This window comes from Camelus bactrianus, chromosome 7 (assembly GCF_048773025.1).
Source record: "Camelus bactrianus isolate YW-2024 breed Bactrian camel chromosome 7, ASM4877302v1, whole genome shotgun sequence".
NCBI classification, from domain to species: Eukaryota; Metazoa; Chordata; class Mammalia; order Artiodactyla; family Camelidae; genus Camelus; species Camelus bactrianus.
The window spans coordinates 5,092,049-5,209,080 of record NC_133545.1 but is presented as its reverse complement, the minus strand read 5'-3'; the positions used below and the strand labels follow the sequence as shown (position 1 = coordinate 5,209,080).

Genomic DNA, 117,032 nt, shown 5'->3' with positions numbered 1-117,032 from the left:
TGGCACTAACCTTGTAGGCGGCAGCTCTGCTTTCTGGAGGTGTCTGCTCCAACCGCTGAGGGTCCTCCCCCTGCCCAACCCATCGTCTCCTCCGGAACATCTGAGCCATCTTCAGTCAAGTACCCCGGCTCTGCCCTCTCCAGGCCAGCGTTGCCTCACCGTGCTAGGCACTGTGGCCCAGAGCCCTCCAGCTTGTTCAGGGGCACCGTGTCTCTTACTTTAGAGAAGTCCGAGTGCAAAACAGGCATACCCCGATTACTGATGGGAGTGCAAAGTGGGGTAGCCCCTAGGATGGGGAATTTTGTGGTCTCTATCAAATTCCCTGTGCAGTTCCCTCTTCTTGACCCAGCAGCTCTATTTCTGGGAGTTTACGTCTGTGCAACGGTATTGAGAGCACCACTGTTTGTAATGGAAGACTGGAAATCCCCAATGTCCATCCATAGGGGTGCAGTTATATAAACGATGGTACTTCCACATAAATGAAATGGTACTGAACCATTTAAAACATGGGGAAGCATCCCAGGTACTGGATACCACGTGATCCCTGGAATATGCTGTTAAGTGAAAAAAGATATGAGATCATAGGACATTCATGTTACATGGGGTGGTTGCACGTGGGCACCCATGTTATAGCTGGAGGGTGGTAGGTGAGCCCACCGTCACTGTGGCAGAGGCCAGCCTCCAAGACCGGAGGGCCTGAGCATGGGGAGGTGGGAAAGAGGGTCACTAGAGACACCACCGCTGGACATGGGGCCTGAAGAATCTGTCTGTAATGGAGGCTGGGATGCTAGGGGCTCAGAAAGAAGAGCTGGCTGTTGATGCCAAACTTCCCACACTTTCCAGCCTGGTCACGAGCCAGCTTCGCTCTTTGTGAAAGAGCAAGTGATCCCGAGTGAGGTTGGGGGGGGGGGCTGGGCCAAGGGTCAGCGACTGACCCTCGGGCCTGACATACAGGGGCTGTAGTTGGGAACCTAGGGGGCCCTGAGGGCACCCCCAGCCCCAGCTTATGTCTGGGCTCCCCTCAAGCCCTCCCCAAGATTGCTGTGGTTTCCTGCTGGCGCCTCTGGTCTCCACAGCCACAGCCCCCCCACACTGCACTAATGGCTCAGCCTGGGGCCCCAGGGACCTCCCCCGCCCCCCCCCCCCCGACTGCTCTGCCGGCCCCCTTGCCCCCTCACCGCTGAAACCCAATCCTCTGCGGCAGCTCAGGCTCAGCAGAGCAGCCTCCAGCAGAGCGGCCCCGCTGGCCACATCGGCTGCACCCTACCTGATCTCTGCTGCGGAGCGCTCACACCCAGTGCCGCACCCAGCTGAGCCACAGCCCGGTCCTGGAGGAGGTCAAGTGGGACCCACTAGGCTGCCACAGCCAGTCTCGCCAGGCCAGTGCCTCCCCACCTCTCCGCCCTCTCCTCTCCTTGCCTCACACCTGCAGTGACCCCTGCCTGACCCTCCAAATCCCCTGCTCAGCCCTAGTCCTCCGACCCACCCTCTCTCCTCCTCCTAAGCCCCTGTATCCTGGTCTCCCAGCCCTCCCAGTCCCCTACCCCGGGCTCCAGCCATGAAGCCCCCGTCAGGGCCGGAGGAGGCCCAGCGGCCTGCCTCGGACATCTGCGTGTTCGCCAGCAGCTGCACGATGCACGGGCTGGGCCACGTCTTTGGCCCGGGGGGCCTGACCCTGCGCCGGGGGCTGTGGGCTGCAGCCGTTCTCCTGTCGCTGGCCACCTTCCTCTACCAGGTGGCGGAGAGGGTGTGCTACTACAGGGAGTTCCACCACGAGACGGCCCTGGAGGAGCGCGAGAGCCACCGGCTCACCTTCCCAGCCGTCACCCTGTGCAACATCAACCCGCTGCGCCGCTCACGCCTCACACCCAACGACCTGCACTGGGCCGGGCCAGTGCTGCTGGGCCTGGACCCCGCCGAGCACGCCGCCTACCTGCGCGCCCTGGGCCGGCCCCCCACGCCGCCCGGCTTCATGCCCAGCCCCACCTTCGACCTGGCCCGGCTCTATGCCCGGGCCGGGCATGCCCTCGAGGACATGCTGCTGGACTGTCGCTACCGCGGCTGGCCATGCGGGCCAGAGAACTTCACCACGGTGAGCTGGCCACCGATCTCTCCAGCCGGGGACCTGGGACCCACAATCCCGGGTCTTGCTGGCCCAGGCTCCCTCAAAGCCAGGGAACCTTAACACCTGTGCTGTTGGGTCCTTTCCTTCCCAGTCAGGCCATGACCTCCCACGGCCTTTCTGTTCAGCCCAGGAAGCTGTCCTCCTTCAGCCCCGCCCTGCCACTCAGCTGGATGGCAGTGTGCAAGGTTGCACCTCCCAGCAAGGGGCACTCACCCAGGCTGGCTCTGGGCCCAAGGTCTAGTCTGTAGAGACCCTGCTTTTGGGGTGTGGGGGGAAGCTGGTGTTCTAGGGCAGGAGACCCCTCTCTGCCAGGGGGAAGGGGCTTGTCTGCTTCCTCAACATTTGGCCAGACCTGGAAGATGGTAACTGGGACCTTCATCCTTTTACACCTGTCTCCGAAGAAACGCTTGGCCTATAGGCTGTGCCCTGGGCTGGGAGTGGAGGGGAGGAATTGAGTGATGGGAGCCCATGAGGGTCCTAATACATGTACCTGTAAGAGGGAGGGTCGGAGGCAGTAAGAGGTGGACTCCAGTGTTCAAAGAAGAGAACCAAATAGAGGATGGGGAGGGAAAATGTCCCACGGTCCTCGTGTTGGCTCAGGGGAAAGAGCTGGCGGGGCTCCTTGTTCCCAGGTGAGACCTGTCATCTGTCTTTCCACCCCCAGATCTTCACCCGGATGGGACAGTGCTACACCTTTAACTCCGGCGCCGAGGGGGCAGAGCTTCTCACCACTCCCAAGGGCGGCATGGGGAATGGGCTGGAGATCATGCTGGACGTGCAGCAGGATGAGTATCTGCCCGTGTGGAGGGACATGGGTATGGGAGCACACGTGTGAGGCTGGGGGTGCACAGCTCGGGTGGCTCTGGGAAGGAGGGGGGGTGGTGAGGGCCCCCAAAGGCTGTCCTTCCTTGTGAGGAGAAAGCGGGGTTAGCTGGTCACAGTCCTAGGGAAAAGGGGCTGCAGCAGAGGGTCTCCTGGGACTCGGGCCTCAGAGTCCCACTTCCACTGCAGAGGAGACCCCATTTGAGGTGGGGGTCCGAGTACAGATCCACAGCCAGGAGGAGCCGCCACTCATTGACCAGCTGGGCTTCGGGGCAGCCCCTGGCTACCAGACTTTTGTGTCCTGCCAGAAGCAGCAAGTATCCTCACTGGTGCCTCCCAAGCCCCAGGCTCCCAAACCCCTCCTCAGCCCACACCACCTTAGACCCCAACCGCCAGCTCCTCAGACCTGTTCCAGTGACCTCACATCCTCCCCAGGCCCACACTTCTCCCAGAGCCTCCTTAACACATCCCTCTACAGCTGAGCTTCCTGCCGCCGCCCTGGGGCGATTGCAGCTCTGTACCTCTGGACCCTGACTTTGAGCTAGAACTCTCTGGTCCTCTGGGTCCCTCCAGTCCCAGCCCAGGCCCCAGCCCTCCATATAGTCTAATGGGGTGTCGCCTGGCCTGCGAGACACGCTATGTGGCTCGTAAGTGCGGCTGCCGAATGATGCACATGCCTGGTAAGGGGCTGGGAGCAGCAGAGGAAGAGGGCCAGGGGTGAGGGTGGAGAGGCCTGGGGGTCCACTGCTGAAGCTGTCTCCTCTGCTCCCCGCCCCAGGCGGTGCACCAGTGTGCAGCCCCCAGCAGTATAAGGACTGTGCCAACCCAGTGCTGGGTAAGCAGCAAGCCTCCCCAGCATCCTGTCCCCAATCCGCTCGGCCCGCGACCCCAACCCCGACCCCGCAGGGCGTGCAGCCTTGACCGGGCGCCTGTGGCCTGCAGACGCCATGCTGCGGAAGGACGCGTGCACCTGCCCCAGCCCCTGCGCCAGCACGCGCTATGCCAAGGAGCTCTCCATGGTGCGGATCCCCAGCCGCGCCTCCGCCCGCTACCTGGCCCAGAAACATAATCGCAGCGAGGCCTACATCGCGTGAGCCGGGTCGGGGGGCCGGGGGCCGGGCAGGCACCCTCCTCTGGGTCCAGCCTCCATTCACTACCCGGGTGGGACACCAGTCTGTCCATTTTCACGGGGCTCAGGGACTCTGGGCAAGCTGCTTAACATCTCTGACGTCTCTTCTGAAAAGGGGGATGGTGACACCCCTCCCCGGAGCTCATGAAAGGACCAGAGAACAGGGCACCTGTTCCTGCAGGCAGCTGGCACTAGGCAAACGCTCTCGGACTCTCTTCCTCCAGGGAGAATGTGCTGGTGCTGGACATCTTCTTTGAAGCCCTCAACTATGAGACGGTGGAGCAGAAAAAGGCCTATGAAGTGTCTGCCCTGCTTGGTGTGTATGTGTGTGTGTGTGTGTGCACCCTGCAGTCTAGGGAGGTGTGGACAGAAAGCACCTGTGAGCTGACAGGTGGCCCTGTCTCCGCAGGTGACATTGGCGGCCAGATGGGGCTGTTCATTGGGGCCAGCCTGCTCACTATCCTTGAGATCTTGGACTTCCTCTGTGAGGTGGGCCTGGGTCCCAGCCTAGGGTGAGAGGTGGGCAGAATCAAGCCACAGGATCCAGGGGGAAGGCATGCACTGGCCACCTCCACCACTGCTCACCCCCAGGTGTTCCGGGACAGAGTCCTGGGATACTTCTGGAACCAGAAGCGCTCCCAAAGACACTCCAGCACCAATCTGGTAACAGCCCCCTCCTTCTGCCCTGCCATCTCCACTGTGGGTGCTCAGCCCCTCCCCCTGAAGCGTAGACCACCATTCCTACCCAGCTGAGAAAAAAAGTGGTGGGGGAGGGCACAGTTTCCTTGGCTAGTCTCTCCCCACCTCTGACCCTCTCCCTCTTCCCACAGCTTCAGGAAGGGCTGGGCAGCCATCGAACCCAAGTTCCCCACCTCAGCCTGGGCCCCAGGTAACAAGAAATGCCCCCTAAAGTCAAGGGAGGAGGGGCAGGTCCCAACCAGAGGGTGAAGTTTAGGTCTGGGAGGACAGGGGCAGGAGCAGGGCTGTGTCCCAGTGCTGTGGTCTGTGTCTCACCAGGCCTCCCACCACTCCCTGTGCTGTCACCAAGACTCTCTCTGCCTCCCACCGCACCTGCTATCTCGTCACCCGGCTCTAGACTGGATGTCTGAATCTTCGGGGCCCCACCCCAACATCCAGGATGCGGCCAGCTTGCACGCATCTTTGCTCTCTTCATCCCAAATAAAGTTCTAGTACATCAGCCTCAGCTGTCCCTCTTACAGGCAGGCTAGCCCGGCCAAAGTCAACCCTGCTCAGGCACAAGGCCTCTGCCAGCCATCATCCAGCGACGTGATGCCTGAAATGCCAGCCAGCAGAAATCTGTCTTTGAGAGAAGAGTAGTAAGAGGGCATGCAGGCAGTGGACCTCAGTGTGAATGAATCTGTCAAACCGGCATCTCAGAGAGAGCGGAGCTCAGAGCCAGGCGTGAAGGCAGGGAGGAGGCAGTGGTAGGACAATCACGTTGGGGGTCCTACAAGGGAAGAGCTGGAGGAAGAATCTGATCCAGAGCCAGGAAGACTTGGGGGAGCAGGCGGGGAGAAAACAGGGGCACTAGCCCACTTCCAAGAACACAAGCTGTGGTCCTGTCTTAGGAGATCATGACTCTTTTTCTCACATTTGGGACCAAGCGCCAGCTTGCCCACCCCTCTCCATGGGAACCAGTCTTGCTTCCCCAGCCTCTCTGCAAGAGAAGGCCCCAGCCTGAGACGGGGAGAGGAGGCATTCCCTTCCCACTCCTGCCAGTAAGGACACATCCAGGCCCAGCCATGGCCCACTTTCCTGCTCTTTCTCTGCATCCTAAATATTGGAAAAGGACAAGTAAGGGAACAGGGGAGGGGGTGTTCCTACCCACATCTTTGGGTCTCTCCTGCAGGCTCAGGTGTAGGGGGATGAAGAGGGAAGAGGTGGGGCAGGTACATGTGGGATAAGGAGAACCACAAAAAAAAGGCCTGGCTCTTTTCTCCTCATTCTGGTGGAAGCCCATCGCTGCTCTCAGACACTGGTGGTCTAACCCCTCAGGACCCGCCCTCCTGGGCAGAGGAGAAAGGGACATGCATGAGTGCACAGGCACATGTGTGGGGACAGCACTGCCCCTGAGCCCAGACCATAAGGGGTAAGGGTCAGAGCCTCCACCCTCCACCCTCCAACCTGTCACTTAGAGTGGCCGAGTCAGGACCAGACAGTTGGGTTGTGTTTGGACTGGAAGCAGGGCTGCAGAGGGAGAGGAGACGGAGCAGAGACTCCCCGACCCAGGCCCCACCCCCAAGCCGCTTTACCACATCAGCCAGACTGTGGGAAAGGAGCCAATTTATGAAATTAAATAAAGTCCATGGAGGGCGTGAAGAACACGGGTGAGGGCACCTCCATCCTGGCCGGGCCCAGCACAGCTGGAGCTCAGCACACCGTGCATCCCTGCCTTTCCTCCCCTCCCTAGAGGGGGCTTAAATAGGCCAGGCCCCAGCCTGTGGCCGAGGCTGGAGCCTAGGGAGGGCAGAAGTCGGAGAAGTAGGGGTGCTGCAGGGCCTCTTCTGCTGAGATGCGCTGGACGGGGTTACACTTTAGGAGGTTCTGGAAGCACAGAAGAAGGGGCAGCAGGTTCAGGCCCAGAGCCTCGCACTCCCCCAGTCCCTCCCGACTAGTGCCCACCCTCGACCCTGCCCTTGGTCACCTGCAGCAGGTCCCTCCCTGTGGCGTTGAGCTTGGGTACAACATTCACCAGGGACGTTGTGGCCGGGTACATTGGGTAGGGCTGTAGGGGACAGGGAGACTCAGACTAGGGCTGTGGGGGCAGGGAGGCTGCTAGGGACATGAACTAAGGGGGGGGGCCAGAGGTGAACCCCGACCCCCCATTCCCCATCACACCTTATAGTCTGGCAGCTTGGTCATGGCGGGCCACTGCTCCTCGGTTGGTGTCCCCAGCAGCGTGTCCACAGGGTCAAGGATCACTCAGGTGCAAAGGGGCAGGTGAGGGGCTCTTCCCCTCCCAGGTTCCCCACCCTCCTCACTTTAATCCCCCAGCTCATGATGGAAGCTGCCCCCCACACCTGCGATGCTCATCCTCAGTCCCACCTGTGTGCTGTTTTCGGCGGGCCAGGTGCTTTACAGACGTTAACTACTTTGACCCAAACCCTGACCCAAGACCTGATGTCTGTGGTCCTAATGAAGCAGTCAGCCCTCCCCTACTTCACTTATCATCCTCCTGTTCCTTTCGGCTCCTTTGTCCTTGTTCGGCAGCTCTTAGCTGGAGGAGTATGCACTTGGCTTCCTCCTCCAAGAAGCCCTCCTGATCTACAGGCCACACACTCTCCAGCCAGAACCATGCGCCTGCCCTGCCCGGTGACAACCAGGGTGTCTACTACCCTCTGCCCTCAAGAGAAATCCCCAGGCACCCCCAGTTCTGACCCAGCCCATCACAGCCCTCCCTCCCTGCACTCTAAGCTCCGTGGCTGCCTACTCCCCTTCCTGAGGGCATGAGATGAAGGGAGATGGAAGGATATCGGAAGATCCTCTTCAACTGGTCATCTACGTCGTTGCCAGGAAAGAGAGGCCGTCCCGCGTTGGCCAGCTCTGGGTGAGAGGCGGGGGGACGAGGGGAGGTGACGCAGGAATAACCCCTCTCACCCACGGCACTGCCTGTGCCTTCCATCCCCATCCCAGGGGCCCCACTCCCTTCCCCAGAGGGGACTCTCCAGACCCCATCTGTCCACTTAAATGGGAGAGAGAGTGCCTCTGCAGACCCCAGCATGTCACCTGCGAAGATGCAGCCAGCTGACCACATGTCAATGGACGTGGAGTACAGCTTGGCTCCGAAGAGGACATCCGGTGGGCGGTACCACAGCGTGACCACCTGGAGAAGACCCCACCCATGGGGACCCCCCAGTTAGTGGGCTGGGGAGGAAAGAGCTCAGAGAGGAGAGGAAAATAATGTTTGGGGTCCTGGAATAGGAGTTGAGAGACACTCCTTGGGGACTCCCTCCCTCATCCCCAAGTGCCATCCCGCCACTCACCTCAGCTGAGTAACAGCGAACAGGGATCCCAAAGGCTCGAGCCAAGCCAAAATCAGCCAATTTCAGCTCCCCGTTCTGAGGGCACGGGAAGGGGCGTGGAGGGGCTTTTCAACAGTCTCTGGGCAGGCCACGCGCTCAGGCCCCGAGCTCCCACCCTCCCGCCCCGCTCCTCATTCCGTGCCAGCCCAGATGTCCGGCCCTCTCCCAGAGAGGTACCCTGTTTATGAGCAGGTTCTGAGGCTTCAGGTCTCTGTGTAGCACGTTGCGGCTGTGACAGAATCCCAGGCCTTTTAGCAGCTGGAAGAGGAACGACTGGGGGAGGGGCAGGGAGGAGGTCATCAGACCCTCTTGATAGGAAGCTCACCCAGCAATGGAGCACGTGCCCCTCTTCACCCTCTGCTTTGCCCTGAAACCTCCCCGGGCTTTCAGCACCAGGCTCGCATGACATCCTTCCTTCACTAATGAGGACCTACTCTGTACTGTGCTGAGTATTCAAAATGAACGGTGATGGGGACCCTGGTCCCCACTTTCTGAAACTGACAGCGTAGTGGGCCTTCCTCCCTTTCCAGCCTACACTGATCTCTCCCCTTCCTGGCCTCATTTAAACGCGTACATCATAACCATCAATATATATATATATCGTGCTGTATTATTATTCAGCACTTGTTTCCCCAGGAACCTGGGACAAGGCACTTAGTCTTGGACCTAGAACTGTGCCTGACACACAGCAAAGCATTCAGTAAGTATTTGTGGAATGAATGAATGAATGTATCTCTTGGAACCTCATCTTCCCACTTCTCAAATGTAAACCACATCACTGACATCAGAGTGTTACTGTCAGGTCAAAGAGATCACAAGAAAATGTCCTCTACGATGGAGGTAGTAACAGGGTATTCTCCTTCTCCTACGCCCCGGATGGGCCCCAGAACTCGGCACTCAGCAAGCACGTTCACTGAATATAGACTCCAATCCCATCCTCAAGGAGCTCCCAGGATGCCAGTTCCCTCACCTTCACAATTTCAGGATCTAGGTCACCATTGCAGCTGTCGAAATACTTCTTCAGGTCCTAAAAAGGGATGGTGGTGGAGGAATGGGACAGCGTTTAACCTCAGTCTGGGTCCCTATACCCTCCCAAGGCTGCTGTCCCTCGAGCCCCTCTTCACCTGGTCACAGAACTCAAAAACCAAAGTCAGCTTCTTGTCGCTATGCAGGACGTCATGGAGCCTAGGGAGAAGGGAGAGCTGAGCCAATCAGGGCCACAAGTTTGCTCCTAACATTCTGGTATCAGCCCAGCCCATCTCTGAAGCCCCCACCTCCTCCAAATGACCACACAGGCAAGGAGGACCCCACCCATCTACACACCTGACAATGTTCTTGTGCTTCAGCTCTTTGAGTAGGCAGATTTCCCGAAGGGCTGAGCTTGGCACTCCCTACACATTGGAGGGGACCGGGTGGGCAACAGTCATATCCCACCCAGCCTAGGCCCATCACCCCTCCCCTGGTCCCAATGCCCCAGTCCTACCTCATCATCGTCATCCAGCCTCACCCGTTTCAGAGCTACAATCTCATGAGTCTCTCGGTTTTTTGCCTTGAACACTGTTCCGTAGGTGCCTAGAGGAAGGAGGTCAGGGGTGAGAGAAAGGATGGGGCACCCTTCCCCAACCCAGGAAGTCCCTGCCAGGAGAGCAGGCAGTGTGGGAATGTGTTACTTCTGATGCCTGGAGGAGTAAGGGAAGAGATTCAGGGTGTAGGCTCGGCATGGAACAGTTTTGTGGGGAGTGGGGATATGGCAGAAAGGGGCCTGCAGATAGATGGCTTAAGGGTGTGTGCAACAGGGAGAGGCTGCTGCTGCCAGGGTAAAGAGGTCTATAATAGAGGCTGTGCTTCTGGAGGGCCTGGAAATAGTGAGCAAGGGTCTGGAAGAGGAATGAGGGCCAGCAGGAACGTTGAGGTTGAGGTCTGCAGCGAGAACTGAGGCTAGGCAGTGGGTGACGCTGGGCAAGTGGTGCTGAGGATAGGGGTAGGAAACGCAGGGCGTGCAGAGGTCGGGAGGTGGGTCTACAAGAAGTGCTAAGGATGGGACGGAGAGTCTATGGAAAATGCTAACAGGGGTAGGATTGGTGTCTGCACAGAGTGTTGAGCTTGGGGCCAGGGTTGCCGCCAGAGCTTGAGATCGGGGTCCCTGGGTATTGCTGACGGTAGAGGAGTCAGGGCTGCAAGGAATGATGAAGGGTCTGCAGAAGAAGATCTTGCAGGAACATCTCGTGGTCCCCATTACCTTCCCCAATCTTCTCCAGTTTCTCGTATTTCTGCATCGCGGCCGCCGCGCGGGGACCCTTGCGGGCCCTGGGTTCTAAGACTCCGGGCCCGGCGTTGCAGAGGAGGCGGCACCCCAGCCTCCGGCTCTGCCCCGCCCTCCTGCCTGCGCATGGTCTTCTGGGGCTTGTAGTCCTAGCTCTCCAGGTTTCCCTGTAATGCCCAAGGCCTTAGACAACACGAAGACTACAACACCCAGCAGGCTGCGCTCAGGCTCTCTGCAGCACTCGCCTCCCGGGACTCTTGTTCGACCGCGGAGGCAAACCTTGGACTTCAAATCCCAGGAAGCACCGCGTGTCCGCTTCCCCGGCTCCCCGCCGTCGCGCGCGGCTCCCAGTGTGCCCTGCTCGTGCTGTTCCTTTCAGTGATTACAACCTTCTTTGAAAAAGGCCTCTCGGGGACTACACATTCCAGAATGCTGCGGAGGTGGGGGTGGGGTGGGGCACTTTCTAGGGTTTGGGTTTTGGCGGCCTGCATCACGAGTCCAGGTGGCCCTGCCCTGACCCTGGTTGATGATGTTGAAGTTCCAACGACCTCCTGAAAATCTCAGCGCGACTTTCCGCCTCTCCCTAGGCCATCTGGTAACCTCAGGATTGGCTGGGGAATGGCTCTGAGCCATGTCTTGCTGATGATGACTTCACAGGGACCAGCTGACCACAGGGCTGGAAAGAGGCAGGTGTGCCCCATTAGAGACCGGATTTACCGTAGGCCAGAGAATTCTCTTCTGGGCCCCGTTTGTCGACTCCAGCCGTTTGCTACATTCTGATAGTCCGAGGAAAGTTGGCTGGAGCACTAGGAGTACCTCTCTTCCCCCCCATATGAGTCTACAGAGCCTGGACCCAGTGGAGTCAGCCAGGGTGTGGCTGAGGGCTAGCAGGTTGGTTACCGCCATCAACAGACAGAAGCACAGACAGATGCTACACTTGAAGCAGCCTTGACCTCATCCCTTAAGGAGTTGATTATAGATTTTCTTACGGCTGCTCTCTAATTGTCTCATGATTGCATTCTTGAGGGGTGTGAACTGATGAAAATTGCCCAAATAGCACTCCTCAGCTCCAGAACCAGAGTTGGTGCTAGCATTTGTTAATTAACTCGTTTATATCTGAACATTTTATGAATACCCAACATTGTGCTCACTCGGTGGCACACTAAAGAAAAGAAGCAAAACGTATGTTCCTTATCCAGAAGAATTTATAGTTAAGAAACCCAGAAGCACGCACAGAGATCTTTAAGTGACAGATGATGACTATGAATAGGGTTTGAGGAGGGAGGTCACCGGAGGGAATCTCTCCGAGGCAGAAGCTCCCCGGTTCAGAAAGCCTACGTCAGCCCAGAGTAATGGGCATCCAGCCTCCAGCCGCCATCACCCTTATCGCCCCCCTCTACTGTCCTCCTGGCAAAGACAGGGTTTTGGAGGCGCTGGAGATACTGAGGGTGGAGGCGAGAGCCGCGGGTGGGCGAGAGAGAATCTTGACCCCGATGCATTTATATTTCAACTTCCTCCGCCCCTAATTTCCTGATCATCTTTGTGCCTCCGTTTTCCTGCCTGGAATCCTCAGTGTGAGGCGGGCCCCTTTCCGCCCAGAGGTGTTTAATGGGCCCAAGAGACGGCCTCCCCGGGGCGCCCGAGCCCCGTGCGGGGAAGCCTCGCGGGACCGCGGCGAGGGACTGGGGGGGCCGCCTCCTCGGCGCTGGGCTCCGGGAGCCGGGCCGTGCCTGTAAGCGCGCCTCCGCCCCCGGGTCTCGGCCCCCGCTCCCCCTCCCTACCCGCGGCGGCGGGGCCGCGCACGGTGCGCCGGGGGGCGCGCACGCAGGGGGCTGGCCTGCTCGCGGCGCGGGGGAAAGTTGAGTTGGGAGAAGTTGGGAGCGGCGGGGGCGCGCCCCAAGGTGGGCACGGGGGAGTCGTCGGGAGCGCGCGAGGGCGCCAGAGAAGGGGGAGAGACCCCGAGACCCCGAGAGTACGAAGTCCAGAGGAAGCGGGTAAGCGGAGAGGTGGCGGCGGGGGAGGGCCAGGGCCGCGGAGGAAGGGAGGGGGAAGGAAAGGGGGGAACTCGGGACTCGGAGCGGGGAGGGAGTGGAAGTGCAGGAAAGGGCGGAGACTGGGGCGCGGAGAAGCGAGATCTTGGGGAGAAGGATGGGGAGGCGAGCGAAGTGATTGCTGATCGCAAGCGGGATCTGGGGTCCTCTTAGAATTCCCTAAAGCGAGGGTGCCGCGCCCCCTGCCACTAGGAGGGGGTAGTTTCAGTGAGGCGCGCCGGCCCTCCCAACTCCTGGGCGAGCTCCAGACGACATCTGTCCCCTGCGACCCCCTACTCTGTCCTTCGCTCGTTGGGGGCGCCCTGCCTAGGGGGTTGCCCCGAGCCTCTTCCCCTCGATCTAGGGGTTGGGAGGCGGAGCCGGGAAGGGGGGATGGCGGGTCAGGTCAGGACAAGGGGTCAGGCAGAGGAGGGAGCAGCTGGGTGGGGATGGAAAAGACGAGCCTTGAGAGTTCGACCTAACTCCTGGGGGGCTGGCTTGTCTGGGTAGGGAGCGCTCTGTGCTGGGTGTGGGGGCGGCGCTATCTGCAATCCAGAATCCATCTTACCCTCCTCCCCTGTGCCCCCCCCCGCCAGCCCCACATCGAGGAACTGTGGAATGTGCAAATTCACTTGGGGGCCGTTAATGCCCATGTGGGGGTCCAGAGTGCTAATCCCTTGGGCAGGGGTATAGATGCTAATCCTCCGGGCCGGTCGGGGCTGGTCCCCGGAATGTGCCCCCATCCCGGATTATCGGCACCCGATGCTCTGGACAGAAGCTGCTTTGTGTTCTGGGACGGCGGGGGAGGGGGAGGGTGTGCGGAGGTAAAGGGATGAGGGGAGGATGGAGGAGCACATTGAGGGCACAGCCTGGAGGTGGGAGTGGGGCACTTGCAGGTACTCAGGACACTCCTTCCCAGACCAGGTTTCCTCCCCCAGTGCCCTGGCTGAAGGCCTGCTAGGGGGAGGTTAGGAGAGTGGTCAGCTGAGTTGCAATGCCTGCTAGGAATTGTGTCTCTCCAGGCTCCCCACCCTGGGCTGACCCCCTAAACCTACATTGTTTGACCCTACACTGACCTGTTTTATCCCTGAGTTAACCCTAAATCCAGTAGTCCTGACCCCCCAACAACACACTGGAGAACTTCAGTACTTTTGGAATCACAGAGCCTTGGGTGCCCTCTGCGCTCCCCCCACTAGGAATAGGTATCTCAACTGGCTCTAGTCAGGTCCCTAACCACAACCTTTCTGCTCTCCCGCCCCCCATACACAGTGTCCTTCCCAGATGCCCCTACAGTCACAGTCAGGAGGGCATCAGCCCTGCCACTCAGATTTTCCTGGCCCCAGGCTCAGGGAGGGGAGGGATCGGGACAGCCCCTGAGGGGCAGAACTTCAGTGTCTCTGTGCCCACCCTCCTCCCCGTCGTCACGTGCCCCTCCCCCATTATAAAGCTCTGCCCTGCCTGTGCTGTCCTCCCTTCCTCCCTCCCACTGAGTGAGTGGAGTTGGGCTCCTGTCCCTCCCCCAGGGAGCCTCCTCCCCCTCACCTTGGGGCCGGGCTTTCATCAGGGGAGGGGGCACATGACACCTGCCCCCTTGCTTGCCGTTTCGGGCTCTTTCCCCTCCTTGCTCCACAGGGTGTGTCACTCCCCCCAGCACACCCCTCTCCGGTCTCAGCCCTCCTCAGTGTGCTGTGCCACCACTACGCCACCGCCACCGCTCCTGTTTCTGGCTTGCCTGTCCTCCCTCCTTCCTGTGTCCCCTCCCTGATCTCTGCTGCTTTTTTGGGTCTGGGCCTTGACTGCTTTCTGCCTTTTTTCCCCCCAGCCTCTCCCCCCCTCCCCCCATCACTCTCCTTCCTCCCTTGGCCCTTTGTGGCCTCCTGTGCCTCAGTCTTGCCCTTTGTTTCTCTTTGGTCTTCTCTTTTCTCCCTTTAAGTAACTTTTTTGCCCCCCCCACCAAGGGTCACTCGAAGGCCCTTTCTGGTCCAGGAGGATCGTGCACAGCCAGGAGACCCCTTGCAGCCAGCAGGCTTCTGAGAAGCTCTGGTGCCCTGCCCTCTCCTGGTCTGGGCCTGGGCTCTAAGGGCTGTACAATGTCAGGGTGCTTCCACTGGCCTGACCCCTCTCTCACTCGGTGATTGGTCCTCTCCCCCACCCAGGTTATGCCGCCGCCTTGTTGTCCTGAAAGCCACAGCTACAGCGAGAAGGGCTAAGGTTTGGCCATGAGCAGCGGCCCCCGGCGCCCCACCTCGGGCGCAGATTCCTTCCGCACTGTGAGTATTGCCGGCTGGCTGGGCCACCCTCCCATCCCTTTCCACCGGTGCTCTGGCCAAGGGTGAGGGTCTGCATCAAACAGGGGTATGCATGTGTGTATGTGCTTGTGTATGTGTGTATACAGAGACCTGGGAGGGAAGCTGGTGATGGACTTGGGAGGGACACTGCCATCCCTATTCGGGCCTTGCATAGCACACCGGGTCTGGGACAGGAATTGGTGGAGTGTCAGGCAGCTTCCAGTCCTTGGGAAGGAGTTGAGGCCCTATTTCCTGAAGACCCGGGCGGTTGTTCAGCCTCTGCAAAGGAGGAACTTTGGGAACCCTGGGTCTCTAACCTAGGGACATCACCCCCTCCCACCAACTGGGTCATAGAGGCAGCGGCAGTCGGCTGCACGGAGTTTCTGGGCAGACCGCCCCAACCCCCGGCCCCACGTGCTACCCAGGCCCGCCCCTCCCGGCCCCCACGTGGCCAGCGCCCCACGTGGCCCCCTCCCGATTTTCCTGGGAAGGATAATGATTAACCCCGAGTGCTATAATCAGCCTGTTATTGGTCACTTTGGCCCAGCGGGGCACGTGACCGGGAAGGGGCGCCGGCCAGTCCCCTCCCCCCTCCCCGAGTTCACCCCTGCCGGCCATGGACTTCCTTCTGAGGCCTCAGGTGCGAGGGGTTCGCGACCCCCCTCCCCCACCCCGGGCTAGCTCCCTCCGCTCGCTTGTTTCAGCCGCCTCCCGCCGCCTTCCTCCCGCGGGCTAATTCTGGTGAGAGTGGGGCCCAGCGCTTGGGGGGAGCTGGGCTAGAGCTGCGGAGGTGGACTGGGGAGAAGCACGCCCCGACTCCTGCATCTCCTTGCGTCCAGTATCTCTGCCACCCCACCCCCAGCTGCTCCTGCCCCCACCTTGGTATCTCCACAAGGCCCGCCCCTCTTCCCAGCCCACCTCCCCTTGCCCTTCCTTGCGCTAGTACCCCTGCCCTTGAAGATCTCGATGCCCTTCGAGTCCAGAAGCTCTTGAGCAAATATTGGCGGTGCCTGGAGCTGAGACCGGCAAGGGGTGGGTGGCCGGGCTGGATCAAGGTCACAAGCTAGGCGGCTGGCCGCTTAGCTAGGCTGAGCTCTCCAAAGCGCCACCGCAGTCCCGCCACAGGCTCCTGCAGTATGACTCAGGTGGGGGAGTGGGGGTGGGGCGGGGCGGGGCTAGGCGGTGGCTGAGGGCCCGCACTCCATGGGGGAGGAGCCGGTGGGGTGCCCCTGCTTCCAGCGGGGGCCTCTCCTGATAAGGCGAAGCGCTACATCCCTGTCTAGGAGCTGGGCTCCAGTTTGACTCAGACCAAGTCCATCTCAGTTAGCTCCAGCACTTCTGGAAGTTAACTTTTCAGGCTCATTAGTTGTCTCCCAGCTGAGGAGTCATGTTCACTGTCAGCTGTGTGAACTGCCCAGGTCACACACCTGGCCTTGGGGGTGGGCACACAGGATCTCTGCTGAGGCTTCCAGGGCAGACCCTTTCCACCTGCCCTGGAACTGACTGGAAATGGCACAGCCAGGGTCCAGATAGCCCAGAACTGAGGGCACAGGCTGCTGGGGGTGGGTACTGAGTCCCCTGCATCTGAGGCGACAGGCTGTTGGGGAGAGTCTGGGTCCCTGGCATTGGAGGGGAAGGCACTGGGGGGTACCAGAAGCCTACTGTGAGGCAAGGTGGGGTTTCGAGGAACAATCCGTCTTGTGTTCTCACCACATTTCTTCCTCACAGCCAGAGCCAGAGAGCTTGGGCCCTGTGACGCCTGGCTTCCCTGAGCAGGAGGAAGACGAACTTCACCGCACCCTTGGCGTGGAGCGGTTTGAGGAGATCCTCCAGGAGGCTGGGTCTCGAGGAGGGGAGGAGCCAGGCCGAAGCTATGGGGAGGAAGACTTTGAATGTGAGGGGCTCAGGGAGGCAGGGGCAAGCGGGAGAGGCAGCGGGGTGCTCTGGCTTGAGTGCCCAGCAGGGACTGAGCTAGGGGCTTGGTGGGAGGGGCTGGGGTTGGATAGCGGGGGAGGGAAGCTGTACCTGCCAGCAGCCAGGTCTCCTCCTCCCTGCAGACCACCGCCAGTCCTCCCACCACATCCATCACCCACTGTCCACCCACCTGCCTCCGGATGCCCGGCGCCGAAAGACACCCCAGGGGCCAGGACGGAAGCCTCGCAGGCGCCCTGGAGCCTCCCCGACTGGGGAGACCCCTACCATTGAGGAGGGCGAGGAAGAGGAGGATGAGGCCAGTGAGGCTGAGGGGGCCCGGGCGCTCACCCAGCCATCCCCTGCCTCCACACCTTCTTCAGTGCAGGTGAATGGGGGCAGGGCTCCTGAGGATATCGGCAGGGTCCCTGGCGTGGCATCACCTGCTCACACGGGTCCCTGTTCTAGTTCTTTCTCCAGGAGGATGAAGGTGCTGACCGGAAGGCAGACGCAACCAGTCCATCTCCTCCTCCACCACTGCCCCACCAGGAGGCAGCTCCCCAGGCCACCAAAGGGGCCCAGACTGGGTGAGTGTCCCCAAACAGAGACCTCCCCTGCTGGCATCAGTGAGGTGAGGTGGGAAAAAAAGCATGAGCCTCAAGATCATCAGACTGGGGATCAAATCCCAGTCCTGCCAGTCAGTAGCTTTTTGGGCAAGTAACAGTGTCTCTGAGCCCCCGTTTCCTCATCTATAAACCAAGACTAATGGAATCTTTCTCATAAGGTGATAGTCGGGATTAAAGAGTGGTGGGAATGAAAGTTGCAGTATGGTTTAGCCTGGCACAGAACAAATGTGCAGTTTAAGCTGCTGCTTCCCTCCCCCACCATCCCCCTGCCCATGGCTTCAGGTTGAGCAGCGTCAAATGCTGGATCAGGGACTGGCGTGGTGATCTCCAAGCACCTCCTGGGGCCCCAAGGGTGTGAGATCCCTTCTTGCTGTGGGGGAACTGCCAGTCCACCCTGGTTGTCACTTCATGAAACGGCATCCAAACAAGTTACTGTGTCACACAACCTGGCATGGGATGGTGTGGGTACCAGCAGGTGATCGGAGTTTGGGGATGTTGGCCAATAAAAGCTTCCTGGAGGAAGTCACTTTGAACTAGGCCTCAAGGTCACTACTGTCACCTACCTGTTGTTTTCTGAGTGCCAGGCAGTGTGAAGGGCTTGGGGAAGTGAAGGGCACATTGTCCCTCTAGGGTGGCACAGACTCGCTGGGGGACAGGCACTGTGGATGGAGCTGGGTCCACGCTAGCCATCTGCACTGGGGGCACAGACCTGTGGGCGGTTGGATGGCCGGGAGGGAGTAGGGGAGCCTCAGAGCACGGCACTGGAAAAGTGGGTCAGTTTTGTGGGCAGGGGTGTGAGCAGAACCAAGAGCACAGAAGGTGGGTGTAGGCAGAGAAAGGCTGGCAGGGGACGGACTGGCAGTGGGCAGGGGACAGGGGACAGGGCTTGGAGCTGCGGGAGGCACCAGATGCCAGGAGAAGGATTTAGAATGATGTGGCCAGGACAGGGACCCTTTGGCAATGGCAGAGAGAAAGGAGGCATCCCAGTTTGGGGGACAGGACAGAAGTCGGAATCTGTAAGGGTGTACGTGACGTGGGGAGGGGTCTGCAGTTTCAAAGGCCCATTTCCATGTTCTTTACTACGTTTGGTTAGAAACACGGGACTCTGTGAACCTCAAGTCCATTGTTAGGGGTATGCCTGGGAGGAGGGGCAAGCCCTGCTCTGTGTCCTTTTCTGGACTTCGCCTCTCCCCACACCCCAGAAGGCTGGCCTCAGCTCCATCTTGCTGCTGAATTTATGTTCCGAGTGGCTTGTGAGGTTGCTTGGGTGGCCTAGCCAGTAAAGGGTAGAGCTGGATTTAAACGCTGCAGTCTGCTTCCAGAATCCTCACTCTTTCACATCCATACCTACCTACTGAGAGTGGGGAGTGAGGAGGGCTGGGATCCAGTGGAGTCCCCTTCCTGGGTCCCTCCTGCGTGGCTCCTGGCCGAGGGGGAGAGGCCAGCCCTCTCAGGCTCACAGCTGCTTGTCTGTCTAGAGCCCTGGTGGAAGAGGTGGTGGCGGCGGCTGGTGGCACAGCCGGAGGTGATGACGGAGGTGCCTCTGGGCGCCCCCTGACCAAAGCGCAGCCTGGACACCGCAGCTACAACCTGCAGGAGAGGAGGCGCATTGGAAGCATGACCGGGGCTGAGCAGGCCCTGCTGCCCCGGGTCCCAACGGATGAGAGCGAGGCCCAGACACTGGCCACAGCCGACCTTGACCTCATGAAGAGTGAGAGCTGGGCCCTGGCCAAGCCCGGAGCGGGTGGGTACAGGGGTGGGGGTAAGAAAAAAGGGGCGCTTTTGACCCTGTTCCTCCACCCCACACAGGTCACCGTTTTGAGGATGTTCCTGGGGTCCGGCGACACTTGGTGCGGAAGAATGCCAAAGCATCTGGGCAGAGTGTCCGGGAAGGGCGAGAGCCAGGCCCCACACCTCGGGCCCGGCCCCGGGCCCCCCACAAGCCCCATGAGGTGATTTCTCCGCCTCACACTCTTCTATTCTCTTCCTATCCCTCTTCTCTCCACAGCCCACCCCTTGGACCAGCAGTAATCTCAAGCCCCAGGGTTGCCATAGACAGTCATGAAGGTTGTACACTACACAAGAGTGCAACGTGCACGTCTTCGACAGTGTTGATTTTTTTCATTGAAAGATAGTTGATGCCCAGTATTGTTAGTCTCAGGTGTACAACATAGCAATTTAGCATTTATGTATATTATGAAACATTTGCTACAGTGAGTCTAGGAACTGTCTGTCCCCAAAGTTCTTACGGTGCTGCTGAGTGTGGCCGTTCTGGTTCATATCTTAGCCGTGTTGAATTCTCTATCACGGGCCGTCTTCCGGCAGCTGGCAGTGAGGGGTTTGAGGACTGTTTGGGCAGAGGCGCCTTTGTGGAGCATCGCACTTCATTTTTCAGAATCCAGTCACCTCTGCGCTCATCTGATCTCCCCACAACCTGTGAAGACGATGGCCCAGATGGCATCAGCCATAAATCAGGGGCAGTGACTGGCCAAGGCCACCCAGTTACTTAGTGACATTGCCCATCTTAGACTCCAGGGCCCTGGTCCTGAACTCTTACCCTTCTAGTGGAATTTTTGTTTTAACCTTTTTATTGTGGTTGAACAGACAGTAAAATTCACTCGGGTTAAGTGTGCAGCTCCGGGACACTTTGCACATGTAAATATCTGGCCAACCCTACCTAGACATAAAACACTTCCTACCCTCAGAAAGTTCCTTCGGGCCACTGCCTGGTCAGCATCCTCCAAGGTAACAGCTCTTCTGTCACTCTCAGTTAGTTTTGCTATTTCTTGAGTGCATATAAATGGATCCCCACAAAATCCCAGAGTGTGTGTGTGTGTGTAGTGACCATTCATCGAACACTCACTGTGAGTCATGTACCGTCGTAAATGTTTTGTGTGTTTTTAATCCCCATTACAGCCCTTTGAGGTGGGTGATCTCAGACGAGCGAGAGTCTCAGGTTGGTTAGTAACTCACTGGGCTCTGTGCCTATGCCCCGGGCCCTCCGGGGTTACAAGCTCCATCCTGCTATGCCCTCTCGTCCCACCCCAAGGTGTTTGTGGAACTGAATGAGTTGCTGCTGGACAAAAACCAGGAGCCTCAGTGGCGGGAGACAGCGCGCTGGATCAAATTTGAGGAGGACGTGGAGGAGGAGACAGAGCGCTGGGGGAAGCCCCACGTGGCCTCCCTGTCCTTCCGCAGCCTCCTGGAGCTCCGTCGGACCCTGGCCCATGGTAACCTGTCCTGCCCTCCTCCCTTGCCCATCCCTGCCCCACGGATTCCCTTTCCTGAACCCGTTCTCCGAGGACCAAATGGTCCCAAATTTGTCTTGAGCAGCAAGGTGTGTAATGTCACCAGAGCCCAGGAGGGAGCATCTCCTGTCGTGATGTCACTTCTCACGATGCCTGCCGTTCCTCGGGCTCTGTCGTTGGGTGACTGCAGGGCAGGACTGACCCTACTCTCTTGTCTGGCATCTTCAGCAAGCAGCTTCTCTAAGTGATATTGTCAGATCACTGAAGCTGGTATGTTTTAGATGCTACAACATTGCTTAACAGTTTTGACCAAATGCTTTCTGAAACTCTAGAGATTCTGGGGAGTGTGACCTAACCCGTAGGGGTGTGTAAACTCTACTGCATGGGCACAGATAAAGGATTCTTGAGCTCTGTGTCGGATGTTTCTGCTGCTCTTTGCTTGTTTCCTCCTTCATGCTGGGGAATCATTCCCAGTGGCTGTCAGCAGGTCTGTTTCTAAGCAGCTGAGGACTAAGAAACCTGCTGTTAGCACTGTTTCCAAACTAGGAGTAAATAGGCTCTGAGTGAGGCTTGAGGGCTTCAGGTAAGGTGCCAGAGTGCACGTGCTTGATCGCCAGGCTTTGCGATCTCAGTTTTGGTTGCTTAGGGGCCTTTGGTTCTGTTTCTCCTTTAGTTCTGTATTCCTGCAAGCTGACCTTGACAGAAAAGTGACCTGGTGACTTTTGAAAGGACCTTCATTTCTATATGAAATGGTAGCTCAGAGCAGTGACATTGTGGAGAGGTCTAGAAACTGTCCTTGAGCAGCTGCTGGACTTGGGGACATTGAGGAGCCCAGGGTGGAGGGAAATATCTGCAGAGAGCTCAAGGGTAGCCACATGGACAAGGCTGCAGGCCGGCCGCATCATGCTCCAGAGGGCAGAGCTAGGACCCTAGAGTGGACGTCCGAGGAGGCAGCATGCATGTAACTTGCTGAGAGGAGGAACTTTCTGAGAGTCTAGTCCAAGTGGGTGGCCTGGGGCACTTCCTGCTGCATGCTTCCTGGAAGGGGCATCTGGGCAGGGTCTGGCCTGGGTGGCCTCTCTGACCGCTGGGATTCCATGGCCTCTGCTGAACCTAACATTCTGGGGGGGAGGGAGGTCAGAAGGAATGAGTCAGAGAGGCAGTGGGACCTGGGCCTCAAGGCAGAGCTGGGCCCTGCTCACCGATTTCTGGGCCGGTGCTCCCCCGCCTGGACCGCGCTTACTTGGCTGCCCCTGGTCCCTGGCTCTGCCTCCACTCTGTCTTCAATCTTGTTTCTTGCCCGGGGATGAGGGCCCCTCATTGTCCTTTTCCTAGGGGCTGTGCTCTTGGACCTGGATCAGCAGACCCTGCCTGGCGTGGCTCACCAGGTGGTGGAGCAGATGGTCATCTCTGACCAGATCAAGGCCGAGGACAGAGCCAACGTGCTGAGGGCCCTGCTACTGAAACACAGGTGAGGCCCTACCCGCTGCACCCTGCCTACCTGTCCCTAGCCCTGGCTGTCAGGCCTCCTCACCTCCCTGCCTCCTGCCCCACCAGCCACCCAAGTGATGAGAAGGACTTCTCCTTCCCCCGCAACATCTCGGCCGGCTCCCTGGGCTCCCTGCTGGGACACCATCACGGCCAGGGAGCTGAGAGCGACCCCCATGTCACGGAGCCTCTCATCGGATGTGTTCCTGAGACCCGGCTGGAGGTGGATCGAGAGGTGAGGGGAGAAAGTGGCCCCACCTGGGTAGGTCCAGCCACCACAGCGGCTGCAGGGCCACAAGCAAGCCGGGCAGGAACTTGCAGGGGAGGGCGGGCAGGCTGAGCTCTGTTCTCCTGTGTCCCCAGCGCGAGCTGCCTCCTCCAGCTCCTTCGGCAGGTATCACTCGCTCCAAGTCCAAGCATGAGCTGAAGCTTCTGGAGAAGATCCCTGAGAATGCTGAGGCTACGGTGGTCCTCGTGGGTATGTGTGGCGAGTGTTGGGGGCAGGGGTCCCGGCGGCCGGGCCTGCCTCCATGCCGCTCTACTGGGCTAGGGCCTGGGAGGTGACCTGTGCTCTGCCCTTGCCCATGACGGCTCCGCACCCCCAGGCTGCGTGGAGTTCCTCTCCCGCCCCACCATGGCCTTTGTGCGGCTGCGGGAGGCAGTGGAGCTGGATGCAGTGCTGGAGGTGCCAGTGCCCGTGCGCTTCCTCTTCCTGCTGCTGGGCCCGAGCAGCGCCAACATGGACTACCACGAGATCGGCCGCTCCATCTCCACCCTCATGTCCGACAAGGTCAGCCACCCCTGGGCTGGGCCCTGTGCCCCAGAGCTGGGATGCCCCCCACCTATCTTGCCCAGCCTTGCTCCAGGACCCTCAGCCCTCATCTTGCGTCCTCACCAGTCCTGGTCCCACTTTGGCAGCAATTCCATGAGGCAGCTTACCTGGCAGACGAGCGGGAGGACCTGCTGACGGCCATCAACGCCTTCCTGGACTGCAGTGTGGTGCTGCCACCCTCGGAAGTGCAGGGCGAGGAACTGCTGCGATCCGTTGCTCACTTCCAGCGCCAGATGCTCAAGAAGCGAGAGGAGCAGGGCCGGCTGTTGCCCACGGGGCCTGGGCTAGAGCCCAAGTCAGCCCAAGATAAGGGTACGGGCCAGTGCAGGCCGGGGCCCAGGGCTGGGCTGTCTGGGTTGGGGCTGGAGGGGGTTGGCCGAGAGTGGTCTGTTGTGTGCAGAGAAGAGCCCGGTGGCGGGAAGAGGGCTGCAGCAGGTGCCCTGATGGAGGCCTGGGTTGCAGCGCTCCTGCAGATGGTAGAGGCGGCAGATGCAGTGGAAGATGATCCCCTTCGGCGGACAGGCCGGCCTTTTGGGGGCCTAATCCGAGATGTGCGGCGCCGCTACCCCCACTACCTGAGTGACTTCCGAGATGCACTCGACCCCCAGTGCCTGGCCGCCGTCATCTTCATCTACTTTGCGGCCCTGTCTCCTGCCATCACCTTCGGGGGACTGCTGGGTAAGGAGCGGCTTCGGGTGGGGGTGCAGAGCACACAGGGCCCCGGCCGCCAGCCCCTGAACTGGTTCCTGCCACCCTAGGAGAGAAGACGCATGACCTGATTGGGGTGTCGGAGCTGATCATGTCCACGGCACTCCAGGGCGTGGTCTTCTGCCTGCTGGGGGCCCAGCCGCTGCTGGTGGTCGGCTTCTCAGGGCCCCTGCTGGTCTTCGAGGAGGCCTTCTTCTCGGTGAGGGTCCACGGGCCACTTGGGATGGCTCTTCTGGCCCAGCTCATCTGCCCCTCCTCTTCCCTCAACACTCCCACCCACTCCCACCCTGTTAGCCCCCAAGCTCTGAACCTGACTGTGCCCTTCCCCACTCCTTCTCCCCCAGTTCTGCAGCAGCAACAACCTGGAGTACCTGGTGGGCCGGGTGTGGATTGGCTTCTGGCTGGTGCTCCTGGCCTTGCTCATGGTGGCCCTGGAGGGGAGCTTCCTGGTGCGCTTTGTCTCCCGTTTCACCCAGGAGATCTTTGCCTTCCTCATCTCCCTCATCTTCATCTACGAGACCTTCTACAAGCTGGTTAAGGTGGGCAGGACCTGATGGGAACTGGGCTGGGAGGGGCGAGCCTTTGGGACCTAGAGGGAGCCAGGGGTGTCCTGCCCCTTTCTGTTCTCTCCTCCAAGCGTGAGGCTAGGCTGCCCTCAGAGCCCCCTTGGGCTGCAGCCCAGAACCCACAGCCAGGGCGTGGGCTGGTCCTGCCTCCTGCCCACCACGCCCACCCTCCCCGTCACCAATGTACACACCAGGGCTTCAGATCAGTCTTAAAAACTCATGTATTTTTAACAACAAAGAAAACTTACGCTTTTGTCAAACTGGCAAATGACCCAGAATGTCCAACGGGAAGGTCCCCAAGATGACAAACACGGTCACAGTTTGGGCATCAGACTCATGCCTGTGTGTCAGGATCAGAAGTGTGGCCTCATGGCCTGCCACACTCCATATGCTGCTCTTCCAAGCTGGGCTGGAGCCATGTTCCTAGCTGCTTTCCCGAATTAGACCAGCCTCTCTCTTAATCCCCAGTTGTCCTATGCTCACATCTGGTCACCCTGGTCAGTCACTAAGACAAACTCCTTGAGGGCAGTCGGGCCCTACCACCCCACCTGTCCCACTCAGTGTACAGCTGAGTCCCAGAAATGTTGCCAGTTTAGCTGATGGAATCCTTTGTCCTCTCCCCAGATCTTCCAGGAACACCCTCTCCACGGCTGTTCAGTCTCTAATAGCTCCGAGGCAGACAGTGGCGAGAACATCACTTGGGCCAGGGCAGAAGCCACACTGGGGCCGGGGAATGGGAGCTCAACCAGACCGTCTGGGCAGGGGAGGCCTCGGGGCCAGCCCAACACGGCCCTGCTGTCGCTGGTGCTCATGGCTGGCACCTTCTTCATCGCCTTCTTCCTGCGCAAGTTCAAGAACAGCCGGTTCTTCCCTGGCCGGGTGTGTGGGCTGGAGGGAGGCAGGGGCTGGGGGTGGGAAGAGAGGTGATTCAGAGTCAGGGCTGGAGCGAGATGTAGGGCCTCTGAGTGTGGTGCTTGCCCACAGGTACGGCGAGTGATTGGGGACTTTGGGGTGCCCATCGCAATCCTCATCATGGTGCTTGTGGATTACAGTATTGAGGACACCTACACCCAGGTACGGTGGAGCACATGCAGCAGTGAGGTGTTGCCTGGGGCAGGACTCGACATTCCCCTCTAGGCCCCCAACTCCGGAGCTGCCTCTTAACTGGGCAGACACCAGGCCTTTCCCACAGCATGCCCTCCCAGTGCAGCTCAGGGCACCCCCTCCAAGGTTCACCGGCCTCTGGCCCCACCCTCTGCTCTGCAGAAGCTGAGCGTGCCCAGCGGAGTCTCCGTGACAGCCCCAGAGAAGCGAGGCTGGGTCATCAACCCCCTGGGGGAGAACAGCTCCTTCCCCGTGTGGATGATGGTTGCCAGCCTGCTGCCTGCCATCCTGGTCTTCATCCTCATCTTCATGGAGACGCAGATCACCACGTGAGTTGTCCTAGCAGAGGGGGTGCTGTGCAGACAGGAACGACCTTGTGTGTGGAGCAGTTGGAGCCCCCACCAGGCTGGCTGCTGGAATTTACTTTGTAGGCAGCAGAAAATCCCACTGATGTTTGCTCAGATAGGCACAGGTCAGGCTGGTAGCTTGTCCTAGAGGGTGCGGGGGGCCACTCGGATAAGACTCAGCTCCATGATGGAACTCCCCTCCTGACGGAATGGGCAGGGACCGCGAGGTTCCAAAAAGAGATGGAGGTGACAGGCTGGTGACTGGTGTCTGAAAAGACGAGTAAGTTGTCTGCCAAGTTGGGCTCAGTGAGTGCCTATCCTCGCTCAGGCTGATCATCTCTAAGAAGGAGCGAATGCTGCAGAAGGGCTCCGGCTTCCACCTGGACCTGCTGCTCATTGTGGCCATGGGTGGCATCTGTGCCCTCTTCGGCTTGCCCTGGTTGGCTGCTGCCACTGTCCGCTCTGTCACGCATGCCAATGCGCTCACTGTCATGAGTAAGGCTGTGGCGCCGGGGGATAAGCCCAAGATCCAGGAGGTCAAGGAGCAGCGGGTGACGGGGCTGCTGGTTGCCGTGCTCGTGGGTATGCTTGCCTCTTGTCCCTACCCTTCCCAGAGGGGTCTCAGGGCCACTAGGGGTGGGGAGCCCCTGGCCAACTGTTCCTCTTCCTCCTCCCCCAGGCCTCTCCTTGGTCATCGGGGATCTGCTCAGGCAGATCCCCCTGGCTGTGCTCTTTGGTATTTTCCTGTACATGGGAGTTACCTCCCTCAATGGGATCCAGTTCTATGAGCGGCTGCACCTGTTGCTCATGCCACCCAAACACCACCCAGACGTCACCTATGTCAAGAAGGTGAGAGCTGGCTCGGCAGGGCCCCGGGCCTCTGCCCTCTCCTGGTCTGTGCTGGTCACCCTCCAGCCCCCCAGCTACTCGCTTTGGCCAGCAACTGTTCAGTCTGTGCAGACCTGGCTCTGGGAAGCACCAAGAAGGCACTTCTGTCCCCTCCCCTGTGGAGGGGAGAGGGCTTATCCATCCTTTGGCAGGCCCAGGTGGCCCTCTGGGGACCAGGGTCCTTGGAGGCTGGGGAGAAGCCTGGGCTCACCTGTCTCACCCTGCCCCCACTGCCAGGTTCGGACCCTCCGTATGCACCTGTTCACGGCCCTGCAGCTGCTCTGCCTGGCCCTGCTCTGGGCTGTCATGTCCACAGCTGCCTCCCTGGCCTTCCCCTTCATCCTCATCCTCACGGTGCCACTCCGCATGGTAGTGCTCACCCGGATCTTCACCGAGCGAGAGATGAAATGCGTAAGGCCTCCTACCGTTCCTCCCCAGCCCCGCAGGCCCCCTCTGCAGTCCTTGCCAAGAGTTCACGGTCAGTGTCAACCATCCTCTGTCCTCCCCCCACACAGCTGGATGCTAATGAGGCGGAGCCGGTGTTCGATGAGCGGGAGGGTGTGGACGAGTACAATGAGATGCCCATGCCTGTGTAGCTGCTACCTGGATGGACAGCCGAGGGGCGGACGGACAGAGGGAACGGGCTGGGGGTACTCTCCTCATCCTCCTCCCTCCTCATTTTTATTTAAGTGAATAATTTAAAGTCCCCCTCCCCACCCCCCGCAGTAAAGTGCTTCAGCCCCCACCTGTCTTTGGCCTTCTGTCTGTGCGTGAGCGTGTGTGTTGTCCAGGCATGAATGGAAAAGAGGTGGGGAAACGCAGCCCACTCTATCCCAGAAAGGAGAAGTGCAGTGGGGAAGGAAAGGGGCTTTAATGACAAATCAAAACAGAAGGAGCCAAAGTGCAAACTGTCCACCCCCCATAGGGGGGCCATCCTGAACCCTGTGTCTACCCCCTCAACCCCCTTCAGGCCCCCAGCGGAGGCCCAAGGCCTGGAGCTTCTGCCTCAGGTAGCTCTTGAGCTGGGGCAGACCTCTCTGTGACTCCAGTTCCTCGAAGGGTAGCTGCAGGGGGAGAGAGCAACAGGTTATCCTTAGGGCCTGCGGGGGGTGGGGACAGTGAGGATGCACACTAGGTGTCCCAAGGGGAGGAGAGGGGAGGGGCGAGGCGGGGCAGGGTGGGCAAGGCCCTCACCGGCAGGAGCTGGTAGCCCATCAGACCCAGGTGCCGCTCCCGCAGGGCCCGGGAGCCCAGCAGCACTCTGCCGTCCCTGCAGTAATGCCAGCGCTCCCGCAGCATGAGCACCACCCTAGAGAGGAAGCGACTGCGGCTCAGAGTCGCTGTGCACCGAGGCAGCTGAGGCTCTCCCATCCTCTCCCCTTACCTTTGGGCAGGGTCACGGGTTGTGTGGGGACAGGACCTGGGAGGATATGGTAGGAAGGGGTCCTGGGTTCTCACAGGAAGCACAGCACCAGAGCTGCTGACACACAGCAGGAAGTCTGCAGGGCAGGGAGAGAAAGAGCCACTGGTTTCAGCAGACGAGGCTCCGTGTTCTGGGGGGCCACTAGCCCATCTGGAGCTCACCTGTACAGTAGCCGGGAGGCACGGTCAGGTCCTGCCGATACTTCTCCTCCCCCAGGAGCTGGCGCAGTCCCTCTGCCACTATATCCTTGTGACTGAGAAGGAGAGGAACACCGGTATCAGGAAGGCCCCCAAACACTTGTTCGAGCCAGGTCCCAGCTAGTTCTGCACCCCTGGGAAACACCTTCACTGCTTCGCTGTCTTTATGACTGCTGAGAGGGCATCAGCACGGACAAGTGACGGTCCCCCAGGCTTTGCTACTCTGTGCTTCTTGTGGACCAGTCCCCTTCCCTTCCCTCCCCCAAGCTGCCCCATCCACCTGTACTTGCAGCGGGCACGGTCGGTGATGAGAGGCTGGGGGAATATGGGCACTTGCTGCCTTCGGGGAAGGCGGGGACCCCGGTATCCTGGGAGCTCCAGCTCCACGGCCGTGTCTAGCAGGGAGAGGTAGCGCCGCACAATCAGGGCATGGGGGGTGCCTGCGGGAGAGCAGGACCGAGGCTTACTGGGCCGCAGACCCTCACCCTGCTTTCCCCTGCCCACTGGCCCTCCAGGACCCAGCCAGCCCTCCCGTTTGCGCACCACTGACGTGGCTGATGAAACCGGGGGAGAAGACAAAGTGCAAGGCTCGGAAGGGCAGGCACCGCAGCTGGCACAGTGACATCAAGATGTTGACAGTTGCCAGGGGGGCCACCCCTGCTTCCCGAGCCAGGATCCTCTCAAGGCAGGGCATAAACTGCTGTTCCAGAGGCAAGTAGTTCAGCCGCCCAAAGGGCAGGACCAACTTCTGTACCACCTGCAGAGCAAGAGCAGCCCATCACCCAGCAGGAAATGGTCAACATTCTTTACAAGCTGAACCTCAGGGAGGCTTGTCCTGTAAGCTTATAATGTCCCTGACCAGGCAGAACAATCCCTCTACCCCTGACACACACCAGAGGTTCGACAGCATAAGTAGTGCTTGAGCCCCAAGGGATTAGTTGCCAAACAAGCAGAGGAGACATCGCTGTGGGATCTGGCCCTGAAGACTTAGAAAAGTGGGATCAGTGAAGCTAAGACAGTGTGCTAAGAGTGCTTGGGGAACTGCTGAGAACCGGGCATCTGGGCTGGGGAGTTGGACAAGTCAAGGAGAGCGTGAGCCAAGATGCAACCCCTAGGGGACAGAGCAGAGAGCCTAGCTAGCTTGTCTGCTGCAGGAAAAAGCAGCCAATCAAGCTGGATGGGGGCTAGTGGGTATCCAAGGATGAGTAGGAGGGGATTGGGAAGGTGGGAAGTAATCCCACCTTGCTATTGAGCTGGGCTTCCTGGACCACCAGGAAGTGGGCAATGGCTTCCAGGAGATGGGGTTCCCGCAACCGGTGGCGGGCCAGGTGCTGGGCCAGGAGCACCATCACATGGGGAGTCAGTTCCTCTGGCCTGGCCTCTGTGAAGAACAGCTTATCACACTGGGCCCTTGGCCCAGACAGCACCACCTGTCTCCTCAGCTCCCCTCCCGCCCTCCCACCTTTAACTCCCTCCAGCACCTGCCAGGCTGCGGATGAGGTGCTGCTGCGGATGCCGCAGGAAATGGGGGCAGCTCAGAGCAGCTTCCAACGTTTGCCCACCACGAAGGACAGGTTGCAGAGGGGGAGGTGGCTTCGGAGGGAGGCGGAACCTTCGCTCCTGCTCCAGGGCACACACCAGGGCCCCATCTGAAGGGAAGCCTGAGAGGGAGAGGGTCAAAGGAGGCAGTCTGGGTAACAAGGAGTTGCTCTGCTCTGCTCCAGTCCTGGAGTTTAGTTAGTGAATTCCCAACCTTTCTAATCTGTTTTTTGAGCTGGAAGGTTTGCTATAGGGAATGTGGAAATACCGGAGAAATGTGAAATACCATGTGAAATAAGGTATCGGAATGGTCTGTGGGAAAGGCCTTATACAAGGAAGGCAAATAAGTTCTCTCTTGCCAATGGTGACAAATTGCAGTGGCTTCCTAGAGCACTGTATTAGAAGGGATACGGGGTGGCAACCTAGCTAAGCTGCAACGAATGCTGCTTGACTTATGATGTCTGCAGTGAACATGGGGGAGCAGCAGCAAGTGTGTCAGCGTATGTGCCGTTTCTGGCAAAGCCTGGGAGGGGGGCTTTGATCTGTCAGTGATCTTGGGTCCCCCACTATTCTCTTTGTCCACTAACACCCACCCCCAGACACCCTCCTCACCAAGTAAGACTGCAAGATGCAGACACACGTGGATGGTGTGAATGTCAAAGGAGGGGCAGTTTCGGATGATGAGCTGACTCAAGTCCTGCAGTGTGGCCTGCTCCACAGGAGGGGGCCGTGGCTGAGACCCCAAGAGCTGGCCCAGACGACGAAGTGCCACAGGGTAGTGGTGGGCGCGCACCTTGGTAGGGTTCTGGCCCAGCCAGCGCAGCAGCTCCCCAGGGCTCCTCGCCTGTTCCAGAAGCCGCTGCAGCCCCTGCACAGGGCCTGCATGGGGGCCTCCTCCAGGAGGCCGGTCCCCCCACTTGCTGGGCCCCAGACAGCAGGGCTGTACTGGTGGGAGCAGCAGCAGGCCAGACAGCCGAGCACTGGAGGCCTGGGCAGAGAGCAGGACTCGAAGCATGGAGTTGGGTGATGGAGACCCTGAGGGGTGGCCCAGAAAAGGGGGTGAGGTTTTCTCCAAAGGGGAGAAAGACCAGCTATATGCTCCTCACCTCACTTCCCATCCAAGGGGCCTGGGATCAGAGCAACCCTTTGTGACTACTCTGGTCCTCATCCCAACCCGCCCCTCTCTGCCTCCTTCCATCCTTTGAAATAGCAATCGTAATCCTTCAGTCTTCTCAGCGCAGGGATATTCACAAAGCAATTCCACATGCATTATCTTCTCTGATTCTCCTTACACGCCTATGAAGAGGTAGGCAGGAGTGGCATTACCTCGATTTCACAGGTGGAAAAACCAAGGCCCAGAGAGGCGAAGGGTTTAAGTTAAGCCCGAGGTCACGAGTCTGGTTAGTGGTCGCGCCCAGCCTGAAGCCCAGCTCGCCCCGACGATACGCCCTCCCGACCACCTCCCCCTCCCGCAGGAGGCGGCGGCGGCACGGGGAGTGGAACGCGGGCTCCGTAACCGGACGGTCCTGGGTTCCATGCTGGGTGCTCCCACTTACCAGCTGCGTGACCTTGGACAAGTGGCTTCGTCTCTCTGCCCAAGCCGCCTCGCCCGTGAAACGAGGACACGGCGCCCAATTCGGAGGGCGCCCTTGGGCGCAGCTTTGCAACGGCGCGGAGTCGGCAGTGTCAGAGGCCCCCACACCCACCCGGGGATGCCAGGAGACCGTGGTCACCGTCGCCAACACCAACTCCCGCCGCCCTCCCACAGCCCGCCCCGCAGGCACCACCCCTACATGGCTCCCCAGGCCCCGCGTAGGTCGCTCCCTCAGTCGGTCTCGGGGCCCGGGACCCGGGCTCCCCCAGCGGCCTCCTCATCGGCCGGCCACCGAGTCCGCCATCTTCCCAGCAGCCCCCGGATCGCCGCCTAGACACCAATCGCGGCAGAGTCCTCAGCCAGCAAGACGTGGCTCCCGTCAAGCCCCGCGCGCCCCGCCCCCTGCTTCCGGGAAGCTGCGCGAGCGGCGCCGGGGCAGGGTCGGGGGCGGAGATGGGGGCGGGACCTGGGCGGAGCCAAAGAGCTAGGAGCTGAGGCTGGGGCGAAAAGGAGGGGAAGTCAGCGGCAGGCCTGGGCAGGTTGGGTGGGGTGAAGTGCCTGGTCTGCACCCTTCATTCCTCTCCCAGTGGGCAAGAGCTCCCCGCCCTCACGGGCCAACACACTCAGACACACACCAAGAGTGAAAACTTCACAGTTATTTAATCTGCACGTGTTCCAGAGGACCACCCCCCAACCCCCATCCCCCACTCCCCTTCTCCAGCCCCTCACAGCCTTTGGGTCCCTAAATCAGCCCAAGGAGCTATCAGGGACTAGAGGTGGCTGGGTCCTCAGGCAGAACACTAAGAAGGGCCTAGGGGCGTGGCCCGACTCTGCCCAGGTCCAAGGCAGCGACAGCAACTGTCTGACCCGGAAGAGCCAACTGTCAATGGGGGCTGAGGGCCTGCAGCCCTGGCAGGTGGCCCAGAGCCATGGAGGTCACAGGGAGGGGTCTCCGCTGGCCCCTGGAGTGCTCTGCGACGCAGAGCTGGGCTCCAGGGTAGTGGGAAGAGGCAGTTGGGAGAGGCAGGCCTGGGCAGACAGCAGCTCCCACCACGTCGTGGGGAGCAAGGTCCGGAGGGGCCAGCAACGCTGCCAAGAGCCCGTGGAGGCACTACGGGCGGTACATGGCAAAGGCGAGGAGACTGAGGAGCAGGGTGAAGCCGGCCAGACCCAGAGTGGCCGTCAGGGGAAAGAAGGGCCGGTACTGGATCTGGCAGTACCAGAGCAGCAGTAGCAGCAGAAGCAGCAGGGGTAGCAGCAGGCTGCCTACTTCCAGCCCGGAGGGGCCTGGCTCTGACCCCGGTGGGCAGGGTGGGTGTGGGGGACCCACCCGTGTGGACACGTGGCAGTGGAGAACACAGTTGGGGGGGAGGTGAAGGCTGCCCAGGGTCTGGGTGTCGTCTCCTAGCAGCTGCCCTTGGTAGATGAGTCGCACATGCTGTTCCCGGCCGGGAAACTGGGTCCTGAGGAGAGAGGGACCTGGGTAATAGAGCAGGCCTCAGACAATCCTGGCCTCTTGCCCAGAACAACTGCCCCTCCCATCTCCGTCCTCCACCTACCACCCAGGTCAGGGCCTCCAAGGGGGCCCCTCCTGCTTCAGGGGAACAATACAGTGTGTGATTTGGGGACCTCAGTTCCTCATCTATAAGATGAGAGGGCAGGCTCAGATATCTCTGGTGGCCCTTGCCGGTCTGTGATCATTCCCACCCTACTCTTTGGCCTTTCGTTCCTGTCCTCTTCCCAGCTTACCTTTTCAGGGAGCCAATGGTGTCGTGGGGCCAGGCCCTGGCCACCTGCTCGGAATCGTTGAGGAATTTCAGCCGTAGCACTAGGGGCTCCTGGGGCGAGTCCTGGGGTGGCGGTGTTGCTGAGAGCCCCATGCCAGGCTCTGGCTGTGCAGCCTGACTTCTATGTCTCAGGCTGGGGGTCTCAGCTCCTGGGGCCTCCCCTCTGATGCTGTCAGTGACCGCCATGGCTTCACTGGGCTGTGTTGGTGTTGGGGTCCCCGACGGCTGAGGCAGTGAATCGGAGCCCTCGGCAGTGTGCGTTGAGACCCAGGCGAGAGCCAGCACCAGAAGGCAGGCAAGCACCGCGAAAAGAATGGTCACCTCATCACCTACCCCTTCAATCAGGGCCATGGCACCTGCCTTGCCCGCTGCGCTACCGAGCTGGAGAGGCACAAAGAACTCATGAGGGGCTGGCTCACCAGACAAGAGCCCTCCCAACTTCAGGGGGCTCCTGAACCCACCCCACTACAACTCTCCCAAAGTACTAATTCCTCGGCATGCTTACCTAAGCCCCACCCTGGCACACAGACTGCTCTGACTCCTAGTCACCCCAAACTTGCATCGCATGCCCCTTCCCATGACCAGATCCCAAGTCCTAATATTTTATAACCTGAGCTCTAGGTCTTTAACTAGCTCCTTTATTCACCCAAATCCTATTCCGAGGTCAGGGCCTTCACCTTCTAAGCAACCTCTCTCCTAGTTTCAACCCCCAACAAACTTCACCCCAAAGCTTACCTATTCTTCCCGTTTAGTTCAACCCAAAGTTTACCCACTCCGTCTATTTCATCCAAAGCTTATCTACTCCTCTGTCGCAAAAGTTTCTCCAAGGAGGAAGGAAAAAGGTCTCTGTGCATACATACATACACAGACACACAGACACGCGTGCGCTCTCATCTTGCCCCGTTACCATTTACCCAAACCCCAACCCGTGGCACAGGTCTGATTCTCAAGGCTTCCCCACATCAAACGTCAAACTGTGCCCTTTGGCAAACTAGAGCCTCCGAAGGTTGCCACCCCTCGTTCAACTCGGCCCATCCTGGTCCACTCAAACCCCACCCCAAGGTGGCCAGACCCCGCGCCTCCTCTGGGGGCCTATCCAAACCCAGCCTGCAGCAAGACCCCACATCTCGCCCGGGAATCCGAAGTCTTCGCTCTCCCCAACTCCATCCTCCATCACCCATCCCATCTTCCCGCCCCGCAACCCCCGAGCGGCGAAGAGCAAGGGCGATCCCGGGGCGGGGCCAGCGGGGGCCAGCTGGGGGGGACATCGGGGTGGGCGCGGTCAAGACGCCGGGACTCACCGCCTGGCTCAGCCAGCTCCATAGCGGACCCTGGGGCACTTCCGGGCGGGAGGCGCGGAGGTCGCAGACACCTGAAGGCACCCCCCCCTTCCCCGTCGCCACCTCCGCCGCCGCCGCCGCCCGGAGCATTGTGGGACTTGTAGTCCAGCGCGGTGCTCAGTCCCCGCCCTCTGCGCTGCGGACCCACGTGCGGGGCTCAGTTGTCTGGTCCCAGTGCCCACAAATTGCTGAGGGGCCGACAGGGGCGGGTTTGGGGGATTTGCTGGCCCCTAGAGGTTTGGGCAGCAGCAAGATCCTCCCCGTCCCCCGCGGGCAGCCAGAGCTCCTGTCACTCCGGAAACCACCGTCAGCTGGAGCTTGTCAGAGCACTTTTGAGATGCATGCAGCCTCTGGGGAGCTCAGGTGGACCCTACCCAGGCCTACTCTTTTGTCAGAGTGGAGGCCAGAAGGCATCCTGGATCTTCCAAACGGACTCTTCAGCCCAGAGCCCAGTATTCATGGGCTGCCCAACCAGGCTGGCTGAGGTCATATCTGTCTTCAGGGCTGGCCACGGTGGCTTGAGTTGCCTTATTTCACTGGTCCTCTCCTCCACTTTGCCCCTGTAAGACTGTGCAAGAAGCGTGGACTTTAGAACCTGGCACAAATGCTGATCCCTTATCCTGTGCTTATCAACTGTATGACCTTGGGTGTGTTATTGAGTCTCGTGGAATCTAAATTTTGTTGTTCCTAAAACATACCTCATAAGATAATTGTATGGAAGAAACTGGGTGTATTATTAAATAAGTGTGAAAACTATGTAGGGGACATGTCACACAGCAGTTATTTGTTCACTTAGTATTAGAACACTCCCTCCACCCAAATCTGAGCTCAGAAATTGGGCCCTTAGAGTATTGCTGTATAGGGAATGCTGAGCCTCAGCCTCATCTGGGCCAGTTAATTTCCATGGGTTTTCCCTCCTTCATCTGGGCTCCTATAGCCACAGAGAACTCACATCCTAGATTCCATAGGCCAGTCAATTAGAAGTAATGTACCCTAGTGTTCTGATAGCAAATTCCTACTTGTGGGAGCAAGCACTCCAAATGTTGCCTTGGGAGTGTCAGTTTAGATTTATGACATACAGAACTAACTTATCTCTAGTTCCTTCCCTCCCATCTATTCATTTATTCTAGAAATACTTATTAAATGTATACTATGTGCCAGACACTATGTGAAGTGCTGGGAGTACAATGGTGGATCAGACTCTATCCCTGCCCTCTTGTGGCTCATATATTATTAGAGGGAGACAATCAGCCCACCAGTGATAAAACCGGTATGTGCTGGCTGGTGGGACAACCCTTTTGAGGGGCTCTCTACCCTCAGATCTCTACTGGGAGGTACCTGGTGCAACTTCTTGCTGTCACTTCTAATTAAGCATCTAAAAGACATGTTAGATATTGCTTTTAGACTTAGCCAGGTGTTCTATTCAATCACTGTATTTTGCAGATGAAGCTCAGAGAGGGTGCAAGACATTCTTAAGGTCAAACAGGTAGGTAGAACCCACATTTCTCAGGAGCTAGGGAGGCCACAGGTGTTGATTGGCTTGGACCAGGTTCTTTGGAAGGTACAAGAAACTTAAGAATGGTGACTGGGTTGGTCCTGGGGTAGAGCTGTATGGTAGCCGAATGGTGGGCAACTTTATGCTGGGAAAAGACTCAGCTTGGCCTAGGAAGTGGAAATGTCTGTAAAAAGGATAGTATGTGTCAACTGTGCCAGAGGACATTGGGGTGTAGCCCTGGCAGGCTGACTGGGGCCAGTGTCCTGCACATGCCACCTCTTCTGGGGTTTAGGGGTGAGTGGGTGGCAGAACTGCATACAGCTTTGGCAATGGGGTTGCAGAGGAACCAGAACATTGAAGGGAACTCCTTGGCCCCAGGAGTGGACAGGAACATGGGATGGACAAGGGAGAGAGGACAAGGAAAATTGAGACAGTCATGTGGACCCCGGTGATGGTCTTGAATGGGGCAAGTAGGGGAAGAAGGCATAATAATTGATTCCTTTCTCTTCTTCCTTCCCCCTTCCAGTGGGGTCCAGCAGCATTCACTGAATCCTCCTCCAGTCTGACAATGGAGGCCTTTTAGGAGAGACTGGAAGATAAGAGTAGGGATGTTTAAAATGTCATTTCCAAGAGCCCCACAGATGAGGCTCTCAGGGAAAACTGGAAGTAGAAGCCGGGAATCCAGATTTCCAGCCTCTGCGCTGCAGCAGGCAATGGAGAGTCCAGGGAGGGCCAGCGAGAGAATCCTGGGTCAGGGTGGTCTCTAGGGTTGACTTCGGGGTCCAGGGACAGGAGAGCCTGTGCTGCACTGAAGGCAGGGCGATGTAAGGGAAGCGCGGCTGGGCCTAGGCTGGCGACCTTCCTCGGCCAATCAGCCGCACTCATCAGCACCCTCAGGAGCACGGCACTGTTCGGGCACTGACCAGAGATCGGACACCCAACCCAGACCAGCGCAGGGAGGCGAAAGCGACAGCCGATGCCGGCAGGAGGGCAAGGCAGCCATCCCCTCTAAGCGAGTGGCCCTCGCGGCGGTTGTGGGTAGGGGCTGGAGAGGAGGCGGAAGGGCCAAGGCTGGGTGGGAGGGGCCCGGCGGCTGGGGCTGGAGCGCGCGGCTCGGGGGTGGAGGCTGCAGAGCCAGAAAGCGAGGGGCGGGGGCGCTGGGGCCCGCGCGCAGGAGGGGCGGGGGCGGCGGGAAGGGGGGCTCGAGCTGCGTTGTGTCGGAGCCGGCGGGGGCGGCGGTGCGTGCGCATGACGCGGGGGGAGGGCCCGGGCCGCGCGCTCCCGGTCCCGTTGTTGTTGCCGCTGGAGGCTGCTTGGAGGCAGCGGGATCGCGGCGCTGGGAAGCGCCCGGCAGCGGCGGCCACAGCGTGCGCGGCGGCGCCTCCCGGCCTCGGCCCCGAGTCCCCGGCCCCATGCACTAGCCCCGGGCCGCCGGCTCCGTAGTCCCGGCCCCGCCAGCCCCGCGCGCCCGCCCGCCGCCGCCGCAGCGCCGCCCCGGGCCCTGGCCGGGCCCGCCTTGGGCCCCGCGGCTCCGGAGCCATGAACTTCCAGGCGGGCGGGGGGCAGAGCCCGCAGCAGCAGCCGAGCCTGGCGGCGCCGGGGGGCGGCGGCGGCGGCGGCGGTGGCGCGGGGGGCGGCGGGCAGTTCGGCGGCGCAGGGCCGGTGGCCGGGGGCGGCGGCGGCCCCTCGCAGCAGCTGGCCGGCGGGCCCCCCCAGCAGTTCGCGCTCTCCAACTCGGCGGCCATCCGGGCCGAGATCCAGCGCTTCGAGTCCGTACATCCCAATATCTACGCCATCTACGACCTAATCGAGCGCATCGAGGACCTGGCGCTGCAGAACCAGATCCGGGAGCACGTCATCTCCATCGAGGGTGAGCTGAGCTCTGGGCTGCGGGAACAGGGGCTCGGTGGCCCCTCCGGCGCCGGCTGGGAGCTTTTAGGGCCCGTTCCGGCCACTCTCTACCTGTCGGGGGTCCTCGCGCGCCTGAGGTCCGAGCCACGCGGTTTGTGGCTCTGCAGCGCCGGCGGCCAGGATTCGCCATTTCTCGTTTGGGGACACTTTGGGGCTGGGGGCAGGCAGGTCCCGTGCCAGGGGACACGTTTTTTGATCTCAGTGCTCCAGGGCGTGAAGGTGGTGTCGCTCCAGGGACGGGTGCACTAGGAGCTGCAGAGGTTCAGGGGACCTCGGGCCAGGTCTGGTCAGGCATGGCCGAGGAGGGTGGGCGCGGCGGAGGGCCTCGGCGGGCCGGGAGGTGGGGCCGCTGCTGGAGAGGCTTCTCAGCAGCTGCCCCGGCCCTGCCCGCGGCGGAGCAGGGGATCGGCTCGGAGCCTCCCGTTAGTAGATGGCAGCATTCCCGGGCCCAGCGCCCGCAGGCCCCGGAGGGTGGCGCTCGCCGAACTCCCTCTCCCGACGCACATCCCCGACGCTGTCGCGGCCGGGCGGGCGCGGGCCGGGCCTGGCGCGGGGCTCGGTAGCTGCGGCCGCGTGGGAGGCGCCGGCGGGGCCAGTAGCGCCTTCGCTGGGTCCTACGCGCGCCGGGCACCCGCCACTGCTCTCTAGGGAGCAGCTCGGGAGGCGGGCTCGGGGCTGCTGGGCGCTGACCGACCTCCAGAGACACGGCACCAGGCGTCAGGGACCAGAACCCCGGGCCACTGAGCTTTCCAGCCCTCCGTTCTCTAGGCTCTCGGCCCTGGACTTCAGTTGCGGAGGGGCAGAGGAAGTGGGTGCACGCTGCCGCTAGATGCCCCAAGACCCCTGGTGTGGTGGGGGCGGGCCACACCCGCAGGCACCCCAGTGGCCTGGTGACCTTTGAGCGCCAGTCGGGCAGATGGGCCTCATCCTGGACCATCTGCTTCCACCTCCCGCTCCATTTGAAGGGGGACACCCACCAGCAGGTGGTGGGTTCGACCTCAGTGGAAACACACGGAGAGTGCAAGGCCTTTTGCTGATGACACGGAGTTGTGGGCAGGGGCCTGTCCACTCCTTGGGCCTCACAGTTAGGGCCGTACTCCCATCTTTCTCTCTTTGTGTGAGGCTCTATGGGCTCCTTCATCTGAACACCCCTTTTCTGCTTTCAGAGGTCTGCATAGCTGAGGAAGGAGCATTTGGTCTTTCGTGGGTAAGGGACCCCATTTAGAGCTGGGGTCCTGCCCTTTTCTGGTAACATTCCTGTGTGATTCCTTCCTCCAGCGCTCTCTCATTCCTCTCAAGGCTGAGTTCACTGTGAACTAATTAGATGATAAAAAAACTCATTAGCATAGATCTGAGTAAATGGCCTGAATCATCCGTGTGGCTGGGGACCAGGAGATGGCATTTGTGTGAGCAGGGGCCCCAGAGAGAGGAGATGACCAATTTTTCCTCCTAAATCTGAAGGGGTGGAGTGGGGACAGCTGCCATTCCCTGTAGCTTCACTGTTTCTCATGAGGAAGTCAGAGAAGTTCCCAGTCAGCTCCCAGATGCCGCCCCCACCCCCACCCCCACCACCCCTTTTGGAGGGTGAAGAGACTCGGTGGGACAGACACAGGAGGGGGAGCGGAAAGCAGCCAAAGCTGGGAGAGGCAGGAATGGGCTGGATTCCACATCTCATTCCAGCTTCCTTAACAGAGCGCCCCCCTCCCCGAGCTCAGGAGGTCTCTGACTGGGCATTGGGGTGATGTGGAGGCCACAGTTCCTGGGACACACTTGTGTTTTCACCCTCCACCCCCAGTCTTGAATTCAACATGACAGGCCAGATTTCCCCTCTTAGAGCCCTCCCCCTTGACCAACTTCCCCGCTGCGGTTTGGAAGTACCCCATGTTCCGTCTGCCTCGGCTGGAAGCTTGGTATCACCATCGCGGATCCTGAGACCTGATGTCTCATTGTCACCAGGCCCAGCTGCTCCTCACACATCTGTTCCCAGCTCTCCTGGTCCCTGCTTCCCTACTCTTTCTTGGCAAGGCCTCCCAGCTCTTTCCTCCTTCTCCCTCCTCTTTTTCCCAGCCTCTCTCCTGGAGCCCATCTTTATTACCCACCTCACTCTAGCTTTCCCACTTCTGTCACCAGCTTTGCTGTAGGCAGGCAGCAAAAAAAAAAAAAAAAAAAAAAAGCCCAGAAAACACCTTCTCCAATTTCTGCCCTATATCCTTTCTCTCTCCATCTGCCAAACCATATTGCTGCTGTCCTGCAAAGCAGCATCCCCATCTTCTTTCTTGTTGGAGGGAGGGGAATAGCTTCTCACTCAGCCTGACTGAGTCCCCCCTGCCAGGGCCCAGCAGACCTACGTCGAGGCTGTTATGTTACATAAACATATTCATAGCCTGGGAGGCTGATCCTGTTTACTAGGGATGAGCCTCTCAGTGGGAAGGGATGGCATTTTCCTAGCATGTAATAAGCCTCCCTCGGTGACAATACTTCAGTGAAGGGTGCATGTGTCCCAGCTCTGAAGGTGATCGGGGAGATGCGGTCAGGATGCATTTGGGCCGGAGGAAGTGCAGTGGCAACTTGCCCTCCTGTCCTTCTCGCTTCTTTCAGCCTCTGAGCCCGTGGCCAGGGCAGGAAAAAGCAGAGGAACTTTCAGCTTTCCTGTGTTTCAGGACAGGATTTCAAGGGAGGCAGACCGTTTTGAAAAGTTCCTTTTCCCACCAAAGGCCAAGGAAAGAGAAAACCTGTCCACCCTTCCGTCTTAGGGGATGAGAGAGGTATAACCAGGAGCTGGGATGGAGGGATAGACAGCTCACCACGTGCAGAGCCTTTGGACCAGTCTCACCTGGGACGGGGGAGAGGGGACACTGAGGCTCAGAGAAGCTAGGGACCTAAGCCAGGATTGGCAAGGATCTTGTGGGGCCTCAGGCAGGAGCCTGCAGGGAGGGGAGCTCCCTGGACTTGCCTGGGTGTCCTGGCTGTGTCCTAGAAAGAGGGCTGCAGAGGAAGCAGGCATTGGTCCAGATGGGGGACAGCCTGGGCACGTGGAACACGGGATCCTGGGACAAGTGAGCCAGCAGCCCGCATGAACTGTTGGGAGAAGCAGCCCTTGGGATCCCAGCAGGTGGCCTGGAAAGGCTGGCTTGTCCCTGAGTAGATGTGAACCCAGGGAGGTCTGCCCAGGGGGGAGGCCCATAGGCAGGGCCTGGAATGGACAGCAGCCACAGGCATGCCCTGCAGCTAGAGTGTGCAGGTACCCGGCTTTGTCAACTCGGTAACTCGTTCCCATCCCCCTTGGTTTTCCCCTACGGGTTTTTAAGCAGTGAAGTTCCTTGGAGAGGTCAGTCACCTGGCTGGCCTGTTCCTCCCTCACTCTTCCTCAGTCACAGGGGCATCGTCTGCCTGCCTCTGTGGGCTCCCTGCTCTGTAACATTCTAAAGATTCAGGTAAAAAGAGGTGCGGGTTTTCCTGTCTGGTTTAAATCGAGGCTAGAGAGAGTAGGGGCCCGGGAGCTGTGGGCCGGACAGTCAGACAGGGCAGGGCACACTCTTTCTGCAGCCTGCCTGGGGCTTTAGTTTGTCCCTTGTTTGTCTGTGTTCGTGACTAGATCCTAGCCACACCCCTGTGATGCAGAGAATTGTGCTCATTTTGGAGACGGAGAAGCTCTCCTCTGAGCTAATTTGCTAATTTGCCTTTCTGCCTGCTCTGGGGGTGGGCATTCCCCAACCTGCCGCTAAGACTCACCTGCGGGACTTGCTCAAGTGCTCATTTCTGAGGCTCCCTCCGAGGGATCTGATTTGGTGGGTTTGGGATGGGGGCCTAGGGATTTACGTTTGTAACTTCCCCGGGCCATTCTGGTAATCAGCTAGTTGAGGGAGTGAGTACCTGGTGGGGGACTGGTTATTTAGGACTTGGCACAAAAGAGCTTTAGGAATTCTGAAAAAGAGGATATCCGTGTGGGTGCCAGTGGCCAGGGAACGATGCATTTGTTCCAGATACATTTATTTAGCTCCTCCTATGTGGCCCAGTTGCACTGAGCGCAGTGGAAAGCAAGAGGAAAGGGGAGGTGGGGAAGGAAGGGGCTGAGCCAGCACTCTGGACCTAGAAGGTGAATGGACCAGCCTGTAGGAGGTGCCAGAGGGGGGGACTGGAAGTGGCGGGAATAAAGCCCAGATTTTAAGAAAATCAGGGTAAAGGTTAGAGACTAGGGAATACTTTTCAAGACCCCAAGACTGCATGAACTCAGGCGGCAGAGAGATGGACACACATCTCACCCCCCATCAAACCTTGTTCACTGCACTCCAGCTGTCTGCCAGGTGGAAGACACCGTACACATAAGACAATTCTTGCTCCTGAGTCCCCTGTGGCTGACACATACTATAACTTTCCTCTACCATTTATTTCTTTAATTGAATGTGTGTGCCAGTTGTGGGGTGTGGGAGGCATTCCATGCAGATGGAACAGGTTTGCAAAGGCAGCAAGGGCCAGTGAAAGTGTAGCGCGGGGTTCAAGCAGGCTGGTCTGTGTGGCTAGAGCGTTGAGTCCCCGGGGGACAGACAGGAGGACCCTGGGTTGGGAGCCTGTAATGCTTTATCCTGTATTAATTTATTTGCCCCTCTCCATGTTCCAGGAGACCGTTGGAGATGGCACTTAAGCCTGCAGGAGATGGGCTGTCTTGGGAGGGTCAAAGCAGGAGGCATACCGAGGGTTGCATTTGAGAACGCTTTCAGCTGGATCAGAGGGAGCAGGGCTACAGGGAGGCCAGGCAGGAGGAGAAGTGGATTAGTGAGCTCTTAGTGTGCACAGTGTGCATTTGACTGTGAGCCCCTCCTAGCAGCTGTCAGCGAGTCTCTTTTCTCAGAACCTCAGGAGCGGAGGATGGAAAGAGGCCGTAGCTTGGGGAGCTGAAGCTAGGGAAGCAGACCATTCAGCATCAGCCAAACACAGGACCCTTTGGCTTGCCCCCATTCTCTTCTTAACATGCAGGTAACTTGAAATTAGTTGAACAAGATTGTGTTCCTCCTGATGCCTAGCCCACGTCCACCACGCAGGCCAAGGGTAAGGGGCAGCTAGTTTTGGAGGTTGAAGCTGAGCACTAGGGTTCTGGAAGCGGGAAGGGGAGGGGACCTGGAACACCTGCTCTGAGGACGCAGATGCTGGGCTGCACAGTGTTCCACCCATTAACATTCTCCGCCTGCTTGCTGGAGGCTGTCAGCCTCTGCAGTCCTTTGCAGTCTTCTCGTCTACACAAGTTATCATCTCCATTTTGCAAATTAGATAGCCCAGGATTTCGATGGAGGCACTTCCCAAGGCCCCACAAGGAGCGGCAAAGCCAGGGACTCCGTCTGGTTTTCCAGCTCCAGGTCTGGTGCGCTTCCCCTCGCACGGATGGACTGACTGAGCTTTGCTGGGCCAGGCTGGACACCCAGTCAGCCCTTCCGAGATGCCTCTCAAGGAAGACTTTGACCTAGAGTTTAACTTTTGGAAGCTTTTAGGAAGTAACTTAAGGATGATTCAGAGCTCTTCTTTCCTGCCGTGGTTTTCTTCTGGTTGTCTTGAATCCCCAGCTGGATAGTGGCTCTTGGAGGGGTCTCTCCCTTCTGTGAACAGCACGGATATTGTGTGTAGTAGAAAGATGCTTGATCAAGAAACACTCCAAAATATTTAAACATTTAAGAAATGTAAATGTATATTTAAATGACAAAAATAATGCGTGTTTATTATAACACACTCAGATGTGGAAGGAAGTGGAAGAAACATGTGGTCCCCCCACCAGGTACCTGTTCTTGGCTGATGTGCACCCTTCTGGTCTGCCTGGTATCCTGCAGTATCTACTGTCTACTACTCCATGATTGATGATATTATTGGTGTTTCACAGCAAAAAATGGGCATTTCATGGAAAATCCTCCACTGGGAGAAGGGGAACCAGAGACTCACAGATTCACGAAAGGCCCCTGTGTTCACCCTCCTGCTGGCAGCTCCCTGCTGGGGAATCAGAATACCTGGGTTCTTCTTCCTGTTCTGCTGGCTTTGAGAACTCGGCCCGAGTCACAAAGGCACACCGTCCTGTCCCCCAACCCCTTCCCCCGCACTGGCCTGTCTTCCTAGAGCCCAGTTCTGGCTGCATCTGCACAGCTCGCTGTGACCTCGCAGGCGAGTGTTTGGACCACCTCGGTCTTGGGTCTCTGGTCCAGGGAGGGCAGGTTCTGCTCTGTATGAGGTTCTGAGCCTGACTTGTGCGCAGCATGTGACATGCTCTGCCCGGGAGTCCTCAAGGAGCTGGTCATTGAACAGGTCCTGTGCCTCAGTTCCCGCAGGTGAGATGGAGGGGTCATGCCAGCGCGATGGGGTCGGGCGAGGCAGGTGCTGACAGCGGTGCCTGGCCCAGAGCGATCACCCAGTGTATGCTTGTCGTGATCTGAAAAGGCTGCCTAGTGCCCTGGGCAGGGCTGTGAAGTCGATCCAAGGTCCCTGGTACGTAGATCTTCACACACTTGTGTGATTATTTTCTTTGGACACATTCCCCAAAAGAAGAAAACAGTGGGGCCATTGGGCAGGTGACCTTTTGGGGACGTTAACTACACACACCACACTGCCCTGCAGGAAGGCCTTTCCAGTTTCCTGGGGCAGTGATGGCTTATTACCTGCCCCTACCCCGTCTACTTGACAGGTGAAGAGAAGTGATGAAATGATTTTCGTTGTTTTATTTTGTGTGTATTTGATTACTGATGAGGGTCAACATTAGACAGAAATTTTTTGGTCATGTGTATTTTGTTTAATTCTTTTCACATCGTTTATTCTTTTTCCACTTGATTTGTTACTCTTTTTCTTATTATGTGTAAGACAGTTTTCATCTCCAGTAGAGACTGTGTGTACAGTGCTGTTTGCTGGAGGGGCATCACCATCTTGGTCCCCCAGGTGGCACTCTGGCCCTCCTGGGCCCTGAGCCGAACTGTCCTCTGGGCACTGAGGAGGGAGCCCCCACCGTGTGGTCCCAAAGGGATGTGCCTTTGCTGTTTTTGTGCCTGTTTATAGTGTGGGTTTTCTTTCCACCTTACCTATCAGCACCCCTCCTTGCCACTGTTGGTGCTCCCACTACAGCAGTTTCTCTTTTGCCTTTTTTTTTTTGAGTAAAGGCAGATTTATTTAGAGAGATACATACTGCATTGAGTGTAGGCTGTTTCAAAAGGTAAGAGAGGCCACCAGGTGTGGGGGTTGGATGCTCAGATTAGAGTAAGAGTAGGTATACACTCCATAGACAGAGTGCGGGCCATCTCCAAAGAGGAGGGAGAGAGAGAGAGAGGAGGCCCTCTTTTTGCCTTTTAGTTTGATATTTTGATGGCTTGCAGACTTGGGGCCCAAGCCCCTAGAGTGGGATTCAAGCCACCACTGCCTCTTCATGTGTGTCTGTGTCTCTGTGTGTGGCGAGGCAGGGAGGCCAGAGATCTGGACCCCACTCGGGGCTCCTACTCTGCTCCTGGTGGGCACTCCCCGCTCCTCTGCCTGGTTTCTTTCAGGGAGGGGCTGATGTACTTCCCTGCCCGGAGGACTTTTTTGTTAAATAAGCCTTAAATGAAGGCCCTCTGATGAGAAGAGCTGTGAAGATTTGGCACCTTTCAGTCCCTCTGAAGCTTGTCTTGTCTATTGCTTCTAGATGCTTCTAGACTGTTGGATGACATGGTAAAATGAAGCCTGGGCGTCCTCCCTTCTCTGTCACAGTCTGTATGGGGTAATGGGTACAATTCGGCTCTGGAGCCAGGCTGTCTAGATTTAAATTCCTAACATTCAGTACCTGTGTGACCTTGGGTGAGTTCCATAACCTTCCTCTGTCTTGGATTTTGTGTTGCTAAAATGAGGTTAATAAGCATCCATCTTATTGAGTAGGTTTGAAGATGAAGTGTGTTCACACGGGCAAAGCCTTTAGACCAGCCCCAGTCCCCAGCCCCTCGTAAGTGTTCCCATGGAGCTCCGGCACCATTCCTAAACTAGGTGCTAGTTGCTGCCTTGGCAGGGCTGTGGTGAGGACCTGGTGAGGACCAGGTGAGGACATGGGAGTGGGTGTCTCCTGCTACCTGCGGCGGTGGCTTCTCCAGCAGTGCTCCCTGAACCCCTGTGGGAGAGCCCTGGGGGCAGAGTTTGGGGTTAGTGGGTCTAGCCTGGCAGGGCCTGGGCAGGGGTGCCAGGTCGTGATTCGTCTGAGGTTCCAGCTGAGAGCCTGGGCCATGGCATGTCACAAGGAGTGTGTCACACAGGCACCAGCATTATCTTCATTTGACGGTTTGCCTGTTGACTAAAGCATTTCCTCTAATTCAGCACCAATTACATATGTGGCTCACTTGTAAATTTAAATTTTTTAGTAGCCATGTTAAGAATATAAAAAAGTGAAATTTTAATAATATATTTTATTCAGCCCAATATGTCTGAAATGTTATCTTTTATAATTTTTTTAACGGAGTTTCCGGGGATTGAACCCAAGACCTTGTGCATGTTAAGCACGTGCTCTACCACTGAGCTATACCCACCCTTGAAACATTATTTTGACATATAATTAAGATTAAATAATTTTAATGAGAGATCTTACATTCTTTTTTCATACTCAGTCTTCAGACTCTGTTTCACACCCTCAGCACCTCTCCATTTGGACTGGCCACATTCCAAGTGCTCAGTGACTGCGCGTGGCCAGTGGCTATGGTATTGGAAGAAGAGCTCTAATTTTAGCCTGTAAGATAATGAAAGAATACCCGTTTGTTAGAAAAATTGAATGGAGAAGTATATCCTTTTGGATTCACCTTTCTAAAGTATCGCATTAAAAATTTTTACTGTGCTTTCATATATGTCCTGCCACTTCCATTCAGTCATTCAAATTCTTCTTTATCGAGTACCTGCTCGGGCCATGGTCATGGATAGCAGATAAATGCATTTAGAAGTGTTACTGAATTCACAGTAGCTGTTTGTCACCAAGTATTTTCCTAAAACCTGGAAGTACCATCAACAGGGCTGGGCCACAATACATGTTCGCGTTGAGGGGATCTCCATGCTTGGGTACCACGATTCACACAATTTGGCTCAAGGAGGGCATGTGGGAAGTGAGCCCATGCCGTGCTCTTTGGGGAGAAGATGGAGGCAAGTGCGCATGTCTGGAGGACCGCGTCTGGGCCCCTCTTAGTCAGCGTCTTGGTTGCAGCATGTTGGCCACAGGCCCCGGCATGGTTCACATCCTTTGAGTTTGGCGGTTTCATCCCACGTGGCTGCTGCTCTGCTCTGCTTACAGTCCTGCCTGCCCCCTCCGCATCACAGCCTGTGGGATAATCGTGAACTGGGGTGAGGGGAAGTGAGGTGGCAGGGAAAGGCTCTTCCATCTGCCACAGATCAAGTGCTGGTGGGCCTGACTGGAAATGGACGTGCCGGCTTGTGGGCCTGTTGGTGGGCAGGGCTCGTGTGAACAGTACAGTCAGCAGACTAGCTGGCCCCTGCATATCCGCCTCACACTTGATTGAATAAAATTCTTGATTGTGAGGTACAAACCGCTAAGGAATTGAGTGCCGATTATGCAATGCAGACCTCGAGCCCAGCCCTCCTTCTGTGGCCCGAGGGTGGAATCAACCCAGGATTCAAGGTCACTGTTCAGCAGCAGGGCCTGCCTGGCCCCCAGGCCTTTTTGCATCATGGTGGCCTCCTTCCAGCTCACGGAGGAGGGGCGGGCTGGGTGATCCTGTTAGCTGCGTCCCCTTCAGCCATGACCCACAGACGTGGTGCCAGGATGTGTCACCAGCAAACGTCACAATATTCTCTTACCCCATCCTGGCGTTCTAGGCAGGAGCTGTTTTTGTGAGGTTTTTTTTTTTTTTTTTTTTTTTTTTTTTTGGCTTGTGTTTTGTCTGTGCTGAGTAACATGTGTATATAACAGCAGCAAGTTCATAAACATACACGTACTCTTGGAAAACATGTGGCATGGAATAAGCCCCTCCCGGCCAGTAGCCCTGGCTTGGCTTCCTCGCTCTCTCAGCCCACTTCCCAGCCCTGAAATAGGGAGCTCTCCCCCTACTCCTCTTCCCACCCAGAGATAAGGTGCTTGTGGCGCTGCCCAGGAAGGAGCATCCTGCTGCAGCAATAAACGCTAGATCCTTTCACCAGCCCCTCTTGTTAACCTTTGTCCAGGGAGCCAGCAGAGAATCTGCAGATAGACTGGTCTGGGCAGCCCTCTGCCTTTAGCAGGCCCCTGGTGACATCTTGGATGGGATGCCCTGAGGCCCCTCCAGCCGACCTAGAGAAGACAGAGGCTGTCACCCTGTAGAGCTCTCATTCTCCCCCAACCTGTCACTCTCTGGCAGGGACACACCATCCTGAGCCTGGGTTAACGGCCTCTTGCGTCCTTTCCTGGGCCCCGTCCCCCGCTGGCTGTGGCCCTGGGGCCTCACCTCTCTCAGGGGTACCAGAGCCGCACCGCAGCCCCTCCAGGGACTGTTACTGCCCTTTACCTGTGAGAAGAGCTGGGATCTAAACCTGCTGTCCAGCCCCATCACCCACCTTTCCAGTTCAAGGCCCTGGTCTGTTGGGTGTCCCCCTGCCCCAAACTAGCCTTCCCTGGCCTGGGCCCTTGTGGGGCTGGGAGCAGTGTGTGCACTTCCCCTGGCTGGCATTTGTCCTGAGCTGGTGTCTGCCTCGCTGTCTGCTACTTCACCTCTGGACACTGAGGCCTGAGCCAGTGGTGGGTGGGCCTCAGGCCCCCAGCCCGGTACCGGCCTGGCAAATATTGCTTGACCAGCAACCAGGAGGCCTCCCTGCTCTGTACCCTGTCCAGGAGCCCTATTGGGCCCCAGAGGTCGCTCACAGAGTCCCCACCCATATCACGCTGCTCTGTCCCCTCCAGGGCCATGGTGCTGCCCGTGGGGACCCGTTCCAGCATGCTGGCCCCAAGGAGCAGAAGATGGAGAGGGGAGAGCTGTGGGCTGTTAGGTCCCCAAGGTGGAGCTTTGCAGCCCCTGGAGCAGGGCCTGGAGGGGGCGCCATTTGTGGAGGGCTGAGCTTCTCTCTCTCTCAGAGAAGCTCTGTCTTCTCCATCTGGCTTGTCTGGCATGGGCCCAGCCTGTGCCAGAGCTAGGGTGACCTGGGGGAGGGTGGCAGTGCGTTGAGTTCTCTGTCCTCCTTCCTCCTCGAGGGGTCACAGCTGGGTCAGGGCTGAGAGGTCAGAGCACAGTGTCCTGCTTTTGGGCACAGGCTTCTGACCGGTCAGCCTACCTTGCTACCTGCCCAGTGAGAAACTGCCCTGGGACCATTGGGAGTGGCCTTCCCTCCACCTGGCCCCGGGGAGGTGGGGACAGGTAGGCAGCCAGGTACCGGCCCAAATGCTTGACCCTCTCCTGGCATTGTGGATGTGGCTGAGAGAAGGACACGCTGGCAGAGGGCCTCACCGTCTCTGTGGGTGCGGGCAGGAGAGGGTGGACAAGCCCCATGTGGATTGAGGGTGATCAGTTGAGCCCAGGTTGTGGGTGCTAACAGCATAGTTACAGAGACTCTGTCCAAAGTTCAAAAAGCTTAATATAGACCCACCAAGGGAGCAGGGTCTCTGGGAGGCCCCAGAGAGCATCATTCCCCTGGGTCTGCAAGAGAAAGCATCCTGGAGGGTGCGGGTCCTCTTGTCTGGAAAGCGAGTGTAAGCTGGGCCGTGTGGTCCTGATGGAGGGAGCTGTGGGCCAGCGGTGGAGTGGGGGGAGGGGAAGGAGGGGGAGGCCCTTCTGAATTCTGAGCAGGGGTCTTGATGGGCTCGCCTCAGCATTGCCACAGCCTTTCCTTCTCAAGGAGCCCCCTAAACTTAATCGAGGGTCAGACTGGCTTATGTGGCAAGTCGGGGTACAGGTCCCAGCACTGCCCCAGGTAGCCCAGCTGGGAGTGGACCGTGTGTGGGGCCCCTCTGCTCTGAGCAGGAGAGGAAGGGCTGGGTGACGCTGAGTTGGTATCAAAGAAAAATTGTGTTTCTGAAAGAGTGCACCACGTACGAGGACCTCAATAGGGTTTCTGCCTGGAGACCCAGCGTGGAGGGATGGCGGGGAGGAACACTGCGGCGGGCCTGGCTGCTTTGATAGGCACCGCGAGACAGTGTTTTACTGGAGTAGTGATTTTATTATGAAAATTGCTGGCGTAGTGTGTTTTTAAACTATTCAAACGTGCCACCCCACACTCCAGCACTTTGTGCTGTAAATGTTGCAAGATTGACAGCTCTGGCTGCGGGTGCTGGGGAGCTGCCGGGTTCTGAACTCAGGGTGGCAGAATCAGATCTGGTGTCTCAGAAAGCACAGAACTAGAGAGGATAGCTTTTTGTTTGTGCATCTCGTGTGCCAGGCTCTGCTCTCCATGCTTGCTCGTAATTCTTGGGGTGGTGTCATACCCATCTTGCAGATAAGGAAACTGAGATATGGAGATGTAAGGGGATCTGCCCACAGTGGCACGCCTCCTAAGGACAGAGGCAGGACTTGAACCCAGGAAGTCTGGTCTCAGCCTGTGTTCTGGGCTGTGCTGCTCCACCATGAAAAAGACAAGACTTTTAAAAATACAGGAGAAAACTAAAATAATATTGTCTAATAAACCACAAGGTCAGACTATATAGTATAGGGAGCTATATTCAATGCCTTATAATAACCCATATTGAAAAAGAATATGAAAAGGAATATATATATACATATATAGGTGAATCACTATGCTGCACACCAGAAACTAACACAAGATTGTAAATCGACTATACTTCTATCACAGGGAGGAGTTCTTCGTCAGCTAAAAAAAAAAAATGAATTTTTAGTGAGAGACGGAAAGCGTGATATAAACAGAAGATTTTATTAGTAAAGTAAAAAGGTAGTGAAATGTAATACACCCCCGAGAACTGGGGGCCGGCCAACCCAAGAGAGGAAAGATGGCACCGCGCCTTTGTTTTTCCTGTTCTTATAGCCTGGCTTAGAGGGCGCCTTCATGATTGATTGATTGATTGATTGACAGCTTATGTTCCTTGAGTGCTCAGGCTGACTGACGGCTCTAGTTCCTTGTGCTCTGGCCCGCCCACCCCTTTTGTGCCTGTTTTTACCCATGAGGCACACAGAGAAACCTACAGGAGGGGGCTCAAACTGCAATGATAATTACATTATAATGAGCATTGGGTCAAGTGAAGCCAGGTCCTTCTGCCTACTGCACAGCCACAGCATTTGATTCTAGCCGGCTTCTTTGCTGCCCTTTATTTAGACAAAGTAAAAAAAAATTTGAAGCCCCTTATCCTGAGCGCAGGCATACTGTTATTTTCTGGGTTGCTCCCTCCCCCTTCCTCTCCCCTTGCCCGGTGCTCATTTCTAACTGCCTAACACTTCAATTAAAAATTTTTTAAAAAGAAGAACATTGTCTAATCTTGGGATAAGAGGGATCCTTTTAAGCCAGACAGGAAACCCAGAATTTATAGAGAGAAAGACTGATAGATTTTTTTCCCCTGAGCCTTTTATTTTGAATAATGACCACCTTGAAAGATTCCGAGTTAACATTTACCCCATTTACTTTCCCTCTGTCTCTCACACACACACCTTTTTTGGGTAGCGATGATGGTCAGTAGTTATAGATATGATGGCTCCCTCCCCCATCGCTGCACCAGGCATTTCGCAGGCATTTCGTATGAACAGGCATGTTCTTTCTATGTAACATAATACCAGTGTCACACCTGAGAAAATGCGCGAGAATTCTCAAACATTATTGAATAGTTAGTCCATAACAAAGTTTCCTCAGTTCCCCCTACCCCTGTGTCTTATATAACCTTTTTGTTTTTTTCTAAATCAGCATGGGATCAGGATGCACAGGATCTATCGCGATGAGGATCCATTGTGATGCTTTTCCCATCACACAGACTCTTGCAGAGTCTGGGAGAGATTTCTTGTAGAAGGTTGTGCTCTGATTCGGTGCTGCGGCTGCTTGGCATTATTTAACTTGTTCCTCTATCCCCCTGACTGCCTGTGACCTGAAGTGAAGTCCAAGGGCTTGATGAGACCCAGGTTAAACCCTTTTGACAGGAATACCTCCTACTGTGTTGCATCAGGCCCTGCTGTTAGTGATGTTAAGGAGATCACTATCATCTCCTAAATCCTGAAGGTCCATTTCCTCCGTCTTTGTGATTCATAAGTAATCTCTGGGGTGAGACTTCCACACCTTGGAAATAAACTGCTCCTAGCAACTTTCGCTCAGTGGTTTTCAGTGCATCAGTGATCTTGCCTGAATCTCTTCTGTTGGGGTTGCCAGGTGATGATTTTGTCATCAGGACATCCCTTCTGCAAGTCTCAGCTGGTATTCTGTCAAGAAGAGCCCCCTCACCCTTTTTTTAGTGTCACTCTTGGCTCACGGATTTTTGTTGTTATTATTGTTCAGATGTTACAATCAATTACAAAATTAACAGACTTAATTACATTTTTGTAGAATAGAGTTGGAGAATTTGCTTGCCTTGTACATATGCCAGATAAATGGTTAAGATGCCTGTTATCCAAAGAGTTCCTCTAAATTGTTAAGAAAAAACTTTTTAAAACCCTAAAGACAGATGGGCAAAGGATAGGACCAGACAGACAATTCAGAGAAGAGGAAATGCAAATTGTCGATGACCGTGAAAAGATGCTTCTCCTCCCAAGTAATCAGGGAAATGCGAGAAGAGCAAGGTACTGGGTTCCCTCCATTCAGTAGCAGGAAGTGAACTGATAACAGTGTGTGATGCTGGTGAGTGGCGGCATGGGCGTTCTCATACGTTGCTGGTGAGGGGATGGAGGGAAGAACTGCCGCCTCCTATTTGGAAAAGTAGTCAGGCATTATCCATAGACATGAAAAATTCATATTTTTCTTTGAACTCAGCTGTCCTACTTGGGGGCATATATCCTATGGAAAGAAAACACATAGATACACAGGTGTTGATTACAGCCTTGCTGGTAGAGGTTTAAAAAAAAAAGGCAAGCCGAATGCCCCTCTGTAGGGGAATGGCTGGGTGATGGATGGAACATATGTCTGCGAAATACTATGAAGCTGTAAGCGTAAGCGAGGCCTGGACCCCTGGGCCGGGGATGGCTGCCAGGGAATTCCACAGGCAGCTGTTCTTGCTGACCAGGCTGTGTGCTGTGGTGAAATGTTAGAGGCTGAGTCCTCTTGAGGTGGTGGGGGGAGTGGACACTCATTCTGGAAGCTTCCACGTGAAGGAGGAACAGAGGACCAAGAGCAGCCTCCTGAGCGTGTTGTAAATGTGCATTTATTTATTTATATTATTAAAAAAAATTTTTATTGAGGTATAGTCAGTTTAATGTGTCAGTTACTGGTGTACAGCACAATTCTTTCAGTCATACATGAATATATATTTTCATATTTTCACCATAAGCTACTACAAGATATTGAATATATTTCCCTGTGCTATACAGTATAAACTTGTTTATCTATTTTATATATACCAGTCAGTACCTGCAAATCTCAAACTCCTTGTTTATCCCTTCCCACCCTCCTCCCCCCGGCAACCACAAGTCTGTATTCTATGTCTGTGAGTCTGTTTCTGTTTTACATACAAGTTCATTTGTTAAATGTGCTTTTATGCCCCAAAATAAAATTATAAAAAGACGGGCAAAGGGTACATTTATCATACTAGTCACAGCTCACTTTCTTCTTTTGTGTCCCACCCAGAGCTGGAGTGAAAAAGCTGTCGTGAGCCCCCGTCAGGCTGTGTGGTGACCCAGAGAGGCTGCAGGTGTTCAGTCTTGAGTGGGGGGTGCTTTTGGGGGCTAGGGGTTCAGCCAGGAGGGCACAAAGCCACCCGTTTTTCTGGCAATCCAATTCTTTCCTCACTCAGCCCTCATCCCCAGGTAGAACATCTTCTGTTTCTTCTGTTTCTGTTTCTGTTGACAAAACTAGTGTACTCTCTACAAACATTATAGGAAACAGGGTGAACTATGCATTTTGCAGAAAAAAAAATCACCGAGAGTCCTAACCATCTCAGCCACTGTCCTCATTTTGATACGTTCCTTTTTCCCTGCATTTTTACATAGGTCCATGTTATGTACAATTTTGTGTCTTTTGAAAAAAAAAAGAGGTCATTAAATGTTGCTGCCATGCTAAGTAAACAAGTCTCTGCAGATGTTATTTTAAATGGCTGCGTGATGTCCCGCCATCTGGAGACACACCTGGTCACTTACTCCCTTGTTTCTGTGTTCGTGGACACTCTGGTTGCTTTCAGTTTTGGGGAAGTGCTGGACTTCCTTGGGTGTAAATCTTTGTGTGCACATCAGATGGTCTCTGTAGGAGTGCCTGTGGCTTTAGTACAAAGAAAGGGCTCTCTCCCCCATGGCGCGCAGGGCTGAGCTGCTTGGGGCGGGGGTGGTACACACGTCCTTGCTGGCACGGGTCATCATGGACACAGATGTCACGTTAGAGCTCTGGTAGGTGAGAAGTGGAACTTCATTTTTAATTTCTGTTTCTTTGTGTCCCAAATGAGAGTGATTTCTAAGTGAATTGGCCATTTGTACTTTCTTTACTTGTGTTAATATTTTATTTTTCTAAGTGACATCTGTGCACTTTGTATGTAATAGTGATGTTAACCCATTAGCATGGCCAGATTTTTTTCCAGGTGTTGATTTATCTTTAGTTGTATTTCTCCTAGGCTTTTTATATTTTTTTTAATCGTTCAGGACTTTATTTTTATGTAGTGAACCTATTGATCTTTCTCAGTCCTTTAAATCCAAGGAGACTTGTTGAAAATTATGTCCTGCCTCCTCCATTCCCATAGCCCAGCACAGCTCCACGCAGACTCCGTGGCTGGTGGGTGCCCCTGGCTGCCCTGGCCCCGAGCCCCTCTGTGTGGTTGGGGCAGGGGCTGGTGCCTGAGGTCCCAGGCCTTAGGGAGGAGATGGATGGAGTGAGGCAGGTGCTCAGAGGTGCACAGGTAAAGTGCTGGGAGGGGAAGGTGAGGAGACCTGCCCGTGTGGGGTCTCCCGGCGTGGATGGGCGTTTGCAAAGATGGTTTGTAGGGACCCCCTCTGCCTCTGCCCTGTGTGTTGTCCCAGCTGCACATTTGCTGCTGACAGACTAGGGACCTTTGCCATCTGGGGAGGGTCCTGCCAGGGGCCTCTGGTAGCCCCGCAGCTCTGCACCTAGCTTTGAGCTCCACACTCTTCTCTTCTTGCTGCAAAGGGCCCTGTGGGGAGGCCGCGGTTCACCTGGCCCAGCAGCCTCTAGAACTCCCTCTGAGGCGTCTTCCCATGGGTCCCCACGCAATCACAGGGTTCCCTGATGTGATGACGTGGCTCTGGGTCCCAAGCCTGGGCGCTGACGAGCTGGTGGGGCAGTGAGTCATCAGGCTGAAGACTGATGCGAGTAAAATTAAGAGGAAAGCCTGAAACCCAACTGCCAGACACTCTGAGGCTCTAATTGTCACTGCCAGTTACTCTGTGATGCGGGAAGACTGGTGGGGCCGGGAACACTTGGTTGGTGTTTAACAGAAAACCATGAACCTGCTGTCTAGTTGGGGGAGGGTAGCCCTATGCCCCAGGGAGCTCAGCTGGCTGTCCCTGCCCCACGACCTGCGTGTGGCCCGGGCAGCGCTTGGGCACTTACCCCTGGGGTGTGGGCAGAGGCTGGCCGTGGAGTCCCTGCAGGGCAGGTGGGGAGGGCATGTCTTGCAGTAGGAAATTTGTCAGGTGTTGTGGGCTACCTGAAGGGCCCAGGAAGATGGTGGTCACCCAGGGGAGGGAAGGGCCTTCACTTCAGGAGGGTGGTCTGACCTGCAGGCCTGGCCCCTCTCTGCTCTGTCCACAGGATGTGAATGGGAGGTGTGCCCAGGGCCCGCCAGCTCTTGAGAGCTCCACTTTTGCCTGTGGAGGTTGCTTCTCCTTTCTAAATACCATCTGTGCTGAGAAGGGTAGTTCTTGAACCTGTACCAGCCCCTCACACTGATCCAGGGCTGGGAGAGCGGGAGTTGGGGTCAGGAGTTCGGAAGATGGGTGAGGAGGAGCCTTGTGGGTCTTTTGGAAAGGAGGTTCCCCTGCTGGGTGGGGGGCAAGACTGGGCCACCCTGCTGTGGGTACCAGGGCAGGAGAAAAGGAAGATAGAGGTGGGGGCTGCCTGCAAGATGAACTCCTGTGTCAGCAGGTATCTCACCAGGTTGGGGGGCCCCAGGGCTGGGGGCCAGACAGATGGCCTGGGTTGAATGCCAGCTGCAGCCACCTGCCAGCTGTGACCTTGGGCAAGTTACTTGGCCCTGCACCTCAGATTCCTCATCTGCAAAATGGGGAGATTGACAGTACCTTTCTCAGAGGGGTGTTGAGGGTTAAATGGGTCAGTATGTGTGAGGTGCTCAGTGGAGCCTGTCATTTTCAATATGTGGTCGTTATTGGGTGACCAGTGGTGTTCCCTGTGGCCCGTCTTGGGTGTTCAGGGCACCAAAGTGGCTCTGTTGTTCAAGGGGCTGGCTGGAGGCTGTCTCTGAGCCGCAGGGGCAGGTGTCCGTGTCCTTCATGTGCCTGGGAGGTTAGATATTAGCATCTATAGCAGACACAAGATGAGCTGGGGACGATGAGAGGAGGCCAGAAGGTCCGGGAGGGCTTGGGGTGGCAGCCGGCATGGGCTGCGTGTTGACCGATGACTCCTGCTGGTCTGGTCTGGTGGAGGCAGGTGGCTTCCACATCCAGGCCGTATTGGTGTCAACTTGCCTGGCCCAATGGGAGGCCTATGGCTTCCTTTGATGGGGAGCCTATCTTGAAGCCTCCTGGGGTCTGAGCATGTGTGTTGGATGCTGGGGGCAACGGACAGCCTTGGCCTTGGCTGGGGGTGGGGGGCAGAGCCCTGGGTCTCAGCATAGACCCCAGTCCCTGGCGGCTCCCTCCATGCTTTCAGTATCTGTAATGGCAATTCAGATGCTTTTAAATTTTTATCCATTAGAGTTTCAAACTACCTGAGTCACTTTTTGAATAGTGTTCATTGACCCTCAGCGGCCCTTTCCTCGAGGTCCTGAACTTACTGTACTGGAGTCCCGCGTGGGGCGCCGCTGGCAGCAGCCGCTCAGTGTCTGTAGCTCCTCCACCTTGGAGCAAACACGGTGCAGTTATTTGAATACTGTGTTGCGTCTTCCCTTTATTAAGATAGTTCACATTTGTGAAAATAAGATGAAAGCAAACCCTCATTAGAGTGTTGATACTGCTGATAAGGAAAGAAGAGCCACCAGCTGAATGCATTTTAGGAGCCCACGGGATTGGAGGAAGCGGATTTTTAGCTCATGGAACTTCAGAGTTTGTGGACAGGAAGAAAAGCAAAGAAACTACTACTGAGTAGCTAGTTTGGTGCTAAAAGGGCCATTTCCAGGCTGGGATGACTCTGAGCCCCACAGAGGGTGGTCTTTGATCCTCTCAGTTTTTCCATGGAGGGGAGGGGAACGCAGCCACAGCGGGGAGCATCTGTCACCTGAACTTGGGAGGTGGGAGCAGAATTCCCAGCTCTTCTGAGCAGCCCTGGGAGGGTCCTGGAGGGGGCTGCGCACTTCTGTGTGGTCACCCCGCTGGGCCCCAGAAGCCCACCCCATGAGTCTGTAGCTTTTGTATGTTTTTTAGGTCCCTCTGAAGGTGCTGGGGAGGATCTGTTCAGTGTCTCTCCTCAGTTTGTAGATGGCCGTCGTTTCCCTGTTCTCCCTCTGTGCGTGACTGTCTCTGTCCAAACTTCCCTCTTTTATAAGGACAGCAGTCATATGGGAATGGGGGCCCACCCTATCCAGGGTGACTTCATCTTAGCTAATTACATTTGCAACCACTCCATTTCCAAATAAGGTCACATTCTAAGGTACTGGGGGTTAGGACTTCAAAATAGGAATCTGGGGGAACCCAGTTTAGCCCATAACAGCTTTCATCAGATTTTCAGAGAAAGGCGTGATCCAGAAGGGCCTCCGGGATCTCTGAGGGCTGCCGCTTCGGCCTCTTGGAGAAGAGATGGAGGACTGTAATCCACAGGCCTGAGCTGACTTGGAACCGCCGAGGTGTCCAGCTAGACTTCCGATTTGAAGAAAACTGGTGCTGGGCTAAGTCATCCCTGTGTCCAGTGTGGCTCTCTCCTGCCCTGTAGTAACGGCTCCTTTTATTAATCACCTGCTGTGTACCAGGCACCGTGTTAGTCCCTCCACAATCACATCTCTGGTCTTCATAGCAAACAACAGAAAAGGTGGGATTATCCCTAGTTCAGACTAAAACCTGAGACCCGGTGAGGTTAAGGTGACTTGACTGACACACAGATGCCAGAGGCTGAATTTGAACCCAGTTCTCCAGAGCATGTGTCTTGCCAGTGCACAACCCCCCCCACCCCCGATGCCTCTTGACTGGGGGTCTGATTTTGGCTGTGATTTATCTCAACAGACTGTCCCAGCCGGGGACCATCTCTCATAAGCCTGCCTCCCTGCCCACAAGGGGAGCAAAAGCTGGAGCGTGCAGCTCATGCTCAGCAAAGATGTTCATTCATTCACAGAATTATCACACACCTCCTGGGTGCCCGGCTGAGTTCTAGCGGGGGAGCATTAAACACACCAGGAGAATATTCGAGAGGGATGCGTGTTAGATGAATGTGTGACAGCTGTGCCTAGAGTGGTCTGGGTTGATGACTCTGGAGACCCATAAAGAGGCCTGTCCCAGCGTATGGGTGTGAGCAGCGGGTTGCTGGGGAGGCAGCCCGGTGTCTCCATGGACTCCCTGATCCCCAACCTGGAGGCCTCTGCAGAGAGGACCGAGCTTGCTAGAGACCAGCTGGCCTTGGGCACCTTGGGGTGTGGCACTCACCACCTCCCTCCACGCAGTGGTCGAGGGCCTTGGCTAACCCGTGTGGCCACCCGCCTTGGGCCACTGCTGAGGTCCCCACCGCCTTCGTCGCCAAACAGCTGGCGGCCCCTTGGCTGCATGAAGATGTTTTGCTGCCACCTTGTGGGCAAGAAGATCCCGACTGGTGTGGGAGGGCCATGTGGCTCTGGGACCACTCCAGCCACTGGAAGAAGCTGCAAACTCTGACTTTGAGCAGAAAGCTAGCCCTTCCTGGTCTCTGAGAAGGACATCCACAGGCTCTCTGTGGCTGCGTGGCCTCAGCTGGGCACGCCTCCACACTTATCAGTGGGTCACCCAGCAAATATTTGAGCAGAGACTAGGTACGAGATTCTGTGGGATTCCTGGGACCGAGGCCGCCCTTCCACTTCCTCCCACCAGTGCGCTATTTCTGTGCAGCGCCTCACAGGTCACCCCCTCGCAGGGGTCTTTCTCTTTTTCTCCAGCCACACCGAGTCTAGTACTGCATCCCCGCCACCCCCTGGCCACGGTTGCACACACAGGGGCCTTCTTCTCTCAGGTCTGAGTAGCTGGTCCAGCTCACCTGGCTGTGGGTCCGTCTAAAGTCGGCTTTTCTGATCTGCCCGCACTCAGAGCAGAAGGGGCTGCTCAGTACTCAGCCCCTGTGCACCCAGCCTCGAGGAAAGCATGAACACCCTCACCCAGAATGCACACTGGGAATCCTGAGAGGTTGCAACTTTAATTCCTCTAGGAATTTCCATGGAGTCTCAGCCCTGCACAACTGATTCAGCCTGCTGTTTCTGATGACATTAAGAAACAGAGAACTGACACAAGGGCTAGTTTTATGGAATTTCTCTACAGTTTATGTGATCCCAGCCTGAAGCTTTGAAGGACTGTCTTCATTTCCTTTGGGCTGTGAGGAGTGAGCTGTTTGCCACATCTCTGTGGGGTAAATCTTGTCAGACAGAACACAGAGACCTTGTCCCTGACCGGGGGCTGATGCCAACAAGGAAGAGTGGTTTCTGCCTGCACTGATCTCTCTGGGGTCTTTGACTGGCTTGATGTCCTGGGACATCCACGTGTAGGCAGATGCCCTTTTGTGTCTCATTTCCGCAAGTCAGGAAAGGCTTCCAAGAAGAAGGAGGTGGTCAGATGAGGAGGAGGAAGCCATTCCAGGTTTGGGGATTGACCTGGGCTGAGCATTTTGCCTGGACTGATTCTGCAGGTGCAGTGGGAGCCAGGAGCTGGTGTGTCCTCTGAGAATGAAGGTGTTCTTTCACCTCCTGCACTAGGCACTGCTGCCTGCCTTCCTGGAGCGTGTGTGTGTGTGTGTGTGTGTGTGTGTGTGTGTGTGTGTGTGTGTGTGTGTGTGTGTGTAACTGGGGACCTTTTTCTCTCCTGTCCCATCCTGCTCCTCTCCCCCTGAGGTAGCCAGTTGGGTTCTAAAGCAGCCCATTCTCTGTTGGGCACCTTGTCCCTTGTCCCCCCTCTGTCCCCACACATCTCTGATAGCTGCTGTCCTGTGCTTGCATTTTCATTGGCTGGGAGGGAAGGTTTGGAATGAGCAGCTTGACTCTTCAGGGGAGGGGGTGTGAGGGAGGACAGACAGACAGATATGAAGATAGGGAAGTTGAGTGTGGGAGACTTAAACTTGAGAATGTGAGTCAGGAGTCCTGGGTTGCATTCTTGTCTCCACGCCTGAAGGACCCTGGGAAAGGCTTTTCTGCAGAACCATCTATTATATGGGAAATACACATCCTGGAGAGGAGGAAGCCATCCTCATCACTGTTAATAACTAGTCCCAGGAAAATTCAAAATCACCCCCGGGGCCTCTCCAGGCCCAGGAGATCCAGCCCGGGACTTGGGAGTTTCCAGCCCTGCGTTCCATGGGAACACCTAGGATGGAGAGGCCCTGCCTTCTTCAGGCATTCCCCTACCCCAGCCCCCTCAGGAATGTGCCGCTTTTATCTTGTACTTTGCTTCTGACCAGGACCGTGGAATTCTACAGCTGAGAGGGACAGGGACATTGGAGTTGGGTTGGACTGCGGGTGGAAACCTGGGAGTGTTACGTCTTTAGAGGAAATGCAAGCCCCCTCTTTCTCGCCACTACCTAAACTGGTTTCTCCTGATCTGCGTGTAGTCCTTGTGGATTATGGTAAATTGGCTGGGCTCCAGGGCCTCCGGAGAGGACTGATGTTTAAAATGCAGTGGAGAGCACAGCACGGCAAACACCCACCCCCCTGTCCCCGTCCTGGGGTGAGCCCTGCATTTAATGAGTGTCTGGTGCAGCCCACAGTCATGAAATTCAAAGGGCTTGGAATGATCATCAGGCCAACCAGTACAGCAGTCTGAAGCTTCACCTCTGTTTGGCCAGCCGACCTCTGGACGCCTCTGGACAGGAGGTGAGAACCAGTGTGCTGGAGGAGACTGGAGACTTCAGGGACTCAGAAGTGAGTCACTCGACCAGAACTGTACGGTTCAGGTCCAGAAGCTATCTTTCGATTTTCCGCTGCCCTGGGGCAGGACAACACTTAACCTAGTCCGGATGATTTTATAATCTCCAGAGAAGAAGACAGCCTTGGTCATTAACAGAAGAGCTGAGTGAAACATCCAGCACCTCGGATTTGCAAGTTTATCGACCCCAGAATGTCTGAGCCAAAAGCTAAGACAGGATCGCCTCATTCAGGCTTCCTGTTTTACAGATAAGGAGACTGAGGCCCAGAATCAGCACATGACTTGCCTCCTGACTCATGGTTTAGGCTTTTTTTTTTTTTTTTTTCACTGATTTCGACCCTGGTGGATCCCCTTCTGGTTCTTCCCTGGAGAAAGAGCTAATGGGCCGCTTCTCTCCAAAACGGAGCCCAGTGTGTGGTGTGTTGAGGACTGTTATTTATTTCGCCTGCTCTTAATGACAGCTCCTCACCTACCTGCCCCAACCGAGGAGGAGCCCTGGGCTGGAATTTCCTGTTTTCTGAGGGCTCGGGGGCTGCCCCAGCAGGCTGGCTCCCCTGCCGCCGCCGTTCCTGGGTGTTCCAGGCCAGGCTTGCCGCCTCTCTCGGTGCTGGGCTGGCTCCCGGCCTCTCCAGGTCTGGGCTTGCCGGCTGCGAGGTGGAGGCGTTGAGGGACTCGGTTGGCCGACACCAGGTGCCCAGAGGCCGGAGGTCCGTGCGCTCCGGCCGCGGCCCCGGCCCGGGCCCAGCCCCGCACCCCTCGCCATGGGCCTGGCCCTCGCCCGCGGGCCCTGAGCATGGAGCGGGGCTGGCCGCCGGGGGACAGCTGCAGCCGGGAGCGGCCCGCCGCCTGCCGCCGCGCCCTCAGCGTCTGCGACTCGCTGGACCTGCACGGCCCCCCGGCCGGCCGCGCCGCCTCCGCCCTGCAGGCCGCCCTGTGCGCCGCGCAGGAGCAGCCGGCGCGGCCGCGGAGCGTGTGCTCGGGCGGCCCGGGGCCGCCGCCCGCCGGCGCCCGCAGCCTGCTGCTTGGCCTCCTGCGCCCGCGCCTCGGCCGCCGCGGCGCCAGCGACGGCCGCCCGCCGGCTCCCGGGCCCGCGCCCTCAGGGCGCCCTGGCTCGGCCGCGCCCAGCCCGGCGCCCAGTCCCGCGGCCAGCCCCGCGCCGGCCCGGCGCAGCCGGCTCCGAGGGAGCCAGGCGCCGCGGCCCACCAGCATGACGTTCTTGGAGGTGAACCGCCTGGAACTGGCGGCCGAGGCCGAGGGCGCGGGCGCGGGGCTGGGCCGTGCGGGCAGCGCGGGCTTCCTGCGGGGCGCCTCGCTGTGGAGCAGCCAGCGCTGGCAGGTGCTGCGTGGAGGCGGCGGCGGCGGACGCGGGGCCCCGGGCCCCCGGCGCGGCCTGTCGGCGCTGAGGAAGAGCTTCAGCTTCCGCCTGCGCCGCGGCCAGGAGATCCGGCGCGCCGAGTCGGGGCTGCTGCCCCGGGCGCGCACCCGCAGCGACGGCGACGCCAGCTCCCTGGGCGCCTTCCCCAGCCGCCGCGACCTGCTTTTGGGCGCCGAGACCCCTCGCACCGGGCCCGAGCCCGGCCGCCCCCGCACCGCCGCCAGCCTCTGGAGGCTGCTCACCAGCCGCTTCCGCCGGAGGGAGCCTGCGCCCGCGCCGGCGCCCGCCGAGCCGCTGTGGAGCCGCCGGGCAGCGGCGGCCCCCGGGCTCCTGGGCGCGCCGAGCGGTAAGAGGGAGAACCCGGCCTGTGTCCTCTCTGGTTGGAGTCCCGGGTTGAGAGCGGGTGGGGAACAAACCGGGAACCTACCTGCGAGAGGTGGGCGTGCCGTGCGGGCCAGGGGCTAGCCGGGGCTGGCCAAGTGAGATCAGCGCAGGCAGCTCTTGGGTCGCTGGGGAGTCTGGAGAACTTGGCCGTGGCAGAGGACTTCCAAGTGTGTCCAGGCAGGGCAGCCCGCTGCTCGGTGCTCTCTCGCACTGGCCCTAACATGGTGGAATAAGGCCAGGTTGCAGGGGCCCCTTTCTCACTTCTGGCACAGGAGGAATTGGGGTGGGGAAGGATGGAGACTCACTCTGAACCAGGTGGCTCTAGGTGGGACTAGAACCCAGCATTTCTAGCTCCCAGGTGGGGCTTAAGCCCTCACGTCTAACTGCCTTTGCAGATGAGTTTCAGGATTGCTTGTGGACCCGACCGTCGTAACTACTCTTTGAGACAGCCTGGGGAGGGGGAGCAAGCCCAGCCACCTGGAGCTGGCTGGAGGATGTCCATTACAACCTAGGGGATAACAAAGAGCGGGGCCGGCCGCCCAGGGCCCTGGGTAGCTCGAGTCAGGCAGGAGCTGAGGATGGATTGGAAGGGAGGCTCCCCGGAGGCGGGTCTATGGGAAAGGAAGGGTGGTGGCCTCCTGCCAAGAGGAGCCTGGGGAGAAGGGCCAGTCGGGGCGGGGCGGGCAGGGTAGGTAGCTCCCTGTTGGACCTGCCTCTCACGGAACAGGGCCAGGTAAGGGCTCCTCCCTCTTCACCCGGCCAGGAATGTGGTGGGTGGCCCAACCCTGCGAGAGTGAGCTGTTCCTACTCGCTGCAGAGGCTGCCCCTTAGCCCAGCTTGGGTCTGGCTGAGACCTACTGGAGTGGCCTGTCACCAGGCTGGGGGCACCAGGCTGGGTGTGGCTCAAGGTGGGAACTGCTCACCTTGCTGGAGCAGTAAGAGGAGGGACCCAGGTCCAGGCCAGGGTGACTGAGAACTGTCATCCCTGCTGCCACATCCCTGCATTTCCTGCTGCTCCCTAGGGAGCCAGGGGTGAGGGTTGTTTTCTGGCCTTGGCCTAAGGAGAGGCAGTGCAGGAGGCCACTGGTGGTGGATAGCAGAGGTGTGTGTGTCTTCCCAGTCCTGACGGGCGGCCTTCTCTCCCGCAGACTCCTTTGTGAACAGCCAGGAATGGACCCTGAGCCGTTCTGTGCCGGAGCTTAAAGTGGTGAGTGAGGCCCATGGGAGGCCCAGGCAGCCCGAGGGCCAGGGGCGGGATGCGGGCTGGAGTGGTGGGCCGGCGTTGTTTCCCCTGCTTCCAGTCCCCTCCTTCTGGAAGCTTGGCTTCTCTCTGTGGCCCCCTGCTTCCCAGTTTCTTTCCCGTGCACCCTCGGCGCTGGCCCTTCTCCCTCCTAATACATTCGCCTCTCCTGCCCCGTGTCCTCCCTCCTGCCCTCTGACCACTGCTCTCACGTCTTCCTCTCGTGCAGGGCATTGTGGGGAACCTGTCTAGTGGCAAGTCGGCCCTGGTGCACCGCTATCTGACGGGGACCTATGTGCAGGAGGAGTCCCCTGAAGGTGAGCGTTGCGGGTCGGCCTGGGCTCTGAGGCTGTGCTCTGCCCCTGTCTCCTTCCCCCTGTCTGTGCAGGGGGCTCCAGTCCCTGGTCTTTCTCAGTCCTCCTGTCTCCTCCGTTGGAAGCTGTTTGGCCCCCGTGGGCTCTTTCTTCTGGTTCTGGGCCTGACCATGCACTCTGTCCTAGGGGGTCGGTTTAAGAAGGAGATTGTGGTGGATGGCCAGAGTTACCTGCTGCTGATCCGAGATGAAGGAGGCCCCCCTGAGCTCCAGGTGATGCTCCTGCCCCAGCTCTGGCCCGTGGCACCCCTTTCTCGAGGTTCTCAGTTTGGACTGGGCCAGGTTGCCTGTGTGGGGAGAGGGGTACGAAGTTGGCCCATGAACCAGGTGAGCGTGGTAATTCTGCTCGGTCCCTCCTAGTTTGCTGCCTGGGTGGACGCGGTGGTATTTGTGTTCAGCCTGGAGGATGAAATCAGCTTCCAGACGGTGTATAACTACTTCCTGCGGCTCTGCAGCTTCCGCAACGCCAGCGAGGTGCCCATGGTGCTGGTGGGCACACAGGGTGAGCGGGCCTGCAGGGGGTCGTGGGGGCTCTGGGTCCCCAGGTGGGCAGGTGTGAGGAAGCCCGGCTTCTCAGCCCCTCCGGACGCTGAACCAGCCCTTTCGCATCACCCCAGAATGGGCACCTCCTCCCTGCTCCATACCCTCTGGGTCCTCCCCAGCTAGATCCTGCCATTCGTATGATGGTCGAGTCCACGTTTTTGGAGATGAATAAACATAGTGGCTGGCTCGTTTCCACTCAGTGAGTCGGTGGCAGAGCTGGACTGCGGCCCAGACACCCGTATTCTCGTGCTCCGTGTTGTCCGTTGCCTGGGCTCTTTGCCCACCCACCCACCCTCTGACCAAATGGCTGTCCCCCTCTACGGCCCCAGCTTCTCAGCCAACTGAGTCAATCCCCGCCCTCCTGCCTCCAACAGACGCCATCAGTGCCGCGAACCCGCGGGTTATTGACGACAGCAGGGCCCGCAAGCTGTCCACAGACTTGAAGCGCTGCACCTACTATGAGACGTGCGCCACTTACGGACTCAACGTGGAGCGCGTCTTCCAGGACGGTAACTCGTCGCCCGGGACAGCTCCCCCAGAGTGGGGGTCAGGCAGGCTCCGGGGGGGGCGGCTCTGAGCTGGGCTTCTCCCTTCTCCCCAGAGGGGTAATTGACTCTGCTGTCCCCTGCAGTGGCCCAGAAGGTAGTGGCCTTGCGGAAGAAGCAGCAGCTGGCCATCGGGCCCTGCAAGTCACTGCCCAACTCCCCCAGCCACTCGGCAGTGTCCGCCGCCTCCATCCCGGCCGTGCACATCAACCAGGTGCGGCCAGCCTCCCCGCCTCCCACCAAACGCTCGCCCCGCCCGCTGCGGCCCTGCCTCTCCATACTGTTTGTCTGCCTGCGTGTCCCCACCTCGTCTGGTCTCCCGCCTTGCAGATGGTTTGAAAGCACTGGCTCAAGTTCCCTTAGCCTGCACGACTGGCCTGGCCTGGCCTCATCTGTACCCAGTGGTGACTGCCTTCCTGCTAGTTTCCCATCCCTGCTCAACGCCATTCTCACCCTGCAGCCCTGTGAGCTCAGGCAGCCCACACATCCACTCTGGTCAGGCACGTTAGAGCAGCCTCAGTACCCGCTTCCGTGGAGCCGTACTCCGGAGGCATGGCGGAGTTCCTGGAGGCCTGCCGGGGGCCAGCCCTGGGCAGACCGTTGCAGGCCCACCCCCCTCCTCACCTGCTGGCCCTTCTCTCAGTGTTTGCATTTAGAAGGGCAGTGCTTACCCCACAAGGACCCATGGTGTGAGGCAGTGGGGTGTTCTGGGTCAGGCCCCGCCAGTGTTCCTCCCGTCATACCACGTGGACACCTGCCTACGTCCTGGGCCTACTGCGTGGCTGTTTGTTGCTCCCGTAGCTGCATCCGCGCCCTCGGTCCCCTGCTCTGCGGAGAGCCCTGGGCCTTCACAGATGTGCGTGATAGAGTGGTCAGGCTGACAGCCTCTCTTTTACTTCTGCCAAGGGCTGTTGTCTTTCCAAGGTCCCCCCAGCCCCCCAGCTTCCTGATGACAGCCTAGGGCTTTGCTGGAGAGCCCTCCCTTTAGCGCTTTAGAACGCATCAGGGATTCCCTTGTGAGCATTCCCACGTGGAAGAAAAGAGGAACGATAGGTCTTTCTTCACTGTCTCTGTGCAACCCCGCCTTGGCTGCGGACTTCAGCGGTGCATGTGGGCCCTGCCTGCGGGGATCCTGACTGTCGAGGGGCGGCGGCTCAGGTGTCTTGCTCTTTTTGTCCAGGTTGGGATTTGAGGAGGCTGCTAGGGCAGGGCCGATCCTACTTAGTGATCACCTAATGGGGCAGGCCTTGTTATGCTGTCCGTATTTTGAGAGTCGGGAGTAGACACTGCCGTGCGCTCGCTGTCTGCATCCAACGGTCCTTTGCCATCTCGCTCCCTGATCTCCTCTTCCTCTGGTGGCAGTCTTAGGGGTTCTGCTCTCTCCCTCGGGACCCCTGTGTCCCTCACCCTATCACACACACTGCCTAGAAGTAAGCCTCATCCTCCACCTGCTCCCCAAGCTTTCCTGGCCTCCTTGATACCTGTCACTGACTCAGCTCATCCGGGGTGATCTGTCACCTCATGTCACACCCCTGTGAGCCAGACTCCACAGTTTGTTCTCTTCCAGCCTCTGTCACTGACTCCAACCTGCTAGTCATTGCCTCTGATTCTGCTCCCTGATTGGCACAGAGTGGCCTCTGCTGGGGCCCTAGTCGGGCAGCCTGGTGTGGTGATGCCTGGCTCCTGCTGGCCTCCAGGCCATGCTGCCTTTGTCCTTGGCACCATCCTTAGGAGCTGGTGGTCCCTCTGCTGCCCCGTGAGCCCCAGGCCAGGTCTCCGGACCGCAGGATTCCCAACTCCCACCTGCCGCCCTCCCCTGAGCCCCACCCAGAGCCACCCTCAGCAGCCCTCTCTGTCCTTAGGCCACGAATGGCGGCAGCAGCGCCTTCAGCGACTACTCGTCCTCAGTCCCCTCCACCCCAAGCACCAGCCAGCGGGAGCTGCGCATCGAGACCATCGCTGCCTCCTCCACCCCCACACCCATCCGCAAGCAGTCCAAGCGGCGTTCCAACATCTTCACGGTACGTGCCCGCCCCTCCCGCCTGCCCGGTGGCCTTCACCGAACAGGCAGGGCTGAGCCCCCAGCCCCCGGCCCCTGGCCAGGAGGGAGCAGGCAAGAGCGCCTGCAGCCCCAAGTCAGAGTGATGCCACCTGCCGTCTCCATCCACGCAGACACGCGCCGCCTCCGTCGGCTCCTTGCTGGTGCTGCTGTCTGCACCCAGACTCTTCCAGATGGTTCCTCTGAGCCCAGAGGGCTGCCCTCAGCATATCCACACAGACCCTTCTCCTGGCTGCACACTCTCACCCTCCTACCTGACCCCTTAGGGCTTCCTGGCCAGCTTGAGGGATCTTTGGACGCATCTGCTTTAACTCTGCAACCCCTTTGATTCCGCAGTTGTGAACCAAGGCCCAAAGGTTGTTTGCCCAAGGCTGCACAAAGCATTAGCTGGCAGAGCTAGGACAGGGCCCAGGCTTCCTGGTCCAAGTGCCTGTTCTTTCCATCTCCCACCTGTCCCACCTGCTCCTGCAGTCACCCTCACAAAGTCTTAGGTGTCTTTCTGAAGGCCGCCATCTCCTGAGTCCCTGCCTGTCCCCCCACAGGCTCCTCCTCTGTCTCCCCCTCCAACAGACCTCATCCCCAGGGTCCCAGGTGCCTTCTGCTGCGAGGGGCCCAGCCCATCAGCTCTTAGGTGTCCCGAGCCTGCTGTCTCTCCACACGCAGCATCTGACACGCAGTACCCATCCCCCAATACTCACTCTCCAGCTGGGACTTGGCTGGACCATTCCGGGAGTCTTGGGTCAGACGCAGGTGGGTGAGCTGCCCGGATGGACTCCCAGGAGCTTGCCCTGTCCTTCTGCGTCACTCCATGGGCCTCTTTCTGAGCGTCAGGGCTTGGCTGTCAACTCAGCCCTGTGTCCAGCCCACCAGGTCAGGCCCCAGCCAGGCTCTCAGGAACCCTACCCAGACAGAGCCAGTGCTCCCCAGGCCTCGCTCATTCATTCTCGCCTCCGCCCGCCCAGCACATCCCTGCCCAGTCTGCCTGCCTCTGTCCACCCTGTGCCTGCCGCGCTCCCTCCCTGTCCCGTACACGCTGACTGACCCTCTTCCTGCTGACAGCTGTGCTGTGTGTCCCCCCACCCCCCACGCCCCTGCCTGGACTCACAGCTCCTCGCTTCTGTTCACACCCACTGAGACACAGTGCCCTGGGCTGCTTGCTTGTGCCCACACCTCCTGCTGCTGCTGCTGACGCTGTAGAGCCCGTGGGCCTATGTCTGCGGTGACCGCCGTCCATGCCGTTGGCACCTGCTCCCTGACATTCTGCCTTAGTCACCCGCTTCCTCCACCCCATCGTTCACCTCCCACCTTCCTCTGCTGCTAGTCCTGCAACACCCCAGGGCACGCTCTCCTCCCTCCGCCGCCGGTGCCCGGCCCACAGCCTCCTCGCCGGCATCTTTGTGCTCCCCACCCTGTGCTCTGCTGCCTGCTCCACCGTGCTCCCTCCGCCTGCCCGCCCCGCCGCGTCCTCGGCGCAGCCGTCCCTCCGGGCCTTTTCATTCTCTCCATCGTCACTGTGGCGACCTTATTTTTTCTTTCCATTGTTTCCATGGTGACCTCACTTGCGCCATTGTCCCCGAGGCAGCCTCAAGACATGTCCGTCTCTAGAGGTGCATCTCAGGACCTCCCTTTCTCATCGTCGCTGCTGGGGCCACCCCCTCGCCCTCATCGTCCTCCCCAGCAGAGCCACGCCCGTTCTGTGGCTGGTGCCCTTGTGACTCTCCTGCTGGACGTGGCTGCTGGCGTCCCCACTCCCCCATGACGTCATGTACTCGTTTTGTTGCCACTCTTGCCCTGGTTCCCGTCCGGGGGGGTGCCCCTTGGGGCTCCCAGGGATCCTCTGGTGGTTGGAGCCTCTCTGCTCACCAGCCTGGCTGGGACAGGCTGCACCCCACTCCCCACGACCAGCTCTTCTGTCTGGGGACCCGGTGGCAGCAGGCCCATCCACCTTTCTGCTCCCTGGGCCGAAGGGGCAGAGGCTGTGGCGCCAAGGAGAGGCCCGGGGCAGGTGCTGACAGTGGAGCTGCTGGCGGCGGCCCTCAGCCCGGCTCTCCCTGCTCCCTTGACTGTGCTCCCCCCGCGCTGCAGCTGCAGTCCTTTGCCTCTTCCCTGTGCCCATGGCTCCTGGCAGCCTGGGAGAACAGGAGGGAAGTGGGGCTCAGAGTGGAGAACAGTCCCCACTGAGATGGACTGACCGGCCCGCCACTGCCACTGCCACTGCCACTGCCACTGCCACTGCCACCGCCGCCGCCTCCGCCTCCGCCTCCTCCTCCTCCACCACCTCCTCCTCCTCCTCTTCATCCCGCTGCCGCCTCTCCCCAGGCACCTGGGTCTCTGCCCTCACCAGTGCTGACCGACTTGTGCGGGGCTTGAGTATAACTTGCCAAAATCTTTATTCTTTCGATATTTGCAGATATGTGCCACTGTTTCCAACTTTTCATCAACAAAAAGGCCTTTCCAACTCCTTCCAAATTAGAAGACCAGGTGGTGACACACAGCACCTCTGGACATACCCCCTGTGCGGGGTCGGAGGCGGGCCGGGCCCTGGGACTGCTCTCAGATGAGAAGCGGCCGCCGTGCTCCCCACTCCAGAGACCCACAGGAACCTTTGTAACTAACCCCCACCCCCAGGGAAGGCTAGGAACACCGGAGCCCGCGGCTGGGGGCTGCCGGGGACCCGGCCCGGCTGGACGCGCTGCGCCAGGCTCGCTGCATGGAGAAGATGGGAGCTCGGCCCCACGCCCGGCGCCAGCCAGCGCGACGAGGCCCAGAGGGCGGGGGCGTCCGAGCGCCCCCCCGGCCCAGCTGCTCCTGGGGGAGCTTCCCCGCCCCTCCCCTCCTCTGCTCCTTCCTGCATGGACTTCTGCCGTTCCTGCTCCGCTCCGGACGCCGCAGCCACGCCGCGCTTGCCTTCCCCTCTCTTGGCCTCCCATTTCCTAGGATCGGCCTCCGGGCGGGCTCTGCCCCAGGAGCCTGGCAGGGGCACAGGGCCTCTTCTGGCCTCTCTCCTCTCTCTCTCCATCCACTGTGCCCCTCGGGCCACGCCGATGTGCTCGGCGCAACGTGCCGTGTGGTGTCTGTGCCGCAGACGGGCCGCTGCCCGCTCGCTTCTGGACTTTGCTCTCCCCGGTTGTCGTGCCCTGTGCTCCCGGCCGTCCCTCAGCCGCACCGTCCACCTCTCCTAGCCCCTTCCCTTCTCTTACGCCCCAGCCCCCTGGGCTGTGCGCTCTTCACGCCCTCGGTATCTCCAGTATCTCATGTCCTTGCTCTTTTGTAAGGGGCGGGCCCGGCCCAGTGACCTGTGCTGCTCTGTATGGTGCCGTGTGTAAGAATAAACCCGTTGGAATACTCGTGGTCTCAGTTCCTTCCCGGTCCCGCCGCCCCGGCCCTGCCCCACTGCTAGGGCCTGCCCAGGAGGAGGGAGGATGGGAGGGCTGGCTGGGGATTCCAGGTGGGCAGCTGACCCACAGACCCTGGGCCCTTTTAACACGCCTCTTCTTTTCTCTTCCAGTCGCGAAAGGGTGCCGACTTGGACCGGGAGAAGAAGGCCGCTGAGTGCAAGGTGGACAGTATCGGGAGTGGCCGGGCCATCCCCATCAAACAGGTCAGCACTCCCTTCCCCTGGGGCTGGAGAGGAGCTGAGATGAGGCTCAGGAAATGCCAGAGGATGGTTCTTTTCCGGGCCTCTGAAAGGTGGGCCAAGAGGCTGTGTGCCCTGCCCCTGCCAGATCTGAATCCTTAACTTGGAGAGTTCTGCTAAGAACTAACCTCCCAGGGAGGGTGGCCAGGCAGTGCTGGGCCTGGGCTCTGCTGGTTCCTCCTTGCCACCACTGGGGGGCAGCAGAGAGCCGCCTGCCGGCCTCAGCTGCTCTCACTGGTGGTGGTGCTGGAGTTGGGCCACCACCAAGGAGGGTTGGCTTCTCTGTCCTACCTCCCCTCCTCCCAGAAAAGAGGGAGAGTTCGCAGAAGAGTACCCTGAGGAGTACACATTGAAGGACATACTGAGGGCTGGGTTCACTGGCCCACTTTTACTATTTGAGTCTCTGTTCATTTGTAAAGAGGAAGCTTAGTGGAGGGGCCACATCCCTGTGGAGTCTCTCCTCCTTTCTGAGTCACTGCCTGGCAGGGCTGGACTGCCCGGTGTGGGATCCTCCCAGACCTCCCGTCGTGTGTGGGTCCCGTGCTGGGAAAAGACGTTGAGTGATGGAAGGCGTGTTTGTGCAGAGTTGGTGGTGTCTGGGCAGGGCTCTGGAACTGCTAAGCTGGATGAGAGTAGCGTGAGGAGGTGTCTCCCTGGAGCTCAGGCGAGAGGCTGCTAGCTGGGGTGCCCCTGAGGACAGGGCAGTGGCCTGGGGGTTAGTGTGCTGTGCCCACAGGATGCCGTGTTTGACGCACGTCTTCTCGGGAGCCGTTGTTCTGAGATGCCTTGTCTATCGCCAGGAGTCATGGTGTCAGTTTTGGACCACAGAGATTAGTGTGGCCAGAGCACCAGGGGTCGGCCTGGGCAGGGCCCTGCGGTCAGGTTTGGCCCTTCAGGCTAGGGCATCTGGAGCCCATAGGCAGTGTGACCAAAATTCTCGTGTTGAGGATGGGGATTTCTGACCCCACAGTGAAGGCCTATTTAGAATGGAGAGCCCAGGAACTGTTTCAGGGCCCAGCGGTTGGAGTGGGGAATGCTGTGTTATTCCACGCCCTCTGTGTCTGCTTCAGCCCTCCTCTGAAATGTCACTGCAGTGATGTCCAAGGGACGCTAGTTGGGTCACCCCACCCAGCTTGAGGGGGTACTGGCAGCGGCCAGTCTCCTCCCCCATCACTGTGTGTGTCTGGGTGCACAATTGGTCCATAAACCTGTTGCTGGTGTGACCGCATGTCCCTGGGGCTGTTGACTGAGTGTCTCCTCACGGGTCCTTGCCCAGCTGGGTGATGTGGATCTGCTCCAGCAGGGGACTGTCACTCCCTGCTTCCGGGCACATGCTTTCTGAGTACACACACGTGCACACATACATGCAAACATTTAACCAATAAAAGAAAATGCTTTCTCCCACCCACCCGCCCTGGCTTTGAGATAAGTGTAGCTCCAAACGCCCCCCTTCCTGTCTGGGATCCAGGCTAATTTATCTGTTCCCTGAGTCCCCCGCCTGGAGGGGAAGGGGAGGGTCTGTAGGGTGGGGGGTGAATCCCTGTAAACTTGCACCTGGGACTCTGGTCTGGCAGGGGGTCAGCCAGGTCATTTGAGTGTCACAGGCCCCTAAACCGCAGGGACCGTCAGTAGGAGGAATGTGGTCGGGATGCTGAGGTGCTGCCCGGTGGAGACATGTGGAGACATGCCGAGGCTGCACGAGGTCACACAGGGGCTTGGGTGTGTGCCTGCTGTTGGGACGGCCCATCGGTCCGCTGTCCATTCTCCCAGCCTGGTGGCCATTCCTTGCCGCACACCCCCATCCCCGCTGCCCAGGGCCGGTCTGAAGCCTTCCCGCCCTCCTGTCCTGGTCTCCCCATTCCGTTCCTCCCCCTCCCCCTTGCTCCTGCTGGGAGTGGAGATTGCATTTCAGTTGCCATTTGCATTCCCAATCAATCCGGACTCCGCAATTAAGCCGGCTGGCGGAGCTGGGAGGGAGGCGGTGGCGGGAACGGGTCCTCTGGGGGCTGTCGCCTCCGCACCGCTCCCATTCCGCCCCAGATTGCTTCCTGCTCTGCCGTGCGCAGCCGCCGGCCAGGGAGGGGAGCAGGAACTCCTGGAGCTCGCTCTCCCTCCTTGGAGCACCGGATGCGGATGCGAGGGGGATGGCTGCGCGATGTGGGCGGGGCCAGGCAGGTGAGCGGGAATGTGGGCGCAAGTCGAGTCCCCAGCCAGCTGTGCCCACTCCTGGCCACCGCCCGGGCCCTCCTCCCACGCCCCTGCTAAGGAGCATCATTACCACTGTCCGCGGAGGCTGGGCCCAGGTGAAGGAGGGGAAAGAGCTCTGTGTAGAGAGGGGCTTCCCTCCCTCGGCCTCCTCAGTGTCCTGACTCCCTGCTTGGAGTCCAGGAGTCCGCTCTCCCCATCCACCAGGCAGTTCCACAGCTCATTTGATGTTCAGGGTTAGTTGGTGGCAGAAGGACAGCAGAGACCCGCTCCCTTTTCCCTGGACTGGGAGCCAGGGCTGGACCAGGAGGAAACATGGTGAAGATGGAGGGACAGAGGAGGGGGAGAGGGCTCAGGTTTGAAGGGATTGAGAACTGAGGCCACTGTGGGAGAGGAGGGAGTGAGACGGGGCGCAGGTGAGCCAGCCACTGAAGCCCCGCAGCCCTTCCTGAGAGGGAGCCGATGGGCTGGGCACTGCCTTCTCCAGAGTCCGACCCTCAGCCCTCAGGGTCCTGTCCGCAGTCAGGGCAGGGGGAGTGGCTGAACTGTTCCCTGGCTCCTGGCCCTGGAGGGGTGGATGCCACGCCCAGAGGCAAATCACCAAGGCTCCTTCACTGGATCAAGAGCCCAGTTGCTTTCTAGAATGTTCCAGCCACCCTGTTACCTAGTGAAGGTCCCACTCACACCACTTGTCTTCAGAAGGTCCTCATGAGGATGGGGGGGGACCAGGTAGCAGCAATGTCCTCAGATGGTGGCCAACTCCAGACCCGCGTGGCCTCACCTCCCACAGCTGCGTCCGTTTTTGGGAGCTGGAGGAGGAGGATAAGGGAAAGAAGGGGGTATCAAGGATGTGAAACACCTGTTGAAAAATGGGACTGGAGTTTAGGGCCCTTTCTTGCCTCCACGTTGGTCCCTGTTGTCGCAGGGAGAGAGCAGGCAGGAATCCCAAACCACCTGTTGGCTAAGCGCATCCCTGCAGGGTTGGGCTTCTGGTAGGAAGCGCTTAGAGGGGACGGTGTCATGGAGTCCGGGTTTGCCCCCCACCCTCTCTCATGCTCTATCTCTTGACTCTCATTTCCGGCTTGTCTGAGGGCAGGCCCTTCCCCTCCCAAAGGAGAGGCCGGCCCAGGGGCTCCTGCTTTGTGACTCACTGGGGTGGACTCAGTGTGTGCCCCGCTCTCACCCTGCCAGGGCTGTCCTGGCTTGAGGCCCTCCCCCTGGGAGTTTTGTCTAGGAGTCTCTGGGGAGCAGTGCCTCTTAGCCCTCCTGAGTTTGGGAAGGGGGTGCAGAGGGGTGAGCTGGTCCCAGGGAACCTGCCACCTGTGCACGTCCGTGGCACTCCCCTCTGTGTCCTGTCCTGACCCCAGCTCTGTCCTCTGCTGTCTGCTGTTTCAGGGCTGAGCCGGTGGGGTAAGGGCTGTCGGGGGTGTCACCGGGGGAAGGCAGCGGAGGCTGTTCTTGGGTGTGGACGATCACATCTCTTTTGAGGTGGGGTCCCCCCCACTTTTCAGCACCTCCCCACGGCCTCGGCTGGCACCCCCTGCCCACCCTGAGTGTCTTCCTGAGTGTCTGCTGCGCTGTGGGCATTGCCGCAGTGCTGAGAGCGTGTCGATGAACCAGACACCAAAACCCTCGCTCTCAAGGAGCTCTTGTTCATCCTAACACCTGTCTAACCTCCACAGTCAGCGTCTCAGCAGCTCACACGGGACATTTGGTTGCTGGGCTCTGGGGCTGGGCAGTCTTCCCACCACCTGCTTTGAGGGGAGGCTGGGGCGCCCTGAGGACGCTCAGCGGCTTTGCTGCTCCGCCCTGGGGCTGCCACAGCTGGTAGGAGGCCAGGGCCTTCCTGAGGTCTCTGCCCTTATCCCTGGAGACCACAGGTGGGAGCATCACTGCCGGGAGCCCATCTAAACTCCTGCCTCCCGTTGCTGACAAGGCTCCACAACCTGGGGGAGAGGAGCCCCCCAACAGGTGGGCCCCAGGCTGTTCCCGAGGATGGTCAGGGAAGCCGAGTTCCGTGGCTGGCTCTCCCTGGTTCAGCTTTAGTCCTGTCCGGCCTCTCCATGCTGACAAGCACAGTGATCCAGGAGGACCGGATGGAGAACACTGTCACCTAATGACACTGAGTCCTCCCCCTGTGCCTGTGACCTGCAGGCCTGGCGCCTGTCTCTGACCTGGTCTCTGTCCTCAGGGCATCCTGCTGAAGCGGAGTGGCAAGTCTCTGAACAAGGAATGGAAGAAGAAGTACGTGACACTGTGTGACAATGGGCTGCTCACCTACCACCCCAGCCTGCACGTGAGTCCAGGGGGCCGAGCCTCTGGTGGGCTGGGCAGAGGGGGCGGGACAGCACGACAGGTGCTGACTCCAGGGCCAGAGGGAGGCAGACCTGAGCTCAGAGAGACCCTCCTTTGAGAAAGAGCTGCACTTTGGCGACTTGGGAGACCCTGGCCCGGGCTGACCGCTCGCACTGATGCTCTGCATCCTGCCGAGCCCTTTGGAGCAAGCTGGACCCCGGGGTTGGTCACCCCTGGGCTGGCCTGTGTGCCAAGTCGGGCTCTGTACCCTACGTGCCAGTGATGTGATATGAAGAGCTAGGTTGGGCCCCTGTTCCTGGAATCGCTCCATTTGGGGGTGCCAGTGTTGCCAACAGTTGTCTCTAGGGGAGCCACCCCACTGGGGTACCCTGGGCTCCTGGGATGATGGTGAGTCAGAGGGCAGTTTAAGCCAGGGCTGCTGGGGGTGGCTTGGGGTCTTGGACAAGCCCCCTTGGGAAAAGGAACATGAGGGCAGAGGGGTCTGGAGGAGGGTGGCCCGTGCCAGGGTAGGGGTGGGGTGTGGTGACTCCGGAGTGGCCCCTGTGGCAGCTCCCCCCTCTCCCCTCCCCTCCCCTCCCCGCGTGGCTCCAGCACACAGCTGTCACCAGAATCCATCTCTGTCATCACCCCACTGTGGGGCTAATGAGTTCTCCTGAGAAGCCCCTCAAGCACAGCGCGCGGGCCAGCCCCACCCCCAGCCCGGAGGCCCAGGGCCTGCCTCGGAGGGTCCCTCGCCTGCCTTTCAATCTGTACAAGGTGTCAGGGAGGCCGCCCAGAGGTGCTCGGTCCACAGTGTCTGTCATAGCCCAGGGCTGCTGAGAAAGCCCACAGGCCTGGCCTGGAAGAGCCAGTGGGCAGTTTGGTTCCAGTCTGGCCGGAGCCCAGCCTGGCCCTTCTGGGGCTCCCTGGCCCTGATTCCTCTGGGACACTGCTGGTTAGACCTTCCATCCTGGTGTCCCTTAGCACAAGGGTGGGAGCTGGTGCCGGGATACCAGTAGGTTGGACGAGGGGCCACAGCCAGGGCGCCTTGGGTATTCAGTAGCGGCTCCTGGGTGCCTCCTGCTCGCACTGGTCCTGCTGCTGAGTCCGTGAGAGGCGAGAGGCAGCGCAGCTTCCAGGAAGAGCACTGGCCCCGAGGCACGAGGCTCTCAGGAAGTAAGGAGCGCCCTCCAGTGCAGAGCCTCCGCACCACAGAGAGTACTTCCCAGCAGAGAGGCTCTGCAGCTGAGAGCCCGCTGGCGCCTCCCTGCCCCCAGCGCCCACAGCCCAGGCAGGACGCCCGTGTCACTGCTCAGGCAACTGCCGGCCTGGAGAGCTGGGGACTGGCCTGTCTGGGGCCTCTGTTTCCCCACCCGCTTGCCGGTGGCCTCAGCCCTCCTTCTCTGCTGCATCCTTACCTGCTCCTCCTGCTTTGCGCTGCCCTGGCTGGGTACCATGCTCTGTGCTGCCCGCTGGCCCCATGCCCCAGAGAGAGGAGGAGAGTGGTGTAGTAGCAGGGTCTTGGGACAGGGAGGAGAGTGCCGGGTGTGGTGCTTGGCTTTGGTTTAGGAAGGGAAGGTCAAGGCCTGTGGGGATGCTGTTGCTACACACAACTTAAACTGGAGAGCAGAGGCTCAGTGGGGTTTGTCAGATCACCAGTCACCCAGCCAATGGCTGAGGTGAAATTTGGCCCCGTGACATTGACTCTAAGCATGACCTGGGTTTTTCTGCATGTGCCGAGAACACCTCCCTCCGGGGCTGGCTGAGAAAGTCGCTGGAGAGTTAGCATCAGGTGGGAGGGAGCATGCTTGGCCCTGCTGGGTGGCTGAGCTCCCCTCATCCCTTCCCCCATCGCCCTTGTGAACTGTGTGTGGCTTAAGTGCGTCCAGGGCCTAGGACAGGATCTGGGCGGCAGGGGCTTCCAGGCCTGTCCTTGCTTTCTTGCAAGGTAAGTCTAGGAGGCCAGTGGCTCTGCCAGCCCCTGCCAGGCCCCTCTTGCTCTCCCGGCCACAGGACGTGGTGAGGAGGTGGAGTGAACGGCTCCTGTAAGAGTGTGGCTGCCCCGTCTACAGGCCCCTCATCGGCCGTCCTCCAGCTCCGGAGTCCTTCCCCGACTCCCCCCACGCTGGGTGGCCAGGTGCCAGGAGCACATGCAGATGGCAGCCTGCCTCCTGCCCTGTAGACGCTTCTCTGCTCGTTTAGGAGACATGAATCGGATTGGAAACTGGCTGCAAGGAAGGTACGAGTGAGGGCCAGGCCGAGGATCTCTACGGGCGGCCCATGAACAGGGGTCTGAGCTCCCTCCAGGCAAAGGCTGCCTCCCTCCCTCCTGCCGCCCCCACCCCAGGGGGCCGCACTCACACTCGTGTTCCTGCCCAACTGCTTCCATCTTCTGTCTGCCGTGCTTTCCAACCCAATCAAGTTTCCTAGTTGGCTGGCAGTGAGCGGGGACCCTCCCTCCCCGAGAGCCACTAGGAGGCTCCCCCCTGTCGGGGGGCCGGCGGAGGAAGGTAACTCCAGAGGCACACACAGAACTCGGCCTGATCCGGCGTTCCTCCCAGGACGGCTCTGGCCTGAGACCTGAGGGCAGCGGTGCTGGTGACTCACTGGCTGATGGAGCCTGGTCGGGCTGGCGGGACTGGACGGGCGTGCAGAGGAAGGGCTGGCGGGCAGGTCTCAAGCCTCACACCCAATCCTTGCCTGGCCCGAGAGAGCCCGCCACAGCCTCCCCCATTTTGCAGCCAGCGGAGCCATTCACACAATCACCTTCTGTTAATTCTATCTGCAACATCAATTAAATTGTTTGTAGAAACTAATTGAATGTGGCTTAATCACACATCTTAATAGCTTTCCACGCTCTGAACTCGTTGTTAATTCTAGTAATAAAACGAGATGAGAACGCTGGCTGGGTAATTAGCGAGGAGGCTGGGGAAGAAATTGCTGTTTGATGGTGGGTAATAAAGGCAGCCGTGGTGACCGCTCTCCTGAGCCGCCACCACCACCGCCGAGCTCCCTGTTCTGCTGACGGAGGGAAACGCTGTTGCTCTGCCCCTGACGTCCCTGTCCCTTCTGCCGCTGCTACTTGAGCTCCTCGCCACAGTGTCCTCGGGGCCAGGCTCCACCTCCCAGCTGAGCCCTGGAGCCGGCCCAGCCCAGGGCGTGGAGCCGAGAGCCCTGGGTGCTGGCCTGCTGCCGCCTGAGTGCCTGTCCGGGGCGGTCAGAGAGGCTGAGGGGGCCGCTGCTTTCCCTTGACGTTGGTTTCCGGCTCCCTGGCCCTGATCAGAGTTCCTCCGGGCAGTTCTTCTCCTTGGCCCAGGGTCAGCTGCTCCACCCCGTGACGCAGCCTGGGCGTCCCAGGGCTGCAGTGGGGCCTGAAAACTGTTGCAGCTGCTGTGACCTCCTTGTGAACTAGAGCAGCCCAGGCCCCTCCGTGAGGAAAGGGACTGCAGCTGTGCCTTCGGCCCGGCCAGCTGCTGACAGTTGTCTGGAGCAGCCAATCCAAGATGTGATCGTGTGCGGGGACCATGGATGGGTTTGTGCTGAAGCCGAGTCGGTGGGACGCTGGGGCCTGGGGTGAGGAGGGCCATGACGTTGGAGACACACAGTGGGTGCTGGGCTGAAAGTGAGGCAGGGCCAGCGGCAGCAACTGGGCAGGTGGGCTGAGTTCGCTATAGGAGAGCTGGATAGAGGGGCCCTGAGGGCGGGAAAGGGGCTCAGAGTGGGCACGGAGCCCTGGCGGTGCTCAGCAGAGTCAGGGTGAGAGGTGTCGGGGGGGTCCTCCCGTGTCTGGAGACTGTGCTCGCTGACTTCTCAGGGATGTCGTTTCGTGGTTCTGAGACGTGGGGCAGACTCCCTTGGAACCCGATGTGCCTGCGGCCAGGCACCTGGCACCGCCCCTCACACAGGATGACATGATGGCAGGAGGGTGGGGACGCAGCCCAAAGCTGCAGGGCAGGCTAGGCCCTTCCGGTCCTTCGGAAAGGCCATCTGCCTATGAATGTGTCAGCACTGCTTGGAGAATAAAGAGTGACACCAGGCCTCCCCAGAGCCAGGTTGGCTGGTGAGGCCAGCGTGCTAGCATCAGTGGTGCCCCTTCCTCCGCACAGTCCTCCCGCTGGTGCTCCCACTGGCCCCCTGATGGCCCATCCTGCAGTGAATTCCAGCCTAAGGACAGAAGTGTAGGAGGGGCTGGTGCCCTGTTTCCTTGTTCTCGTTCTTCCTAACTGGAAGTGCCCACATTCTCTTGGCTCCTTAGGGCCAGGGACCCCTTTCTACTTGATGTCATCTTGGTCATTCACAGAGTGAGAGGCAGCCCCTGAGCCCCTGGTGAGCCCACCCTGTCCCTCCTTCCCCAACGGCAGCACTTCACAGTGGACGTTGTCCCTTTTCCCTGAAGCTAAGAGGTGAGAAGCTAGGAGAACGCCTGGGTAACCAGAAGCCTGATGCCCCAGGTGGGTAGGGTGAGGGCCGGGGCCTGTGAGGGCATGAAGTCTGCGTCTGAAGTGGTGCCGCTCAGGGAAACACTCTGGATGCAAAACATCCCCGAGGTGCTCCCGAGGGAGAGGAGCCAGTCCTGAGCCTAATCAATGGAATTCCGTCCAAAGTTAAGTTGGCACCACCTGCCCAGCCTCTGCTCTTGGGAAGGGGTTTTTGCCACATCTTATCAGCGATGTTAGCTGGGAACTGCCCAGGAGCACGCTGGTGCCAGGGCCACAGAAACGGGTCAGCGGTCTGGAAGGAGAAATCAGGGGGTAGGGTGTAGCTCAGAGTGGTAGAGCGCATGCTTAGCATGTAAGAGGTCTTGGGTTCAAGTCCCCAGTACCTCCTCGTAAAAACAAAAAGTAAATAAATAAACCTGATTACCTCCCTCCCCTCCCCCAACCAAAAAAGGAGAAATCAGAAGCAGCCCGGAAAGCTGGGGCCCAGGCGGGGTGGGGTTTAAAACAGGAAGCCGGAGAGTGGGGCGGGACTCTGCTCTGCACCCCCCTCCCCCAGCTGCCACTCCCCAGGGAGTCGTGGGGGGCGGTGCCAGGCCAAGGTCTCAACAGAGAGAGTGGTGGGGATCCAAGCACCCACCAGCTTTCACTCTCTGGGAACCTCCCCAGAGACCTTGTGTGACCTTGGGCAGATTTGTAAGCCTCAGTCATCTGTAACGTGAATAGAGTAACACCGTCCTCGGTCATTGTGAAGACCTGGGAGGTAATACCTGAGATACACAGGGAACGTACGGCTGTGCCAGTGCCTGGCACATGAACGGACTGGTGATGGTGGTAGTGGTTGTCATTACTGCTGGTAGGACGGCCGCTGGTGTCTGGCTCAGTATCCCTAAGTGCAGCAGGAAGAATCGGAGGCTCCCCTCTAAATGTTCAACAAGTATCTATTGTTGAGGACTGCTCGAGGCTTTAAAAGCTCTCGAAGCCCCAAGTGGTGGTGGGAGCTTCTGCGAACAGGGCTGAGGTCCTTGGTGACCAGTCACCCAGAGTGTGGGGCAGCCCGGTTGTCCACTTGCCACGGAGTCTGTCTGTTCCTCTCCTTGGCCTGGCCGTACAGGCCCTCTCCCTAAATCTCATCTCAGTTCACCACTTGGGTCTCCTTTGCATCACCTCCAGAGCCATCTTCCCAAAAGGAGCCCCGGGCCTCCAGACCCTCTGCTGCCTCTGCCCAGCTCCTGGCTGAGCTCCCCACCCACCCCTGCCCGGAGCTGCATTCGGCCAGACTTGGAAGTGTGCTGGGCTTCCCCCTCTCCCTCGCACCCAGCAACAAGGCGGGAGAGACGTAGGAGTTGGGAGGGTCGGTGCCAGAGACAGGGCGCTGCCTTCAAGGGGCCTGTCCTGATGAATCTTGTCTGTCTTGTCCACCTGGCCTTAGGATTACATGCAGAACATCCACGGCAAGGAGATTGACCTGCTGCGGACGACAGTCAAAGTGCCAGGGAAGCGCCTGCCTCGAGCCACGCCGGCCACAGCCCCAGGCACCAGCCCCCGGGCCAACGGGCTGGCCTTGGAGCGGAGCAGCACGCAGCTGGGTGGGGGCCCAGGTGAGGTGGCTGCCAATGGCGGGGTGCATGGTGAGCTGGCAGAGGGGGCTGTGCTGGGAAAGGGGGGCATGGCAGGGCTGTGCTTCTTCTCAGACTGGGTCTCAGGTACACTCACCACCCCGTGTCAGGCTCCAGGATCAGCTCAGCCAAACACATTTGCCAGAATGCTGCCCTAGGGTAGTTAGTAGAGGTACCAGCCAGTGTACAGCCTGGCAGCTGGCTCGGAGATCAGAACGGGGACAGGGAGATGTGTGCTGACAGGTGGCATCAGTGGTCCAGGGACCATCTCTCCTGCATATCTGGAGCGAGGGCAGATGGTGAGGACAGGACCTCAGGCACCCAGGGCTGAATCCCAGCCACATGTGTGGGCAGGGAGGGAGGCGGAAGGGAATGGAGCTGCCTGGGGTCAACCTGATAGTCATTCTTGGGGGCAACAGTAGGGGCGGGGGATGGCCTTGGCTCAGAGAAGACAGTTCAGAGAGAAGCTGGAGGCCAAGCAGGCTCTGCCTCGTGTCCAGCGGTCGGGAGAGGAGAGGCTGAGCTTCAGGTGGGGCAGCCTTTCCTTGGCCAGGTCTTACCTTTCTGGACGACACTGTGGGTTCAGGTGAAGGACGCTGAACTTCTCCCTGGCCCGGCTCCGCCCGCCTCTCTAGGCCCTTCTGGCTCCTAAGCCACGTTGCTCTTTGTGGGAGGGGTGGGGAGTCTTTTCCTCCCACACTCAGTCCCCCTCATCCAGATCTGCCTTGGCTTCTGGGACCCTTCATCCCAAGACCTCAGTGTCCCTGATGTTGTCCTAGATCATTCGGTCTCATGTTCCTCGGGCCCAGAAACAGCTGCTGAGACGGTGCCCCTACCCCAGTGGTCAGCTCTCGGCACAGGGGCCGGCTTCCCCAGGGGCTTGTGAAGGTGCGGGGCTGTTTCTGCATGTCACAGTGATGGGAGGCTGCTGTGGGCATTCAGTGGATGGGGGGCCTGGGTACTCAGACCCTGGAATGGGTGGGACAGACCCCGAAGAATCGCCCCACTCCGAGTTCTGACAGGGCTGCACTGAGAAGCTCCGGGTCACAGCGGGGTTGGCAGGACGGTGGCCTCCTGAGGGTGCCCCTTGTTTGCAGTGAGGGCTGAGAGCACCAGCCGCCCCCCCCCCCCGTCGTGGGTCCACCACTGCCTCCCAGTCTGGAGGCGCCCTGACCTGACGGAGGGGCTGGGTGCGGTGGTGCTGCCCTGTGTCAGGCCCCGGGCTCATAACTCTAGGAAGTTGAGATTGTCACCCCCATCTTATGGATGAGGAAACGGAGGTTCCGAGAGGTTAAATAGCTTGTCTGTAAAGTCCCACAGGAAGTGGCGGAGCTGGGTTTGAACCTCAGTCTGCCTGATTTGAAAAGCTGCATTCTGTCCTCTAAGCCACTGCTAGCGCAGAGAGAAGCCCCTTGAATCGTGCAGAGAGAGCTCTAGTGGACAGAGGGAGGGGAGGAAGCAGAGGACGGTAAAGACCAGACGACAGGACCACCGCCACAGTGGGGGCGGGGGGGCGGGGGGGTGCACTCTGGTGGGGGCCCCCGTGGTCCTCCGCACTCTGCCCGGAGCTGCAGGCAGGCAGATAGCGGTGGCGGCCTCTGGGCTGGCTGGGGGTTTCTGGTTTCTGTTGGTCTCTGCAGCAGAGAAGCAGGAAGGGGAAGTGCATTGAAGGAGAGCCCTTCCTTGAAGGCAGGTAGCAAGAGGAAAGCTGTTTCCTCAAAGGGAGGGAGACAGTAAGACACTGTCCTGTCACATTCTCGGTCCCTGAAGGCCTTCACCTGGGGAGGCGGAAGCGGTGTGTGGAGGAGGGAGGGGCGGCACCCTCACCCACATAATTACTGGCACCCGCAAACACTCGCCCACATCCCCAGAACACATGGCCGGGCGCCACCCGAGCCCGCGTCCCCTCCACCGCATGCTGACACCGACCTCCTGCACACTCACACACAGCTCCGCTCACCGGGCGATGTTAACATCTCATTATCTTTGTTACTGTAATTACATTATCCGCTGCTTTATGCAGAATTATCCTCCGAGGACTAATTGATGGCTCCATGTTTAATTCATTAATCATTAGCATCAAATTCGACAATTACAGTGCACACTGATTGTGGGATTGCAGGCGTAATGAGGGGAGAATTAACAAAGAAAAGGGAAAGCACTTGCCCTCCCTCGGGGTTTTGGGTTGGGGGACTTGGGGAGGAAGCTGGGCCTGTGATGTCTTTGGGTGAGGCTGGGGATGAGGGGGGAGTAAGATCTGGAACCTAGGAGATGGAAGCTGGCAAGGGGTGGCAAGAAGCAGTGTCTGAGAAGTTAGGAACCGAGGCTGCTCCCTGGAAGGTTTCCTGGGAGGGCACCTGAGAAAGGCCAAGTTTGCAGGGACCTGTTAGGCAGAGTGGGAGGGGCAGGATTCTGGAGAGGGAGCATCAGCATGTTGCCTGGAAGGGGCTGGACCAGGGTGGACTGGCTGGCAGTCTTGGTGCCACACGTGTGTTAAGAAGCACTTGCTGTGTGTCTGGTCCTGCCTTGGGTGTCATGACAGATACAAGAGAAACACAACTTTGCCCCCACCTTTCGGTGCTGCACTGTCCCCAGAGCGTTTGGATGTCTGTCCTGTTCCTTTACCGTCTAGTGGCTTCAGCTCAGAGCTTCCTGTTCCTGGGCTTCCAGGAACTTGACCCCTGTGCTTGCAGGGCAGGTCCCCCTGGCTTTGTCCAGCTCCAGGCCCCACCTCTGCCCCGTTCCTGACCCTCAGCACCTGGCCAGCTCCTCTGCTCGCAGTTCAGACCCGCAGGGTGTGCCCCCAGGTCCTCAGACCTCTCTGGGCCATGGCCTTCTGGCCTCAGGCCCCAGCCTGTCTTGGGTTGACCGAGGTGAAAGGGCAGCGTAGGCTCCCAAGTCCGGCTCCGAGGCCCTGAGGCTGTTCCCACAGTCTCCCCACAGGTGGCTTGGTGCCTGGGATGGGGGCGCACTCCCGGCCCCGCTGCCCCGGCCTTGGTGCTCCCGGGGCCTTTGGTTCCCCTGGCTCTGCTGCTCCTCCCTGATGGGAAACAAAAGATTAATTTTCTCCAGCCCAACAGGATAATTACTAATACTAATTAGACATAATTACTTGAATCTGATACACATTTCTCGTCAGAATGGCAGCAAAGCTGAGGCAAAGCAAACGGCATTTGGGGACTGGCATGTGGGGTGCAAGGCCTGACCAGGAGGGGCGGGGCTGGGGAGAGCAGAGGAGGAGCAGGGCAGGGATGGGGGAGTCAGCCCCACTCCCCCGACTTCCGGCTCCGGCTCCCTGGGAGGGGACTTGGGCAGGTACCTTTGTGTTCCTGGAGAGAGGAGGGGTGTGAAGCCTGGAACTGGGCACGGAGGGCCCTGGATGGCCCGTGTGAGGCCTCTGGTTCTCCACGAGCCTGGCTCAGTACCTGGTGAACCCCTCGTTTTTGGTCAGTATCCAGCTGGAATTTCTCAAACTGCCCACAGTCAGAGCCGCGCTTCCAGGAAAGCCTCCCCGCCCAGTCTGACCCTTCCCCCCCACCCAGGTGCCCCCCACTCGGCCAGCAGCCCGGCCTGGGCCGGCCAGCGCCCAGAGGGGCTGCACCAGCGCTCCTGCTCCGTGTCCAGCACCGACCAGTGGAGCGAGGCCGCTGCCCTGCCCCCAGGTATGCAGGACCCAGTTAAGCCACAAAGAGTGGGGAGAGGGGCCCGGCAGAGCCCTCCAGGCAGACCGGCGGAGTCTGCTTGCTGTCCCTTCTCCAGCTACCCCTCTGCTCTCCCCAGGCCCTTGCCAGCGGCTGCTGCTTGAGACCCTCCCTCTGCAGCTTCTTTGCCCGCCCACTGCTGTCCCCAGGCAGCGCTGGTGGCGCTCCCGCCTCCCCATCAGCCCCCCGCGCAGCCAGCTCATCAGCCTCACCACGGGAGGGACGGGGACGGGGAAGCGGCTGAGTAGGGAGGTCGGAGGCTGGGGGCCTTAAACGAGTTCCGAAAGCAGCGACTTGCCCGCGTGGAGAGGGGGTCCCTGTAGACGGATCAGGGCTGGGGGTTGTCCAGAGAAGGGCCTCCTCACCCCAACACTGCCTCCCGGGAAAGGCTGAGGCCCCACCCGCCCTTACCTCTCCCTCCCAGCCTCCTGCTCTCCTTCCTCTCTCGTCTTCTTCCCTATGTGGTTTTTTGTACCTTGCTCACATCGACTCTTCCTCCCCCTTATCTCTTCCCTCTTCCTCTTCCGCAAGCACCTCCACTCACACACACCCATCCTCTCCACACTCTCACCCATGTCCCAGCCCTTGGGCCACAGATCCCACCTGCAGCTCTGTGCTCCTGAGTGCGGGTGTAAGAGGTTGGAGACTCCTGGGAACCGGGCACACCTGCTGCTCCCCTGGCCCTCCTGCTCCTTGCTGGGCAGCCGGGCAGTAACTCTTCTCCCTGATTTGCCTCCCAGAGACCCTTCCCAGGCCCCCATCCCGTAGAGAAGCACAAATCCTGGCCTGAGCACGGCCAGTGGGAAGGAGCTGGGTGCCCGTGGCACAGGGCATCTGCCCACCCCGGTCCCAGCCCCAGCCCCCCTGGGGGCAGTGCTGGTGGAGGGCCTGAGAAGGGGAGCTGGGGCCCTGCCCGGGGTCACCGACCCTGCGGCCTGTGCTGGGGTGTTGAGTCTGGAGAGAGGAAGGCGGGGAGGGAGGGAGCATGTCTGCCTCTAATGAAGTTTGACATTTAGTGCTGAGCGCCGGGCGGGGTGTGGGAGACGGAGCTTGATTAGCGCGCTCTAATTGACAGTAATTAGGCAGCTCCCTGATTGTTTCTAATTCTGCTATTAATTGTGAGGAGCGGGGAGTGTGATTGAGGATAAATTTGGTGCGGAGCTGCTGGGGCTCCAGCTCCCTGTGAGTTCCCTGGGCCGCCTTCCACCCCTCCAGGCTGCAGAAGCCACCGTTTCCTCCGTGCCTTTATGCTGCTCTGCCTGAGCTTCCTCCACTCTCCTCCCCACCCTCTCTTCCTCCAGGGCTGGGGAAGCCTTGGGTTTGAGACTTGCTGGGCAGACCCCTCCCAGGCGGGGCGAGGGTAGGAGTCTCCCCCGGGGCGGCCCAGCGGCAGTTCAGGGTGGAGCTCCCACAGCACAGGCAGGACGTGTGCTCGGCCCCCTCCCCTCTTCCCACACGTCTCCCCCTCTCCCTCACCAGCCAGTGGCCCAGCTGAGGTGCTCAGTTCCAGCCCCAAGCTAGAGCCTCCCCCATCTCCCCACTCCAACCGGAAGAAGCACCGGAGGAAAAAGAGCACCGGGACCCCCCGACCAGACGGCCCCAGCAGTGCTGCTGAAGGTTAGGGGGACCCAGAGGGAGACCGGGGCACAGGAGGTGGGCAGTGGGGCTTGGGGATAGTGCCCGAGAGTAACACCCTTTTTTCTGTATTAGGTTAAGCGCTTTCTAATAACAATTTCCAATAAAAGCAGCTCTACAAGTTTTGGTCATTTAGACCTGGTAGCTTAGTAAAGCTCTTTCTTCTGCCTACCTTCAACCCTTCCTGTTAAAATCTGAGCTGCTTTTCTTATAGAAGGTTAAAGGCAGCAGGCTGCTGCCCCAGTCACTCTTCCAAGACTGTGGGCGGGGCCTACGTTTTCTGTGTCTCTCACATCACCGTGGAGTGGAGTGCGTGCTGGGCGCAAAACAGACGCTTAACTGGTGTGTGCGTCTGGGGAGTCTTTCAGTCGTCTTTAGACTGAGGAGCTTCAGCTCCTCGGACGTTGTTCTGTAGGACCCTTCTCATAATCCTGCTTCTCTGATTCTCCCCAAAGTGTGTTCAAAATCTGCCTCTTCTCGGTGGTTGGAGTCGCTTTGCTCCTAAGTTTTACCTGTGTCGACGCATAGTTTCTGGTTGCTGCTCTGATGTCAGGATTAGGGGTGTGGGTAGGAGATCATCTCGATGGGAGAGAGCCACCTTTTGCGGCCGACCTCTGAGCACGCAGCGGCGCTTAGCGTTCATGGCATGGGGGCCGCCTGTACCAGGCACCTGAGCCCCACAGCCGGTCACGCTTCTGTAGTTGAGAGACTGACAGCCAGGTGAGGTGGAAGGGTGGGACCTGTGGGAAGAAAGGAACTTTCTACCAAGACAGTGTCGTTAAGGGTGCCTTAGAGCAGGAGCCCAGCAGGAGGACTTCCTGGGGCTGTCAGTGTCACGAGGCGTGAGGCTGGCCTGGCAGAACTTGGCTCAGGCCTTCGCCTCTGGCTCACCCTGGGGTGTCCCCACAGGCCCCTATCTCTTCGCCCCCGTGACACACCCACGCTGTTAGGAGTTGCTCACCTAAGGGGCAGTGACCATGGGGGATGGGATTCGTGTGGCTGTCTTCTGGGGGCCTGGGGCAGCAGAGCTTGGAACCGCTTTCCCACATCGCTTGGGGTCACAGTGGGGCCCCCAGTGCTGTCACTGCAGATGTCCTCAGGTCCCTGTCTGCTCACACATCTGAGGTAGTTTGCCGAGAAAACCTCCCCGCCCCTCCCCATCCACTGGCCCGCCCCGCCTGCCTATGCCAGGGGAGTGGGGGAGGGGCTGGCTCCCAGGAGCCCCACGCTGACGCCGTCAGGAATATTGGGTTTAATGAGCTGCAAAATGAGGCGGCTGCAGCTGACATGTACGGATGGTGCCCACACCCGCCTCCCCCTCCCAGCACTGCCTCCTAGTGCCCCGTCACATCCTTCTCCAGGTCCTCTGCCCTGCTTTCTCCCTCTGATTTCCAGACCCATCCTGGCAGTGCCGGGGGTGCCAAAATCTTGCATCCCCACGTTTCTTACCCAGGCTCCACAGGTGGCTATGATGGAGGCTGGAGGGCTCCATGCTGCTCTCCAAGTCCCCCTTCCCCTGCCCCTTTGCAACCTGTCGGGAGAGCGTGGTCCACAAGGCCGGAGCCAGGGGAGATGAGTGCCAGGAAGGCAGGGGAATGAACGGACTTGTGGCAGTGGCACGCCCCTGGATGTGTGGGCTGACAGGTGCCACCAGACAGTGGTATGTGTCCCTGTCCCCCACAGAGGCAGAGGAGTCTTTCGAGTTCGTGGTGGTGTCCCTCACTGGGCAGACGTGGCACTTCGAGGCATCGACGGCGGAGGAGCGGGAGCTGTGGGTGCAGAGCGTGCAGGCCCAGATCCTCGCCAGCCTGCAGGGCTGCCGCAGCGCCAAGGACAAGGTTGGCACGGAGGCTGGGTGGGGCAGAACCCCACGTTGGCCTCGTGACTGACCAGCCACCCCCGTCTCTCTGCCCGAGGCAGACTCGACTCGGGAACCAGAATGCAGCTCTGGCCGTGCAGGCCGTCCGCACTGTTCGGGGCAACAGCTTCTGTATTGACTGCGACGCCCCCAGTGAGTGCCGGGCCTGTGGAGCCAGGGTTTGGGGGTGGCTTAGAGAACACTGCGGGAGGCTTCTAGGAGGCTGGGAAAGAACAGAGGGCGGGAGGACTTTCCTGGTGGTCTCACTCTGGCTGCCCAGGGCTTCACCTGGCCTCCTCTCCTCACCTAGACCCAGACTGGGCCAGCCTGAACCTGGGCGCCCTGATGTGCATCGAGTGCTCGGGGACCCACCGGCATCTGGGGGCTCACCTGTCGCGGGTGCGCTCCCTTGACCTCGATGACTGGCCACCTGAGCTGCTGGCCGTCATGACCGCGATGGGCAACGCCTTGGCCAACAGTGTCTGGGAGGGGGCCCTGGACGGCTATGCGAAGCCAGGGCCCGACGCCTGCAGGTGAGGGGACTGAGGATGGGGCCCAGTGGCCGTGACAGTGCGAGAAGGGTTAAAACTTGCCGTTGCTCTGCGTGGCAGTTGGCCCCTTGGGTGCTCCTCCCCCTCCCTGTCACTCAGGCGCCTCACAACAACGGGCCCTTTCTGAGCCGTTATCAGCGGGTCAGGGGGCCAGCAGGAGGCGCATGCGCAGGGCCCTATCGCTCTGCGGTGCGAAGGCCCGGCCTGAGCTCTGAGATGGGGAGAATGGGCGGTAGATAGGGTGGTGCGTGGGCCCCCAGGACAGGCCCCCGCTGCCTTTGTTCCTGTAGGGCCAGATAAGCTGCCACAGGAGAGCCCTGCCTGGAACCTTCCTGCCCACTCCCCCCCCCGCCCCCCACATCCCCACTGCCCCTGCGGGCTCCCCTCCGAGTTCTTCAGAAGCCTCTTCCACCCTCCTTCCTCGCCCCTGCCCCACGAACGCCCTGGTTTCTCAGGCTAGTCTGGGCTCCAGCACTTTCTGTTCTCCCTGCCCTCCTCGGGCGCTGCTGTCGCTTCCTGACCACCCTCCCGGCCCTGCGCGTTGCCTTGGGCCTTCCTCGGCCTGGCGCACGCCCTGATGGACCTGTGGTTGCAGGGAGGAGAAAGAGCGCTGGATCCGGGCCAAGTATGAGCAGAAGCTCTTCCTGGCCCCGCTGCCGAGCTCGGACGTGCCGCTGGGGCAGCAGCTGCTCCGGGCCGTGGTGGAGGACGACCTGCGGCTGCTGGTGATGCTTTTGGCCCATGGGTCCAAGGAGGAGGTGAACGAGACCTACGGGGACGGGGACGGGCGGACGGCCCTGCATCTCTCCAGCGCCATGGCCAACGTGGTCTTCACACAGCTGCTCATCTGGGTGAGTCGCGGGCTCCCTCCTTGCCTCCCCTGCCCCAGCCTGGCAGGCCCCTCTGACTCCCCTTTTTCTCCCTGAGAACCCACACCTTTCCTGCCACGTCACGCCAACTATGAAAATGTGCTCTCTCCCGCAGTACGGGGTGGATGTGAGGAGCCGGGACGCCCGGGGCCTGACCCCACTGGCCTACGCTCGCCGGGCTGGCAGCCAGGAGTGTGCGGACATCCTGATCCAGCACGGCTGCCCCGGGGAAGGCTGCAGCTTAGCCCCTGCCCCCGGCAGAGAGCCTGCCAACGGCACCAGCGCCTCCGCCGAGCTGCACCGAAGCCCTAGCCTCCTGTAAGGCCCAGGAAGAGGGCACGGGGGCCAGAAGGACTGCAGGGCCTGGGGCCCCACCTTCCCACGGGCACTGGGGGGAAACAGACACAGAGACTGAGAAGCAGGGATGTGGAGGACAGGAAGAGTCAGAAGAGCTCCACAGGAGGGACTGAGAGGTCAGAGGCAACGCTTGGGATTTGCGCTGCAGCGGAGGGATCGGAGGTGCTTGGCCCCCTGTCCTCCGGTGCCGCAGAAGAAGGACAGGACCCTTTGGAGGTACTGTGAGGAGAGGGGAGCAGGACCTCGCCCTCCTCCAGAGTCCTACCTTCTAGTGCCAGCCCCTGCAGGCCTTCGCCTAAAGCGGAGCCTGGGGTGGGGCAGAGGTCGGGGGGTGACCTGCGAGTCCCATGTAAATGTGTACATTGGAATATTTATGTTTGTGTACATACTTGCTGTGTGTGTGATGAGCCAATAAACCAGACTGCGTGCGGCCTTGTTCTCCCCATTCGCCTCCCTGCCCTTCCAGGAGCACCCCGTCGTCCCCCTCCCTGTCCCTGCCTTCTCACCTTCTGCAGTGCTTAGGGTTTTCTGCCCCCTATGCTCACCTGAGGCCCCAGTAGTGTCCCCTCGCCCCCTACGTGCGTTTCTTTCAGGCCTTTCTTGCTGCGCTGTAGTTGACTTTGTCAGCAGCGCTGGCAGTGAACCCCGACCCCAGGAGAGAGGGAGCTCCGTGTTTCCTCCTGGAAGCTCCTGCTGCTCCCCCGCCCCCGTCACCAGAGCATCTCCGCTGGTCTCCTTATTCTCCATATTCAGCTGCTAACCTCACGCCACACCCTGTGCTGCCCAGAGTTCACCCAGAGAGGGCAGACGCACCAAGCCCCTCTCTAGTGTCTGGGAACGAGCCATATGGCCAGATGTACGGGGAGTGACACCATCCAGCCATCTGAGTGGCTAGATGTTTGCCAGGGAGGGCAGTGCTTCCCTTGGCACTCGGGCCTAGGCTTGGCTTTTGAGAAACAGGAAGGAGGTAGGTCACTGATGGCAGAACAGCCCCCTCGACTCCCACAACCTCTTTCCAAACTGGAGTCAGAAGCCAGAGTGTCTGCTTTTCCCCCAACTCTCCCTTAGTTATCTAGAAGGAAGGCCTGGGAAAAACCCCTCTGTACCTGTTCTTGAAGGGTGAGGACTTGCTAAGTTAGGGTCCCCACTCTCTGAGCCAGCCACTCCCCGTCCTAGAGCTGCTCTGCTGGTGGCCCCTGGATGCAGGGTGCGGGTCTGGTGCTTTGCACAGGCACTGGCCTGTCGGGTAGGTAAATTAACCATGTTCCGCTACTGAGAGAGGAAACCAGATTTTATTTTCTTGGTCCACAGCCCCTTTTGCAAGGCTGATAAGAGCCTAACTAAAGATAAGGGCAGAACAGAGATGAGCCAGGGGTGTGTATAAAGATGAGTTCCTAGGCTCAAAAGACACTAGCAAGCCTCACCTCCACGTTCCCTAAGGAAAAGAAGCAGCTTGAGTGGCTGAACACTGCCTGCTACAGTTTAGGAGGCTTCAGAGGTAAATCCAGGGAAAAAATGGCCGATCAGGGCCTTGGGTTTGCTAGTTCTCCTCCCTGTCCCCCTTCCCTCCCTGGGGGCAGAGCCAGAGGGCCTCTGCTCCAGCCCTAGACTTGCAGACATAAGTTCCTGATAACAAAATGACAACAGCTCCTGTGATCCTTGACCTCTGCTTGGCTTCTTCCCTACAAAGACTCTCACCATGAAGTTGGCCTGTGTGGGGGACAGCGCAGTCTAAACCAGGAATGGGGCTGGGCTGGGCTATGTTTTTGTTTTTGTTTTTGTTTTAAGCCTGATTCTCAGGCCTTGCAGAAATTTAGCCAAAAGATAAGAGAAGACCCTGGACCTGTGTGTCCCAGCTGGGGAACTGACAGTCACTAGCGACCGGTCATGGCTCCAGGTTTTATCCTGTTTGGTGGCCAAAACCACCTAGGAGGAAAGAGCTGCCAACTGTCACGGTATGGGGTGTTCGTAGATGTTTGAGTGACCAGGCGGCGGCTGGTCTGCCCTTCCAGGAGTCGGGACCAGCAGCGATCTGCCCTCTAGGGCAGGCGAGGAGCTCTGCCAGGACTGGCCTGGGCTGTGCCCCCCTCCCTTCTCTGACCTTGCCTCACTCAGCCTATTGTTTTCCTCGATGGCTCTGTTCTGTTCCAGCTCTCCTCTTAAATCAACGTGGGCCATGTTTCTTCCCCAGAAGCCCCGTTAACCAGGATACCACCTTCAGCTGGTTTCTGTAAGAATTCTCTGCCTCCTGATGCCAGCGTAGGTATGTCTGTGCGGCCCGGCCCTACAGTTGGTGCAGGAGGGGAGCCCGGCCGTGAAGGGGGCGGGGGCGGCGAACAGCTTTAGTTGGTCTCATTTCCAGCTCGGTCTGCTCTGTCTCTTGCAAGTGCCCCTGAAGCCACGTGTCCCCCGTGTTGACCCTCCACTACAAATGCTGTTCCTTAATCTGCTCACAGAACTCCAGCCCCAAAGCCTCTAATTCCTATTTCCATAGCTTATCTCCCACAGCACACACCCTTCCAGAACCATCACAGATTCATTCCTGCCTCATCCACTTTGCAGTGGGCCCTTTCAACCAATCTCATTCTATAACAGAAGAGGATGTGCGATCCTAGGCTTTGTAAACGGTGCAGTGGGGTGAGGTGGGGTGGGAGGGCATTACAATTAATACTGCAAGAACAGAGACCTGGAAATGGGTCTTTGACCCTCATGTCTGCAATATCAGAGTGTCAGGGATGGACTAAGCTGCTGTGTCCTCTGCACAGAAAAGGACTTACTCACAGGCTCACAGGTGAGGCGGCTGATCCCCCAGCCTGCCCTGGTCCCCGACAGGACTGATAACCTGGACACACCCCTGCTAACCTAGGGTCAAGTACTTCATTTCCCCTCATGATACAAAAGAGAGTGAATCCTCTATCCTGAAGTCTGCCAACTCTTCCAAAGAGCAGAAAGCAGAGGTGCAGAAGCTTGCCTGTTTAATGGTGAAGAGAAAAGAGGTGCCGGTTAGGAGCATGAGGTCTGGAGGCGTGAACGGTGGGCAGTGCCCAGAGCAGGGAAGGACAGAGTGGAGGTAGATTACACAGAGGAGGTGGCGAGTGCTGAAAGGTTTCTAAGGAGGCTAGTGACAGTTCCATCTTGTTTTCGTGTCCTTGGACTAAAGACAGGCAAGACGGAGCCCACCTGGGGCAGCAAGATGGAACTAAACTCTGGCTGAGGATCCAGGAAACACACAGCTTTCCCAGTCCCTCTCAGGGGTGCAGACAGACAGGGATGGAGGGCTCCATATATACAAACTTTACACAAAATAAATAAGGAGCTGCGATCAGCTTGACTCGGTATCACCCCAGATTCCTCCTGCCCCTGGCAGAAGTGACTCCAGGGCATTAGCCAGGAACCTCTCAGGTCCTGGGCATTTAAGAACCCGGTCCCTGCCCAGGAGTCCACCTTGGTCCCAGCAGCTCCTGGACAGCGAGAACCTAAGCCCGGTTAACTCTGAATCCTCCAGTCCGGGGCGGGGGGTTGTCTCTGGAATGGGCTTAGGGCCAAGTGCCCGCAGCTAAGGTTGCCCAGAGAGCACCCCCAGAGCCACAGTCACTGCCAACAGAGCCCCAACCAAGGGCAGAACCACAGTGGTAGCTCCACTGGTCCCCAGACCCTACCCCAGTCTCCGAGCAGACTCAGGAAGTCCTTGGCCTTCAAGGTCCTTGGGGGCCGCTCAGGGCCGGGCCCCTTGCTCCATCTGTTGGTGCTGGCTCCGCACAGCAAACCTGTTGACGTGCACAGGGATGGGCACGACAATCTTGGGGTTTCTGACAGGCTCCCCGGAGCGGCTGCTCACGTTGCCAGCCTTGATTCGCTTCCACTTGGCCCGGCGATTCTGAAACCAGATCTTGACCTGCACCTCGCTGAGCTTGAGGGCGTGGGCGATCTGGGAGCGCTCGGTCAAGCTCAGGTACTTCTTGCAGTGAAACTCCTTTTCCAATTCCAAAAGCTGCTCGCTGGTGAAGGCGGTGCGGCGCCGCCGGCTTTTGCCCCCAGGAGCTGTGACTCCTGACGCTGCCGCCGGTGCCCCCTCCTCAGCTCCAGTCCCCAGGCTTCCCTTCAGCTTCGGTTTAGGTCCCAGGAGGGCCCCGGGCCCCCCCGCAGAACTGTCCAGGAAGCCGTCGTCCTCGCTGTCACCGCCTGAGCCCTCTTCCTCCTGCTCGCTGCCTGCCGGGTCTCCCGCTGGTGCCTCCAGCTTCTCCTCGTCTGAGCTGTACACCTTCCCCTCTGCTGTGGGGAGTGAGAACCGACGGACGGGGAAGGCAAAGGCGAGGAGAAGGCAGACAGGTTGGAGGCGGCGCATGGCCAGGCGTGGACAGCACACAGCAGGGACAGCAGGGAGATACGGATGGGACGTGGAGGGGATGAGATGGGGAGGGAGAGGACACATCCAGGGTGGGGGTGGGGAAGAGGTTCGGGAAGACAAAGAAATGGAAAGAAAGGTATTAACCAGCACAGACTTCACTATGGCAAAGTGGGGGAGGCAATAGGCATCTATCAAAAGAGCACCGTCCCCCGGACCGTGACCCCTCAAGTCTCCCCCCAAGCTCGTCTTGCTACCCACTAGCATCCCAGCTTTTCTCCAAACTCAGACCGAGGGCTTTCCCACTCATTCACCACCCCTCCAAAGCCAGACCATGCCAGCTGCAGGTCCCGGAATGAAGCAGAGCGGAGCCTGGTTTAGGGCCCTTTCAGCTGCTATAGGCTGGGGTGCGCTGTGCAGGAGCAGTGACTCGCAGGACAGAAGGGGAGGCTGCGGCTGCGGCCTCTGCTCTTCTCCCAGGACTCCTCACCTGCCCAGTGGGAAGACACAGGGCTGACCCCTATTCTGTCTCCCTTCTCTCTTCCCTGGAATCTTAGAGTCTCATTTCCAGATGGAAACTTCAGGGTCATCTGATCTCCCACCTCACCCTCTCCTGCAATCTGGGTCCAAGAAATGTTACCCCAGGACCTGAGAGTCAAAGGTTTCCACACCCCACCTTTCCAATTCTCCATAACTAGACCAGAACAGGGAGCGCCCCCAGCCATATGCCACCTTACAAGTGGCCAGAGTTTTCTTCCAATTACTTAGCATCCAATTACTTAGCATCCCAGGACCCTGTCCACCCTTATCCTCAGTTTTAAAAAGACATCATCTCTTTTCCACTTGCCCTCTGAGAAGCACAAACAGCTGCTTTCTGCTCAAGTTCAGAATCCTGAGGAACCTACACTGTTGGTGGGAATGTAATTTGGTGCAGCCACTATGGAAAACAGTATAGAAGTTCCTTAAAAAACTAAAAATAGACCTACCCTATGATCCAGCAATCCTACTCCTGGGCTTATATCTGGTGAAAACTCTAATTTGAAAAGACACATGCACCCCAATGTTCATAGCAGCACTATTTACAATAGCCAAGACATGGAAACAACCTAAATATCCATGGACAGATGACTGGATAAAAAGATGTGGTATATTTATATATAATATAAAATAGATATATACTATATATAAAATAGATAACAAGTTTACAGTGTACAGCACAGGGAACTATATTCAATATCTTGTAATAACCTATAATGAAAAAGAATCTGAAAAGGAACACACGTATGTATAGGTGTGACTGAACTACTATGCTGTACACTGGAAATCGACACAACACTGTAAACTGACTACAGGTTTTAAAAAAAGACGCGCAGCAAAGGGAAAGACAGAGGAAAACGGGAAAGGAGAAACTGCGACTCAGTGGTTTACTGATTACTTGTAATCACAGGCATAGAGACATTTTAATCCAAATATAATTCTAAAATTCGATTCAACCATTGGTTCTAATCTTCTTATCTATTGACATTTTGGTCAGAACTGCAACTAATAATGCACTATAAATGTTTCTGTGTTTGAGTTCTACAAACTCCCTTGTTTTCTGCCCAAAGGACCAATAAGCAATGTCTTTTGACAACAAAAAGTCAAAAGAAAACCAACTGATGAAAAGAGAGCAAGAGAAAATGGATAATCCGCAAACTGAACAGTCAGCTCCTTACCAAGAGAGTTCACTGTGTAAAGTTGGGGGGACTTCGTAAATGTGGGGGTGCATCTATATCAACACATATCCCACGTACACAAGCGCATTCCGAAGCTGAGAATACAACCCAAAGTGAAATGACTTCAGGGACCAGTGAAGCTTTCTAAGAGAAGAAGGTTGTGCAGGTGTGTGTGTGTCTAGACCACATTCCAACACTCAGAGCTTAGCTGGCTCTCCTCCCCAACCCCTGTCCATCTGCCTGCACGACACCAAGAACTTCCCTGGGCCTCCAGGACCAGCCCAGTAGCTTTCAATTCCCTTCCCCGTCCCCAGAGTTGTCCTTTCCCCTCACTGATGCAGTCTACACTTGCTCCATTTCCTCAAGAACATTTCCTTAGAGGCCAGAATTCAGCCCGTGTCCAGATCACCCACCTCCATCTCAATCAGTGTTTGCACACCTCATGGGTATTTTTAAGCCCAGGCCCCTTCCTTTTCTTCTGGGAGTGCTTCATTCTTTAACCTTCTCAAACCCACGTGGCACAGCCTAGTTCAGCCTCACCCGGACCTCCACCTCTGATGCTGTTCCTGCTCACTGCTCTCCACCAGCAGCTGGTCCCCGTTCCCTCCCACAGCTCACCCAAGCTGCACCTGCATCCAGCTCCGTTACCTGTCCATGGAGAAACAGCCTGTCCACAGACGACGTGCTCCTCATGACGCCCGCCTCACTTACCCTGGGCTTTCTCCCCAGTCTCATCCCCAGCCAAAGTCTGTTTAATTTCAGCAAGATTCATGTCCCTAGTTTCCCCTTTCATCTCCTTCAGGGCCCTTCCCCACACTGTTTTCCACTTCCCTGGAACTCAAGCTTAACATTTCCCAAACTGAACTTCCCATCTTCCTCCCAAGACAGCCCCTCCCCATCTGAACCCATGTCTTTCCCATCTCAGTTAACGGTAACTCCATCCTCCCTGTGTTCAAACCAAACCTTCACTCTCTCTCACCACCCATGCCCAGCCACCAGCCAATCTTGGCAGTGCCGCTGCCTTGAAAATACACCCAGACCCTGACTTCTTCTCACCACCTCCTCTGTGTGTGTCCAACGAGCCCCAGTCACCCTCATCTCTTACCTGGCTCATCGACATTTTCTGCAAACTGGTTTCCCTGCTTCTGCCCTTCGCACTCTGGTCCCCTGCCCCTCCCCTAGATCTTTCTTCTCTCTGTTTAGAATACTAAATTCTTCACCTAGGTTTTTGCACACATTCTCTATTTCCTTCAGGTCTTTACTTTATCAGTGAGACCTTCTGTGATCATCCTTTTTAAAATTAAAACTCTCAATACTCCCTGTCTCCCTTCTCTGCTTTATTTGTTGCTATATTACATGTCACCAACTTTATTCTTTTATTGTGTTGACTGTCCCTTCCTATTAGAATATAAGCATCATGAAGGTACAGATTTTTAATATGTCTTTACAGCTGTATCTTCAGCATCTGGAAAATTACCTGCACAGAGTAGGCGCTCAATACATATTTGTTGACTAAATGAAAGAAACTGTTCCCAAGCGCTTTCTCACTCTCCATCTCTGTCCTTCCCTTCTCAGGCCCCTCCTAGAGTACCCCCTCCACCCTGCTCCCCACGTCCCAGCTCCGGGCACAAGACACCCCCTCCATGAATATTGTTCCACCCACTTTTCAGCATGTCCTCTGAGCTCACGTTTGCTGGAGAGGAGACCGTCTGCAGTGGGAGTGTACAGGCTCTTACGCAAAAAGAAATCAAGAGCAATCCCCCACGTTGATATTAAATCCTCTAACTTTTAATGTCTAATGTTTAAAAGATGGTTTTCAGGAAATAATAACAGAAAGAATAACAATAGCATGTAAAAACTCAGCCCAAGATTACAATATTTTAAACAGCTGCTTTAAAGGCAGAGACTGGATTTCACGGCTTGAAAGATGAAATCATTTAGCACAGCTCCAAGCACCCAGGGGGTGACCAATAAATCTAAATTGATGATGATTGAGATGAGGTTCCCAGGTTCCTTGATCTGGCAGAGCCCTCCTGAGATCATGTCATCCATCCCTCTGTCTTCAGACAGATCCCATAAAATCAAGCCCACGGCAGCGGGCCACCCTCAGGGCCGCTTTTAAAGCCATCCAAGGAGCCGCGGTTCACAGCCTCTCTTGGCTACTTGATCCCAGTGGGGTCCTGAGTGGCAGGGGCAAGAGTTTCTTTCTGAACCTTTATAACCATGACATTGAGGTGTCTGATAAGCAACTCGTGTAAGGAGATGGGGGCGGGGAAGAAAAGAAAGCAACCGAGGCGGGAAACACAGCTCGGCTCTCAGAGGAGAGGGCCTGGGACAGTGAGAGAGCCGGAGGAGGGAGACAGAAGGAAAGGCAAAGAGGGCAGGAAGAGGGCTGGGGCAGGAGAGAAGCAGGGCAGGCACAGGGGCAGGAGAATTAAATGACAAGTCAGAGAAACAGAAAGGGCTGAAAATAGAAAAAAATAGAAAACAGAAAAATAGGGGAAAACATCGGGCGAATAAAAGAGTAAAAAGCTTAAAACAAACAAACAAAACCCCTACCTTTTTTGCCCTAAACACTGATGCATTTGGAGCAAAGCAAAACATTTTGGCCCTGCTGTTTGCTCTTTGCTCCACCAGCAGACGGAGCAGCTCAGAATGCAGCACCCAAAGTGATGGAGACACACCTGGGAGGACTGGATGAGCAGTACAGTGGTGCAGTCCCTGACAGAGTGGCGAGCCTGAAACAGCTTTACTATCTCCTCATGAATTAGCTGGAAAAATGTAAACTATTTTCTTTATCCAATTCATAATGAATATTAATAGTCAATATACAAAAATTACACATAGAAAAATGGGGTTTGGACTAAAATTGACAGAAGCACACCTTGTTGATAAAAGTTCTACTTGGTTTAGAATAATTGGACCTTGTAGATATAATGTCCATAAAAGTCAATGTCTAACTGCAGATCCTATAACTGATTGATACGGACAAAAAAATTTGATCAACAAAACATCACTGAAAATTTTACGTGGGAAATAATGATCTGGATGAGAATAATTTTTAGCAAAAGGAAAAAATTTTAATTGGAAACAGTTTGTGCAAGGTAGGTAGGCCAAACAGATAGTAAGGTCTGTCCTTTGCGTGTGACAATGACACTACTGGAAATAGAAGAGTACAGTGTTTTCAGCTTGTTCCCTGTGCGTACGTCTAGAGTCTGTGGAAACCTGGGCTATCTACCCAGGGGAAACCACTGCAGGGCAGACCAGTTAGTAGGAAACATCCGGGGTTCACGTGAACTCTGCTGGCAGATGCTATTATCCTAAGAAGCAGCCATCACAGGGTTCGAACCATGATGACTGGGGAGTCCAGGCCAGGGGCATTATTCCCACCCCAGAGCAGCACTCAGGCTGCAGAGGTGCCCCTGCGTGGGGCCTATCTTATAAGAGGAAGAGAAGCCCTAACTTGGTATTGAGTCAGGTCAGACTGTGGAAGAAATCAAAGGCCAAGGAATCCACGGCAGGTGTTCTCCAGTAGAAAGAATAAACCACACCAGACTCACACAATCAAGAGAGGGAGTCCGCGGCGGCGGTCACCAAGGACGACGGGCCTGGGTCGTGGAGTGGAAAACACCCGGGGAGTGGAGGACCACTGCAGACCCCCAGTGAGGGGGACTCACAGAGCCTCCGTGCCATCACTCATCCACCCTGCTCTGTTCTAGTTTGTATAAGATCAACAGGCTTTAGTCTTCACTCAGGAGAAGCCCCTCCCCATCACGCTCAGTTCTCAGTTCTCTTCCCTCCATTTAAAAAATGACTGGGGTCAGGAGGGGATAGCTCAGTGGTAGAGAGCGTGCTTAGCGTGCACAAGGTCCTGGGTTCAATCCCCAGTCCCTCCATTAAAAAAAAAAAAATGACCCTCACACTCCCAAAACCACTCCCAGGACAATTGCTCAGCTTCCCAAATGCAGACCCAATTTGGGTGGGGTCAAAAGGTGGGGAAACACCCAGGCTGGCCAGCACCCCCATTTCTAAATCCTCATTTTATCATCATGCCGGTACAGAATTATTTCTCTGTTCTTTTTGGAGACAGTACTTTCTTCCACCTTTTAGAGCAACTAGCTCACTTTCAACTTGTTTTTCATCCCCATTAACTTCATGCCCCCATGATGCTACTGCTCCTTCTATAACTTTTGGTCCAATAAGGAAAATCCATTTTCAGTCTCTCTCTCTCCACTTTGCCCCGACTATCCAGCATTCTCTACTCCAAATTGACATGAGAATTTTCTCTGCCTCACTGCCACCTTCATAAGTTCACAGCAATTTCGCCACCACCCCGAGCTCAGAGCTCCCTCCGTGGCACTCCTGTATGACCTTTAACTTTCCCAAACACTTTCACACTTACTATTTCATCTTCAAGCAACTCACTGGAGTAGAGTTGACCTATTAATTAGTAGTAATGGGGGGGTTAAATGATTAAATCACCCCTATGCCACACAGATAGGACAGAGCCATGTCTGGAATCTCGGGCTCCTAAACCTCCAGCCAATGCGCTTTCCGTCCTTTGCAGTAAAATATCTTCTCCTCCCCGCCACATGAAGTCGAAGTCCTTCCCAGATGCCTCATCAGATAAAAGACCTTCCTATCAAATCCAGCTTTAGTGGAGCCCTTGTTCCTTTCACTTACCACTCCAGACCTCTAGCCTAGTCATTAACATCTCTCCTTAACACTCTTAGAGAAGATTCTTAAAGCTGCCACCGAGGAGGCCTCACTCCCCAGATCAGGCTGTTTCTCCCATCATTCCCCAAGAAGAATTGCCCACCAGATCTCTCTATCTTTTCTGTCATTATCTGTTTGTATGATGTCATCTTACCAGTCAGCGTATCTTTTACTCAGAAGTATATTTTCTCACTTAGAAAATAATATTGCCCAATTATGGGAACGGATTTAATATCAATTTTCTCTAGCTTCTAACGTACAGTGGGCTCTCTCATCCTCAGGGACGGCTTTTTCTTGTACAGGAATTGAGGGAGAGACGTTTTTCTCCCGTCTTCGTCTCTCTCCACCTGCCGCACGACGGAACTCTCCTCAGCGCTTCAGTCCCAGCCTCCACCACTGCAAGGGCTGCTTGTCCAGCCAGGGAGGAGGCCTTCCCTGCTAATACTGAAAGGGAGCGAAAGGCACCTTCTCTGCTTCCTTCCTGGTTGAGGCAGACATCGGATTGGGGTTTGTTTCTGTCTGCCCAGCATCCCTGCCCTCTTCTGACCACTCTCAGCACCCCTTCCCTGGGGCACTGTGCCGCATCACCTGCCCAGGCCGGAGGGGCTGTCAATTCCATTCCGACAGCTTCACGACTGCAGAGGAAGGCGACCTGGACCTGGCCAACCGCGTATCCCATTCCCCTGGGACTTGACTCAGCTAGTTAACTGGTCACCCTAGGATGAGATATATATATATATATATATATATATATATATATATATATATATATATATATATATATATATATATATACACACACACACACACACACTCTGCCGGCGTCCCAGCCTGGGATTATAAAACTGAGGCTTGCTGTGCTCCTGCCCTCCCCTCACCTCTGGGGAGGAGACAAAGAGGCAAAGGCAGACAGAGGAGTCAGGTTCAGAACAAGAAGAAAAGACCAGACCACACTGTTTGCATTTCTGGATCTGCTCCTGTGCTTCACAGTCACGTGAATCAATAAATGTCCATTTTAGCTTAAATTAGAGCTGAGCTACTGTCACTGGCAACCCAAAGCGTTCTGACTACCTACGATGCTGTAACTGGAAGTGACAATAATCGCATGACTCCAGGGAAAGCAAGCCTCTCCGCCGCATTCCCGCAACTCTCCCACCCAAAACAATTTTGCCAAAAAGGTGGGAAGAAACCCAGGTAGATCCCTCAAATTATTCATAATAACACCATTGAAAATTCTACAAGTTTGAAATTTATTTGGACTTTAAAAAGACCTCTTTAATCCATCTGAGTGTGAATTACTTAATCCTAACAACTGAACTGAGATCAGACACACTAGGGGATAGGAATTCTGATGAAGGAAAAAAGGAGAGGCTTTTTGTTTGTTTGTTTGCTTCTTCGGGGGTGGGGGGGCTTGTTTGTTTTAACGGGGAGAAAGGAAGGCCAGGCCCCGTGGGGCACAGCACAAGGGCCTTGGGCAGCCGTGTCCACAGAGCAGAGTCTCACCAACACGTGAGACAGGAAAACCGAAAGGAGGGAGAAAGAGCCAGAGCCAAAACATGAAATCTACCCTTATTAGATTCCCACCGTGTTCTCGCCTGGTAGCCCCGCCGTAGACAGATCCCGGAGCACAGCACTGCTTCCAGCACCACTCCCGGAGACGTGTGTCCTTTTCAGTACAGAGAGTGTCACCTCTCATAATTCCTAGTAAAGAGGTCTTTCCCAGCTTGATGCCCAGGAGAGCTCCCCATCTTCTCCAGTCCATGGCGGCACTGGTAACTTCTTACACCTATTCCTTTAGGATGCTGGACAGTTATCTCCTCATTCAATCCTTAACTCTTGGGAGGTAAGTCCTGTCACCCTTAGTTTACCGGTGAAAGAACGGAGACACAGAGGTCAGCATTTTGCTGCAGATCACAGAAAAGGGTGGGGTCGAGGTCTGTGTCCAGACGTCGTCCCTCTGGGCTACACCACACCTCTCTGTTACCACCAAGCGGAAAAGAGACTGAGCTCCACGGTCACTCGATCATAAACAGCGCAGCACGTGGAGAATTAATTCAGAAGACCAGGAATGGATTCACAGCACAGCTTCTGTCCTCCTCATCCCCTGGAGGGCACTGCTTCCTTCCTCACCAGGCCACATCGGTCTCAACTGACCGCCAGTCTTTAACGCCTAAAGAAGATCTGCTCCTCCCCCCATCAGACGTCTCCCTCCTTCAGCGTGACACCCTACATGGCCACTGCTCGGAAGCACCGCCCCATCCCAGGGGACACAGCCTTTTCTATCCTAAAGCCCAGCCCTCCAGATGTGCGTCTCCAGGCCCACCTGCCTCCTCCGCTCAGCTAGCCGGGCATCTCAGCGCTGAGCACTGCAGAATCTCTCCCCAGTCCCTCCGCTCAGGACGCCTTTTTTTTTTTTTTAAAGGAAATAATTCATTAATAAAGGTATCTTTACAGACAAAAAACAGAATTGTACAGCTGGAGCTGGAAGTGACCTTAGAGATACCCTAATTCCAACCCTTAGTTTTACTGATGAGGAGGCTGAGACCCAGAGGTGCGGTCTGGCCCAGACCTGTGCGCCTTTGCAGAGCGGGCATCACCCTTTCCAGCACAAAGCACCTCTTACCTTCCCCCTCGGGACACGCTCATCTTCCTCCCTCCTGCTACAGCTACACCTCTGCCTCACGTCTCTTCCCGCTGCTCCCGAGACAGAGTCCCGTCGTGGCCAATGCTTCTGTTTTCATACCACTTCCTCTGTAATTCACAGTCAAGAAACCATCTCCCGTTACCCCCAGTTCAGAAGCATTTTCCTGTTTCTCCCACCCTCATTTTTCACAGACTGCTCTTTCCTTGTAACCCTAGTCTGTTAGTCCCGGCAGCCCCCACCCACTGCTTCTAACACAGACTGTTCGTTTCATCGCTGGAAGATGGTTCCTTTCCCTGCTGCGATGGGACGGAAGGGAAGACACCCTCCACGACTGCGGTGGTGCCTCTTCCTACTGCTACTTAACTCAACCCGTGAGGGTCACTCGTCCATCACATCAAGTTCATCTTGTTGCCCCGTCGCTCTCCAAATTAGTGTCTCTAAGCTAGGACTTTCTCCCAGCATGATCATATCGCCAATGAAGAGCCCCACCCGCTTCTCTAGACCTCTTTTGTTCTTATCATTGCCACTGCAGCCACGGGCACCACCACCTTCGCACATGGCTCTGTCCTTTCTGCTGGTTCAGATGCGGGGTTTCCTATCTCCTACCCCAGCCCGGGGGCATTTCCGGCTCCCTCTGGGTAAAAGTTCTCTCCCACCAAACTCTCCTTCTCATCATTTCTATGTAAGCTTTTCTCTGTGTGTACATCTACTCCACTGCTTCTCTCATTGCTATTTCCTAATTCCCAATCCATTTTAGTTCCTTCTTTCCCTGTTATTTCTGAGGCAAAATCCTTGCCTATAGCTTCCCATTGTAACATTACTCTCAGTGAAGCATACTTTGTTGATAATATTATATTCCTCCTTCTTTCCAATTAAAATGTTTCCCCCTCCTTATTCCAACTGCTGCCTGTCTCCCGTTATTGCCAGCATAGAACACCCATCACTCTGAGTATAGGAACTAACCATCTACAGTCCACCTCTCCGTATTTACATATGCCACTGCAGAGCACCTCCTGTCTCCCAAGTCTCCCAAGTGTTACCTTCCCTGTGCTACAAGGCATCTCCACACCCCACTCCCATCCTCTCAATAAAATTTTCCTCCTGTCATTTCTGAGATCTTCCTCTCTCTTTCAACCAGGGTTTCTTAACCCTTTTTGTGCCATGAGCTCTTTGGCAGTCTGATAAAGCCTATGAAGTCCTGCTTAGAATAATGCTCTTACGTGTGTAACATAAAACATACAGGATTACATTTCAAGCCAATGGTGTACAATAGTTATCAAATACTTTAAGTGAATTGAGATATAATCATTTATGCTTCTTTACTGATTCATTAATCAACAAGGTCTCACCAAAGATTGTAAATGTCTATGAAAATATCTGTGAATTCTACTGGTGACAAAAATCCCAGATACTGCCAAAACTGCTATGGTTTCTGGCCAACCTTTGTAATTAAAGGAAGTGCCTGATTTTAGTTAGAAGTTAGTAGAAATAAAGATGTAATTTTCTTCCACCCATAATTAACAGATCCACTCATAAGAGGCCTGTGGAGTCCATGTTAACAGCTCGACATTAAACACTGAGGCTAGAAAAATAACCTTTTGTTCTATGAAATTGAAAGGAACAATAAAAATGATCTGAACTAAAACTTTTATGTTACAGGTGGGGAAACTGAAGCCTAAGGAGGTTGTAAGACTTTGAATCTCCTGTAGTATCCAACAATACTAAGCCCATAATAGACACACAATAAATGTTCCCTGAATTGAAGAGGCTTGCCGAAACCGTCCAGCTAGTGAGTGACAAAGTTGAGACCTGAAACTGTCATGTGTCACAACTTTTAAACAAGTGATCCTTCGATCACAGCAAGTTAGTGCAACGTTGGCCTTTCTGTAAATGTCTAGGGAGCAAGCACACTCCCTGTATGCTTTTCCTCAAAATTTCCAGGAAGATATACTCTCCATCACCCCCAAGAAAAATCTCCCTCCTGTTTCCAGCAACCAAAGTCTCTGATCTGTGCTACATTATCATTTCCTGTTTTTCTCTCATGAGTAAGTGTATCCTGACAGTCACAGTGGACACCTGCCTGGAAATTAACGGATGGCCATCTAAGATGCTCTCTCGCCACAGCCAGGTGCTTGGCTTACAGCAATCACCACCCAAACATTAAGCTCTTAGGACATTTCCCTTGTCTCCTTGCATGATTTCCGTTCTTATTGCCAATCTCTAATCAGAAATTAACAAATCTTTTTCTGTTTAGTTTTTTAAAAAAATGTCCACTGCCACCTCCCAGGTTTGTCCCATCCCATACTCTTTTCTATACCACCTCAACGACAAATGTCCTTTTCTTCACCATGCTCAACACTGGCATCATCATTCGTAGCAGTCTCTCATGGCATTCTTATCGCCGGTCCAACAGTTACAGATAGAGTATCTGCCACCCCTCACCTCTTAACTGTGTTTTCAGGCAATCCAACCCTTTTCTCCCAGAACGAATCACTGCTCAAGACACCTCCACTTTAAAGTTTTCTTCTGCATTTCCCCAGACGGACAGCTCTTTCCATCACTCGCACAGTGCACAGCATCCTCTTCACCCGTCCTCTCTGTGATGTGTACTTGCACCTCACCTTCAAGTCGGCTTTAAAAACCCAGTCAGAGCTCACACACACCTTCACACACAACAAGATCATCCCTGTCCACCTCATTCAAGGCAGAATTCTCTTTTCTCCTACCTTTGAGGGCTTACTGCTCTCCTCCCTCTGTATTCCTAGTACACTGAGGACTTCACTATCCGCCCGTTTCAAAGCTCCCTATCCCCCATATGTTCACATGACTGGTCTTACAACTCTCGAGATTTGTTACGTTGAATATGGTGAGGCTACTGACCACCTGAAACATGGATAGTCTGAATTGACATGTTGTGAAAATAAACACTGGATTTCAAAGACTTAGCATGAAAAGAAGATATAAAACATCTCATTTTTTTGTATATGATTAATGCTGAAATAATATTTTGGACATGTTGGGATAAAATATATTATTAAAACTAATTTCACCCATTTCTTTTTACTTTTTGAATGTGGCTAATAAAATTATTTAAATTTAAATTACATAAATGGCTTGCTAGACAGCATGACTCTGGGCAGCTCTGTTGATTTGTACTTTTAAACCTTTCCTACTGATTAAAAAGTCTCTTCGGTCATTCCTACTAAGACACGTCCCCCAAATATCCCATTGCCCCCACACTCCAAACCTACAATTACTTTCAACGTACCATTCTCAGTCCTTTTCTACTCCACTACTTCTGTACACACTATTTCTTTTGGCCTGCTAATACAGCTTCTACCCCTGCCATCAAATCATAACAAAGTTCTGTTTTCTTCATCAGTTTTAGTGGGGTGGTCTCTGTCTCAACTCTCAGCAAAATTTTTAGAAATAGTCTTTTAAACTCCCAACGAAAAGAACTTCACTCATCATTCTCCAAATTGGCCTGTCTTCACTATAGTTTCATTAAAAGGGCTAGTAATTGCAGAACACTAGACAAATGTGAATTAGTCATTTCAGACCAATGTCACCCATTCGCACTAGGACCACAGTTCCTCCTCGGTCACTTTAAAAATAGATTTCCTTCTTCAAACTCTTCGGCCGTGTGATTCGAGCAGAGCGCTGTGGTACTTTACATTAAATACTCCAATGCGAGTCCCAGAATGGAGCATTTGCTTTCCCCTCATCTTCAGCACGGGCCATGTGTCATTGCTCCCCAAGCTGATTTTATGTCTAACCTTTCTGGAATTGCCTTTTTTTTTTTTTTCTCAACTATTTTAGGGAAAACTCAAGACTGGGAAGGTGAACGTGAGTGGCGAGGCGGGGAAGAGTTGGGAGAGTCCGCACTGAGACGGGTAGGAAGCCGCAGTCACGGATAGGCCCTCCCACGCATCACCCTCTTAGAATGTGCCTTCTGAAACCTCTCCTTACTGCTCTGCCCCCAAACCCCACTATAAACCCTTCATGTGTATCTCTTCCCAATAAGAGTGATTACCTTCACTGCAGCACCTCTCAGATTCTTCTTCTGTAAGGCCTCCTTCTCATCATCTTAGCAAAGAAACACTTTGTCTTTACTCCAAGAACAGCGTCTCTCTTTTTTGCTCCCAATATTTTCCTCAGGTGATGAAGATCTTTCTTTCCTCATTCTACGTAAATTCCAGTTTCCCATCACTCCCAGGATTGAAAAACCCTTTTAAAAAATTACTCCTAATGTTGAAACTTTTCCTTGTTTCCTACTAGTGTATTTATTTAGCTCCTTCTCAGTCATCTCAAGACAGAACTCTTTCACATGCACGCACTTCTGGTCTGGAAATATTGTTTCCTTTTCATGTAGCCAGTGCTGGAAACCCCTTGTACATCTCTCTTCCAATACATGGTCCCTCTCCGTTCTCGTGTCCTCTCTTGGAGAATCGGGGTGTACAGCTCATTTGTTTGTCCTCTCCTCTGTTCTATTCCTCAGTATTTCTCTTCTGTCCTTTTCCTCTGCTCTCTCTCTCTCTCAATGTCCGATTTTCCAGCCAAATAGTCTATCTGCTTCAGAAAAGAGTCCCCATTGTACAAATGGGTCAAAATAAAAACCGAGGGGAACCTGGGAGAGGGGAAAAGTTGCTTGCTCTCCCTTGGTCTGGGGATACTCCTCCCCAGACCCCCTCCACTGGGGGTGCCTTCCTGTCTCCTCCCCCTCAGCTCATCTCCTCCTCAGGTGTCTGGTTCTTCCTCCAGCTCTGACTGCCTCCAAAGCCATCCCTCTGACGACCTGCCTGGCTCTCTTTCCTGCCTTAGGACTATCCTATTCCTGAATCCCACCGATCCTTTCCTCTTCCCATCACCCTGCCGGCTGCTCCTCCTTTACTCCACTCCCAGCCCTTTCATCTTGTGGACATTCCCTCCCACCTTCCAGCTGCTGCTCTATCATTTCCTTCTGACCTTCCTTAGGGGACACTGCTCAGACTTCAGTCACTGGATCCTGGTCCAACCAGGTGACATAAACAACAGCTGAATAACCAAAGCCAAAATGCCCAGGGCTAAAGGGGTAAAGGAGATGAAGACAGACTCTATAGCAGCCCTCAGGGTCTGGTTATGAGCCCTTTGGACAGTTCCAAGGAAGGGCCCAGAAACCTATCATCAAGAATTGGCCTCTCCTGGTAAAGGACAAAAGGGCTCTTGGAGCTCCTTGTCTCCACTGGAGTTAGCCCCCAGGCCTCCTGAAGTCATTTCCACCTGCTAAACTGAATGTGATGAATGGTTGAGCAGAGGCAGACATCCTGATGCTAAAGAACTTGAAGTTTCAGGAACACCACACTTGCATGCAGCCCCTGATTTCTTAAACAGGGCCCACCCACCAACTTGTTTAAGCCTTGGATCTCAGCATACCTGAGTCTGCTTCTGGATAGCAAAAGCTTTCCTAGCTTCTAGGTGTTAAGGATCAATAGGAAGGCAGGAAGGCTCCAAGCAGATTGAGTCCAAACAGGGTTCAGTTGAATACACCTCGCCTCTACTGAGAGGGAATCCTCCTATGGTGGATCCAGCGTTCCTGAATTACCTCTTAGCTGAATCTCACTGGTTCCAGAATCTTTGCTGGATTCTGGACTCCAGGCCTCTGGGCCACATCCAACTCATTCCAGCCTTTAGCCTCTCTCTCTGCCTCCCAGTCAACCCTGTAGGCTCCCTGCTAGATAACGTCCCTTTAGGACCCCAACTTGGTTCTTCAAGGCTTGGCTCTAAATCTGCCAATTCAGAAGTGACCTCTATAACTAAGATGAAGATAGGTCATACAAATGGCCAGCACCACTGTAATACCGTCCCTTTGCCCCTGTGTTTCCAGAGCCCATATGGGGTCAATACAACCGCCTCCTTGGAAGCCCTTAGTAAGTTGACAGCTGCCCGATATATCCTCACCCGGGGGTCTTGCTGGTGTCCCCAAGAATCCCACATTCCCAGCTTCTCTATTCCCGACAGAGGAGAAAAATGAAGGGATTCTGAAAAGGAGACGGGGAGCCAAGGCTCAAGGGCTAGCACGCGGGAGGAAAGGCACTGATCTGGAAGGGAGTGCTGGGAAGTCTTCGGGGAGGCTTCAGACACTCTGGAGACAGAGCAGGGCGTCTGGTTCTTGGATCTAGAGAAGTGCTGTGTTTGGAACGGAACTGGAGGTGGTTCCGCAGAACCAGCCATCTGGGGGTCTGGGATTCCAGGGCTCCGGGCAGGTGCCGAGATTCTGAGCAGGCTGCTGTCTGGGGTCTCCAGGTGAACGAGCCTCCCGCCCGGCGCCCTGATCGGCCCCAGCACTTACCCGGCAGACTTGGGAAAGTCTCTGCGAAGTGCGCAGGCGGGGGCGGTGGCGGCTCTGCCACTTTCTCCCGGGCGGGCAGCAGCTCTTCGGCTTCCAGCCCGCCCTCCGGGCGTCGGCCGCCCGGCTCGGGGTTGTTCCGGGCGGCGGTGGCAGCGGCGGCGGCAGCGGCAGCGAGCTCTGGGGGCCCGTAGAAGGCGTCGGGCGGCTCCGCGAAGCTGGGCAGCGCGGTGGTCAGCGCCACCATCGAGGGCACGGCCTGGCCCAGCCCCGCGCAGAAAGTGTTGGTGAGGCGGCCGGCGAAGGAGGCTAGCGGGGCGAGGGGCGGGAGGCCGGCGGGCAGGGGCGCGGGGGCCAGCGCCTGCGGCAGCACGAGCGGCCGGTAGGGCATGAACATGGGGTAGCCAGTGTAGAGCAAGTGGCCGGAGCGCGGCGGCGGCGGCCCGATCAGGGAGTCGATGGAGAAGGCAGTGCCCGGGCCGCCGCCGCCGCCCGCGCCGCTGCCCCCGGGGGCGCCCCCGCCTCCAGCTCTCTGCATGGTGCCTGGAGCTGCGGCCGCCCCAGGGCGCTCCCCTCCGGGCGCCGCCGGGCGCCCCGCGGCTCGGGCGCCCCGCGCGGATACGCGGGGCTCGCTCCCTGGCTCCCGGGCCGAGGTGGCGGCGGGGCGCGGGCTCGGCGCAGTGTGGCTCCGGCGCCGCGCTCCCTCTCTCTCATAAGGAGGGAGGGGGCGGGCGGGCGGGCGGGCTGGGGGTGTCGCCCTCCGGACTCATCCATCTTCCTCAAATTACGCTTCACTTCCTCCCTCCGCCCGCAGCCGCCGCGCCCGGCTCCCGCTCCCTCCGCAGAGCCCGTTCCCAGCGGCCCGGCCGGCCGGCCCGGGACCCCCGCCCGCCCCCCGCAGGCCAACCAACTATTATTAATGGAGATTGATGAGGCCGGACACGCCGCTTTGTGAAAGTTTGCGGCCGACGAGAAGGCAGTTGCAGCTGCCGGGCCGGTGCCCCTCCCTCCACCAAGCCCGCCCCCTACTCTGACCACCCAGATCCGGGCTTGGACTGGGAGGTGGGCCCCGGCGTGGACCGAGTGCGGGGCGGCCGCGAGGACAGCGCAGCGAGGGGCACGGGCGCGGGTAGACGGCGGGGCCCGACCGCAGAGCCCCCGCCCTGGGCCACTACCCTCCATCGGACTCCCGGCGAGTCCCCCAGAGTGCCTGCCTGCCCCTGACGTCCCCTCCCCGGCCCCTGGGGCAGACGACGTGGCCGCCCAGGGCGCAAGCCCCCCGCGCGGCGGGCGGGACAGGACCTCTGCGCCCCCTCGGGCGGCGACGCGGAGACGGCAGGGGGCGCGCTCCGCCACCGCGCGCCGCGGCTCAGGGTCTTGGGGCCGTTTTCCTCCTCGGCAGACTCCATTCACACTCTCTCCGGTCTCGGCACTGGCTCTTCCCCTTGTTCCTCACTCCCTCCTCCGTCGAGGACTCCCTTAGTTCCTTGCCCTGGCCTCTGTGGGTAATTTCCTCGAGGGCCCACACTATGCCAAGTACTTACCATTCCTCTCACCTTTCTCCCTTCGTCTTCCTCCCATCCTTTACATTCTGTTCCTTCCTTCTACTCTTCCCTTTCCTGCCCTGCTTCTATCCCTATTCCTATTTGATTGTTCCTATTTCTCATTCCCTATCCCAGTCTGCCTTATTGTTTTTTCCCCCTCATTTCTCGCCTATATCTGTACCTCTCTCTTGTCTGTCTGTCTATCTCTGTCTCCCTCCCTCGCTCTCTCTCCCTCTCTTCCTCTATTAATTTCCCTGATTGGCTCCCCGACTCCAGCGCAGCTGATGAGCCCTATTCATTCCCAGGCCTGACACTCTCGACCTGCCCTGGCTGATTGCTGGGGGCTGGCCCCAGGAGCGCTGATGAGCCCCAAGGGTCAGCGGCGCTAATTATCCGCTAATTGCGGGTGACTCTGCTCACCTCCCCCGTTCTCAGACACAGAAATGGTGGCTCTTTTTACCCTCCCCCTCCTTCTGATTCCCAGAAGTAGAGTTGTCAATCTACAGGCAAAAGTCACGGACACTTTTGCTTGATAGTAGCCTCAGGTCAGTGGACAAGAAAGACTCAAGACAGGCAAGTCAGCAGAAGAGTGACTGGAGCTTCAGGACATAGAGCAAGACTGGCCAGCTAAATGAGGATCATCTGGTCACTGGGAAACTATTATTCGGGTGGGGCCAGGGAGAACCAAGTGAGTTGAAATCAATAGTAGCAAAGCCAGGCAAATTGAGGAAGATGCAGTCTGATTAGCGGAAGTTATTTGGTTCAGGTGAGGAGGAAAACCTACACCAGAGTTTCAGCGTGCCAAGCCATGTCAGAGCCATGCAGGGGGACTCTGGATCTCAGTGACCTTTGCTCAAATCAGGCACATTGTGTTGGCCTAGTGAACACCACTAATGTCAGACTGCTGTATTAAAAAATCAGCACCCTGAAAGACATGGTCACCAGAATGGGACAGAAGAGGGTAGGACCCAAGAAGGGAGCTTTCTTTGGTTATTCTTGATTGACAATGCATCAGAGAGGTGAAGGTAAAAGAGTGTGGTTTCTATGCAGTCCTAGTTTATCTTGGGCTCTGCATTAAATTCAGCGAAACTTCTGAGAGATGAGTCTGGTGGGAAGATGTCATCATGGAGAAAGAAGAGGTGCCTTCACTTAGGTCAGGGAACACCAGTTCAGTACTAAAGTACTAGGGTAATCTTTGTCCATCCTTCTAAAGGCATTCTTCAGGACCCTTTGTAAAATTAACCAAGCACTTCATGGTACCAACAGGGAAGACCAGACTTCAAAAGTGTATTGTACTTAAGAAGTGGGAGGTCAGCCCTTGGTGTGATGGCTTTACAGTGTTAGGCCCATAATAGAGGCTTATTGGCTTGAAAAATTACTGAGGGAACTTTGGGCTCCAATCACTGAAATTAAAGCTGTATGAGCAGTAACCACACCAATCAAATAAAGCATGAAGGAAGAGCCATTTTTAAAGTGACTGCACTCATTTTATTTTGCATATGTAATAAAATCACCTGGTACCAAATTTCAAAAGCTCAAAAGGATATATATTGAAATCTATCCCTCCCACTACTCCCCCCACCCAAGTAAAAGGCCACTTTAATAAACCTGTCACTGTTTGGTGAGATAGAATGGATCATGCATTGTCAAGAACTCAAGGTTAAAGACCCTCTTATCTTGAAGATGTATGTCACCTAGTTCAGGCCAAGAGTTTATTGCCCAGATCTATACTCAGTAACATGGAATCCTCTGCTCAAGCTGGCATAGAGGATATAGACTTAAAACTTGTTGCCAACAAGTCCCAGTGGGCCACCAACTCTGAAGTGAGGCAAGTGAGACCTCAGGGATTTTGTAGTGCCCTGGTGTGGTATGTGTTTGTTAGATACTGTATTTTATAATCCATTTTAATCCTTAGTCTGTTCCCTTGCTGTGCTGGGGTTATGAAGTGTGGCTTCCACATAGTCCTTGACATTCAGTAGCTAAACTAGGATAAAAACTCTCACATAGTGGCAACTGAAGCAGCCCGTCTCCTTTCTCTGCCCTTTCATGGATCGTGGAACTGAGGCTGCATGGTGATGGAAAAGAGCACTGGCTGGAGTAAAAAGACCTGAAGTTAAGTTCCTGTTCTGACCCCTCACTGGGCCATGTGACCTTGGTCCCTTTTTCACTTAACCTCTCCATCTGTAAGAGAGAGCAATTAATATCTACTCTGCTGGTCAAAAAGCCAGTGCAAGAGACAAGTGAATATGAGGAAATATTCTTCAAAATGAGTTCTTCCTGCACTAAGTGGACAAAGAAGAGCAGAGTGGTCAATTTTGGAAGTCCCCCAAATTAGCGGCTCTCCAAAAACTGCTTCTTACTCTCCCATCAGTACCAAGGACAGAAGCTGTCATGATCAAATCTGAACAGAGCTGGCTCCTTTCTTTACTAAGAAGAAAACTCTGTAGTTCTACTGAATCCCTGAACAGGCCCACGTAGGTAAGCACCTCATTGTCTAAAATGGAATTCTAAAAGTGCTTTAACTGTTCACGTGCTGACTTGTCTCCTCACTCCACCGGTTGGGGAAGTGCTCCCACAGAGGGATTTCATTTTGAATCTACCCCCTCTGCTTGTGCCTATATGGGACCACACCATCTGGTCTCCCCTTCATGGATTGGAACCCAGCACCTAGAAAGAACGAAGTATTCTTAAATCCAAATATACCTTCGTCTCACTCATTGGCGGGAGTCCTCTTACGGTGGGGAGCGTCGGACCCTGTCCGCGGGTACCCTCTGGTGGCAGCAGTGAGCAACTGCATCATCGCGAGAGAGGTGCGGAGTACTGCAGCGCCCCCTGGCGTTAGTCCGTAAGGCGCCGAGGGCAAAGGAATAGGACCAGGTGAGCCGTCCAACCGCGAGAGCGCTTGGTGCTGCAGGGTACTTAACTGTGAGCGCGGGGATTGGCACGGGGATTGTACACGGGATTCTAAAAGCCCAGTATGTACGCGTGCAGCTTCACGTATGTTTTTTGTATCCAGATACTTGAACCCTGTGTATAGTTGTGTTAAATGTGTACTGTTTTGTGCATACGAAAGCGATACATGCGGGTAGGTTGGTGGTGGGGAGGTCCGCGCCTTCAGTGCAGGGCGGAGTCCTCACGGAGGCGTGAAATTGGTTTGGAGCAAACACATTACGGAAAGCAATTACTGGGGAGAGGTTCTGGGCCCGCAGGACCCGCAGCCAAGAGGCTGAGGAGGAAGCTCCCTGGCTTGCAAGAGTGTCTGGATGTGTAACCCCAGAAGGGACCTTCCTGACATCTCCCTGCTAAAGGGAGAACGCGTGAACTTGGGCAGCAGCTCCTCATATTCTCCACTCCACATCGCCTTTCTTCCCTTACTCCTTCCCTCCTTAAAAAGGCATCCGACAGGAATCCAAAGCTCTCCAGACATGATCAGAAATTCTTGCCCCTTCTTAGTACTTTTGGAAAGGCACCCCCTCTTTTGCGACGTCTTCCCAGGCCCCTGCTCCTATTGCTTGCCTTCCTCCTTATGCCCTCAGCTCCTGTCCCCACGCGTCTTTTGCATTCATTTCATTGCCCCTCGTATTTGAACTAGTTATTCACACACTTGTTTCTCAGACCTAGACATATAATTCACTGAGGGTGGGGGCAGCTCAATCACAGCTGTCTATCTAGTGCCTAAAACCGGGGACTCTGGAAGGACACAATGAACGATGCAGACGGGATTAAATAGAATTTCCATCAAAATGCAGAAACAGGACTTTCTTAGGAAAGTCAGCTCCTTGAGAGGCAAGAGTCTCCAGGGACAAAGCCTTAAACATCTTTCACATGCCAGGGATCCCACATTTCTGTCTCTAGACCTGCCCTCATCCCTGAATTCCAGATTCACGGATCCAAATGACCATGCAACACAGCTTCTTTGAGATGTCTAGTAGGCAGCTCCAACTAAACGTCTCTGGAAAACAGACCTTCTGATTCCCTCACCACCTGCCCCTTTCTCATCTTCCCCACCTTCCAACCAGCTGTTCAGCCAAAAAAACAGGGGTGGGGGAGTCATCCTGGATTGTGCTTTCCTTCAGCCCCTCCACGTCTACTCTGTCAACAAGTCCCATTATGTCTCCAAAAAGGGTCCCAAGTCGCACCTACTGCTTTCCCATCTCTGCCCTGACTTCTGCAGTAGCCTCCTAACTGGTCTCTTATTCTCCCTCCCGGCCTCCCCCAAGCCACTCAGCCGCCAGAGCCATCGTTCAAAACACAAATACACTGGAAAGTACACTCTAGTGGGGACCAGAGAGGCAGGTCTTTTTATCGCCAGTGCCCAGGCCACAGGAAGTACTCAAACCCCTGTTTTATAAACGAAGGGACAAGGGGGCATTCTCCCCAGGACCCTGAGCTGGGACAAGACGGGGCTCTCCAAGGGAGGCCCCAAGCAGTGGGTGGAACTCACGCACTACCATTCTAGCCGAAACCGCTTCCTGACCCGTTTCTCTTCGCCTGCGCCGACTTCCCCTGTGAGGTGAGGCCTGTAGGGTCACGCTGGGCCTGGAGCATCTACAGCTGAGCAGCCAGGCCTCGGTCAGCCCCCACCGCTTGTGGGCCTGGGCTCCAGGCGCGACCCCTCCCGTCAGGCTGTCCCATCCTCGCCCCACGCCCACACCTGGAAGCCGCAGACAGGGCGGTCAGCCCAAGGCCGGTGAGGCCAGGTGGGAATCAGAGCCGACTCACCCCAGCCCCGCTTCTCTGGACGCGCTGTGTCTTCCTGCTCCTGATTCGGTCTCGCTCACGGCCCCGCCCACGGCCCCGCCCCTTCGCCTCGCACCCTCTCAGCCCCGCCCTTTGCCGCCTCGCTCTCCAGTTGGTGGGAAAGCGGTGAATTACGGCGCGTGCGCACTCCGAGGACCCTGAGACATCTGTCCAGTGACCCTTGACGTCACGGATCACAGTGCACTGGATTGGCTGCTTTGTGGCTCCAAGCAACTCCACTTCCCTCCTGCGGTTGCAGGCCAGCTCCTGGTAGCTGGGGCCTCCTGCAGGTACTTGAAATCCTGGTACTGCAAAGACCCTCAGGGAGTCTCTCCTTCTCTCTTGTTTTACCGATGCAGAAGCTTGGGCCCAGAGAAGAGAACAGA

At 57.1% G+C, this 117,032-nt stretch overlaps 7 protein-coding genes and 1 long non-coding RNA gene across 21 annotated transcripts; 3 read left to right on the top strand and 5 right to left on the bottom strand.

Annotated features, from left to right (window-relative positions):
• Positions 1 to 1,467: 1,467 nt before the first annotated feature.
• On the top strand, positions 1,468 to 5,392 carry ASIC3 (acid sensing ion channel subunit 3). 3 transcript variants are annotated; one of them, XM_010952467.3, is made up of 11 exons: positions 1,468 to 2,092; positions 2,790 to 2,940; positions 3,137 to 3,264; positions 3,426 to 3,627; positions 3,726 to 3,782; positions 3,890 to 4,037; positions 4,301 to 4,392; positions 4,486 to 4,565; positions 4,668 to 4,739; positions 4,907 to 4,965; positions 5,071 to 5,310. In XM_010952467.3, the coding sequence occupies exons 1-11, from the start codon at positions 1,559 to 1,561 to the stop codon at positions 5,183 to 5,185; spliced, it is 1,638 nt and encodes a 545-aa protein (XP_010950769.2). In that variant the 5' UTR covers positions 1,468 to 1,558; the 3' UTR covers positions 5,186 to 5,310. The 3 variants fall into 3 exon arrangements, with proteins under 3 accessions (XP_010950769.2, XP_010950771.2, XP_074223981.1); XM_010952469.2 differs by having other exon boundaries at positions 5,094 to 5,287; XM_074367880.1 differs by lacking the exon at positions 4,907 to 4,965 and having other exon boundaries at positions 5,094 to 5,392.
• A 971-nt stretch (positions 5,393 to 6,363) lies between these two features.
• Positions 6,364 to 10,505, bottom strand: CDK5 (cyclin dependent kinase 5). The gene is made up of 12 exons (XM_010952470.3): positions 10,359 to 10,505; positions 9,603 to 9,691; positions 9,443 to 9,510; positions 9,244 to 9,304; positions 9,090 to 9,146; positions 8,297 to 8,392; positions 8,081 to 8,155; positions 7,824 to 7,920; positions 7,571 to 7,640; positions 6,936 to 6,996; positions 6,742 to 6,822; positions 6,364 to 6,641 (listed from the first exon to the last, which is right to left on the bottom strand). Exons 1-12 carry the CDS (start codon positions 10,393 to 10,395, stop codon positions 6,555 to 6,557), a joined length of 879 nt encoding a protein of 292 aa, XP_010950772.1. The 5' UTR covers positions 10,396 to 10,505; the 3' UTR covers positions 6,364 to 6,554.
• Positions 10,506 to 12,196: 1,691 nt separating this feature from the next.
• On the top strand, positions 12,197 to 27,163 carry SLC4A2 (solute carrier family 4 member 2). 2 transcript variants are annotated; one of them, XM_074366767.1, is made up of 23 exons: positions 12,197 to 12,376; positions 14,569 to 14,682; positions 16,429 to 16,594; positions 16,758 to 16,999; positions 17,080 to 17,198; positions 18,716 to 18,948; positions 19,047 to 19,189; positions 20,287 to 20,467; positions 21,821 to 21,956; positions 22,043 to 22,208; positions 22,337 to 22,451; positions 22,579 to 22,763; positions 22,892 to 23,117; positions 23,268 to 23,483; positions 23,564 to 23,712; positions 23,858 to 24,052; positions 24,704 to 24,958; positions 25,064 to 25,153; positions 25,346 to 25,512; positions 25,859 to 26,112; positions 26,210 to 26,379; positions 26,656 to 26,829; positions 26,934 to 27,163. In XM_074366767.1, exons 2-23 carry the CDS (start codon positions 14,632 to 14,634, stop codon positions 27,012 to 27,014), a joined length of 3,714 nt encoding a protein of 1,237 aa, XP_074222868.1. In that variant the 5' UTR covers positions 12,197 to 12,376; positions 14,569 to 14,631; the 3' UTR covers positions 27,015 to 27,163. The 2 variants fall into 2 exon arrangements, with proteins under 2 accessions (XP_074222868.1, XP_074222869.1); XM_074366768.1 differs by lacking the exons at positions 12,197 to 12,376; positions 14,569 to 14,682 and adding an exon at positions 14,722 to 15,340.
• Positions 27,164 to 27,270: 107 nt separating this feature from the next.
• FASTK (Fas activated serine/threonine kinase) lies at positions 27,271 to 31,547 on the bottom strand. 4 transcript variants are annotated; one of them, XM_045514846.2, is made up of 10 exons: positions 31,371 to 31,547; positions 30,190 to 30,612; positions 29,520 to 29,699; positions 29,280 to 29,419; positions 28,582 to 28,795; positions 28,319 to 28,433; positions 28,003 to 28,094; positions 27,803 to 27,917; positions 27,613 to 27,727; positions 27,271 to 27,482 (listed from the first exon to the last, which is right to left on the bottom strand). In XM_045514846.2, exons 1-10 carry the CDS (start codon positions 31,450 to 31,452, stop codon positions 27,375 to 27,377), a joined length of 1,584 nt encoding a protein of 527 aa, XP_045370802.1. In that variant the 5' UTR covers positions 31,453 to 31,547; the 3' UTR covers positions 27,271 to 27,374. The 4 variants fall into 4 exon arrangements, with proteins under 4 accessions (XP_045370802.1, XP_010950774.1, XP_045370804.1 ...); XM_010952472.3 differs by having other exon boundaries at positions 28,319 to 28,478; positions 31,371 to 31,544; XM_045514848.2 differs by lacking the exon at positions 31,371 to 31,547 and adding an exon at positions 31,134 to 31,356 and having other exon boundaries at positions 28,319 to 28,478; positions 30,190 to 30,873.
• Positions 31,548 to 31,885: 338 nt separating this feature from the next.
• On the bottom strand, positions 31,886 to 34,415 carry TMUB1 (transmembrane and ubiquitin like domain containing 1). The gene is made up of 3 exons (XM_010952473.3): positions 34,260 to 34,415; positions 32,921 to 33,339; positions 31,886 to 32,634 (listed from the first exon to the last, which is right to left on the bottom strand). The coding sequence occupies exons 1-3, from the start codon at positions 34,386 to 34,388 to the stop codon at positions 32,283 to 32,285; spliced, it is 900 nt and encodes a 299-aa protein (XP_010950775.3). The 5' UTR covers positions 34,389 to 34,415; the 3' UTR covers positions 31,886 to 32,282.
• Positions 34,416 to 36,998: 2,583 nt separating this feature from the next.
• On the top strand, positions 36,999 to 91,049 carry AGAP3 (ArfGAP with GTPase domain, ankyrin repeat and PH domain 3). Of its 8 annotated transcripts, none has more exons than XM_074366760.1 (18): positions 37,020 to 37,663; positions 63,843 to 63,901; positions 64,164 to 64,251; positions 64,435 to 64,520; positions 64,668 to 64,809; positions 65,225 to 65,359; positions 65,482 to 65,609; positions 67,258 to 67,416; positions 70,963 to 71,055; positions 75,488 to 75,592; positions 81,460 to 81,628; positions 85,189 to 85,308; positions 86,827 to 86,964; positions 88,666 to 88,820; positions 88,903 to 88,993; positions 89,151 to 89,373; positions 89,987 to 90,242; positions 90,376 to 91,049. In XM_074366760.1, exons 1-18 carry the CDS (start codon positions 37,333 to 37,335, stop codon positions 90,580 to 90,582), a joined length of 2,685 nt encoding a protein of 894 aa, XP_074222861.1. In that variant the 5' UTR covers positions 37,020 to 37,332; the 3' UTR covers positions 90,583 to 91,049. The 8 variants fall into 8 exon arrangements, with proteins under 8 accessions (XP_074222865.1, XP_074222864.1, XP_074222861.1 ...); XM_074366756.1 differs by lacking the exon at positions 37,020 to 37,663 and adding an exon at positions 61,625 to 62,656; XM_074366758.1 differs by lacking the exons at positions 37,020 to 37,663; positions 85,189 to 85,308 and adding an exon at positions 61,624 to 62,656.
• Positions 83,700 to 88,669, bottom strand: LOC141578101 (uncharacterized). Its single transcript, XR_012508001.1, has 4 exons — positions 87,495 to 88,669; positions 85,560 to 85,664; positions 84,966 to 85,071; positions 83,700 to 84,686 (listed from the first exon to the last, which is right to left on the bottom strand). It is a non-coding gene; the product is annotated as an uncharacterized LOC141578101 (long non-coding RNA).
• Positions 91,050 to 91,175: 126 nt separating the features above from the next.
• On the bottom strand, positions 91,176 to 111,022 carry GBX1 (gastrulation brain homeobox 1). The gene is made up of 2 exons (XM_074366765.1): positions 110,366 to 111,022; positions 91,176 to 94,889 (listed from the first exon to the last, which is right to left on the bottom strand). The coding sequence occupies exons 1-2, from the start codon at positions 110,898 to 110,900 to the stop codon at positions 94,333 to 94,335; spliced, it is 1,092 nt and encodes a 363-aa protein (XP_074222866.1). The 5' UTR covers positions 110,901 to 111,022; the 3' UTR covers positions 91,176 to 94,332.
• Positions 111,023 to 117,032: the final 6,010 nt, after the last annotated feature.

Bases quoted from the DNA above. Each gene is read 5' to 3' on its own strand.
- SLC4A2 (XM_074366767.1), top strand. From the start codon at position 14,632: ATGAGCAGCGGCCCCCGGCGCCCCACCTCGGGCGCAGATTCCTTCCGC. The intron at 23,713-23,857 runs GTGAGGGTCCAC...CTTCTCCCCCAG, and splicing joins TCGAGGAGGCCTTCTTCTCG to TTCTGCAGCAGCAACAACCT. The intron at 24,053-24,703 runs GTGGGCAGGACC...TCCTCTCCCCAG, and splicing joins CCTTCTACAAGCTGGTTAAG to ATCTTCCAGGAACACCCTCT.
- TMUB1 (XM_010952473.3), bottom strand. From the start codon at position 34,388: ATGCTCCGGGCGGCGGCGGCGGCGGAGGTGGCGACGGGGAAGGGGGGG. The intron at 33,340-34,259 runs GTGAGTCCCGGC...GTGCCTCTCCAG, and splicing joins GGAGCTGGCTGAGCCAGGCG to CTCGGTAGCGCAGCGGGCAA. The intron at 32,635-32,920 runs GTAAGCTGGGAA...CTCTCTCCTCAG, and splicing joins ACCATTGGCTCCCTGAAAAG to GACCCAGTTTCCCGGCCGGG.
- FASTK (XM_010952472.3), bottom strand. From the start codon at position 31,452: ATGAGGAGGCCGCTGGGGGAGCCCGGGTCCCGGGCCCCGAGACCGACT. The intron at 28,796-29,279 runs GTGGGATTACTT...CTTGCTCTGCAG, and splicing joins AAGCCCAGCTCAATAGCAAG to GTGGTACAGAAGTTGGTCCT. The intron at 27,483-27,612 runs GTGAGGGCCTTG...CTCCCCCTGCAG, and splicing joins TGGGCTACCAGCTCCTGCCG to CTACCCTTCGAGGAACTGGA.
- CDK5 (XM_010952470.3), bottom strand. From the start codon at position 10,395: ATGCAGAAATACGAGAAACTGGAGAAGATTGGGGAAG. The intron at 7,641-7,823 runs GTGACATGCTGG...CCTCTCACCCAG, and splicing joins AGCTGGCTGCATCTTCGCAG to AGCTGGCCAACGCGGGACGG. The intron at 6,997-7,570 runs ATATCCTTCCAT...CCCTGTGGACAC, and splicing joins CAGTTGAAGAGGATCTTCCG to GCTGCTGGGGACACCAACCG.
- ASIC3 (XM_074367880.1), top strand. From the start codon at position 1,559: ATGAAGCCCCCGTCAGGGCCGGAGGAGGCCCAGCGGCCTGCCTCGGAC. The intron at 4,038-4,300 runs GTGAGCCGGGTC...CTCTTCCTCCAG, and splicing joins CGCAGCGAGGCCTACATCGC to GGAGAATGTGCTGGTGCTGG. The intron at 4,740-5,093 runs GTAACAGCCCCC...GTGTCTCACCAG, and splicing joins GACACTCCAGCACCAATCTG to GCCTCCCACCACTCCCTGTG.
- GBX1 (XM_074366765.1), bottom strand. From the start codon at position 110,900: ATGCAGAGAGCTGGAGGCGGGGGCGCCCCCGGGGGCAGCGGCGCGGGC. The intron at 94,890-110,365 runs GTAAGTGCTGGG...CACTCCCCACAG, and splicing joins GACTTTCCCAAGTCTGCCGG to CAGAGGGGAAGGTGTACAGC.
- AGAP3 (XM_074366756.1), top strand. From the start codon at position 61,729: ATGGAGCGGGGCTGGCCGCCGGGGGACAGCTGCAGCCGGGAGCGGCCC. The intron at 63,902-64,163 runs GTGAGTGAGGCC...CCTCTCGTGCAG, and splicing joins CTGTGCCGGAGCTTAAAGTG to GGCATTGTGGGGAACCTGTC. The intron at 71,056-75,487 runs GTCAGCACTCCC...CTCTGTCCTCAG, and splicing joins GGGCCATCCCCATCAAACAG to GGCATCCTGCTGAAGCGGAG.